Source organism: Coenobita brevimanus, chromosome 91, assembly GCF_032717465.1.
Source record: "Coenobita brevimanus isolate Jiangsu-jjx chromosome 91, ASM3271746v2, whole genome shotgun sequence".
Taxonomy (NCBI): domain Eukaryota; kingdom Metazoa; phylum Arthropoda; class Malacostraca; order Decapoda; family Coenobitidae; genus Coenobita; species Coenobita brevimanus.
Genome location: NC_137044.1, coordinates 1,258,479 through 1,375,076, shown reverse-complemented (window position 1 = coordinate 1,375,076; position 116,598 = coordinate 1,258,479). Strand labels below are relative to the sequence as shown.

At 42.1% G+C, this 116,598-nt stretch overlaps 3 protein-coding genes across 6 annotated transcripts; 2 read left to right on the top strand and 1 right to left on the bottom strand.

The window, feature by feature from the left end:
- Positions 1 to 43,172: 43,172 nt before the first annotated feature.
- Positions 43,173 to 66,941, bottom strand: LOC145411822 (mitochondrial 2-oxoglutarate/malate carrier protein-like). Its single transcript, XM_080281783.1, has 6 exons — positions 66,859 to 66,941; positions 63,331 to 63,555; positions 60,629 to 60,719; positions 59,763 to 59,976; positions 51,355 to 51,454; positions 43,173 to 46,215 (listed from the first exon to the last, which is right to left on the bottom strand). The coding sequence occupies exons 1-6, from the start codon at positions 66,921 to 66,923 to the stop codon at positions 45,984 to 45,986; spliced, it is 927 nt and encodes a 308-aa protein (XP_080137909.1). The 5' UTR covers positions 66,924 to 66,941; the 3' UTR covers positions 43,173 to 45,983.
- Positions 66,942 to 67,593: 652 nt separating this feature from the next.
- LOC145411820 (glyceraldehyde-3-phosphate dehydrogenase) lies at positions 67,594 to 79,177 on the top strand. 3 transcript variants are annotated; one of them, XM_080281782.1, is made up of 3 exons: positions 67,594 to 67,618; positions 74,945 to 75,059; positions 77,829 to 79,177. In XM_080281782.1, exons 2-3 carry the CDS (start codon positions 74,982 to 74,984, stop codon positions 78,750 to 78,752), a joined length of 1,002 nt encoding a protein of 333 aa, XP_080137908.1. In that variant the 5' UTR covers positions 67,594 to 67,618; positions 74,945 to 74,981; the 3' UTR covers positions 78,753 to 79,177. The 3 variants fall into 3 exon arrangements, with proteins under 3 accessions (XP_080137908.1, XP_080137906.1, XP_080137907.1); XM_080281780.1 differs by lacking the exon at positions 67,594 to 67,618 and adding an exon at positions 67,756 to 67,866; XM_080281781.1 differs by lacking the exon at positions 67,594 to 67,618 and adding an exon at positions 74,508 to 74,543.
- A 4,267-nt stretch (positions 79,178 to 83,444) lies between these two features.
- On the top strand, positions 83,445 to 113,026 carry LOC145411983 (uncharacterized). 2 transcript variants are annotated; one of them, XR_013899498.1, is made up of 4 exons: positions 83,445 to 84,151; positions 102,825 to 103,013; positions 108,104 to 108,297; positions 112,924 to 113,026. XR_013899498.1 is itself a non-coding variant. In XM_080281953.1 (3 exons), the coding sequence occupies exons 1-3, from the start codon at positions 83,546 to 83,548 to the stop codon at positions 106,704 to 106,706; spliced, it is 1,098 nt and encodes a 365-aa protein (XP_080138079.1). In that variant the 5' UTR covers positions 83,445 to 83,545; the 3' UTR covers positions 106,707 to 108,078. The 2 variants fall into 2 exon arrangements, 1 of the variants encoding a protein (XP_080138079.1); XM_080281953.1 differs by lacking the exons at positions 108,104 to 108,297; positions 112,924 to 113,026 and adding an exon at positions 106,404 to 108,078.
- Positions 113,027 to 116,598: the final 3,572 nt, after the last annotated feature.

Genomic DNA, 116,598 nt, shown 5'->3' with positions numbered 1-116,598 from the left:
CACTGCCATCTACCTGCCCTCACCCCAGATTACACCCCCTGCCTCTCCCTCCACCTCACTCACATACACCCTCCTGATTATGTTTCCTACTCTCCATTCCCCCAACTTTCACTCCCCACTCATATATCTCACCACTACATCCCTCTATCTCATCCTGGGTCTCCATCTCACTCACATACACTCTCAGAATTAATCTTCCTACACCCCCAGCTTACACCCTCCTCTCTCATGCACCTCTCCACTCCATCCCTCCATCTCATCCTCAGTCTCCCCCTGCCACATTCCCCACCTCCACCTCACTCTCACAAACCCCTACTTAGTCTCTCTCTCCATCCCCCCCACTTACACCTCCCTCTCATACCTCTATTCCATCCTTCCACCACACCCTCCTCTCCTATATACCTCCACTCATCCCTCCATCTCATCCTCAGTCTCCCCCTCCCTCTTACCCCACATCCACCTTACATACACTCCTAGTTAGTTTCCCTCTCCTTCCCATTTCAATTTACAACATCCTCTACTCAATCCCTCAGTTTCCCTCTCCCCCCCCCTCCACCTCACACATTAGGGCCGATTCACACTACACGGTTCGTCTCCGTACGGCTTTCGTATGTTAATTATTTTATCGAAATCAATGGGGCTGTTCACACTATATTTTCCGTTTATTGTTCATCTTTCGTGCGGCTTTCACTCGTATGGATCGCCTACATTTGGAAGAAATCTCTAACGAACGAAACATATACGTATGGAAACGCTGCGTACCTCTACCGATCAGTGTGAACATCAATACGTATCAGTCACGGTGTGTTTACAGACAACAGAGGACAACTTTAGCCTGTCAATGCTTTTGGCCGTGAACAGTACTATAAGTAGTCATGAATGACGAGAAGTTATTAGTACTGGTCAGAGGCTACGAGGAACTATATGACATGGGCAACAGAAAATACAACGATAACCATGTGAAAGAAAAAATATGGAAATTAACAGGAGAGGGATTGGAAAAATTGGGTAAGATATTTAAATATTTCACTATTTTATTATAACAGTGTGACAAATAGCATTTTATCTTTCATCCTATTCATTATCATTCATAGGGTATCTCTTAACACCCTATCCATTACCATTCACAGGTTCTCCCAACATCCTGTTCATAACCATTGGTAGGTTCTCTCTCAACCCTCTTTATGCCCATGGAAGAGAACCAGTGGGACTTCAAGAATCTTTTAAATTTCTTTTACAAGGAATGCACCTTGTGGAGCATTTCCTCCTTGTCTAATTATGTCTACTAAAGAGCTTGCATTGTTCGTGACATTCATGGTTGTACCATCAGTGGAATTATCACCTCAGTAGTTGTGCAAAAATGAATGTTGCAGCAAGCTGCTTTACACTAATTTCTGAGGCTTCTTGTCAGAGCCACAGCTGCACGCAGACTGACGAGATCATGGACATATAGTGTGAACAGTGACATAGCAAATGAACCGTAACCCTACGAAGACGAACCGTATAGTGTGAATTGGCCGTTAGTCTCTCACTCCAGCCCTTGGTCTCCCCTCCTACCTCACTCACATACACTCCTAGTTAATTCTCACCCACTCCACTCCATCCCTCAGTCTCCCAATTCTCATTTATGGAGCATAGACAACCAAATGACATATGATTTCTTACTAAACTCGTGGAATGTTGCCATAACCTACCTACCAATTACAGATCTTCACCTTATATTTTTAAAAGTAATGAAGTAATATTTCTCGCCTTTTAAGACTTCGTTCCCTTAAAAAACCTTGGAATAGCACTTCTACAAAATTACAAGGTTACTTATGAACTGACCAAGACTGGCTGAAGTTTAAATCTATTGCTCATGGTCTGGTGCAAGTAGGCAACTATTAAAGTACTGTATGTATAAAATCAGTACTGCTGTTCCTGGCCTACCAAGCCATTCATACCCAGGCAACAGGTCTTTTAGTCCAACATGACATGAACACTACAACAGGTAATTTTTAGGCAATGTTGTTCCCACAACAATTTAAATCATTATTTTATGCAAGGAAGAAGGAACCAAATGCTAGAAAATCTGAACGACTGTTCCCTCCAACAAAAAACTAAGTTAAGGGCCAAATTCAAGATTGTTCATCTTGAGATGCCTGGACACAGCATTAAAAAGACTGGAGGGTCATAGGCAGTAGGAAGAGTGAAAAGCAGTTCCAGAGTTGACCTATTGCGTACATGAAGGTTAACTCCTGCATTTGATAGCTGGACAGAAAAGGGATGAGAGTTTGCTGTTAGACAGGTGCTACGCACCCGCCAGGGTGGTGGAGGGATGCAAGCAGACGTTTCGGAGGGGCAGTGACCATTGACACAGCAGTACAAATGAGATAAACATGCAACAGTTGTAGTCAGATGGAATAACAATTGGCAAGCTGCATCACTATGTGCCACTGATGCAATATGTCAAGATGTTTCAAATAATTTTTGGCCTGCACCAGGAGCATGCATTTTTTTTTTTTTTTGGCTGCAGTTCTTTGGTTGTGTGTTTAGTATTTGGATTAAAAGTTGCAGCAATATTTCACTCATTGGCAAAGCAACTGACGTTAAATTTAAGAAGCACAATTCATTTTACTACCTCTCAAATATCGGAAATTATAAGACTGCCTTGTCAAAATCCAGCTGTTTTTCATCAGTCTTAAAAGGCGATAAACTCTACTCCACTAGACAAAATATTGAAACATTTATATTAAAGAAGCATTTACATTAAAGATGCATTTATTGGAATAAAGAAAATATGGTCAGCACATATAAATATATAAGTAATGGATGTGGGATCATGAAGGGCCGCAATATTCAAAGCTACACAAGTGAAGTTCTGCTGAATAATCCTATGGTCTGACTGACTGGCCAAGAGATGCTCCCACATCCACAAATACTGTACAGTGCATATACAGATGTCCTCGTTTAGCCACAGGTATGGCCTAAACTAACAGTATTCCCACCATACAACTGGTAATGGCAAATTCTGCACCCTGACTAAGCTTTACAGAAACACTTATCAACTGACAGGAAGGATAGGGGTTGCTTTGTTTGAAAAAATAAACAGATTGCGGGGTTGCACTGATTAAAAAAAAAAAAAAAAAATTGAGAGGGGTGGGCGAGGGGTTGCATTGTTTGATGGTCCTTAACTATGAGGTATGACTGTCTCCTTGGTTACTTCGTTTATTTTCCTATCGCTTACAAAAGCTTCAACATGCCTGCATAAGTTAGCCTTGGTCACCTAATGGCATCTCTCCATACTACTTGATCTCTGACAGTCTCCCTGTCCAGTCCCGTATCCCTGAGGTCTCACACTGACTTCATCCCAGGTCTTTTTTTTAGTCTGCCTCTCACAACTCGACCCTAAACAATCACAGCTCTCACCCTCCATCCTCTCCACATGTCCATACCATCTCAACCTACCCCTCCTCATCACTACATCAATACATTCAAGTCCCATTCTTCTTAACTCTTCAACTGCAGTCCTAACACCCTTCCCAAGGCCTGTCATTCAAAGATGCACTACAAACAAATCTAATCATTGTCATTACTGTATGTTTAAGCCTATGAACATCCTCATCCTTCACTGCCCAGGTCTCATGTGCCACATACAAAGATCCCTTAGCACTAAGGGAGAGCCCTCTCAATGTCAGGAGGCAACAGCTTCCTGAACTTCCTCCAGCCACTCCTTATCCTAGCCACACAGCTAACACCAGCTCCACCTCCAGCACATAGCATGTCAAATCCTCTACACACTCAACAGCAAGACTAATCCTTTCATGCCTGAAATCTCCATATGCTCCCCCCCACACACTGCACACACCATGTCAGCATTTTTCACAGTCTACCTTTAACACCACATACACAGCCTCTCACCAACACTAAACAAGTTGTAATTCCTTCCCACACCCTAGTGGTAATCCACACATGGCCACACTCCCTCAGCTTTGACAGTACCACCACCAGCCCTACATACCATCACCCTTGGTTACTAGTCGTATCAACCCTCCAATCACACAACACACTGCCATCAACTGGAGACAAAAGGGAACAGGGATCTCTCAGGTTTGTTGATATGCTATAACAAATTTAACAGACAATGGAGAAGGTTGCCTTCATGAGGTGGCAGTCTCCTTGGTTATGGCTACTAGTCATATCAATGTGCTATAGCAATACACTTTACAGGTACAGGAGGCTTGCTTTCATGTGTCTCCTTGGTTACTAGTCCTGCAGGTGGTAGGTGACTGTGATCATCCACTCACTTGATATACAGTGCAACCTCTTAAATTCGAAGTTCTTGTGTCCTTTTGGAAGTTTTGAAAAATTTGAACTTTTAATAAAGCATTTCTGTGGCTGTCTTAATTCTCATGGTTTAGACATGCTTTTGACACAAACATTGTAGTCTGGGCTAACTAGTTGGCTTCAGGCATCCAATTTTCCATTAACACTACCATTTCTCATCTCTTAACTCAAGGATCAGTACAATAATCGCAACAAACCATGAAGTGTTTCTTTCACATTTCCTTTCCTCATCTTGTGTATGTCCCCTTGTTCTAAAACACTGCAGTTCTATTCATATTTAACATCAATCAGTAAGTTGTAAGGGACAGTAATTATGCATTCATTTATTTACGTAAAAACTACAGTACTGAACATGAATATTTACATCTTTCAGCAACCACCATCAACCCTTGATGTAGCACTGCCCACTATCTCCATTATTTTTGTTTCTGTCCTCCTCTCTCCTTATTTCTCACATCTTTCCTGTCAATTTTTATTACTCCTTCCTTTTCAGGTGGCTTTACATTGAGTAACATGCCTAATGGCTTTCTGTAAGCCAGAAAACCATTTACAATGCTGGGTGGTAACCATATAACCAACCCATACGTGATGCTACACTTCACATTGTGCACTGATTACAGTTTATTTTATGACATTTTATGATATGTACAGTTACTGCCAGTCTGCATTACTATAATCTTGCAGAAATATTGCAATCTCAGTGATGAAATACTTAAGTACGTGTGTGTGTGTGTGAAAAAAATTGGATGATAGTGGTGGTTTATATCTGCTCAAAAATAGATTGCACAGTGGTTTAACACCGATGCAAATGATCTATTAGAATTACACTAAGCCTGCTGCCTACCAACAATCATGCTTCAGTCAAAATTGAATAAAATCAGTTGACGTCTGACAAGTGGTGTTGCATGGTGTTGTGTGATAAAGGAATATTTACCATAATTCCACTCAAAAACTTAAAAACCTTATCACACTGCTTTGTAATGTCATACACTGTCAGGGTTAACACCACCGCTATCTTTGACAACACCAGCAATGAGTTATTGACTCTAGTTTCAGTTGGTACAGCACTGAGAACTGTCAATTTGTCATACATGGTAGTTTCCATCACCAATCATTTCACAACACACACACTAAGTACTTGTGGCTGCATTCTTATACTGCATCATTTTTTATCCCAGCACTGCAATAACTGGTAAAGCCAGGACACCTGCTTGAAGCCACAATTATGGTCAAATTTGGATATGATAAAACTAACTCAAATAAGAAAGAGCTTACCCAAGAGGAGGAAAGGAAATTAGTATTATTATGGGTGACCACACACTTTATGGTGAGGTCATCAGTACCAGATGGGTGTAGCTAAGAATTTTTTTTTTTTACTAGTCTCTGGTTATTTCCGAGCTAAGTTTGGGAAATAAAAATGACATTTTTCATAAATTATGGCAATTGAACTTTAGAGGTTTCCAAACTTTTAAGGTTGCACTGTAGTACTACCTATTCTTCCTTCAACTTTATCATTCTGTTTGTCCTCACTCCCTACTTCTCCCTTTCCTTCCTGTCACTTTTTCTCTTCTTTCCACTTCATGTGGTTTTACACCAGGTGACAGGCTTAATGGTTTCCTGCAGCCCAGGAAACCATTTACAATGTTGGGTGGTAACCATATCACCAAATAATGTGGTGATGTGGGGCCTGCTATGGTGCTCACGTTAACGATTATGCAAATGCAGCATCCATCCAGGAACCAAACCTCCACACCATTCAACGCACCTTGCCGTTGCAGGCCTCTGTCTGCCACAGGGGAACACTGGTTCACTAAATGAGGTGGCAAGGCTGTTTCTTGCCTGTGGTTCATGGGTCTGCTTGGCCAGGCAGACTGGGGTTGATCAACAACGTACTTCAATTCACAATGCCATCAAACAAAACATGCCCCAATTCCCTTCCTTATCCTCCAAGGATGGTGGAGTACACGAGTCTCCTTGGTTACTAGTCTAATACCTCCCTATCATCCCATAAAGGAAAATGGTGGACTACAGGATAAGGGCCAATGCAGCCAGCAGACCAACATGTTCCTGTTCAGATAAGCCTGGCCACAAAATACATCACTTCAGCACTACCATATAAACCAGCCAGGGAACACAATGACAATTACTTTGATTTAACATACATGAAAACAGCACTTCATGACTAGCCTAAATGAGGACTTTCTGTACACACAACTACAGTTCTTTCACTTAAACTTGGCCAAGACATATCCTTTGACAGCTGACTTAACTTAGTTCAGTAGCAAAGACGCAATCACTGGCTCTACAACCTTTCCACCGCACTGCATGACTAACATCACTAATTTTGATCTAATACAGTATAGCTAAACACAATTCAAAGATGGTAATTTTAGGTCGTTGAAACCTTTCCACAGCACTTCTTCGTGACTAGCAAGGTATTTTTAGGCCAAGTTAAAGCAAAATGATTGAGATGAAGTTTTAACACATTACCAATCTTCTTCAAACATACAGCATATTCCTCTACCCAGCTGGCTTATTTACCCAACTGGCTTCATCTTGCCATCTTGATATCTTCTTCATAGATCTTGTTGGACGCCATCTGTTTCCTGCAAATACAACAACACATTAGCTGTGTTTTTATCTACACCCACATCCACTGACCTAACCTACAACACCCACTAACCTACTCTACACACACACACACACACACACACACACACACACACACACACACACACACACACCTAACCTTCAAACACCACCCAACTGGATTACCTAAACTCAAGATCACAAGTTTAAATTCTGTACCTAAACAACAAGAGCCTATCTGCACAGACTGCAGTCAATATTTAAGTTTCTCTTTCAAACTCAGAATGTGAAACTTGTATTAAAATGCCTCCTTATGGCCAAAACTGACAACTGTTTAATAATCAGCTGATGCAACAGCTGACCTATCAAATCAAATCAAAATTTCAAGCTGAGCAACTTTGTATTTCATAAGCCACTACAATGCTTCCTTAAAGTCAAACTGAAATGCACCCAACAGTCAGCTTAGGCAATGGCTGACATGATAAATCAACATAAGTTCAGGCTGAGCAGCTTTGTATTTCATAAAATCACTCAAAGCTCTCCAAGAGCAGATATTTACACTTTCCTTGGAGAGAAGAAAAAAAGTACCACTTCTAGACCTGTTAGCTTTGCCACAGGTGAACAGACCTATTAATATTCCAAAGCACATCTGGCTGGACCACCTTAACCCACTACACCACCAGGCACCTACAGTAAACACAGCAGCACAACCACCTGACAAAGCATCAGCCAACACCACCTTAACCCACTACACCACCAGGCACCTACAGTAAACACAGCAGCACAACCATCTGACACAAAGCATCAGCCAACACCACCTTAACCCACTACACCACCAGGCACCTACAGTAAACACAGCAGCATAACCACTTGACACATTCAAAGCATCAGACACCACCACCTTAACCCACTACACCACCAGGCACCTACAGTAAACATAGCAGCACAACCACCTGACACATTCAAAGCATCAGACACCATCACCTTAACCCACTGAACGACTTAGACGATGGCCAGATTTAGAAAAATGGCAGAAACTGTAACCAATGCTAATACACCTAAAGATAATTCACCATACTCCCTGAGTGCTTTATCCATCTGTATCTATTTATCTGTATCTACTGAAGTAATTCTGGAGACTATAGTCTGCATTACATGAGGAAGCTACTACAGTTCAAAAAAATCTTCCCAAACAAGAAATGAACAAAGTAAGGGAACCATTCAGTGCAAGATGCCTGGCCACTGCATTTAAGAGCATGTCACAGTAGGAAGCACCAATGAACCAGCACCAGGGAACCAGCACCAAGTCACACTGGCTACATGGCACCAAGACTGGCATGGGAGCAGCTTTGGCCATGAAGACGCTTGGTGATGAAACAGTTTGGTGTTAATGCACAAGGAGGAAGGCAGGATAGGGAAGAAGGCAGGATAGGGAGGAAGGGCAGGATAGGGAGGAAGGGGAGGGTAGGGAGGAAGGGGAGGATAGGGAGGAAGGGGGAGGAGGGAGGATAGGGAGGAAGGGGAGGGGGGGAGGTTAGGGAGGAAGGGGAGGATAGGAAGGAAGGATGGGGCGGTGTTAATGGCAGGGCCTTAAACTATCCATGGCATAATACCAAATGTCTAGCCTGATAGTAGGGGGAAATGTAGGGCCAAAAGAATTATGGAACTATCAAGAAAAGGTGGAACAGTAGAGAGAGGACAGGAAGGGGAGAGAAAGGAGATACAGTCACTGGTAAAAGGAAAAGAAGTCACAGGCAGAAGGAGAAAGACACAGGCAGAAGGAGAAAGACACAGGCAGAAGGAGAAAGACACAGGCAGAAGGAGAAAGACACAGGCAGAAGGAGAAAGACACAGACACAGGCAGAAGGAGAAAGACAAAGACACAGGCAGGAGGAGAAAGACACAGGCAGAAGGAGAAAGACACAGGCAGAAGGAGAGAAAGACACAGGCAGAAGGAGAAAGACACAGGCAGAAGGAGAAAGACACAGGCAGAAGGAGAAAGACACAGGCAGAAGGAGAAAGACGCAGGCAGAAGGAGAAAGACGCAGGCAGAAGGAGAAAGACGCAGGCAGAAGGAGAAAGATGCAGGCAGAAGGAGAATGACGCAGGCAGAAGGAGAAAGACGCAGGCAGAAGGAGAATGACAGGCAGAAGGAGAATGACACAGGCAGAAGGAGAATGACACAGGCAGGAGAAAGACACAGGCAGAAGGAGAATGACACAGGCAGAAGGAGAAAGATGCAGGCAGAAGGAGAAAGATGCAGGCAGAAGGAGAATGACACAGGCAGAAGGAGAAAGATGCAGGCAGAAGGAGAAAGATGCAGGCAGAAGGAGAAAGATGCAGGCATTTTGTATTAAAAAAAAAAAAAAAAAGTCAGATTAATTCAAACTTACACAGTACTTCCAATTCCCTGACTCCCCCAACATCTCTTCCTTAGTGATATATTTTTGGTTTTATTCTTGCTACTACTTGGCAATTTTTACAACTCAGGGGCTGGTACTCTTGAAGCACCTCCCCTAACACCTCTTCCTTATTGATTTATTGTTTTATTCTTGCCACCACCAGGCATTTTAAAACTCAGGGAGGACTTACAGCTCTGATGGGGTTAATATGGCTACATCTTCAGTTCAAAAAATACAGGATTAATACTCTGGAAATATTGCTATCGTATCGTTTACACAGACTCTGGAAATACAGCTATCGTATCATTTATATAGACTCTGGATATATTGCTATCATATCATTAATAAAGGCTCCAACATGCTTGAATGCGTCGGTTTTCATAACTTAATAGCAGCTCTCCAAACTGCTCAATCTCTGGCAGCCTCCCTATTCAGTCCTAGCCCTGAGGTCACACCCTATGGCCTCTTCCCAGGTCTTTTTCAGTCTGCCTTTCACCCCTACCCTCAACCTTGCCACTTATCACCTTCCGCACCCAACTGTTACTCTCCATTAAAAATAAAATCAAGGCATTTGAGAGAAGAACAAGTACCAACGGAACTTAGAAATCTGCATATAAGACAAGGCTTTAATATCACACCACTGATCTCCCTAGATAAATAGCTAAGGAAGAGGTGTTGGGGAGCTTCCTTTTGAAATGCAGGGGTCTCCAACTAACTTAAGTTTAACCCCTAAAATAAATCATTACAGAAGAGATGTCAGGGAGCTTCCTGTTGTGTGTTAATTCACTCCTGCCACAGCCAATGGTTTTATCCAGCTCTGGGGATATTTTATTTACTGATGGGGTAATAATGGCTATCTGTCTTCTGTTGCAAGGCTCCAAAGACTTAAAACTATGGAAAAGTTAAGAAAGAAACCTAAGGCACAAGGGGTGGCAGTGATCATTTCCTGGGATATGGTTGTTAGCACTGCCAATTTAATTGCAGCACACTTACTGCAAATAATTCCACTTAGCAAAATTGAGTTTTTAATGTTCTGCATGATTCTTGCAACTTTAGCTTCCTCAGCTATTTAAGCACAAGTTGCAGTGCATTTTGACTAACACCTACTGAGGCCAGTTCTGCAACCAACTGGCAATTGACAAAAGCAGCACCACAGCAAGATTTATAGAAAACTATACGTTATGTATGAAACACTCCACTGGCCCATCAATGGTTACTTCAACAGACTGGCACCTAAGTGAGTATGTATAACATTTTTAAATGTACTCATCTTGTAGTATCCAGCCAAGTTGCTCCCCTTCATCACTGGTGGTGGTGGTGGTGGATGTCTACCACCAGACACCCACCACAGCAAGGGTGGCCTCCTCTGCCATCAAGCTGCCCTCGTCATACTGCCCTAAAGTACAAACATGCTTTACAACTCCACCCTTGAACTACAATGCCAGTGCTACCTCAACCATCAACACTAGTTAAATCTTAGGCTGAAGGACATACTGAAGGCTGTATCAAACCAGCCATTTCAAGGAGTCTATCAGTTAATATTCTTGCCATACACATATGTACCTATCTCTCAGGAGGAGGATGGTGGACTGCAGAAGGGGAATTTTAGCATGAAGTCTCCTAGATTCATATCCAGATAAGCATGAACCCACAACTGAGTTAAGGGCTCTAGTAAGTAAGTTTCTCGGTGAAATATGTTAACACCCAAATATGCCTAGTAATCAATGCATTTATTCCTATACAGTATAATGCTACTTCCCTATTCAAGTTAGGCAAATGCAAACAGCAAACTAGCTAGGAACAATCTTCATTTTCCTTCATCCTGATCTTTTCCACCTAATGCTGGAGTGAGGAAGGGTGCAGAAAGGAAGGACAGGGAAAGAAATAATAGAGGAAGCACTTATATTTATACCTCAACATCTTTACCCGCCTAATGGAGCGGGAAAAGCAAACTTATTTCCTTCATTCATTCATTTATGAAAACTCCAAGATGCTTCCTTATATCAGCCTTGATCACCTAATGGCAGTTCTCCATGCTGCTTGATCTCTAGCTGCTTCTCTGTCCAGCCCTTTATCCCTGAGGACACCGACTTCATACCAGGTCTTTCAGTCTGCCTCTCAACTTTACCCTCCATGCTCACACCTCTCACCCTCCACACCCAAATGTCATCCCCCATCCTCTCCACATGCCCAAACCATCTCACTCTACCCCTCCTAATCACAACACCACTACACTCTAGTCCCATCCTTCCTCCCAAACTATCTCAGTCTACCCCCTTCTCATCACACCAATACACTCCAGCCCCATCCTTCCTCCCAATCTACCCCTTAACTCTACCCTCAACACTCACACCTCTCCCCCGCTGCATCCAGTTGCCATCCTTCATTCTCTCCACATGCCCAATGCAACGGACAGTAAATTTCTATGACCATCTCTGTAGATATATACTTTACCAATGCCTTCACCCACACTGGATAAAATTTAGGTCATAACGTACCAACTGTTCCCTAATCTTTCTTGTATAGTCTACTGTATAGTCTGTTAACTGCTCTAACACCGGTATCTAAATGACTTGTTAATTATGCTAAAGAAGGGCCATGGCAGAGGTCAGCAACCTGCGGCTCAGAAGCCGCACGCGGCTCTTAGGACACTTTTGTGGCTCCAGGAGCTTCATAAATAACCATTTATTCTTTCAGAACAAAGGCATCATATTACACATGCAAGGCAACATTAGATTTTCCATTCAGCTTTGATAAGATCTGTACTATAAGCAGATCAAACAATATCACCGTAATGTTTTGTTTAGATTTAGAATACTGCAGATTTCGGTTTATGAGAATTTTCTGTATTGCGGCTCCAAGAGTACTACATTTCTATGAAACAAAAGATCTATACTACAAGTAGATCAAACAGTATCACCGTAATGTTTTGTTTAGAATACTGCAGAATTCAGTTCCAGAATTTTTTGTATTGCAGCTCCAAGAGTACTACATTTTTATGAAACTTTAAAACAAATGGTTCTTGTAGCTTTAAGGGTTGCTGACCTCTGGCCTATGGGAAAGGTGAACAGGCAAGGTAAGGTCAATTTGGCATTAAGCTGTATCCCTCCACAAAAGGACAAAAAGCTATACCAATTTATGGGCTAAAATCAGTGCTTCCATCTCACTTTGATTTCTTAACCAAGGAAAAAATAATCTTGCCACTTAGCTATACTGTAGTCTGTCCTTCACCTGATGGAACTGACCCATTCTCACAAATTTAGTACTTAATTGATTACAGTTTCATTAATTTTATAGTTATGGAGGTAGGAATGAGTCTCCTTGGTTACTATATGTTTTCACTGGACATTACCACTCCCACATCAATACAGTGTGCTTGATGGAAATTCAGTTATATATCAATCTAATCTATCTACTGCCAGACATCTTAATCCTGTAAGGTGTGGCCACAAATATCCTCCACACTGTCCTGTCCTCTTCCATCCCTCCAACTTACCCCCCTCCTCTCATCTCCATCCCTCCAACTCACCCCCCCCCTCTCATCTCCATCCCTCCAACTCACACCCCCCCCCTCTCATCTCCATCCCTCCAACTCACACCCTCCCTCCACCATATCTACCCACTCTCCTCCCTCTTACACACATTCTCTCCCATATCTACTTGTATCTACTCTCCATCCCTCAAACTAACACCCCCTCCCATCTCTCCACTCCATCCCTCCATCTCATCCTTGGCTATAATGTAAGAATGAGTGTCCTTGCTCAATTCAACCCTCCATAGTTACCTGCCTACACTAACAAACAAACAGGAGTGACAGAAAAGAGACAGATAAGACAGACACAAGAGAGACAAAGACAAGAGACAGGAAAAACAGACGGGAGAGACAGGAGACAGTACTATACCCATCACAACAGATTTCAACCTCTCCAAGCAGTTGTGGCCCCTCTGCTACTCTGAGTTCTCCAGGCAGTCTCCCTTCACTCCTCTTGAACTGCCATCACGCTGCCATCTCTCTGGAACCCTGCTTTCTTGTACTTCACTTACACCCACACAAACCCAAGGCCGCCACAGGAACACCACTGCAATGATTGTAGGAATATAATACAAATTATTCACATTTAGAATAGACAGTTATACAGTATATAGCACTACTTCTACCTTGTACTTGGCCTATATTTTGCCTTACGCAGTCCATCTCACACAGTTCAGTACCAGAACAAGGTAATGCTATAGAGTACCCTTTCCACAGCACTTCTCCATGACTAGCAACATTCTACTCATCTACAGTTACAATTCAAAATTCATGATGCTATGATATTTTAAACCAAAAAAGAAGGGCATAGCATCATATTCTAATAAAATTTTGTTACAGCCAGGTATTCAAAGTGAAAGTTGTTTTTATACCTAGAGCCACTTCTGAATCAGTCACTCCTGCAAAAGAATACCAAGATGCGTTTGCATTTGACGAGCTGTAGTTATGAGTTAGGAATGAGTCTCCTTGGTTACTACTCCAATTTACAATTACTAAAATCTGACTGGTCACTCCCACACAAAATACGAAGATGTGGTTGCATCTGACGAGCTGTAGTTATGAGTTACGAATGAGTCTCCTTGGTTACTATTCCAATTTACAACTACTAAAATCTGACTGGTCACTCCCATAAAAAATACGAATATGTGGTTGGATCTGACGAGCTGTGGTTTTGAGTCAGGGATGAGTCTCCTTGGTTACTAGCTTGCTTTTACTCTACCTTGGCCTAAAATTGCCATCTCTCCATCCTGAATGCTGAATTGTTATCAGATAAACACTAGAACATGCTTGTCACTAAGAAGTGCTATGGGATGAATGTACAGCCATACCAATGCTTTTTTTCTGCCAATGCACTATGTGAAATAATATACATAGGAATGAACACCTGGGCAAAGCTATTGTGACAGTCTCCTTGGTTATTAGTCAAAACTGCCCTCCCAATCTGGCTACACCTGGCCATCAATTAACTGAAAAGGGGCTAGGGATCTTTACAAAGCCTTGGTCATGAGTCAAGAATGAGTCTCCTTGGTAACTAGCCAGAATGGCCCCCCCAAATCTGACAGCTTTGCCATAAACTAACTGAAAATTATGAAGAGCCTCCTTGGTCAGGAGTAAGGAATGAGTCTCCTTGGTTACTAGTCAAAATTACCATCAATCTGACTACTACTTGCCATCAGCCTATTGAAAAGGGGTGAGGGATCTTTACATAGTTCCTGTATGGAATACTAGCCTTAGTTAGGGAGTCTCCCTGGTTACTAGTCAAAATTACCATTCCTATCTGCCTACACTTAGCCAAAAAGTAACTGAAATTAGGCTAAGGATCAATACATAGGGCCTTGGTTGTGTCTCCTTGGTTACTAGTCAAAATTACCCTCCCAATCTGACTACACTTGTCCATAAAGTAACAAATCAGGCTAGGGATCATTACACAGGGCCTTGGTCATGAGTCTCCTTGGTTACTAGTCAAAATTATCTTTCCAATCTAGCTACACCTGGCCAACCACTGACTGAAAAGGAGTTAGAGATCTCTGAATAGTTGCTGCATGGAATGTGAGCCTTGGTTAGGGAATGAGTCTCCTTGGTTACCAGTCCAAATATGCATCAAAAGCATCAATCTGACTACACCTTGGCATTAACCGAAAAGGAGTTAGGAGTTTTTGGAAAGTTGTCGCATGAAATTTGAGTCTTAGGGAATGAGTCTCCTTGTCTACTAGTCAAAATTACCTTTCCAATCTGACAACACTTGGCCAAGTAGTAACTGAATAAAAGGGTCAGAAATACAGTATATAAAGAGCATTGGTCATGAGTCTCCTTGGTTAATAGTCAAAATTACTTTTCCAATCTCTACACGGCCATAAATTAACTGAAAAAAGGCATAAGGATCTTTACATTATTCTAGCGTGGAATTTTAGCCTTAAAGAATGAGTCTCCTTGGTTACTAGCCCAAATTACCATCTCAATCTGACTACACAGCCATAAAGTAACTAAAAAGAGTTAGGAATATTTACATAGTCTTTGCATGGAATTTTATGAACTTTAGTTATGGAATGATTTAATCTGACTACACCTGGCCAAAAAAGTAACTGAAAATGGGTTAGGGATATTTACGAACAGCCTTGGTCATGAGTCTCCTTGGTTACTAGTCAAAATTACCCTCCCAATATGACTACACCTGGCCATTAACAGAAAAGGGGTTAGGGATCTTTACGAACAGCCTTGGTCATGAGTTTCCTTGGTTACTAGTCAAAATTACCTTTCCAATCTCTACACTTGGCCATAAAGTAACTGAAAAGGGGTTAGGGATCTTTACGAACAGCCTTGGTCATGAGTCTCCTTGGTTACTAGTCAAAATTACCCTCCCAATCAGGCTACACTTGGCCATAAACTGTGAAGGCTGCGGGTCTGTCACTAAAAACTCAAATTTTTATAAATTAGCTGGTAAAGTTATATACCTAACCCCTCCAGGTAGCATGCATAAAATATTAATAATAACAATAATAAAAAAATTCAGAAGGTTCTGGCATATTCACCTAGTAAGTATCCAATTAAATGTCCCCCAAAGATGGTTGTGGTTGTGGTAGTTGTGGTAGGGGGTAGTTGTTGTGGTAGTGGTAGTTGTGGTTGTGGTAGAAGTCTCTCTACAGCTACATGGCCAATTACTGAACCCTCCAGATCTTTTTTTCTCTTCTTCATTATCAGGCTGCCTTCTCCCCAACTCACACTCCTGAAAAAGAATATTCCTTATAAGCCATCACAAGAAAATCACAAAAAATATCAAAATATCCATACACAAACAAAACCACAATTCCACACACACACAGATACCCAAAACTCCACAAATCTACACACACACACACACACACACAAAATCTCCACATACACCCCCAATCTAAACACACACCCAAATCCATACACATACACAATCCAAACTCCACACGTACACATACCCCAATCTACACACACACCCAAAATCTACACACATACTCACCCAAAAAACTACACATACACACCCAAAAAACTACACATACACACCCAAAAAACTACACATACACACCCCACCCCAGAGTTCTCACCCAGCTCTGTCATGATACTTTCTTACCCTTTCAATCCTGAGTATGCTTTAGAAACACTCAGGCCTGTTTACAATACACATTAAAATCAATATCATCACCACAGAAGCAATTAATGGAGAAAGGTAATTACTGGAAAAAGAAAGGAAAAATATCTTACCAAAATTGCATACCCTTCCCCTGTGACTGCTGGAGCCTGACTGACTGACCAAAAGCCGGCACATTCCATCCACCCCCACATTCCTTCCCTCCCTCCCTCCCCCCCACTAGTTTCCTCCCCCTCTCCACCACCTCCTCCCTCCCTTCACAGCCCCTCTTTCCTCCACCTCTCTCTCTCTCTCCCCTTCCTTCCTTCCTTCTCGTCCATGTCTTCCTTTTTCCTTCCACCTCTTCCTCCTCCCTGAAAAGCACTCTTCCTCCAATTCTCCTCCCTCCTGACATCCTCCCTTCCCTCCACCCCCACTAGTTCTCCCCCCCCTCTTTCCTCCAACACTCTCTCTCTCTCTCCTTTGTCTTCCTTCTTCCTTTCACCTCTTCCTCCTCCCTGAAAAGCACTCTTCATCCTGTCCCTCTACCTCCTTACATCCTCCCTTCCCTCCACCCCCACTAGTTCCCCCCCCATCTTTCCTCCATCTCTCTCTCTCCTTCCTTTTTCTTTTTTTCTTTCCTTCCTCTCTCCTCCTTCTCTCTCCATCTCCTGTCATCAATCTTCCTTCCCTCTTCCTCCTCCTTGAAAAACACTTTTCCTCCATCCCCCCTTACCTCCTCTCTCCCCTCCATCCCCCCCCCTTTCCTCCCCCTCCTCTCTCATTAGACACACACACACACACACACACACACAAAAGTAAAAAATAAAATACAATCCATTACGGACAAGGGAATCACCTATACACAAGAGAAGGATATTTGTGAAGCACTAAAGAATTTCCAATCAGTTTTTAAAGAAAAAATTTTTTAGAGGGACTATGTGGAACATGCATGCCCACATACACTACCAGATATACAAATATCAGAAAAAGTAATACAGGAGGAGTTAAGTAAATTAGACAAAGGAAAAGCAAATGGTCCTGATGAAATTTCATGTTGGGTGATACATGAATGTGCAAAGGAGTTAAGTAAACCATTATCTTTAATTTTCAAGAAATCCTTGAGACAAGGTAAACTACCTGATATTTGGAAGAAAGCAAACATTGTTCCCTTATTCAAGAAAGGGAATTGACAAAATCCACTCAACCACTGACCAGTATCACTAACCAGTGTTGTAAGCAAGGTATTAGAAAAGCTTATAAGAAAATCTTGGGTACATCATCTAGAAGAACACAATATCATAACAGAAAGACAGTTTGGTTTCAGAAAAGGAAAATCATGTGTTACTAATCTGTTGAGCTACTATGACAGAGTAACAGACACATTGCAGGAAAGAGAAGGATGGGTGGACAGTATCTATTTAGATTTCATGAAAGCATTTGACACAGTACCACACCAAAGACTTTTATGGACCCTGTACCGGTACCATCAAGGAGGAATTCGAAGCAAACAGTAATTTTGGATGCAAGATTTTCTCATAAAAAGAGAAATGAGAACAGTACTAAGGGGAAATTACTCATCATGGAAGAGAAGTGACTAGTGGAGTTCCACAGGGCTCAGTGCTGGCACCAATCATGTTTTTAGTGTACCGGTATATAAATGATACAAACAGTAACACTGGAAATGAAAGCTATCGAAATATGTTTAAAGATGACGCAAAAATACAAAGGAGAATTACTAACACAGACTCTTGTAAAGAGCTATAAGAAGAATTAAATAAACTTCATAAATGGAGTAATACATGGCAAATGGAATTCAATTATGGACAAGTGTCATGTAATCAAGCTTGGTAAAAGTGGAAAAAGACCTGAGTGGGATTATAAGTTAGGAAATAAAACCTTACACACATCAGAAAGAGAGAAGGACCTAGGTGTGTTATCAGTAACAGACTATCTCTGGCTGACCACATCAGTGAGAAGGTAAGGAACATGTATACACTGCTTGCAAATATGAGAATAGCATTCACATACATAAATCAAGACATGCTAAGAAAGATAATAACATCATTCATCAGACCAACCCTGGAATATGCATCAGTAGTCTGGAGTCCTCATCTCAAAAAACACATAGACAAGATCGGAAAAGTTCAAAGGGCTGCTACAAGATGGGTACCAAGCTGAAGGGATCTAAGCTACAAAGAAAGACTAAAAAAACTGAATCTACCAACACTACATGAGAGAAGGAAAAGAGGTGACATGATTATGCTATATAAATGCGTATCAGGGAAGGAGAAAATAGACATAAATGATTACTTAACCTATGGGGATGCATCAGCAAGAGAACACTGCAAAAAAACTGCATAGTGAGGTGATAAAGACGTAAGGAAATTTAGTTTCCCAAATATAGCAATTGATCAGCAGAATGAACTACCAAATGAAATACTGTGCCAAAACAATTCACAAATTTAAGGATATGTACGATAAATATGGTTTAAAACAAGGGACAGTACTTAGAGAAGGCCTTTGACAAGGTACCTCATAAGAGACTAATGTGGAAACTGGAATATATAGGAGGACTGAAGGGGAAACTTCTGGAATGGATGAGAGACTTTTTGAGAGACAGACAAATGAGGACAGTAATAAAGGATAGGATGTCTGGATGGAGGGAAGTAACAAGTGGAGTCCCTCAAGGCTCGGTGTTGGCGCCAATAATGTTCCTGATTTACGTAAATGATATGGTACATGGAGTGAATAGTTATGCAAGTCTGTTTGCTGATGATGTAAAGATCTTGAGGAAGGTAGAGGTTGAGGAGGATTGTAAAATACTGCAGGAGGATTTGGATAGGATACACGATTGGAGCCGGACGTGGGAAATGAAATTTAATGTAAAGAAATGTAAAATATTGGAAATGGGTAAAAGTACCAGGAGGCCATCACTGAATTATTTGTTGGGTAATGAATTAATCACAAAAAGGAGAGAAGAGAAAGATTTGAGAGTGCTGGTCCGAGATAGTTTGTCACCAGAAAAGCACATTAACAAGATAGTTGGAGAGACTTATAAACTCTTGACTAACATAAGAGTAGCATTTCATTATAGGGATGAGGAGACGATGAAAAAATTGATAGTGGCCATGATCCGCCCCAGGTTAGAATATGCAGCGGTAGTGTGGTCCACACACAAAAAGAAAGATATAAACAAGATTGAGAGAATACAAAGAACAGCAACCAAGATGGTCCCCAGTCTGGCAGACCTGTCATACAGAGAGAGAGGCTGGAAAAGCTGGATTTGCCTTCCTTAGAGGAAAGGAGAAAGAGGGGAGACATGATTGCAGTGTTCAGGACCATGGTGGGAGTAGATAAAATTAACAAAGAAGATCTGTTTGTATGGGATAAGATAGCAACAAGAGGACACGGAATGAAATTGAAAAAGTCAAGCTGCTTGAAGGATATCAAGAAATATAGCTTTCCTTACAGAAGTATACACTTATGGAATAGCCTGGACAAAAAGATCGTCCAGTCTAAAAACTTGAATGAGTTTAAAGCTAAATTTGACTTATTCAGAAACAGCGACGGAAACCCACGAGCATAGTACATTCCGTGTATATCACAATTAGGTATATTAGGTAAATACTTAAATATTTGGAACGACTTACTGTAGACAAAGAGGTGGTGCATGAGAAAAACATTCATGTGTGTAAAGGTTGACTTGATAAATGTGGATATGGAGACAGGACAACACGAGCATTGCTCAATTCCTGTATACTACAAACAGATAAATACAAATAGGTAAATACACACACACACACACACACACACACACACACACACACACACACACACACACAGGTTCATTTGTGTAACACAGGATGGTTACAGTAGTGCTTAACTTTAACTCATCTGATGTCTATCTATCTATCTGTTTCAAGACGTCTTAATCACATATGGGGTGACCACAAACAAATCTCCATATTACCCTGTACTCTGCTACTTGGCTGACCCCTCTCTAACTCACACACCACTGTCTCATATATCTTTCCACTCCATCCTTCCATCTCACTCTTGGTCTCCCAACTGACTCTAATACACTCTTCTAACCAGTCTGACTCCCTTACACTTATCTAACCAATCTGGCTCTCATACACTCTTCTAGCCAGTTTCTTATTCTCCATCCTTTCCACTTGGCCAATCCATCTTAAGTTATTTCTCTTAACACTTTCAATCACAGAACAAGACGATCTCAAACGAGTCATACCATGCAGGACCTACTGACTACATTTTTCAGCCATGTACCTTTTTAATAGTCTGGTTTCTAAGGATGCTGGCTACCTCTGCATAAATGAAAGTTTTCATTTCTGTTTTATAATTCCAAGTCTGTTTCTTTATATGTGACAGTATGTTGCAGCACAGATGGTTTGCCGCACAGCAGTCCCAAAGAAATTACCCTACATGGAGTTTCATCGATGTCTGACACTGTTCCCACAATGATGATGGAGAATATGAGGCAGTAGAACAAAAGGAACAGGGAAGCAAGCTTCAGGGGAGGGAGAGAGAGAGAGAGAGAGAGAGAGAGAGAGAAATTGTTGCATGACAGTACAATGATCCTCATTCTGAGATATGGAAGTGAAGCTTGACCTTACCTTGTGACACCCTGTGGAGATCTCCGCCATTTGGCCTCGCTTACATGAAGTGCCACTGCATCAATACGTTCTTACATTTGCTCTTGGATCCTTTGATGTAGCTGGATCTTCCCCTCTTGCTATGGAACTTTAATTCAAGCATGGGTAGTACCAGACTCCTCCACAGGGTTAACATGTTGGTCTCATCTGTGGTGGAAGGACACAAGCCAAGAGTGAGAGCAATGGAAGAGTGGAAAAGAGTGAAAAATAGTTGAAAGGAGCATGTGGAGTTACATAGAAAAACAATGACAACTGATGAAGGTGCGAAGCATTGTGGATGTAGATGTGACCAAAAATGTTAGGAGAAATACCCTTTGATCCTTTGGCCATATGGAGAGAACAGAGAATGAAACTGATTAGGAGAGTGTATGTGGGTGAGGTGGAAAGGGAAACTAAGGCTAAGATGGTGGGATGGAGTGGAGAGATATCAGTGGAGTTGTGAATTGGAGGTAGGTAAGCTTAATGGCAGAAGACAGGGCGATGCAGAAGCGATTTGTCTGTGGCCGCTCCAAGAGGGATTAACGTGTCTGGTAACAATTAGACAGACAGATAGATAGGTAGATAAACAGACAAGGTCAAAGGGTATCTTTTGGTGCTGCATGACTTCCTGTAAATGTCTACTACCAAGACCTCAATGACATTTTGGCTTAAAAAAAAAAAAAAGTCAGACACATTACATTCTGCAAATGAGTATGCTTTTTTCCTTTTTCAGAGGTGTATATTAGTGATTACTTAGTGCATAGCTTCTCCCTTTCCTATAAAAATTCTAATGCTTGGTATTATTAAAAACACATCCCTACCTTTCTTCCCACCTATCGCCCTTGCTGGATGGTGCAGAGGGTGGGAGAGAGCTTTAATCCTGTCTGTTATTTTCTCACATGTTTGTTAAATTGTTGTAGCCTCATAGCCCCCCCTTTGTTTTCTCACTAGATAACCTAAACATGTGGCAACAGCCTCCCTTGTTATTCAGGTTTCATGTGAATGCCTGTATAAACTTACTAATAATTCCTCACTTAACTCTCCATTCACTTTCAAAGATGTACAACAGCTGCCCATTCATAAAATTTCATCACCAACCTGACAATCCTTTCTCACAACTTATTTTTTCTATCACCCATGGAACTCCATCAAATTCCCTCTTCAAATCCACAGCCATCATCCACTCACATGATGTAGTTCTGCCTGCTACTTCCTTCCCCTTTCTCATTCTATCTCTGTGTGTCCTCTCTTCCTGTTTCTTCTAGTTCATCCTGTCACATTTTATTACTTTCCAGTTCATTTGGCTCTACTGTACAATGAGTGACAAGTAATGGTTTCCTGCAACTAAGGATACCATTTAAAATGCTGGATGATAACCATATAACCAGATAATGGGGTGATGCAGAGCCTGCTATGGTGACCGTCAACTGGATGGACTGATGCAAATCTGGTGTCCATCCAGGAACCAAGCCTCCACAATATTCTCTGTGCCTCATTACGGTTAGGCACTGTCAGCTGCAAAGGAACATCAATTCACAGCATTGGATGGCCCTGCAGGATTGGCTGCTTGCCTGCAGTTGAAGGGTATGCTCAGTCAGACAACTGAGGTTGATCAACAACAACAACAGTTTTTAATGTTTCTCCTGCAGCTGTTGGGCAATGAATATTAATTTAACTCTCCTTCTCCCTTACCATGTTCTCAATGATACTTTCCATAATATCAGGGTTGTGATCTAACAGCTTCAACACTTTAACCACACACAATCAAAAAAGTATCTTCAAACAGGTGACTGACAGTTTCATAGTGAGCATTGCTACTATTCACATTTTCTTCCCTAGGCAAACAATTCTGAACGATGATAACTTTCTAGGATACAAGAGATTACTGTAGATGATGAATGAATGAATGAAAATACCTTTTAAAAATATATGAATTACAATAAACCTATCTAAAGCATTGCATTTCATTCATTTTGTTCTGTCTGTCCATCTATCCATCTACTGATCTATAGCCAGATGCCTTTATCTCATAAGGGGTGCCCATAAACAAATTTGCTATCATACACCTTCTATTAAACCACTCCTTTTTCCTGTTTTCTTTCCCCCTTACTCTTGGCACAAATTTTTCCACTCCCAAATGACAGAGGCCTAGAAAAATATCCCACTTCCTCTGTATCTCTTGTTTCTCTGAATTTTCTCCAATCTGCATTTTCAAAAAATTTTCTCATTCCTGTAAAGTTTGCTTTCCCAAAGTTGTATCTTCCCTGCCTATAAAGCTCATCTCTTGGCTCCACATTCCCAGTTATCATCTGGAACTCAATGACCACATGATCACTTTGTGTGTGTGTGTGTGTGTGTGTGTGTGTTGAATTCAAGGAAGAAGAAACCATAGGCCAGAAGCCCACATGACTGTTCCTAAAAAAAAAAAAAATCAAAATCCATTACAGGTATTTCAAGATGCATGGACACACTGCATTTAAGACTGGAGGTCATAGGCAGTAGGAAATACAGACACAAGAAGACAGTTCCAGTGCTGACCTGTTGCATACATGGACTAAGAGTAATGGTTAATTCTTGCATAACTGAGTTGGACAGAAAAGGGATGAGAGTTTGTTGCTTGATGGGTGCTATATGCATGCTACTGTATAGTGGTGGAGGGATACAAGAAGACAGTTCAGAGGAGCAGTGACCACTGAAGTAGCAACAAAGATGTGTAAATGCAACAGTGCAGCAAAGAGACAGAGGTTGAAGGGAGCCAGTAGTAGGAGGAGACAATGAGGTGAGATGAAAAGTCTTCAACTCCACCTCCACCTCACAAACTCGCCTCCTCTTACTGGTTCCCTGTAGCTTCTGTCTCTGCCATACTGTTGCATCTTTATATCTTTTCTATCACCACTTCAATGGTCACTGAACTGTCAGGAGTGTAGGGGCTTGGGGCTATCTTATTTAGTCATGTCACTGAAGGATAATCATTCACCAGCCAATTTTTTTTTTTTTTTTTTTTTTTTTTTTTTTTTTTTTTTTAAGGAATAAGGAACCACAGACCAGGAGGATTCAACCACCAGCATTCAGCCCCAATCACCAGCATTCAACCCCAATCACCTGCATGCTGCCTCAATCACCAGCATTCACCTCCAATCACCAGTACTCTGCCCCAATCACCAGTACTCTGCCCCAATCACCAGCATTCAGCCTCAATCACCAGTATTCAGCCCCAATAACCAGCATTCAGCCTATATCACCAGAATTCAACCCCAATCACCAATATTCAGCCTCAGTCACCAGAATTCAACACCAATGACCCCTAAATCACCCCTGAGATTTAATCCTTTCTCTCCAATAATGTATTCTTTTTTTTCGTCTTCAAATTAATTTTGGTACAATATTAACTACACAAAAGTGCGATGATATGCCAGCCAAAGCTGTCCTTCCGCCGTCCACCATCCTCCATTTACGGGTCAGGGAGGGGAAGGTGGGACGTTTGTATAACCAGGGAGATCTATTTCGCGGTTATATCAGTGTTAAAACGTGAAGGTGTCCCCATTTGTCGTCAAAAAATACATGTACGGCCTGAATGGGACACGTAAGCTAACCAGCTCTAAGTCTAAAATTTCTATCATCCAGTTCTCAACACATCACACAATACTAAACACATTAAACAACACGCATTTGTTCCCCCGAATGTCTATAATAGGTATAAGCACTCACACCGCTTTAAATGGACAAAAGCAGGGATACGAGTCTGTAAATACGAGCAGTTTTTACCTGCTAATATGACGCTGACGATGGGAAGCGATGTACAAATCAGTGTTGCCACATTTTTAGAAGGGAATTACGTACCGGCCCCTCAAAATTATCGATTTTTCGTTGAAATTATTATTTTTTAAAACATTATTTTTTAAAACAGTGTTTAAGAATCTAATGTAGTCTACTTTAAAACGGTCGCCTATGCCTTGGTTATTTACTGAAAACTTACCCATTACAATTATCTTCATAAGAAATGTCGTTTTGTAAGGTACTGACTTATACTCAGGTGTATATTTATCACTTTATTTTGCATTAGAATTAGAGCATACCATGAAAATATCATAATGATAATATTACGATAGTATAATCATCTCCTTTATTACAAAAATAATACTTCCAGGAAAAGAAATAGCCTTAGTGCCGATCTAGAAAATCATTTTGACTAGCAACAGATTGCAGTCCACAGAACTTGGACAGTTCATAGAAATGTGCTTACTTTTGCACTGAATAACTCAGTAAGACCATAAAAAAAATATATACATTTTCAGTGATGACCATCACATTAGCCTTTATGATCCTCATATGTCAAATTGTGGAACAACTGTGTATGATTAGCTATGCATGCCACAATATTTACTGCCATGCTAGCTTTCAACCCAAAATTATCGTACAAACCGTGATTAATAAAAAATAGTATGTACGTGTACGTACCAGAGGCAATATTATCGTAGTATACGATAATTATCGTACGTGCGGCAACTGTTAGAAATAAAAACAAAGAATGCGAGTTCAATAATATCTTCAATCGTTTAACTATACCTTAATAATACAGATGTATCCGGGCAATTATTCGGAAAAATTCTGTCAATCTTTCCGGCTAATTCTTTATGCAATACATTAATGATATAATGTACTGGTAGATTTACGATTAGCAAAAGAATTTGACCCATTACCTGCCACTGATCAAAAATGGTGGGGGCGAGCGTGTGCCTTATGGTCGCCATTTTGAAACACCAGCACTCCTCGCCTCTATCATAGTTCTTGCTTTCTGTCAGTGCTGCTTCTGTGTATACGTATATATCACAATACAAAAATATTTATATAGATTAGGCCTATGATTTTCTCTGCATGGCTGTACTAATTATATGGGGGTACATTTAGCCAAGAGTATAAATGTAATAGCAGCCGTGACAACAGAGGGCAACACGACACCCCCAGGAGACGACAACGAAGGGATAGGTAATAGCGCGCGCGACGTCCGTGCGATATGGGCATATGTCCCATACGGCCGCGCGCCCCTATTCCACGGAGTGCACCCGGTGCAAACGCCTCAATCCGGGTACATTACCCTCCAACCAATTCAACCCTCGCCAGGATTGGGGTGGAGCAAATAAACCAGCTCCAGACAGCACCCCAGCAACGGCCTGTAGCTGTGCACAAGCAGCGGCCCGTAGCCGTACACAAGCATCGGCCTATAGCCGTGCACAAGCAGCAGCCCATGGTCATGCACAAGCAACGGTCAGTAGCCGTGCACAAGTAGCGACCCATAGCTGTGCACAAGCAACGGCCTGTAGCCATGCGCAAGCAATGGCCTGTAGCTGTGCACAAGCAGTGGTCTGTAGCTGTGCCTTAGCAAGAGCTGGTAGCTGTGTGCCAGTAGCGGGCTGCAGCCATGCATCTAAGAGTCAGCCTAGAGCCGCTCGCAGTGCTGTTCACTCCCCCTGCAGAACCCGTAACAGTCGATTGCCACACGTGGGGATAGAAAGGCATGCCCTCTCTCCTTCTGCAGTTGCCTCGAGGGGCAAGACACCAGCGACAACCCATAGCCCCGCCAGTAGACAGGGGACAGTCCGTAGCTGCCTCTCGCCTACACATCGCCCCTCATACGGGACATCAGCGACGGCCTGTAGCCGTGCCCGCAGTCACCCTTCGTTTGCGGTCTCGTCAGAGAGTCAGGTCCCAGTAACGGCCTTTTGCCGTTCCGTCGGGAGGGGGACGGTAGCCGCCCTCCTCTCGTTGCCCAAGGGACCCTGGCGACAGCCGGTAGCCACGCCAGGGAGGGACGCCCCAAAAGTCCCTCGCCTCCTGTGACTCCATGACCAAAGGGAGAACCCTGCTCAAGCCGCCCTATCGGTGGTAAGGCAGGCCCCACCCCTATCTCCCCAGCCCGAGGCAGCCTCCAGAAGGAGAACCTCCCATTCACGGACTGCTGGAGAGGACCTGTATTGACCCCGGGGCTGCACTCCATCCAGCCGGCATCAGTGGGTGACCAGCAACTGTCAGACTCTGTCGCCAGCAACCCCACAGCCCTACCCTGATGGCAAAGCAGCGGGAGCAAGACCGCAGCAGATGGGCTCTCCATGCCACTCCCAGTACGCCAGGGTGCGACCTCTCATCCTGATGAAGAGCAACGCCCTCTCCGAACCAGGCGCCTGCAGGAGCGCCTATAAGAGCTTTTCGGCCTCGGTCCTGAGGGTTGAACCCCTATACCTAGCCCCTCTAGTGCAGGGCCCTTCACCACACCCAATCGAAGCCCACTCCGGAGGACGACGCCCCTACGAGAAGTCCCATGCCCCATAGACGAGAAGGCATTTGAGGGGACTCAGCCGACCCTGGGCTGACACTTGTGAGCCGCCGAGTGGCCGCTCCCTTGCCCCACACCCCTGCCGTGACTGTGACTTTCATGCCCGTGGGGTGAAAGTGAAAGTGACAATTGGAGCATAGTGACAGAGGTGAACTATTCTAACTCCACCCAGTATAAGCTGAGACAGTAATAATATGCCGCTATCTTGCTACACTCACTGAACATGGGACATGTGTATGATCATTACAGAGTATAGGCAGTCCAATAATTAAGTGTACTCCCAGCTTCACTTAAGTGCAGTGTCTGTCTGCTTATTCTTGAGACGGCCAGTATCCTGCGTGATACCTACAATATCTCTGCTGGTCTGAGCTTTGCCTTTGTATAGAGTCTTGTGGAACAGCTAGCTGTCCTGTATTAATAATTTAGTAATGTACATGTAAGGTTGTTGCCCTGTGTTTTTATACCCTGTTCCTCTCACACTGTGTCTTGACTCCGGTCTAGAAAGGGAACCCAGCTATCCCCTAGGTGTTGCTAGGATGGGAAGCTGCCCTAAAAACACCTAGCATAACAATATCATTCACAGGACCAGTGCCTACTCCACCATTCATATCGTCCATTACAATCACTTTATAACTCCTGGCATTTCTCCTACTACGTCATCCAGCTCTTCCCAAAACCTGTCTTTCTCTGCCTCACTCCTCTCCTCACACGGTGCATATACAATTACTGCCACTTTCACCTTCTCAAACAAGAAAATCCAGGTATGATGTGGTGTTGATGTGGATATGCTGAAAAGAAAATTACCCAAAGATGGTATGGCTTGCAAGAAGCGTTGTGAGATGGATCATGTGTTTATGGCAATTATGGATCTGGAAAAAGCATACAACAAAGTGGACAGAGAGGGACTGTGTTAAGTTTTGCACATGTACAGTGTAGATGGTAAGCTGCTAGGTGCCGTCAAGAGTTTTTATGATGGTAGTGAAACATGAGTAATGGTTAACAGGCATCTAAATGAATGGTTCACGATCAGTGTGGGACTGTGACAAGGTTGTGTGATCTCCCCATGGTTGTTCAATATATATATATATATATGGACGAGGTGATGAGAGAAGTAAAAACACGAGTAGTCGAGAGGGGGATGACGTTGGTAATGAATGATGTTGGATGGAATACCTCAAATTTGTTGCATGCTGATGATGCAGAACTACTTGCAAATACCAGACAAGAACTTGGTAAGCTAGTACAGAGTTTTGCTGATGTCTGTGGGCCTCATGCCATGAGAGTAAATGTAGAAAAGAGTAAAGTGATGGTTATTGAGAAAGGAGGTGACTCCCAGTGCAATGTTACAATGCATGGAGAGAGACTGGAATTGGTGAGAGAGTTCAAATACCTGGATACAGTGATAGAAAATAGAGAGAAAATTGTGCAAAAGAAGTGGAAAGTAGAGTGACACAAGGAAGAAAAGTTGCTGGTGCAATGAAGGCCTTGAGAAGAAAAAGAGGCTACAGTGTTGCAGGTGCACGAGGTTACATGATAGAGTGTTAGTGCCAACTTTAACATCTGGATGTGAGACTATGGTGTGGCATGAAAATGAAAAGTCAAGAGTAAGACCAGTGGAGATGAGGCTGCTAAGGAATGTATGTGGAGTACAGAGGGTGGATAGGATACAAAATAATGTGATTCGTGAAAGATGTGGAGTGAGTAAGTCTGTGGACACCACAACTGAAGAGAGTGTACTGAGATGGTATGGTCATATGGAGGGAATGGATAACAATAGTGGTGAAAATGGTATATCTGAGCACATTTGAAGGAGGGAGGAGGCGAGATAGGCCAAGGAGAAGGTGGAGAGATACGATGGATGAGTGTGTGAGGAAGAGAGGTTTGGAAGTCAGTAAGGCTAGGGAACTGACAGAGATTGAGCTGGCTGGATGAATGTTGTGAGGAGAAATGCATGATCATGGATTTGGCAGCGTCTTTATTGACTATTGGATACGTTTATGTGAAGTAACAGAATGTGGTGAATGTTTTTTGGCGTATCCGATAGAGCCAGGATTCTGGGGGCTTGAATGATGAGTGAATGGAAGCATGGCCTATTGGATTTGGTAAATTTGTACTGTCTGGACATTGCTATTCCTCACCCTGTCCTAGGGTGGGAAAGGAGGTCCGGATGATGATGATGGTATGGCCATGTGAAGAAAAGTGAGGAGAAACTGCTTAGGAGAGCATATGTAAGGGAGGTACAGGGATCATTTGCAAATGTATATGAATGGGGTTGATGCTGAGTTGAAGAGACTGTAGGCTGATGGCAAAGAACAGGGTGAAATGGAGGCAATTTGTTCATGGTCCAACTCTCCAATATTAATGCATTTGCCAACAGATTTACCGAAAGAAGTTTTACCTAAAGCATATTCACTGTTGAATGGCACTGAAAAAATATTAACAGTTAAAATTAATTTTATTTACATTTTTACAACTATTTTGTAGATGTACAATTTAGTTAAAAATCTGATAATAAATATTTTACTTTAGAGATTAATTACAGTAGCTATATATAATCTTAGAATGAGTACTGTTATTTGGTGACTTAGTTTCCTCCCTACACAGCATACTCAAGCAAAGTACAATATTATAAGTTATGGCCCTGAGGTTGTTTTACTTCTGCACTGATGGAAAAAAAAAGAAAAAGTTGGTAAGCAGTGGCACCAATCATCCACTTAATGTGGTGCTACATAAAGGTGGCTACAAGGGTGACAAGCAAAATGGTTTCCTGAAATCCAGGAAACCATATGCTGAGCATATTATACCCAGTCCCTGCCACACGAGATAAGGAATATTCTCCAACTTATTCCTTGTGGGTCTGACAGCAAAATGGGAGAGGATGCCACAGATTAGTTCCCCTTCAACTCTGTTCGTAACTGCTGGTAGAGAGAGAAAGAGAGAAAAAAAAGTCCACACTTAGAAATGTAAAGACCCTCAGAGTATTTTCCACATTTGAAGACAGGCAGCCAATATATCTTTACATAATTATACCTTTGAAATCTGGTATGGAAGACACTAAACTTCTCTGTTAACTTACACATTGTGTAGAACATTTATCATACAAGTCATTAACTTATAATTTATTGTAATCACTTGATTCACAACAATATCCTGTACCAAAACAATTATGTATTCACACAGCATCCTCACTCACCAATAAGGCAAAGTAACCTCTTCACTACGATGATGATTTATTTCATGGTTGTTATTGCTAGATGATTTTACTTTTAGACAGACAACCCACAATAAAAAAAATAAATAAATAAATATATAATCTCCAGTAATCCCTTCACTATGAGAAGTCTTCCTTAACCCGAGAAATGCAAGTTGCATTCCAGAATGACCGGTGTTCAACAGTCACTTACATCACTGATGTGCCATAAATCATAGTCTCTGCACTTTGTTTTGGCATGAATTGTGGTCACCTGTTTTTTGTAAATCATATGGAAGCACCTAATTTACCTTATCAAACAACACACTCTCTTTCATCTCATAACCCTAAAATCAGCTTCCAGTAAAAAGAAGATATTGATTTTTTTCGGATTAGTGCCATGGTTGGTGTTGGGCACCATAACTTTAGATATCTACAGCTTTGAACTAGAGCACACAATGACCTAAAAATTCAAGACACATACTTCATTACATTCCTTGTCAATCTGTTAGAACAGAAATGGAAAACTAGAAACTACAAAATTTTTATTTTTTTTATATTTTTTTTTATCACAGAGGTCCCCTTGAATCCTATGAAGCCCTCTGACAGGTTAAGCCCTTTAACTGAATGAAATAATGTGGCGGTAGCATGAACGAAATAAAACTGGGCATCATTAACATGATGAGGGATGAATAGAGCAGAGTAATGAATTTATACATGGCTAAAGCCATCAGTTAACAGATCTCTAGCTATCTCTATATCTATTGCCAGATGACTCAATCCCATTCAGGGTGGCCACAAACAAATCGCCTCCACGTCGCCCTGTCCCCCGCCATTTTACTGCCCTGCTCGCAACTCACACGCCCCTCTCTCACATACCTCTCCACCCCAACCCTCCATCTTATCCTTGGCCTCCCCCTCCCTCTCTCCCCCTTCACCTCACTCACATACACCTCAGTTAATAGATCCAATCTAAAAATGAAGGAAAACTATTGACTAAAGAGATGCTTTATAAGCTACAGACCTTCTACGAAGTACTGTACAATATCTTATTCGACCACTGTATGATACAGTAGTATATTTCCCTTTAAAGCTGTGTATGAAAATAATGTAATGCAGTATTTCTGTATATGTAGTAACAATTATTGTACCTATAATTTACCAAACAAGTTGTGTACCTTACAATTACAATTTGAGTTCCCTTTAATATACCCTTACACTTTGTATTACACATGGCTACAGTAATGCTTGTCAAATTACCAATCTGAAAGTACCAAGATGGAGGCTCAGAATACAACATTTTCCTTTGTTTTCTTTGTACAATATAGCACCTGCATCCTATGTTTCTCAAGAAAGCACCTCACACCATGCATCATCATGCAACATACCACATAACTCACATTTTACTCAGATATATACAGCACACTTTAGTCCATATTGAGAGCAATCAGCATGAAAAGAGACTAGTGAAGAAGAAAAAGGAGGAGGTAAATGATGATCTAGGAAGAAGAATGAATGCAAATTACTCTGAGAATAGGTTATTCTGGAAAGTGGTACGGAAATGTAGAAGTGACAGCAGAAAGAAATGTGAAAGTGTGAAGGATGTAAGTGGCTGATTATTAACCAATGGGGATGAAGTAAGGACAAGATGGAAACAAGTTCTGAAAGCCTGATGAATGGGAATAGAGAAAGCAGAGTTGCTGTAAACATGATTGGTTTTGGGGGTGTGCAGAGAAGGAATACAGTACCAGGAAATGAGACACTTGCATGGGTGATGAATGCTGTGAAATGACTGAAAAATGGGAAAGCAGCTGGAGTTAATGAGGTGTATGCAGAGATGATTAAGTGCAGCAGAGGGAGTGGAAAGAAGTGCTTGCTGAAAATATGTAAGAAGGCATGGATATTGAAACTATGCAAGCAGAGTGGAAAAAGACTGTGATTGTACCCCTGTACGAAAATAAAGGTGAGCGAAGTGAGTGCAAGAATTATTGTGGCATAAGTGTACTGAGCGTAGTAGGGAAGGTATTTGGAAGAATTATTAAAGAGAAAGTATGAGAGATATTAGAAGTCCTAGTGAGTGTTGAACAGGGTGGCTCTAGGAGTGGCAGACGGTGTGTGGATCAAATACCAGTATTTGCAGCAAGACAGATAATGGAGAAAGCATGTGAGAAGGGCTATAAGATGTTTATGACATTCATAGATCTGAAAAAAGCATACAACAATGTTGACAGAGAAGGACTGTGGAAGGTTTTGCATATGTACAATGTAGATGGTAAGCTGCTAGGTGCCATGAAGAGTTTTTATGATGGTAGTGAAACATGTTTAAGGGTAAATGGGCAGCTAAGTGAATGGTTCATGATCAGTGTGGGCATCCAACACGATTGTGCGGTCCCCATGGTTGTTCAATATATATATGGATTGGGTGATGTGAGAAGTAAAAACACGAGTAATGGAGAGAGGGATGGCGTGGGAAATCAATGGTGATGGATGGAATATCTCAAATTTGTTGTACGCTTATGATGAGTGCTACTTGCAAATACCGTACAAGAGCTTGGTAGACTAGTGCTGAGATTTGTAGATGCCTGAGTGCCATGCCTTGAGAGTAAATGTAGAAAAGAGTAAAGTGATGGTTACTGAGAAAGGAGGTGACTCCAAGTGCGATGTTACAGTGCATGGAGAAAGACTGGAATTGGTGAGAGAGTTCAAATACTTGGGTACAGTGATAGAAAAGAGAGGAAAATGTGCAAAAGAAGTTGAAAGTAGAGTGACACAAGGAAGGAAAGTAGGTGGTACTATGAAGGCCTTGATAAGAAACAGAGGCTTGAGTGATGCAGCTGCATGAGGCTTGATGAAGGAGTGTTAGTGCCAACTTTAACATATGGATGTGAGACTATGGTAAGGCATGAAAAAGAAAAGTCAAGAGTGAGAGCAGTGGAGATGGGACTGTTGAGGAATGCATGTGGAGTACTGAGTGTGGACAGGATACAAAATAATGTGATTCATGAAAGATGTGGGGTGAGGAAGTCTGTGGACACCAGAATAGAAAAGAGTGTACTGATATGGTATGGTCATGTGGAGAGAATGGATAACAATAGAGTGGTGAAAAAGGTATATCTGAGCAATGTTCAGGGAGGAAGGAGGTGAGATAGGCCATGGAGAAAGTGGAGGGATATGGTCGATGAGTGTGTGTGGAAAAGAGGTATGAAAATCGGTGAGGCTGGGGGACTGACAAAGAGATCAAACTGGCTGGATGAATATAGTGAGAAGTGCATGATCAGGGATTTGGCACCCCTTTTAACATGACAGTGTCCGGACTGACTCTATCAGATACGTTTATGTGAAGCTGCAGAATGTGATGAATGTTCTTGGCCTGTCAGAAAGAGCCAGAATTCCAGGGGCTTGAATGATGAGTGAATGGAAGTGCAGCCCATTGAACTGGGCAAACTTGGGCTGTCTGGACAGTGCAACTCCTCACTCTGCCCTAGGGTGAGAAAGGAGGTTCGATGATGATGACGATGACATACAGTATGTTGTTCAAGCCCCATGCTCACTTGGACATGAACCTGGCGAACTCCAGAAATCCACACACATAAGCCTGACACTCCTACCGATTATACTGAAGGCCTTCCTGTGTTATAAGAGTGAGAAGCATGAGGTGAATATGTGTTTTGGTGTGAAGGGTGGTATTACAGTTAGCACAAAGTTGTATTTTTTGTTAGTACAGTACTGAAATATGGCCTACAAAAGGAAATATTTTCTGTATATTGTATTTAGATATTCATTTAATGATTTCAAATATTTTCAACCTACAGTAATTACAGCTACGCTGCCATTCAAGCCTTGTTCTGCAACATTCCCTTCCCATCATTACAAAACTGAAATCACTGTAACTTTAATGTACTGTACATGGCAAGGTATCCCAAATTACTAAAATCCTTTCAGTGTTTGAGCCCATAGTCACTGGCTAACATACTTCTTAAATATGCCATTCGTGACATTAATAGTGAAACAATAAATTTAACATTCACACGTAAGACAACATACACCCCAGAAAAAATGAAAATTTTACCTGCAAGTATAATCTACAGGCTCTACATGTCTCATCTCTATTACCATGCATACTCAGGGTGCACAAACATGAATTTTGTAGGGAACAAGTTCATTTTAATGGTAGGAGGGGGCACTCACCATCCACTCACTTGATGTAGTGCTGCTTGTGGATGACTGCCCTTTCCTCTCCTCCTTCCTTCCTCTGGTCTTTCTTTCCTTCATTCTTTCCTATTCCTTCTGTCCACGGGTGACTCTACACTAAGTGACAAGCCAAATGGTTTCCTGTATGCCAGGAAACCATTTACTATGCTGGGTGGTAACCATATAACCAAATTATGGCACCTGCTGGTTTAGTAGGTAATTAAGGCGCTCCAATCGGATGAAGCCTGGGCAGGTTTATATCCAAGGGGTGGTTGGGGTTTATTGCTCACATAATCCCACTCGGGGATGAATGAGGCTGGTCACTCTTATCTTAAATGTTAGGACCAACTTGTCTAGTCCCAAACTTCTACACTCCTCATGGGACAACACAAGATTGGACGATGAATGATGAATGAATGAACAAGTTCTACTGGGAGAGAATACCTTCAAGACTTGATTTCACACCAGTAACTTAACTATTTATCATCACAAACAGCAATCACACATGGAAGCAATGTTTGTGATAAATTCATCCATCCATCATCCAATCCTATGTTGTCCCATGAGGACTGTAGGAGCCCAAGGCTAGGCAAGTTGGTCCTGACATTTAAGATGAGAGTGACCAGCCTCACTCATCCCTGAGTGGCATTACATCATGAGCAATAAACTCCAACCACCCCTTGGATATAAACCTACACAGGCTCAATCAAGTTGAAGTGCATTCATTGCCCACTAATCCACCAGGCCCCATAATTCGGTTATGTGGTTACCATCCAACATAGTAAATGGTTCCCTGGTGTACAGGAAACCATTTGGCTTGTCACTCAGTGTAGAGTCACCCATAGGTAGAAGGAAGAGGAAAGAATGAAGGAAAGAAGGACAAAAGAGGAAGAGAGGGAAGAGTAGACATCCAAAGCAGCACTACATGAAGTGAGTGGATGGTGAGTGCCATACTACATTTTTTACAATATAATTACTGGGCAATGTTACTCTATTATTTAAACTAGTCATATACACAATGCTGTATCTGAAGGGACTTAATTCTGTATGGAATATGAAATTTCTATTAAAAAAAAAAAAAAAATGCAGATGCATACTCCCATAAAACAAATTTATTTTTTTTACACTTCGTCCAGCTGTCACAGATCCTTCACAGATATTATAAATGATTCTTAGAGTAAAAATAAAGAAGCAGTTATGTAACACATTACTGTACAGAAATATTATTGCTGTGCTTCAAATTAATCATTAACACAACACTGAGTTCATATATCACACTTGCATTATCAGACTTTACTAAAGAGATCTGATTATCCGTTAGGTTGGGTTCTGACATAAATACATTATCATGATTACCAAAGCTAAGATTATTTTTGTGTAAGTGCATCTCTTAATAATGATCCCATTACCTTAACATGCAACATTAAAAATAAAAAAATAAAAAATAGCACCTGTATTTGTACAATTAAATACAAGTTTGTAATTCTTACCCCCTTTGGTTCGGTATTATACTTTGCAGTATTAGTCTACTTAAGCCACTTAGCTTGACCCCGAGAGAGCTTGAAAGCATACACAGTATATAATATTTTACCATGTAATACAGTATGCTGCATATTGGGATATTTTTTCAGTGACTGACAGGAAGGAGGCATACACACAATCACACATTCTTTTTCTCTCCCTCACTTTCCACATACTGTATATAATCAAGAGCTGACAAATTTCATTAATAAATAATATTGGGTCCCTAATTAGTGTACAGCAGAAACATTCATATGTATCAGTGTACTTTAGCTTTACTTCAAGTTTGGAACTGTGCAGTACTTTAACAGAGTATACAGTACTGAAAAGGTTTAGTGCAACAAGAAAGGGGATTTACAATTTTTCATGGATTTCCTTAGATACTGTCTGGTATGACTGGTTCTTACAACGGTAATGAGAAAGAAACCCCAAGATAAATTAAGTTAGCAATGTCATATTGTACACTTGATCAAAAAAAGTATCTTAACTTTTTTCCATCTTTACATTTTGAAACCATGTAAACAGTACTGTACCTGCAGTTTTTACCAGTATGGCATTAAAAAAAAAAAAAAAAAAAAAAAAAAAAAAAAACTATATACATCATCCAACATACACTATCCCTTGTCAGATATGTGACATAAGAAAAAGTGTGAGAAGCAACATTTTTCACTGTGAAACCAATGATCACCTGCTGAATGATACTTTTTCTGACTACAGTAGGCATACCCGGTACATCTTTTTCAATCGCCTAACTCATACAGTACTTCCATGATGCTAGTGCAACAGTACTAGAAACATGCAACTGTGAATATGCAAAAGCATCATCTTGAACTGTGACCACCTGCATAGCCCTTGGGAAAAAAAAAAAAAAAAAAAAAAAAAGGATATTCCCATCACATTTCATAAAACGATTATTTCCATGCCAAAGGCAATTTCATAGCAAGATATGGACCTTAACCCGTGAATTGGGAGCCACAGCTCAGGCTGGGTAGTATCGCGTTGCGAGCCACAGCTCAGGCTGTGCTGGCCTTGCATCACTGTAAACAACTCAACCTCTATGCAAACTTACCCATGGCGCTAAGCAAAGACAGAGAGAGAAAGATTTTTTTCTTTTCACCAGATGATGCCCTAGATGTTTATCTTCAAAACAAATTTCTTTTTTTTTTCACTACTCCTGTCCGTAAACTTACACATGGTCCTAAGCAAGATGGAGAGAGAGAGAGTTTTTCTGTTCACCAGATAATGCCCTAGATGTTTATCTAAGTTTAAAAAAAAAAAAAATAATAAAAAAAAAATCCTTAAAAAAAAAAAATTCCTTCACTTTTTGCACACCACGGGGTGGGATAAAAAAAGATAATAGCGCAATCCATGGGTTAACCTGCCGCATGCCAGTGCCGTTTTAAAATGGTCTAAAATATAAAACTTCACTGTGACCGCATTTTTCAAGATTAGCGGGTAAAAATTGGCAGGCATGTAAGGTAACTGTTCCTCTACCATCCCCCAGGCTGTCATGGCCATACACTCACTCGCTCCCTCCCCTCACGCCTGCTCTGCCTCACTCTGCCTGTGTGCCTCACCCAGTGCTGTACATAGTGAAGGCATTTTGTATATATTTTCATGTAAGTGTAAGTTGTAAATATTTTCTTGTAAGCATAAGGACTATATAGTGAAGTCAAGTTGTAAATACCTTCTTGTAAGTGCCAGGACTGTACGTAATGAAGTCAGGTTGTACATATCTTCAAGTAAGTGTAAGATAATGCATTCACAGTGAGAAAGACACATAAACTGTGATAGATGTTGAAGTAATAAGTAATCAGAAAAGTGTACTGAACATTGCTATACCTTCCCAGCATAAATATCTGAGTATACCTTACATAAAAAACGGCTTTCTCTCACGTACATGGTGAGCATAAGAGAGCGGCTATACCTGTAAACGAGTATGCAGGATTCAATAAACTGATTCCCGAGCCTCGGTGAGCATTTTAATGGCGAAATTCATTGTTTCCACATCAAAATCTATCATTTTAGGAAAAAAAAAAAAAAAGGGTCGAAAAATGGCCGGCACTGGGGTGACCCACAGGGCTAAAAATAGCCGGTACAGGCCGGGTTAAAAAGCAAAAAACAATTGCATACACTGTTATTATATAAAACACTCTTGAACCACAAAAACTGCAATCCAGCAATGTCGGCCTACAACACATTAAGGTAAATGTTAAGTCAAGATTCAAAATGTTAGGCAGTACAGTATCCATTCAACTACTTCAGTACAACTCAACTCTGGTTGGGTAGTTTATGCTGATCTGTGAAAGAATATCATTAGAATCATCACCAGCATCAATAATTCCCCCAGCCTAATGTGCAAAAAATATATGAAAGATTACATAACATATGGAGACAGAACTGCAATGCTGTACTTGATATTTCAGTGATATGAGCCTCAAAAATTAGCACAATAAAATTCTCATGCAATGATAACATGATATTAATTGCCATCAATGTTTTTTGCAAATGGCATTCAGTAGGAGGTGGGTGGATGTGGCATGTTTGTAGGAAGTCCAGTACAGGGATGGATCAGCCAGAAAGATTGTTGGGAAGGATTGTTACTATAAGTTGTTTTGGCAGGGGGGGACAGACGGATGTAGGGGTGTGGGTGTGTTGGTTGCGGAGAAATGGGTGGAATATGTTATGAATGTTATAAGAGTAAGCGACAGGATATCGGTAGTGAAAATTTTGTTCGGAGGAAAGATGACTGCAATTATATTGGCATATGCTCCATTGCAGGCTTGGATGAGGTACAGAAGGATAGATTTTGGGATGACTTAACACATGTAGTAGTTGGTATGGGGGATGATGGGATAGTGGTTTTGGGAGGGGAATTAAATGGTCATGTAATAATAATAATAATAATCTGGCCTTTTGTTTCTCAAAAGCGCCAGTTCTTCCATTTAGGAATTCACTAGCGCTTGACACATACATTATTTTTACAATTACAAGAGTTGTGACATTTCTTGTATATAATACAAGCTACATCATATATACATGAAAGTGGCAATAATTAAACCCTATAATCATCCGTCATAGTACCTCTCTCCAGGTCATAGCATTTTGAAAAAAGAAAGGCTTTCAGCTGTCTCTTAAAGGATTCAACAGTAGAGAGTTGTCTTATGGACAATGGCAATCTGTTATATAATCTAGGGGCTCTATATGCAAAAGAACAATCAGAGAAAGATGACTGGTGAATGGCTCCTGGCTCATCAAGATGCAAGGAATCATCTTCACTGCGTAACATCATACCCGGGCGTGTCGATGGGAGTTTTAACAATTCAGCAAGATACTTCGGTTCATCAAACTTAAGAACCTTGAATGTAATAAGACACAGTTTAAATTCAATTCTAGCCTTTACTGGTAACCAATGAAACTCAATCAGAAACGGGGTAGTTGAGGTTCTCGGGGGGAGACCAAAGATAAGCCGTGCCGCCCTGTTCAACACAGACTGAACTTTTGTTAGTAAATTATTTGGAAGACCTACCCACAGTGAATTAAAATAATCAACACGAGACAAGACCACTGCATGGATCAATGTTAAGAGGCACCGTCTATTCAGGAATTTTCTCACAGAGTACAGATTTCTGATATGCAAGTTACACCCTCTTACAACCTGATTAATACGTTCTTTGTAATTTACCTTAGAATTAAAATAAACACCCAGATTTCGAACAGAACTGACTGGATGAAGCTGTGACACGCCAATGTTCAAAGCAAGGGCACTGTCAGTGTCATCACTCCTTCTGTTTCCTCTGATGATGATGATCTCAGTTTTACCATCATTCAGCTTAAGTTTCCTCTTAGCCATCCAAATCTTAATATCAGACATTAGAGATTCAAACTTTGTCTTAGTATCGTTGATATTTGACAACATAAAGCTGGGTGTCATCAGCATAAAAATGATAGGACACATCATGAGCATCAAGTAGAGACGATACTACTTGTGTAGATAGTAAATAGAATTGGACCCAAAAATGATCCTTGAGGGACTCTAAATAGAAGAGGAGCAGAATCAGAGCTAGCGTAATCAACAACCACTCTCTGAGATCTGTCCGACAGATACGACTTAAGTAGGTGAAGCAGCTCAAGGTTATGAAGAAGCATAAAAGGGATGTGCGTATGGTATAAGGAATGCGGAAGAGGAAAGGATACTCAAGTTTGGGAAGGCAATGAACATGATTGTGTGCAACACACATCTTAGGAAAAGAGAGAGTAGGGTAATGACGTACGAGTCTGGGGGAAATAGCAGTCAGATAGATTATTTCCTGGTCAGGAGGGCTGATATGAGGTTAGTGAAGGATGTTAAAGTTACAGGAAGCAAGAAGTGTGTGCAGCAGCACAAACTATTGATTTGTGATATGGTGCTTAAAGAACGAGTGATGAAAAAGAGGACTTATGTACCTAGGAGGAAAATATGGAAGCTGGAAAACCTAGTACAGTAATCCCTCTAATATCCGAACGCCCAATATCCGAACATCCCCACTAACCGGACATAATCCTCCTGGGATCCAATATTCCCAAAATGGGCCAAAAACTGCAAAAAATTCGAAAAAAATCTGACTTTTTTCCCTCCCATAGTTTGAAATTCCCGCCTGGCGCCAAACAGCTGTTACACCATGGTCCCTTCACCCCTTCCTTCCTCCCCCTCCCCCCTCCCCTGTCAGGTTGCCATTTGGTATTTTTCATTACCAAGTGTGGGCCAATTTGGTAATGAAAAATTCGTTTGGTAATGCATTAGAATAATGCATTACCAAATGGATTTTTCACATGTATGAGGATACACAGGATGGAGATGGTGGATTGTTTGCTCTCTCTGATTAATCTGCTACCCTACATAGTGTGAAAATAATCAACATGGTGTTAGTTATAAGGAGAGTGATTACATGTATTTCCACTTGTATATATAATTAGTGAAGAATATATGCTAGCTTTTACGAATTTGGTAATGAAAAGTTATATTTGACAATGAAAGTTGAGGAGATTGGTAATGTGGCTGTTGCGATCTGGCAACTCTGTTACCCCACCAACATCAACAGTCACAGCTTAACTCCGATGGAGAGCAGATACTCATAACAGTGCAAGCCACAGGTGCTTGTTTTTTGTGAATAAACAGTGAATAAACTGCAATACCTTGCCACTAGAACACACAGGAATTTACAGTGTTGTGCAGTGTTAAGAAATTAGAATTTAGAGTGCAGAGGATTAACTGTGGACTGCAAACTGGCGGTTCAAACCAGTCCAAGACCAAGGGACTTGTAAGTACCCAGAATGTTTAATATTGTATAAACTCACCTCTAAAACCTCATTTTATGGTTCTTTTGCATTTATTTCAGTCTTTTATGTCCCTTATTGGTGTGATTTGGGTCTTAAATAGGTGCTATGCATGTCCAGAGGGAGTTGTATAGGTGTTTTTCAGAGTTAGGGTCCGTAAGTACTAGTCCATAAGCTGGGGCCCAATATCCGGACAGGACCACTATCCGGACCTGCCTATGGCTCTATTGATCCGGATATTGGAGGGGTTACTGTAGTAAGGGAGGCCTTCTACAGTGAGATGAGAGTGGTGGCTGAACAGGGAGCCATAGACAGAGGCATTATGGAACAGTACAGAGCCCTCAAGAACAACCTCTTGAGAGTTACTGATGTAATATGAGGTTGGACAAGAGGGCCACCAAGACACAAAGTAACTTGGTGGTGGGATGAGGGTGTAGAAGCTGCAGTTAAAGAGAAAAGAAGACTTTTCCGGGAATGGAAGAAGGGTGGTAACAAGGAGGAATACTTGGCTGCCAAGCGCAGGGCTAGAAGAGAAGTATACAGGGCGAAGTCTGAGTCACAGAGACTATTACTTAATAACCTAAATCATGGGGAAAAGAAAAATATGATATTCAAGGTGGCAAATCAGATGAAGAGGGATAATCGGGATATTATAGGCGAGCAGTGTGTGAAGAATGATGAAGGGTAGTTGTGATCAGCGGGGATATTAAAGATGCCTGGAGACAGCATTATAGCCGGTTGTTGAATGAGGAGTTTGAATGGGACAGGGAAGGTTTGGAGCCAGCGTTTGGCCCTTGGCCTTTGATTGAGACCACTACTGTTAGTGAGGCAATAGGCAGGATGCAGGTGGGGAAGGCAGGTTTGTGTCTGGGTCGAATGCCAAAATGTTGAAGACCTCAGGAGATACAGGGGTGAGGTTAGTCACTGACCTGATAAATATGATTATATATGAGTGTGTTGTCCCAGATGACTTGGTTAAAAGTGTAATCGTAAATGTGTACAAAGGGAAGGGTGATGTCCTGGAAAGAGGAAATTATAGAGGTATAAAGCTTTTCGATCAGATAATGAAGGTAATGGAGAGTTCTAGAAGGTACAATTAGAGAAGGAGTGAATACTGATGAGATGCAGTTTGGGTTTATGCCAGGCAGGGGGAACACTGATGCCATATTCATTGTTTGACTGCTTCAGGAAAAATGTATTGGGAAGAAAAAGGATCTGAATTTTGTCTTTGTTGATTTGGAAAAGGCCTTTGACAGAGTCCCTAGAGAGGTGGTGAAGTGGGCAATGAGAAAGCTTGGCTTGGAGGAGTGGCTGGTTAGGGTGGTTACGGCTATGTATGTGGGTGCTCGCAGCCAGGCAAGAGTGAATAGAGATTTGAGTGATGAGTTTTCCGTGAATGTTGGTGTGCAGCAGGGGTCAGTTTTGAGTCCCATGTTGTTTATCATAGTACTTGAAGCCCTCTCACGTGACTTCAGAAACAGACTCCCATGGGAGGTGATGTATGCTGACGATTTGTAGCTGATTGCAGAGAATGAAAGGGAGGGGGAGGAAAGATACAGGAAGTGGAGAGATGGTATGCGGCACAAGGGCTTAAGGGTAAATGCAGATAAAACAGAAGTGATGATATCTAGGGTTGGTGGTGGTACTGTCAAAGATGAGGGAGAGTGGCCATGTGCAGTTTGCCAAAAGGGTGTGGGAAGTAATTTCATCTTGTGCAGTGTCTGTGATAAATGGGTGCACAAGAGAAGTAGTGGTATCAGAGGTACACTGCAAGATAACGCTGATTTTATGTGTGCGGCGTGTCGGGAAGAGCAGGTGGAGATTGTCAGGTGTGAAAGGATTAAACTTGCTGGTGAGAGTTTTGAATGTGTGGAAAGAGTTTTGTTATTTGGAAGACATGTTGTGTGCTGGAGGTGGGGTTGGAGCTAGCTCTGTGGCTAGAGTGAGAAGTGGTTGGAAAAGTTCAGGAAGCTGTTGCCTCTCCTGACACTGGGAGGACTCTCCCTATGTGCTAAGGGGTCTTTGTATGCAGCATGTGTTAGGAGTGTGATGCTGTATGGTTGTGAAACCAAGGCAGTTAAGGAAGAGGATATTCGCAAGCTCAAATGTAGAGAAATGACAATGATTAGGTGGACGTGCAGTAAGTCCCTGCGAGCAAGGCTTGGGGGGACTAGGTTTATGATGGAGGAGTTGAGAGGTAGGATGGGACTGGAGTGTATTGGTGTTGTGATGAGAAGAGGTAGACTGAGGTGGTTTGGGCATGTCGAGAGGATGGGGGATGATAATTGGGTGCACAAGGTGAGAGGTGTTAATGTTGGGGGTGGGGTTGCGAGAGGTAGACCGAGAAAGACGTGAGAAGAGGTCATTAAGTGTGACCTCAGGGTTAAGGGACTGTAGAGAGAGGCTGCCATAGATCGTGCGGCGTGGAAATCAGCCAAGGTCAACGCATGCAAGCATGTTGAAGCCTTCAAAAATGAAACAAAACGAAATGAAATGAAACGAGCCATGCCATCTTACACCTCAACTGTGGACCTGAAAGGTCAGATGTATGCACTTGGTATGGAGATATTCATGGCTCCATAACACATTTAGCCTCGAACATATTCTTCATTATGTTCTTGCCATCTCCTTATGATTTTATAAAACTTACAATAGTTTTTTAACACATTTAACACAGTCTTCATAAACTCAAGTCTTAATGAACTCCTTCAATAAGAGAGGCCTTTCCTTGATTGAATGTGTTGTCTGGTAGCTGCAATAATAAATTGGAAGGGATATCACTTGGATTCAAGGATCTATATTAATGACTCATCCACGTAGCATACCACAATGAAATCGAGGTAATACTACTCCTCTGTATTATAACTTACAGGTACACCATCATCTACTTATACTAAAGTTTCACATCTGATTTATTTATGCATAAATCTTAGTTATATCCCATACAATCTCACAAACTTAACTTCAGTCATTAAGATCCATTCAGCAATGGCTATCAATGGTATAGAAAAGGTAGAGATGTGATACACTGTAAATCAACTGTCCCCTTAATATTTCATTTAAACTCTTTCATACTAAGTTGGACCATCTTCACTGCACTCTGTTGCATATAAGACATTTTCCCATGTTTGGCTAAGTATGATGGCTAGACTTGCCGAGGCAGATCAATAACTTTGTCATGATGATCATCTGGCATAACACCTCCCCCTCCCCTCCACTTTATTTTTTGTGGGGGGTCTGTCAAAGATATGGTCTACAGGCCCAAGGTGGCAAACTTGCAGATCTAAATGCTCAGGTCAAAGCTGCATGCAAACTGGTGGAAGCCACTATGCTTAGTGGAGGAAGGGGGGAGCTATTATGGCTGCACTAATTAAATGGTATGGTTCCAGGATTTCCAAGTCTACACACATTAACAACCAAAGCTGTCCCAGTCTTTTTGTAACACCCTGTATGTTACAATTTCAATACTAATTATCATGACCTGAATGATGTATGATCTGTGTAGCTGATATCTGGCTGTGGTAATCATATTACGGGTTGTTGGGAAGTGTAAAGTGGAGACTTCGTTACCCAACTTCAGAGGTCTCCACAAGTCCTACGGTAATGGACGAAAGCTCAACAAACATTCCAGGAGAAAGCTGAAGGTATGTGCCATAAGCATATGTAATTTTAATATTCTAGGACTAATAACTGATTTTTGGCAAATATTTTTTGAGAGTCTGTCGGAGCCCGAATAACCCCGTGGCATACGCAAAACATTGGTAAACATGCCCGCGGTGTAGGGGTTAACAAAGTACTGTAAACGGACATCATGCAGGACAATCCCATTTGATGTAATGGGAGCTGCATATAACAAGTGGTACCACTGCACTGACAACTGGCCAATTTTCTTACACACCCTGTAGAAGAAAACTGGACCTTTCAGTAGACCACGGTATTATGAGCATTTTCACATACAGGTATATTTTCCCAACAATTATGCCAGTACAGGTATATTTTTCATTTAGTATACTGGCGTATGGCTGTGGTAACATTTCAATGTTCTTGGGGGTTTGCAATATTAAATAATTTAAAATCACAACCATTTTAGACATCAATGGGTGAATAATTGCACTGACCCATGGCCGAAAATTTGCCTGGTGGAAAAATGCGTGTATAAACTTATACAAACTGCATTTTTGGAGGTGAAAAACAAGCAAAACAAATTACATACATCATTGAAGAAAACATAGGTAAGCCAAACAATTCCCAATAATGTATGATACTGCTATACTCAATGGACTAGACCTGATTTAGCTACAGTACACACTACATCCAAAATACAATCAGCCCTCTTCACAATCCTCCTCCCTTGGCATTAGCATCTCCAAGAACATATTTCTTGTACATGAGATTCATCTGCTCAAGGAATATGAAGGTAAGGACTGTGTGTGGACCAAGACGCATGTAGTATGGTGTGAAGCCTTTCCACAGAGAGAAGAATCCTTCTTTTCTAATGACTTTCATCAGCACATCCACTGCTCCCTTGTACTCTGGCTTTCCATCAATCATCTTCATATTCTGAATCCTGCAAAAATTTAAATTTTTAAGGACTACTAACTGGTGGCAAATACTCTATGAAGTTGCACCATGGACAGTATAATGACAAGAAACAATGAATCTCAGTTAATTATATGTGCACTGCAAATTATTGTATGATTAATACAGCAGCTGACAAAACAGAAGAAAAATTACACTAAAAATATAACTATGGAAATGAAGTCGCCGTAATCACTGTATGACTTGGAATACACTATACATTAGTATGCTTCCTGCTAAGTTTCCTAAATACCAGTAATTCAATATATCGTTTCCAACTGATACTCATTTTCCACAAGCAGTGCCTCTCTATATTTGGGCACAAAGCATGGTGCTGTGTAACTTGGTCAAAGGCCTTCAAAGTCAACCTCCCCCCCCCCACCAAATATTTTTTCAAGAGAAATGACGCCACTGAATGTACAGTAAGGCCTTCATAGCACCAGCTACTTTCCTTCCTTGTGTCACTCTACTTTCCACTTCTGCACATTTTCCTCTTTTTTCTATCACTCTATCCAGGTATTTGAACTCTCTCACCAATTCCAGTCCCTCTCCATTCATTGTAACATCACACTGGGAGCCTACTTCTCTCTCAGTAACCATCACTTTCCTCTTACCTAAATTTACTCTCAAGGCACGACATTCACAGACATCTACAAAACTCAGCACTAGTCTACCAAGCTCTTGTCAGGAATTTGCAAGTAGCACTACATCAACAGCATACAACAAATTTAAGATACTATATTCCATCCATCACCATTCGTTACCAATGCCATCCCTCTCTCCATTACTCGTGTGTTTTTACTTCTCTCATCACCCATATCCATAAATATATTGAACAACCACAGGGATCTCACACAACCTTGTGCCCACAATGATCGTGAACAATTCACTTAGATGTCCATTTAGCCATACACATGCCTCACTACCCTAATATGAATTCTTGATGGCAACTTACAGCTTACCATCTACACTGTACATGCACAAAACCTTCCACCAACCTTCTCTGTCTAATATGTTGTATGCTTTTTCCAGATCCATAAATGCCATAAACACCTTATAGTCCTCCTCACATGCCTTCTCCACTATCTGTCTGCAAATATTTGATCCACACATCCTCTGCCACTTCTAATGCCACCCTGTTCATCACTCACTAGGACTTCTGATATCTTTCTACTTTCTCTGTAATAACTCATCCATATAACTTCCATACAACACTGAAAAGACCTATGCCACGATAATTCTTGCACCCACTTCGTTCACCTTTATTTTTGTACAAGAGGACAATCACAGCCTTTCTCCACTCTGCTGGCACAGTTTCACTCATCCATGCCTTCTTACATATTTCCAACGAAGCACCTCATTCCACTCTCTCCACTACACTTAATCATCTCTGCATACATCTTATCAACCCCAGCTGCTTTCCCATTTTTTTGGATGTTTCACAGCATATATCACCTCTGAGAATGTCACATTTCCTGGTACTACATTCCTTCTCTGTACACCCCCAAAACCAATCACACTAACAGTTGCTTTGCTCTCTCCATTCCCATTCATCAGACTTTCATAATATTCTTTCCATCTGGTCCCTACTTCATCTCCATGGGTTAATAATGTACCACTTACAGCCTTCACATTTTCACTTTTCTTTCCACATCACTTCAACATTTCTGCACCTCTTCCCAAAGTAACTACCTATTTTCAGAGTATTTTGCATTCACTTTTCTTCCAGGATCATCATTTACCTCCTCCTTTCTCCTCTTCACTAGTCTCTTTACGTGCTTCATGCTCTCAATGTATTCATTTCTTATTTCAACTGAACCCCTGTTCTGAATCCACTCTAGCCACTTCTCTTTTCCTTCACTGCTCTCTTAATCTCCTCATCCCACCATGCCATACCTTTCTTCTTTGTTGTTACTCTCGCCACACCACACACCACTTAAGCAATCCTAACTAAGCAATCCCTATATGCATTCCACAAGCTGTCCAGATCCATTTCATTCCAATTCACTGATTCTAACTCCTCCCCTACTTTGGCCCCGTATTCATCTGCCACTTCTTTGATCCACAGCTTCTCAATGTTCAGTCTCTCCCTGACTGCTACTCTCTCTCTTGGTCCACCTCACTCCTCTCAGACTGATATTGCATGCCACAATCATATTATCTGACAAGCATCTAAATCTTCTTCTCACTACCATTGTATCAGCAAAACTTCCCAGCATCGATCAGGCTCCTTTCAACACGATCTCCATTCCCTCTATACCACGTATATTTATGTGCATCTCTGTGTTTGATAAAAGAATTATGAATGGACGACCTCCTTAATTGACGCATGTCCTTCAGTCACTTCCCATTATCATTCTCTCCTGGTACTCCATTATTACCCATTATATCATTCACAGGACCAGTGCCTTTTCTCCCATTCATGTCAACCATTGGAAACACTTGATAACTCCAAGGCATTTTTCCTACTACTTCATCCAGCTCATCCCAAAACCTGTCATTTTGTCTCACTTCTGTTAACACACGGTTCATTTGCTACAATCAATGCCACTTTCACCTCTTCAAACTTGAACTTGACCTACATACATCTCGAGCTGACACATTTGTAGTCTCTCATTCCACTCTGCCAGACTTCATTCATCAAAAAAGCAACTCCTTCCTTGCATCTTCCTCATCCATTCATGCCTGATCTTACACATTTTACACCCTCCCACTCCTCCACATCACACCCTTTCATCTTTGTTTCACACAATGGCATCTCGGCATATCTTGCACTCTTGAACACATTCACTACTTCCACCCTCTTGCTCTCCTAATTCACACCTCTCACATTCCACGTGGCCATGTGAATCTACCCATTTGGTTGGGGCCCTGGGCAAGAGCTGGGCTCTCCGAGGCCCTCTGAAACGTCTGCCATGATTTAATGATTTTAGGTAGGGGAATTTGTGGTAGGTGGGGGCACTCACCATCCATTCACTCAATGTAGTGCTGCTCTCGGGTGTCTGCCCTTTCTTCTCCTCCATCCTTTTCTGTCTTTCTCTCCATCATTCTTTCCTCATCCTTCTGCCTACGGGTGACTTTACACTCCCTCTTCTGTCTTTCTTTCCTTCATTCTTTTCTCTTCCTTCTGCCTGTGGGTGACTCAACACTGAGTGACAAGCCAAATGGTTTCCTGTACACCAGGAAACCATTTACTATGCTGGGTGGTAACCATATAACCAAATTCTGGCACCTGGTGGTTTAGTGGGTGATTACGGTGCTCCAATCGGATTGAGCCAGTGAAGGTTTATATCCAAGAGGTAGTTGGGGTTTACTGTTCACATAATGCCACTCAGGGATGATTGAGGCCGGTCACTCTCACCTTAAATGTCAGGACCAACTTGCCTAGCCCCAGGCTCCTATGCTCCTCATGGGGCAACGTAGGACTGAATGATGGATGGATAGATGGTAGAGGAATCTGGGGGACATTTAACCCAGCCAGAAACCCTGGTTATATGGTTACCACCCTGCATTGTAAAAGGTTTCCTGGGTACAGGAAACCATTTGGCTTGTCACTCAGTGTAGAGATCATCAGGCAACACTACACTGAGTGAGTGGATGATGGGTGCCCCCACCCACCTACATTATCTATCACTTAAATTATTTCTCAATTTCATTTATCTCCAGGTCCTTTACCTTTACCCATTCTTACAACACTGACTTCTCTCTTCTACATAGTCTTCCCCACACCTCACTGTGGCAAAGCACTGTCTGCTGCAAGGAAGCATCAATTCCCTGCAATGAACAACCCTGCAGAGGCAGTTACTTGCCTGCAGTTGATGAGTCTGCTCCATCAGAAAGACTTGGGTTACTCACCAACTTAACTTATTCTAAATTGCAATCTTCAATACTATACAATGATCTCATCTTGGAAATGTCCATCTACTTGCCTGTGCATCAATAACTTTACCTCAGCCTTACATCCACTACTACGAAATATCTAAATGCTTATTGTTCATATTAATGTTCCCCTGTCTTGTCAAGTATTTATATAATATTCTCAAAACAAAACTTTGCTAATAACACTGTGCTTCCTGTTCAAACTTCTATCAAGCTCTTTAGTACAAAGACACATTCTAGCTACCATGACACAGAAGACTCTGTTCAACTTAGGTAAAACATCTCAATCTGAAGGGATGAAAAGTTCTCTCCCAGTGTAAGAACATCTTTATATGTTATCCTTACTGTCATCATATGATTTTATTAAGCTTAAGGAATACTTTCTATGGTACGTGGGGGTGTTCACTATCCACTCATTCAATGTAGTGCTGCTTTGAGTGTCTGCCCTTTCCTCTCTTCCTTTTTTCCTCTTCTTTCTTTCCTCTTCCTTCTGCCTATGGGTGACTTTACACTCCCACTTCTTTCTTTCTTTCCTTCACTCTTTCCTCTTCCTTCTGCCTGTGGGCGACTCGACACTGAATGACAAGCCAAATGGTTTCCTGTGCACCAGGAGACCATTTGCTGCGCTGGGTGGTAACCATAAAACCAAATTATGCCGCCTGGTGGTTTAGTGGGTAATGAAGGTGCTCCAATCGGATTGAGCCTATGTATGTTTATATCCAAGGGGTGGTTGGGGTTTATCGCTCATATAATGCCACTCGAATGAGTGAGGCTGGTCACTCTCACCTTAAATGTCAGATCTAACTTGCCTTGCCCCAGGCTCCTACGCTCCTCATGGAGCGGCATGGGATTGGATGATGGATGGAATACTTTCTGTTATAAGAGAGTGAAAAACTTTTTCTATGGTTTCCTCCCTCTCCGTGACTTGAGCAGTCCCCAAGTTTCCCATGGTTCACGTCATATCTCCCAGAACAATCGTTATTTAGCATTTCTGTTTTTCTTTGGCACACATTCACCTTTCCCCTCCAAAAGTATTTTCTTCCATCCCTTTCTCTGCATACTTGTTTCCTGGAGCAAAAAACATATATACATTTACCTACACATAGAGTATACATCCATATCTTAAGACACATAGCACACAAGCCTTGAATCAATGCATCTGCTCTAACTTTCCAAGAGCAGAACAGCAACTTTCTTTTTTCCGCCATTCTACTCATATTAAAACACATTTACAGAAACTTTCACTAACCTGGTCTTAGCAATATCAACAGGCATGGAGGCTGCAGTGGTGACCAAACCAGAGATCATGGAAGCACAGAAGTGAAGGAAGATGTTCTCATTGAAGTAACCTGTTGATTTGCATGACACTGAAAAACTGAAGAAATTTCACCTGAAGAAGAATACAACATACAGTAATTTCTCATTTATCAAACACATAAATCTATCTATCTAACTATTGCCACATGCCTCAATCCCGTTTGGGGTGGCCACAAACAAATCGCCTCCAAGTCGCCCTGTCCCCTGCCATTTCACTGCCCTGCTCCCAACTCACACCCCCCTCTCTCATATACAATATTTCATGCACTGACTGACTTAGCTAAAACATAGTGCAAGTGTAAGAGACAAGAAATATGCCACAGCCACATATACATACGCATGTCATGCAGCGAATGTTCGTGGAGAAATCCATTGTGTGCATTGCATGTGTTTTAGGCAAATGTATCGCAAGGAGAGAAGAAAATACGCCACAGCCACAGACACACACACCCACGCACACACACTCACACCCACGCACACACACTCACCCACACACACACACACACACTCACCTACACATGCTCACACACTACATAACTCCTCATCTTCAAGCTACTGCCAGCATCTCAACACCTCTGGAGGAAGTGAGTTCTCCACATTTTGTTCATTTGTATATTGACCTGTTTCTATAGTTATTTTTTACACAAATAAGTAAGGTTTTTTACATACACACATGAGATGGAAGAAAGTTCAGCTTCAGTATCAGAACCTAGCAAAAAGACTAGTGGTCATGTCGAGTTTCTGACAGCACTATCAAAAACCTTGACATTTTACGTGTATATTTTGAGTAAAAAAAGAAAATAACAAAACATAATGAGCAAAAATGTGTAACCGTGGGTGAGGCAGGGAAAGAATGTTTTTTACCTCGCGTGCGGGTGAAGAGGAGTACAAGTATTCTAGGTTTGTCGTCTAATTACTGCAATACTATTGGACGTATCAATTTCCCGTAAGAACCATGATAAAGAGCAGTAAATTCTACTTATGTTCATTTGCAGAGTATAAGCCTTTGGGAGCATTTTCTTTGGAAAAGTTGGAGGAACAAACTATCTATCTATCTATCTATTGCCAGACGCCTCAATCCCGTTTGGGGTGGCCACAAACAAATCGCCTCCAAGTTGCCCTGTCCCCCGCCATTTCACTGCCCTGCTCCCAACTCAAACCCCCCTCTCTCATGTACCTCTCCACCCAATCCCTCCATCTCATCCTCGGCCTCCCCCTCCCTCTTCCCCTCTCCACCTCACTCACATACACTCTCTTCGTCAGTCTTTCACCCTCCATCCTCTCCACATGGCCAAACCACCTCAGTGTGTTCCTCATAACGCTTCCTATCACATCCACATCAACACCACAACGCTCCTTTATATCCTCATTCGTCAGCCTGTCTCTCCATGTGACTCCACAGGCTCCTCTTAAATAACTCATTTCCACTGCTCTCACTCTTGACTTGTGTCCTTCCAACAACGTCCAAGCTTCACTTCCGTATGTTAGAGTTGGTATCACAATACTGTCATGTAGTAACTTTTTCACTTCCATGCTCACTTCCCTGTTTCTTATCACTGTTTTCAAAGAACCAGCAACCTTTCTTCCCTGCTGTACCCTTTCAAGCACTTCACCCTCCAAACCTCCATCCTTACTCATCACACTACCCAAGTACTTAAACGTACTCACGTTTTCCAATTCCTCACCATCCAACCTCGCTGTACATTCACTGACTTCACCTCTCTCAAAGACCATCACTTTACTCTTCCCTACATTCACCTTTAGATTCCGTTTCTTACACACTCTCTCAAACTCATCCACCAAGCCTTGCAGCTCCCCTTCGTCTTCACTCAACAACACAGTATCATCTGCAAACAACAGTACAGGGAGTTTCCAAACACTATCCTCTCTCACCAGGGCCACTCCAACACCCACTACTCTACCTTGTACCTCTTTTATTACCCCATCCATGTACAGATTGAACAACCATGGAGACATGACACATCCCTGTTTCAAACCAACTTTCAAAGAGAAAAATTCACTTAGTTCACCATCCACACGCACTGCAGCCTTCACACCATCGTACATACACTTCACAGCATTCAACAACTTCCCATCTACTCCATATATTCTTAACACTTTCCACAATCCTTGTCTATCCACCCTGTCATATGCTTTCTCCAAATCCATGAAAGCCGCATACAACTTCTTTCCCTTCTCTAGAAACTTTTCCACTAAAGATCTAAGAATGAATATCTGATCTACACAACCTCTTCCCTTCCTAAAGCCTCCCTGTTCTTCTCCAACTAATTTCTCTGTTCTTTCTCTAACTCTGTCAATAAGTATCCTACCATACACTTTTCCTATTATACTAAGAAGACAAATGCCCCTATGATTACCACACACTTCTTTTTCCCCTTTTCCTTTGTACAAGGGAATAATTATACCTGACTTCCAATCCTTCAGGACTCTACCTTCCTCCCAGGCCAATCTGCACATCTTCCACATCCATTCTACTACTATCTCTCCCCCATGCTTCAGCATTTCACCACACACTCCATCAATTCCTGGGGCTTTCCCTGATTTAACTTTCTTCATTGCTTCCACAACTTCTATCCTACTGATTTCTTCCTGTCTTCTCACCTCCCTCCTTCTCCCAGCCATTCCCCAGCCACTTATACTCGCATTACTTCCATCCTCTACGTTCAACAATTCCTTAAAGTGTTCTCTCCATCTGCTCACTTTTTCTCCCTTCTCCACTAGTAATCTACCATTTTTATCTTTCACTCCCCTGCTAACTTCACTTCCACCCTGTCTTACTCTTTTCACCTCTTTCCAGAACATTTTCTTACAGTCCCTCCACTTTACACTCAAATTCCTTCCAAATTCCTCATCCACTCTCTTCTTACTCTCTCTTGCTAATCTTTTCACCTCTCTTTTTCTTTCTACATATAACTCTCTCTTCCGCCTCTCAACTTCTTCCGCGCCCCTATTTCTCAACCATTCATTGTATGCTTTCTTCTTTTGTGCCACAGCCTGTTTCACCTCTTCAGTCCACCACGCTGTTCCTTGCACCCCCCCACCGTCTTCTCTTCCTTCCACACACCACATCACATGCTACACATATTTCTTCTGTAAATATCCTACGCACACCTTCCACGTCTCCCATCTGCTCCAATTCATATTTGCCCAATCGTTCCTCCACTTCCCTCTTATACTCTGCCTTTTTCTCATCCTCTTGTAACCTTTCCACTCTCCTTGCAACTACTCCTTCCTCTCGTCTTTCCCTTCTTCTCTTCCTCCATCTTACTTGAATTCTAATTCTGGCCACCACCAAGTAGTGGTCAGAAAGTCCACTCCCCCAACCTCTATACACTCTTGCATCCTTTACACATCTTCGCATCCTTTCATCCACACACACATAATCAATCATTGCCTTCCTTTCATTCAGTTCACCACCCACCCTTCTCATCACTTGCCATGTATACCTGTGGATCATTTTATGCCTGAAGAGGGTATTGGCTATCACCAATCCCCTCCCAGCACAAATGTCCACTAACGCACTCCCATTCTCATCTATCTCAGCAGGCACACCCCACTCACCAACTATTCCATCCACCTTCACATTCCCAACTTTACCATTCATATCACCAATCAAAAACACTCTCTCATTCCTTCCAAACTTTTCCATGCACATTTCTACATTTGTCCAGAACTCTTCTCTCACTCTTCTAGCACGATCTTGCGTTGGCGCATACACACACACAATCGCCCACATTTGTATTCCAACTTTCAACTTTACCCACACAATCCTTGACCCAACTGATCCATACTGTCTTATGCTCCTCTTCCATCTTGCGTTGGCGCATACACACACACACACAATCGCCCACATTTGTATTCCAACTTTCAACTTTACCCACACAATCCTTGACCCAACTGATCCATACTGTCTTATGCTCTTCTTCCATCTTTTACTCACAACTATACATACTCCTTCCTTTGCCCTCTCATTCTCACCTACTCCTGCACATATACCCCATCCATACTCCCATTCTCTCACACTTTCTCCTCTCCATTTTGTTTCAGTTATATGTGGAAAGGAAGAGAGAGGTGAAAAGATTAGTAAGAGAGAGTAAGAAGAGAGTGGATGAGGAATTTGGAAGGAATTTGAGTGTAAAGTGGAGGGACTGTAAGAAAATGTTCTGGAGAGAAGTGAAAAGAGTAAGACAGGGTGGAAGTGAAGTTAGCAGGGGAGTGAAAGATAAAAATGGTAGATTACTAGTGGAGAAGGGAGAAAAAGTGAGCAGATGGAGAGAACACTTTAAGGAATTGTTGAACGTAGAGGATGGAAGTAATGCGAGTATAAGTGGCTGGGGAATGGCTGGGAGAACTAGGCAGGTGAGAAGACAGGAAGAAATCAGTAGGATAGAAGTTGTGGAAGCAATGAAGAAAGTTAAATCGGGGAAAACCCCAGGAATTGATGGAGTGTGTGGTGAAATGCTGAAGCATGGGGGAGAGATAGTAGTAGAATGGATGTGGAAGATGTGCAGATTGGCCTGGGAGGAAGGTAGAGTCCCGGAGGATTGGAAGTCAGGTATAATTATTCCCTTGTACAAAGGAAAAGGGGAAAAAGAAGTGTGTGGTAATCATAGGGGCATTTGTCTTCTTAGTATAATAGGAAAAGTGTATGGTAGGATACTTATAGACAGAGTTAGAGAAAGAACAGAGAAATTAGTTGGAGAAGAACAGGGAGGCTTTAGAAAGGGAAGAGGTTGTGTAGATCAGATATTCATTCTTAGATCTTTAGTGGAAAAGTTTCTAGAGAAGGGAAAGAAGTTGTATGCGGCTTTCATGGATTTGGAGAAAGCATATGACAGGGTGGATAGACAAGGATTGTGGAAAGTGTTAAGAATATATGGAGTAGATGGGAAGTTGTTGAATGCTGTGAAGAGTATGTACGATGGTGCGAAGGCTGCAGTGCGTGTGGATGGTGAACTAAGTGAATTTTTCTCTTTGAAAGTTGGTTTGAAACAGGGATAGTGTCATGTCTCCATGGTTGTTCAATCTCTACATGGATGGGGTAATAAAAGAGGTACAAGGTAGGGTAGTGGATGTTGGAGTGGCCCTGGTGAGAGAGGATAGTGTTTGGAAACTCCCTGTACTGTTGTTTGCAGATGATACTGTGTTGTTGAGTGAAGACGAAGGGGAGCTGCAAGGCTTGGTGGATGAGTTTGGGAGAGTGTGTAAGAAACGGAACCTAAAGGTGAATGTAGGGAAGAGTAAAGTGATGGTCTTTGAGAGAGGTGAAGTCAGTGAATGTACAGCGAGGTTGGATGGTGAGGAATTGGAAAATGTGAGTACATTTAAGTATTTGGGTAGTGTGACGAGTAAGGATGGAGGTTTGGAGGGTGAAGTGCTTGAAAGGGTACAGCAGGGAAGAAAGGTTGCTGGTTCCTTGAAAGCAGTGATAAGAAACAGGGAAGTGAGCATGGAAGTAAAAAAGTTACTACATGACAGTATTGTGATACCAACTCTAACATACGGAAGTGAAGCTTGGACGTTGTTGGAAGGACACAAGTCAAGAGTGAGAGCAGTGGAAATGAGTTATTTAAAAGGAGCCTGTGGAGTCACGTGGAGAGACAGGCTGACGAATGAGGATATAAAGGAGCGTTGTGGTGTGGATGTGGATGTGATAGGAAGCGTTGTGAGGAACACACTGAGGTGGTTTGGCCATGTGGAGAGGATGGAGGGTGAAAGACTGACGAAGAGAGTGTATATGAGTAAGGTGGAGGGTGGAAGAGGGAGGGGGAGACCGAGGATGAGATGGAGGGATGGGGTGGAGAGGTATATGAGAGAGGGGGGTGTGAGTTGGGAGCAGGGCAGTGAAATGGCGGGGGACAGGGCGACTTGGAGGCGATTTGTTTGTGGCCACCCCAAACGGGATTGAGGCGTCTGGCAATAGATAGATAGATAGATATTCCACATACATCCACTTTCGCACCCTCAAGCAACTGGACACTCTCTCTCTCTTTCACCTCACCATTCTCTCCCCTTAGATTCCAAGTTCCAATTACCATGTCCTTTGTCCGGTCCTTGGTCGTCATCGTTTGGTAAAGTCGAAAGCGCTCGGAGGAGTAATCGCACTTTGTCGGGCAATTACTCGAAAACTATTGGACATATCGATTTTCTGTAAGAACTACGATAAAGAGCAGTAAATTCTACGTATGTACAAGACATACCAATGTAATGTCTATGATAAGAATTCGTTGTTACGGAGGCGGGAATATTGTGTATGCTGTGTGCACATCACGAAAGTGACGTACGGACGTGAGTTCCCAGTCGTTTTTGGCAATTTACTTGAAAACTATGAGGCGTATCGAACCCATTTTTAGGTTATTAGAAAGCTCGTGAAATTGTGCATAATATTAAGCAATAAAAAACTAACATGTGCGAGAAAAGTTCAGAATTAGAACTCCTTGAATTTTTTCAAAAATGGCTTTCAGTTTTTGGCTATTTTCTCGAAAACTACAAATCATATCACAACCAGATTTGTCTCTTTAGAAAGCTGATGAAATTCTCTATCAAAACTTCTAATAACATTTTCCTGTATGATAGAAAACATTCGAATGGTGATGTTTGGAAGTGAACATGATGTAGCGAAATGTTTATTCACGGCCACCTAATGTTGTTTTATTCATGTTTTCCTGTTTCTTTGTGGTGCTTATCAGCTAGAACAAACATCAACGAATAAGATGACATAGGTTTCATGGCAGTATATTGATGTTTGGGTGGCGAAAATAAGGAGAGAATACGTGTTATTTGCCACGCACGGGAAGCCGGGGCGGGTGGCCTCGCAGAAAAAATCGTGCGCCGGAAAACTTACAGAAACTTATCGTGCACGAGAGGGTTAATCACTTCAAAGCCAGGGTGTATTTTTGTTTTACTCAACCTATCTTTTGATCTCACTAATGTACAGTGAAGATTATGGTGCAGGTGATAATGTGTCAGGTATTTGGCATCCTCCATGTAGTACAATATTGTACTGCATAGCGAACTTATCCTCATGTCAGGGATGGCCGTTGATTGACAGTAGTACAGGTAATCCCTTAATTCACGTGAACTTTTTTCACACGATTTCGGTTATCCATGAATTTTTCGTACAATAATTAAAACAAAATTATAGTATTCCAATAATTTTAATATATGTGAAATAAATAAAATATAAACATGCCTACCTGCTGCCCATGTGCATACATGTGTGTGTGTGTGTGGAAGGTCGGTCTCCCACGCATCACACAGTCAGTTTGAATCCAAAGGTCGAACCATGCATGACTCGCGAGTCGTTATTTGTGGCTTATTTTTCTGTCTTCCAGTGAATGCTTGCCATGTTTGCCAACATGGGCCCTAAGCGCAGTGCTAGTGATGCATGTGGTAACACATCAAAATGGACTCGTAAAGTGATGTCGCCGACAGAGAAAGTTAAAGTATTGGGCAGACTTAGGGAAGGAATGTCGGTGACAATTTGCCGTCAGGACGATTCCCTGTCATTTATTTACATACCAGTTTATTTAGCAAGTAGAGTACACTAGTTTTTTACTTATATGAGTTATAAAATCCCCCTGAAAATTAGTTATTAAAGTATTAATTAATCAACAACAAGTATGTTTATAGAATGACGAGGAATCGTCCAGGGTGCGAATTGTCCTGATGGGGAATCATCCATGCTTTGACGGTGAACTGACAGTGAATTGTCTCGGAATCGTATGTTTGGGGTGAATGAGTCAACTCTTCGTACAATAAAGAAGGCAGAACATAGCCTACGGGAGGCAGTGAGGGCTAGTGCATCAGACTGTGCTAACGTGTCTCCACCTACGCCTGTGAATTGTCTTGGAACCGTATGTTTGGAGTGAATGAGTCAACTGTTCGTACAATAAAGAAGGCAGAGAATGTAGCATACGGGAGGCAGTGAGGGCTAGTGCACCAGACTGATAGTGTCTCCACCTGCGCCTGTGCTTCTCAGCTTTCAGTGGTAAATTTATAACATTTTTGTTGTTTTTCATACTTTATGCTAGTTTATTAGGTGTATGTAGTGCATAAACAGTATTATTCAGATGTACCGGTAATACACTTAATACACATGCGAAATTATGTGCACACATGGGGAGAACGTATAAGTGAATTTACCACATACGCGAAGGGTCTGGGAATGTAACCCTCGCGTGAATTAAGGGATTACCTGTAGTTATATTCAGCTTGGGAGAGAAATTTAAAGGTGAAGGAGTTAACATTGTTCAATAAACTTTTTAAAAATGAATCCTACACATAAGGAAGTACATACAGTATTATTCTGATGCTCACCTGTGCCCAGTAATGTCTGTTTAGCCTGAGAGTATGATGCTAGTTGTGCTGCATTGACTACCATAGCTCGACCCATTGTAGGAAGAGCTCCTCGCCACAAGGTGAGCACTCCTTCCTCTCTGACCATCCTAATGAGGGCATCAAATACATTCTTGTAGTTCCTTCGCTCAGCCAGTGGTAGACGTCCATCAGATGTCATACGTATGAGAGATACCTGTGGAAGCAGCTTGTTTAGCAGATCTTCTTAGCTGTAAGAAGATAGGTGTCAGTAAGCATGGTACAGTTTGTGTTCTCCTATTGCTGTTGTTATCACTGTTGGACAACTTCACTAACTGCTCTGAGGAGATGCTTAGCATGGATGCCTAAATCTACACTGGAGTGGACTGCAAAACAAATACGCTTGATTTGAGATGTTGTATTGCTGTCTCGGTTTTGTGAATGCTGCACAATGTGACAGCATGTGTTCTACTCAATCTATGTCCACAATAGTGAGTGTTTACATATCTGAAACAATTCAAGTACAAACTCTCAAATCCAAAAATCTAATTTCAAAATCTGTTCACTATCAAAAACAAAATTTTTCATGTGACATGGAGTGTTGGCTTCAGTCACTGTATATCCAAAGATGATTTCCCCCCCTCCTTTTTATGGACACATAATAACAGATAATACATTACTAAAACAATGTCCATTATTATATATACTGTCCAGTGCATGCTGCTCATTACACAATCCTTTTCTTTAGTTGTTCCCATGATTGTAGATTACAAAATTTTTCATTATCAGTAAAACTCTTGGACCCGGGCATTTCAGATTTTTTGAGTTTGTACTGTAGTAAATTCAATACAGTTTGATCATTCACTAACCTCAGCTGGTGTCCCAACGAAAGACCCCACAACACCAGCTGCCATACCTAGTGCAGCCTTTACAAAGAAGTTGGGTGGTTCCCCATTTGGCCTGTAAATGGAACACAGCAATTTACATTTGTAATACAGTATACTGACATATTTCTACTGTAGTGATCATTATTGTCCTACTCTTACTTCCACTACAAAATTAGACTGGTGAGATCCTGAAACAGGAAAAGGAAAGCACAATACAGTGACCTTGTGTCCAATACACTACATGTACCCATATTTCGCGGCATATTAGTTGCTGCAGTGTGAAAGACGCACCCTAATTCTGAAAGGGCAGATCTGAGAAATAAAGTGTCTTGACCAAGACTATACAAAGGTTGCTTGATATGAGTATTTTTTACTAAAATACACACTCACCTTTCAGAATCTCTATTCAGTACTGTATATCTGTCTTTGTTTTCTTTAATTTTAAGTAAAAGAAGGGTACAAGACATGAAAACAAACAACCCCTTCCTTACATAATATTACTGCATTCCATGACACCATCTTAACACTTTGTGAAGTCCACCTTTCAGAATCTCTATTCAGTACTGTGCATGTTCGGTGTCTTTATTTTTATGTAAAAGAAGGGTATAAGACAAGAAAACAAACAACCCCTTCCTTACAAAAAGATACTTTGTACCACGATGCCATCTTAACATTATCCCGACATGCCGTACACATAAAATCAGCATTATCTCGCAGTCTACCTCTGATACCACTACATCTCTTATGCACCCATTTATCACACACACCGCACAAGATGGAATTGCTTCCCACGCCCTCGTGGCAAACTGCACATGGCCACTCTCCCTCGTCTTTGACAGTACCGCCACCAACCCTAGATATCATCACTTTTGTTTTATCTGCATTTACTCTTAAGCCCTTGTGCCCCATACCATCTCTCCACTTCCAAAACCTTTCCTCCACTTCCCTTTCGTTCTCTGCAATCAACACCAAATAATCAGCATACAACAACTCCCACGGCAGTCCGTTTCTAAAGTCACGTGAAAGGTTTCAAGTACCATGATAAACAACATGGGACTCAAGACTGACCCCTGATGCACACCAACATTCACGGAAAACTCATCACTCAAATCTCCATTCACTCTTACCTGGGTGTGAGCACCCACATACATAGCCATAACCACCCTAACCAGCCACTCCTCTAAGCCAAGTTTTCTCATTGCCCACTTCACCACCTCTCTAGGGACTCTGTCAAAGGCCTTTTCCAAATCAACAAAAACAAAATAAAGATCCCTTCTCCTACTAATATATTTTTCTTGAAGCTGTCGAACAATGAATATAGCATCAGTGGTCCCCCTACCTGGCATAAACCCAAACTGCATCTCATCAATATTCACTCTTTCTCTAATCATACCTTCTAAAACTCTCTCCATTACTTTCATTATCTGATCTAAAAGCTTTATATCTCTATAATTTCCTCTATCCAGGGCATCATCCTTCCCTTTATACACATTTACAATTACACTCTTCAGTCAATCATCTGGGACAACACACTCATAAATAATCATATTTATCAGGTCAGTGACTAAACTCACCCCTATATCGCCTGAGGCCTTCAACATTTCGGCAGTCAACCCAGACACATCTGCTGCCTTCCCCACCTTCATCCTGCCTATTGCCTCACTCACAGTAGCAGTATCAATCAAAGGCCAAGTGCCAGACACTGGATCTGCTGGCTCCAAACCTTTCATGTCCCAGTCAAGCTTCTCATTCAACAACCGGATATAATGCTCTCTCCATGCATCTTTAATATCCTCACTGTTCACCACTACCCTTCCTTCATCATTCTTCACACACTGCTCACCTATAATATCCCGATTATCCCTCTTCACCTGACCTGCCACCCTAAATATCATATTTTTCCTTTCCCCATGATTTAGGTTATCAAGTAATAGTCTCTGTGACTCAGACTTTGCCCGGTATACCTCTCTTCTAGCCCTCCACTTGGCAGCCAAATATTCCTCTTTGCTACCACCCTTCTTCCATTCCCTGAAAAGCCTTCTTTTCTCCTTAACTGCAGCTTCTACACCCTCATCCCACCACCAAGTTACTTTATGTCTTGGTGGTCCTCTTGTCCAACCACATGTTACATCAGTAACTCTCAAGAAATTGTTCTTGAGGGCTCTGTACTGTTCATTAATGCCTCTGTCTACAGCTCCCTGTTCAGCCACCACTCTCCTCAACTCGCTACAGAAGGCCTCCCTTACTACTTGGTTTTTCAGCTTCCATATTTTCCTCCTGGGTACATAAGTCCTCTTTTTCATCACTTGTTCTTTAAGCACCATATCACAAATCAATAGTTTGTGCTGCTGCACACACTCTTCACTTCCTATAACTTTAACATCCCTCACTAACCTCCTATTAGCCCTCCTAACCAGAAAATATTCTATCTGACCGCTATTTCCCCCAGACTCATACATAATTAACCTAGTCTCTTTTCCTAAAATATGTGTTGCACACAATCATGTCCGTTGCCTCCCCAAACTTGAGTATCCTTTCGCCTTCTGCATTCCTTATACTATTTGCACATCCCCCATGCACTCCTTCATAACCTTGTGGGATGGTTAGAATATTGTACCTATGCCCACCGAGACCGTTAAATCAGGAACCATGACCCACTACAAGTACTGTCTATGATCACTCACCCAGAAGCTTTCTCAAAGAGCAAGGTGTAGATGCCAAGGCGCGTAGTAGTGTAGGTAGCCTGACGCAGGAGTCCAGCTGAAAGGCCTGAGTACAGGGCAAATAACCCTTCACTCTTGATCACATGCCGGATGACATGAAAACTAGTTTTGTGTTCCTTACTTGTGGCCACTTGCATCCTGTTCTTGACCAGGTCCAGTGGCTGAACAAAGCAGGTGGCTCCCATCCTGGTAGAACAGAAGGTATAATCAGTGACAAAAATTAGTTTATTATTCCACTGTGTCCACTTCACATTTAGGGCATGTCTATCACTTTCCTCCCTGATGAACCACATCAGTCCAGGAGTATTAACTACATGTAGCACAATGAAGTGAGAAGTAAAAGAGATACAACAGTCTGTTCTTTGCTCTGCTAAAAATCATTTTATTCGTACTAAATGCTCTGCACTCTCCAACTCAAATTTTTCCTCCTCCTTCTGGCACTTTGTCAAAAACCTTTCTAACAACTTTACCTCAACATTCTTCTCACTTCTTTTCCACTCTGATGGCTCTGTAGCTGTTTCTTCTACTGATAAAGCAGGGCTCTTCACTCAGACTCTCCTCCAATTCCATCTTCAATGATTCCGATACTGTTCCTCCATTACTTCCCTCCTCTGACTTCCTCATGGCTGACATTACAATTTCTTCAACTGATGTATTTTCTGCCATCACTGGTTTTAGTACCAACAAGGCATATGAGCCTGACCCGAAGAAGGGTGACCACTCCCAGCACTCTAACTATTGCCCAACTGCTTTAACATCCTGTACTTTACAAGTTTTTGAATCTATCCTTCACAGAAAAATTTTAAAGTACTTTAAAAGTTTTTGAATCTATCCTTAACAGAAAAATTTCAAAGCACCTTTCCTATAACAAACTTTTCTGATCGTCAGTTTGGTTTCTGCCAGGGACGCTCCACTGACGATCTGCTTACCTACATTTCAGACTCCTGGTCATCCTCCTTTTGTGACTGGCGAAAGCTTTCCCATTGCACCTGACATCTCAAAGGTTTTCAATCGAGTCTGGCATAAATCTTTAATTTCCAAACTGCTCTCCTACGCTTTCTATCTTTCTGTCTGTGCCTCCATCTCTAGCTCCCTTTCCGGTCATTTTATAGCTGCTGTTGCAGACGGCCATCATTCTTCTCCTAGGGGTATCAATAGTAGTGTTACTCAGGTCTCTGTCCTATCATTAACTCTCTTCCTTCATCAATGACCTTCTAAGCTGTACATCTAACCCTATCCACTCATACACTGATGACTCCAGTCTTCACCTTTCCATTTGTTTCCTGCAATGTCCATCTCAGCAGTTACTTCAACAAACAAGGGATGAGGCTATGTCACATCTAATGTTTGACCTGGCTCATATGTCTGATTGAGGTAAAAGTAATCTTATTGTTTTTACTGCTCCAAAAACTCAGTTCTTACATCTTTCAACCTTGCTGGAGTATCCTCTACTTTTTAACAATATCCAACTCAATCCTGCATCATCTTAAAATATCTATCTATTCTATCTAGAAAGATAGGACAAGAAGCAGTGGTAGGTGGGGGCGCTCACTGTCCACTCAATCGATATTGCACTGCTCTCAGGTGACTGTCCTTTCTTCTCGTCCTTCCTCTTCCGTCTTTCTTTCCTTCATTCTTTCCTCCTCCTTCTACCTACAGGTGACTCTACAGTGGGTGACATGCCAAATGGTTTCCTGTACATCAGGAAACCATTAACTACGCTCATTGGTAACCACATGACCAAATTATGGCGCCTGGTGGTTTAGTGGGTAATCAAGGTGCTCTAATCAGTTTGAGCCTGGGCAGGTTTATATCCAAGGGGTTTATTGCTCATGTCATGCCACTCAGGGATGAGTTAGGCTGATCACTCTCATCTTAAATGTCAGAACCAACTTGCCTAGCCCTGGGATCCTATCCTCCTCATGGGGCAATACAGGACTGGATTATCAATGAATGAATATTCTATCTATCTACAGCCAGACACCATAATCCCATAAAGGGTTAACTGTTTACCACCTATCACTCAATATAAAGCCATCTAAAGAGGAAAGAAAAGTGATAAAAAGTGACAGGAAAGATGGGAGAAATAGGATGAGAGATAAAGGTGAAGGAAGAAATAGGCAGCACTACATCAGGTGGGTACTTGAGGCTTCATTCTCTCAGGATTAATCTTGAGATGATCATATTAGCTACCTCTCTTGTAAAAATCTGCTTCCAAGAGATTAGGTGTGCTATGGCAACTCTGTACCTTCTTCACAACTGCACAGCTGGTGACTTTATTCATGGGTCTTATTTGCCTGTGAAGACTACAACTCTCATATGTGGGGAGGCTCCCCACATACAGCTCTTCTAAACAAGGTGGAGTCAAAAGCTTCCATCAACCTTTGTCTCTTCCTCCACTACCAACTCTCTAATGCAAGAGTTAACCGTTACTCCCAGTCCTTCATCTATGCAACAGGTCAACTCAGGAACTGTCTCCCTACTCTGTCTGTATTTCCTACTTCCTATGATCTCCAGTCTTTCAAATGCAGTGTGTTCAAGCATCTCAAAATGAACGGATCTTGAATTTGGCTCTTTGTTTTTTTTTTTGTTTTTCTTGGAAGGAATGGTTTGTGGGCTCCTGGCCTTTGGTTCCTTCTTCTTAAAAAAAAAAAAATACCCATTTTATGCTAACCAATCCAAACTTATTCTGTTCTAACCTAACCTACTGGTATCCCTTATGTGATCATATTTTCCTTGTTTATAAATGGATCCTCCTCATACTTGAAAACTCACTTCTGTACACCTGTATAAACTCAGTGAATCAGTTTAAAGGGAGGCTTTTTTTTTTTTTTTTTTTTTTTTTTTAGAAGTTGCCTAAGCCTCCTTACAGATTATCAAGTTATGGTGTTTGAGATACATGAAGTCACAGAATGCACTGTGATGTGGCTTCGATAGTTACAGGAAACCATTTGGCATGCCACTTAGTGTACTGTACCACCACCTGAAGTGGAAAGAGGAGCAATAAATACAGTAGTGACAGGGAGGATGGGTGAAATAAGAAGAGGAGGGCATGGAAAAATGATAAACCATGAGAGATGAAGTAGGCATCATTACATACAATGAGTGGATGATGGGTGCCCCCACCGACCACCATGATAGTAGCTATGGATGTTAAATGTGTCTCAGTAAGACTGATTGAAATGTTCACTGTCGTAAAGCTATGCGGTGTACATAATACAACAAAAGGAGGTAGTGGGTGTAGGAAGATCTAGACCTTGAGATTTTTTAAATTAAAATAATTCCAACAAATGGCAACAGGTTTCCACATGTTTACAACCACATTCCATGTGGTAATACTATTTTATTAACTGCCATTAGTATTTAAATCAATGACATCTTGAAGAAAACTTATTTATGGGTCCAAAACTACAAGGCTGACAATAAACAATTAACACATTCATTACAGAATCTACGTTTGTGTACAGCACTTGTGATCATCATACTCACCCTGACAGACCTCCAAACAAAAATTTAATTCCATTAGGAATTGTTTTTTCTGGAGCTTTGGCCATTATTACCGCACGTCTCCGGTGTCTCTCTCAGTGACAGATCTCATCAGTTGAACAATCTTATATGCTCTTCTTCTGGTGGTTAACCCTCACTTGACTATGTTTCAGTATACTACGTGACAATAAAAATTAATATAGAAAACATAAAGAGAGCCACATATTCATCGAGTGGGACCACTAAGTTGACAGTCCCTTACCCAAGACTAGACTGGCACCCTTTCACCTTGCCAGACTAGTAATGGTGGCTAATATACTTGTTTACTATAAATATTAAAGTGGTATACATGCACCAGTGGCGTTAGCAGCTTGTGACGGAATAATTTCACTACCTCTTCGTATTACCAGCTTGTATATTTTAACACCTCAACAGACATCAAGCTACCGTTGCTTCCTGGATATAATTGATTTTAGTAATGCTGTAGATTACTTGTCATTTATTGAGTAAATTCAATTGAAGTTTATTAACTCCACTGAAAGAAGAGCACAAAACCAAAACACAAATAACTTTAGTCAACTTCATACATTAAAGGGGGATTAAGTTGAACATTATCACTTAAAATTATTATTAATGCAATGATAAAGTTACCAGTATCCGAAAAAAAAATACAAGTTTAAACGTTCATATGACACTGAAGGTGGTGTCGGCTGCTGTGACGCTCAATCCCATCTGTCCTGTCTGACCTTGGTCGCTTGTGGAGGTGAGTACGGGCATCTGTAGATAAATATATTTTTGAGCTTTCTTTTTCGGTGCCATTGACTGATTGCATATCAGTGCCATGTCCTAAGTTCTCTTTCGTTGGCTGTGTATTAAAATTGAGGTGCAGAGTGGCAATGACTGTATGTTTAATGGTGCACATACAACCGGCTCTGTGGGAGGTGAGGTTTCCTTGCATCACCGTGTCGGCTGCCAGCGCTCGCCGTCTGCATTCGCTTTACCCAGTCTTACGTAAGGCCTTCCAGGTTTGGTGTGAATCGAATTGAAATATTTATTGTTGTAAAATTGATCGTTTAACAGTCCGATGACCCTCTTATATATATGTACATATATTTTTTTAAAGAGTAAATTATACTTTAAATATTTTTTGTATTTGCCTGCGCGATGTAAGTGAACTGTAAGCGTGAATTACCCCTCAGAATATCACCTCATCGGCAAGCCATTGGATTATGAGGCAACAGTGGTGTTGGGGAATGTGATTAAATTTATTAAGTATTATATGTGATCACTGATAGCTGCTGAAATGTGAAAACGGTATCGCCGGTTGGCAACGGCAAAATGCTGTTGCCGTCCTCTATATAATCACGTCTGTGCTTGCAGATTTTTTTTTTTTTTTTTTTTTCAAGATTCGACTGCATTAGGGCAAGTTCACAAAAGTTTCGGGATGAAATTCCAAAAGAGGCGAACCATTTCAGAGGCATGTGAAAATCAATAGCTACATGAGTGAGCTAGCAGGTGGAGTTTCAGAATATTGAAAGTGGAGAGGTGTCATTTAGTAGGCATACTTTGGTTTTAAAAATTATAATAACCTAATTTTCCCCCCTCGGCGTGATATGAAGTTGCCAGTTCCAAATTCACAACATAGCTAAACTTCCTGATCGCTTGCATGTCGCCGGAAGCAAAAATCACCAGAAAATTACTGGAAAGGTGCCAGACCATTGCCAAAATTTTGTAAAAATCTCGCCTACCGCCAGATTTTTTGTCGGTATGTTGAAGTATTGCAAAGTGGAACTGAATATCTAATATTTAGCGAAAAATGGCAACCAGTTCGCAGGTACGTGCAGTGTCCTTTCCCACTTAGGACGGATTGGTGACAGGAAGTCTGCCTCTTATATCTTCAAACACCTTAAGTTACGCCCTATGATCAAAATATGAAAGTGAGCCCCGCCCTCCTCAACTGTTACCATTAAATTAACTAGGCTAACCGTTAACCTTCCAGATCCTAGAAAGAAAAAACTGCTTGTGTGCTTGTCACGTAGGTTACTCAGTCAGATAATCGGAATAGTATTGCTGAGTTAAGGCTGAACAAAGATACATCACGCTGGCTAACTTTTCATATATCAAAATCTTTCTCGCCCCATGGAGTCGATAACTTTCTTTTTTTTTTTTCCATGACGGTAGTGTTCGTCAGAGACATTCTTGTTGCTATTACGTATCTTGTGTGGTCTAAATTTAAGCGTTTTTGTATAAATTGAAAAAAAATAAATGTTCAGTGTTGTAGAGGCAGTCTATATGCAACATCCTCCTCCTCCCCAGGAAAAAAAAAGGAGTAATACCGTAAATGATGAATTACGTTGTGTAATGAGGTAATTGCCCCATTCAGACTGCATTTGTCTTAATAGGTCAGGTCATACAGGCATAGGCCTGTATAATATACAGTAGAGGTTCAGTTTAACTTGCCAGCCAAGGTTGTAGTGGCATGTGTGGTAAGCTTTCTTTTGTGGTGTGGGGTGTGGCCGTATCCAGGCTCTGATTTACAAACTTGTGATCAGTTCCTGCTTGTAACCCTCGGTTGCAGGCTGAACGAGAGACGATGGAGGAACCCTTCACAAAATAAAGACTAGCAATGGTAATTTCTTACTGGTGAGGGATTTGATTTTGCCTACCGGTACTGAACGAGATAAGGGAAGAATATCTTGTCCTTCGTGCAAAAATAAATTATAACCTAGTTATGGCAGTCTCCATTTTAGCGATTCTTGGTGACAGTTTGAGATAAAAATTGTAATGTTTAATTTCCGTCAGTCAAGGGTAAGGTGTCTAGGTTATTCCAGTGTGTCATCGGGGTAACGGACAACTTGAGTGGAATTATCATAATGAAAAATTTCATAAGAACCAAGAATTGTTATATTACTTAGAATCTCTGAAGTATTGTATGTCTATAATGCCGGCAGTCATAGGTTTCCTCAAACATCCTGAATTGGTAAACGTCGACTAAGTGCAGTTTTCCTCATGTCACATGTAATACAAGTTGTTAATGTTTAGTTTTCTTATACATACTTATAAAAGTTTAATAACTTAAATGTGCACCAAACTTGGGTTCATAGAGAGTCCATATCCGATCCCAGCAGTAAACACAGAGTAACTCTGGTAGTACATATGAAAATAGATTGTCCTTGACCATGGTGTGAAAGGAGTCATTGCTGTAACTTTGGCAGCCCTCATTCAGGCCCAGTCACGTGATCACCTCATCTCAGTCATAGGGTCACGTGACCCCGCCCCACCCCGTGAATTTTAGTCGGTTTATGCAATGCGGTCTGATTGATTGATCAGTACACATTGTGTCTTGCATAACTTGAAGGGGGTCGATCGGGGTTTTCATCAGTAAAAAGAAATAATCTTTTTTGAACGCAGCTATGTAACACGTGAAATAAAGATGAAGTGCTTGGTGAGTATTTTTCCATAACTACTACACTTAGAATATTTGTAGATTTTGTTGAGGGAAGGGGCAAAGACAACTAAAATAGCAGCGTCGGGCGAGCGGAGGGAAGGCAGTGAAGTGAGAGAGGAAGAGGGGAGGTCCGGGTGGAGGGTGTACAGTAGAAACACTCGTCCTTGTTAGTTGTTACGTGTCCCCTTTTATAGCCCACTGTTGCCTACCTAACCTGCTATACACGTTGTTGTCTCTATATTCATTTTAGCTTTAGAGATTCGATGTTCAGCTCTTTGATAATATTTGGGATTCCCATTAATAGAGCATAATTATGTAGCAACCGCTTTTGTAGCGTCTGGCTTGGCCACCCCTGACATGGCCGGGCAGCAGTTAACTGTTAGTATAGTAATCAGCGATAAAACTATTCTCGGCTTTTTCAGCCCGAGGATTTAGTTGTTAGATACTCGACTAATTTAGCTTGGGAGGCATGTTTGGGAATTGTTAGATATCTTCCAATAATCTCTTAAGCACAGTGGTATCTCCTAAAGGATAAAATCATCTGGAGGAAGAAAGAAGTAAAATAAGGTGTCATTGTAGTGGTTAATAATTCTTGTCATGGACGTCTTTAAAAAAAAAAAAATCGTAACTCGTCATCTTTAGGTGGTGGTGGTGGTGGTGGCGATGATAATGATCGTCATCATCACCATTGTCGTCATCATTATCATCATCATCTTAACGACTTGACCAAGGAACTGAGCATAGCTACCATTTAGCACAGAAAGCAGCACAGTCAGTTCGTGGGTGTGGCAGTAGTGTACGGTAACGTGTATGCTGGGGGCTTGCGGCTGCCAAGTGATATTTTGGCCTTAGTAACAGTACCTGTAGGTAGGTGGCGGTTTCATGCTTTTGGCCGTAACTGTTTTTTCCTATTATCTAATCTTTTATCAGGATCCATACCCTAATCCATAAGTCCATTTCTCTTGTGCTTCTTTCTCTTGATTTTAGTCCTTACGAATATATCTGAACCCGCCTGTATACTTCTTTACTTAGCGTGGTTCATGTTTCTAGCTACAGTTGCCCTTATTTTCAAGTCTTTGCATGCTTTCCCCCTTCCAGGAGCGCCATAAATCTCTCTCTCTCTCTCTCTCTCTCTCTCTCTCTCTCTCTCTCTCACACACACACACACACACACACACACACACACACACACCAAAATTACCCAACAGTTCACCCTTACTCTTCATTTTCAATTTTCTTAACCTTTTCCAAATCATCGATTTCGATTGGTATTGCACTTTTCTTTTCCGTCGGTTGTAAATGCAGTTCATTTATGAGCCCCATGACCACCAAAGCGTCTTGCTAGTTCATTCATGCTGTCTTCAAACGATTTTATTCTGCTTGGGGAGATGTTTGGAACTAAAGGTTAAATATCAGAAATAATTTGTGTTCAATAACAACTCATTCGTAAGTTAAAGAAAATCGTCTGGAGATTAAGGAAAAAATCGACATTATAGTGAATGAGGAAAAAAAAAAAAAAACTACCTACCTATATTTTCTGTTCAATGCTGAAATTTTGTCTCCATTCAGCACTTTTCTTACCATGCCACTTTTCCCATATCAGTAGGTTCATCTTATTTCACTTTTCCCCATTACCTGCTGAGTTTCTTTACTCCACCCTTATCCCATTTCGCCTCCTCTCACAGTAGTTTCCAGAATTTCGTAGTTTTAATTTTTCACTTTGTCTCTTCTTTGATCCATCTTGCACTTTTTTATATAGTTTCATGTTTCGCTCCCGTTTCCTCATCTCTTATTTTCCTGCATAGATATATGAGAGCAGCGCGAATATATCTCATCTGTTGTTGGAGAAAAACTTCGTCATAAAACTTCGCTGTCTTCAAACCATTTATCTTTCAGCACACATTTTCACAAAATATACCCCCATGGCCCCTTCCCACCCCCATCACAATTTCAGCTCATCCCACCCATTCCTTTGTCTTCAGCGTCCATTTGTCTACCTCCCTCCCGACGCTTAGGCCTATTCTTAGGATAGTTTGAGGTAAACCTTCACTGCACTCAAACCACCGACCCCACAGCACCCATTTTCTCACAATATGCATTCTAACAGCAGCCCTACCGCCCACCATCATTCTTGTCCATTCCCTGACTCAACACGTCCGCTTCTACCCTCTTTGACGGTGTCATGGAGCACAGGAGGTCAAACGTTTGACAAACCAGCTTGTTCATTTCCACTTCTTGCCGGCTGTCCTCCTTTCGTTCCTTACAGGCTGTTCCTCTTCTCTCACCTCTACGTTTCATCTTCCTTTTCTTGACTGTTCCACTTAATCATTCTTCTCGACCATCATTTTTTCCATCATCCTGTCTGTTCCACTCGTCTTTCCCTTCGGCTGCCCTCTTCTCAGCTATTTGCTCCTCCTTTTGTTGTTTCTCTTTGTCCTCATTTTTTCTTAGACTCCCCTTTTACATACTTTTTATCGACTGTCCAACCTATTATAATTTTTCCTTATCGGTTGTTTCATATTTTCTTTACCCCGGTTTTCATGACTTCGTTTTTTTCTGCAATCCCCCCCCCCCTTTTTTTTCTTCCTCGACTCCTTGGTGTATTTTCTTCGACTTTGCCTTTTTCAGTCTTCCTCGTGTTGACTTTTTTTGTTGTTTTTCAGCTGATCATTTTTCCTTTATCCTTTTACCTTACCTCTACTCAGTTACCCCTCTTATCCTGTTTTTCCTCACTCCCAACACAGCACACTCCTTAACCTTGCTTAACTGCTGTCTACGGCTTATTTACTCCTTGTCTCGAATTTCTACTCTCCAGTTATTTCTACCCATCCTTTATTTGTTCTTCCTTGTATCTTGCATGGCATCCAAGGCAAGTCTCCGTGTAACAGGGCTTCATGTAATCATTGTCTGTGGTCCAATCTTGTTTTCTGCTATTATACATGGTGTGTAAACTGTCTTATATTTTAACAGCATATATGTGTGGACAGTGTGTGTGTGTGTGTGTGTGTGTGTGTGTGTGTGTGTGTGTGTGTGTGTGTGTGACTAATTCGTGTGCTTGCATATTTCGACCTACGGCATTATTAAAGATATTTGGAAGGGTTGGATTACACGGTACTCCACACTAACTTAGCTCAAAAGTACCGTCCGTTCATTTTGATTAGTGAAGTTGCTGCGAATACAGTGCTGATCATGAATAATGCACTGGAAAGGATCTAGGGCCGCAGTATTGTGTATTTCGACTATTGAGCTATTTCAAATTCGCTGCAAAAGAGAGGAAATCTGAGCCAAGGAAAGGTGAAACGACTACAGTACCAATGCATGTCCAGTCCGATTTCACGGTGACGCCGTTTCATTTCGCAACCAGCAGTGAAGGTGATGAGTTTAATACAGTGTGATGGGTCAAGGGAGAAACTAGGGTAGTATTGATTTGCAGCGTGTTCTGCAGCTGAGCCCGCACCACAAATGCCTGGCAGTCTTGGCAACTTACTGAGATTAATGTTAATGCTGTTTCATCTGCTTGTCAACATAGAAATATGTATCTTAATATACCCAAATAACAGTAATGATCTGCCGTGACTATAGTGATCATAGTCCTTGACTTTCCATTATGAATGTGGGGTCACCTTCATTTGACCTTCACCACTGACACCGGGAGTCATCTTGCATTTATCGACTTTATGGTATTCGCAAAGCTCTCGGCTAGTTAAACATAATAGCATATGCTAGTGGCAAATAGGAGCACTCCACTTGAAGTTTTTCGTAGTGGTAATATATTAAAATATTTTTATAGATTTATTTCGGTGGTGTACTCTAGAACTGTAGTAGGTATATTATGGCTGCAAATTATTATGTAACATGAAGTTTGTTTGCTTTTGCTTCAATGCTTTAGTTAGTAGGGCAGTTTGACGGTGTACATAGGTGTCGGCTGTGAAGGTCGACCAAGGAGGCGGGTGGCGCAGGAAACGCGCGCAGAGCCGGCATGGCCCCATGGTGCCATAGTTGCATTTTTGTATTTACTCGTTGGACCGATGTGCTGTCCTTTAGGATAGCCACCTTAGTTGTTTTGCACATTGGTTATAAGGAGTTGAAAGGCTGTGTACTCCATGGTTCAGGAATATTAATAAGGTGTAGTTGCTAGGTGCTTAGACTACTGATGGAACCTTTGGCATCACGCGACGTGGTGGATAATATCTGGATGGGCCGCGCAGCTCTCCTTGTCAGTCTAGTCAAGACCAGAGTGGTGAGTGCCTGAACGCTTCCTTTATTTTATATATATATATATATATATATATATATATATATATATATATATATATATATATATATATATATATTCCTTTGCTGTAGGCTTTTAATGTGACTTGAAAATTAAGATTGTGGTATACACCGAATCGGAGGTACCTACGGAAGTTTGTTGTACTGAATTTGATGTTAAACTCACGCGATTTAGTGGTTTACCGTTATACTTGGGAGTAAGACCATTCATATTGAGTTTGTGAAGTAATTAGTACCCAGCTGTAGTTGTGGTAGTCAGGTTAGGTATTGATCTGGTGTGATGCAGCACGTTTGCCACCGGCGCCGGTAACTTGGTGGCTATATCTGCGTACCAGTATAGACCAACAATATTGCTTTCCTTTGCAGAAACCCTCCTGCATCACCTCGCCTTCCAGCCGTCACCATGTCCAAGATCGGTATCAATGGATTTGGCCGCATCGGGCGCCTTGTGCTTCGCGCTGCTCTGCTCAAGGGCGCTGAGGTCAGTACTAACTACTACACGAAACACCCGTTTAACCTTACCCAGCTGTGTTACGGGCGCCTTGCCCGAACGTCTTTTCTCAGTATTAGCCTCTTCTGCTAGTTTATTATTATTATTATTGGATTTTTGATGCCGCCAGATTCTGATTCAACCGAGACTTTGTGTAAAGGAAGAGTTAGTTGCGACTTAACACTTTTAGCCTACTATTATTTCGCGTCTCTACTGTCTGAAATCGTCTGGTAGCAACAAGAATGGGGTACTTCTGGAAATCGTCAGCTACCAAGTTTCTTTCATTGTTAACAGCTGTGCACCGAACACGTTCAGTTACCATGATAGTTGATGTGAGAACCTGTGTGGCAAATTACCATAATACACTATTGAAGTATTGAAAAAGCATCGTAACAAAAATATGAGGAGAATACATTGCTCTCATTTCTTTATTTCTCCGAAAACGGAGCCCAAATTTTGAAAACCTGGCACTTATCATGAAGATGCTACAAACTTGAGTTAATTCTTGCTTCTTGTCATGTTCGATTTATACTGTAGTTTTAGCCAAGCCCTTGTTTTGTTTGTGTCAATCTCTTTTTTTGGCGAAAATTTAATGATGTATTATTTTACATCAGCCATCTGAGGTCAGAGACAGTTCCCGTTCCCGGATTTATGACACCCCTTTCATAAATGCGTTTGCACCTCTTGCAAATAAGTATCAAATCTCGAACGGGGACTATCTCTGAGCTAGGATGGCTATGTAGAATAATTTAATATAATAAATTTACGCCGAAAGACTGACACAAGTGCTTAGCTAAAACTACAGTATAAATCGAACATTTCGGGAGGCAAGAATTAGCTTTGCCGCAGCTTCATTATTGTATTGAAATGTAAAGGGTACAGTGCTTATACAGCAAAAGGTGGTGGGTCTTGCCACACACCTTCATACAGTTAGTGATTGTATATTCGAGGGTGTGGCCACACAGCAGTTATACGTTTGGGTTCATTAAAAACGACGAGAAATATGTAAGTGCCAGGTTTTCAGATTTCGGGCTTCGTTGACGGGGGAATAAAACAACGAGAGCAATGTACAGTATTCTCCTCTTATACTTTTGTTACGAACCCTTTCCAATACTTCAAGTGTTTGATGGTATTTTGTCACACAGATACTCACATAAGAGAAAAATCACGGTAATTTAACACATACTCGAGGCAGAGAAGCTGTTAACGGTGGTGGCCTCTAGCGATAAGCAGCTTCACAAGTACCCCAGTGACAGTGATAGCGGACATACCGGGTCAGGGGCGTCCGCAGGATTTTTTGTAAGGGGAGAGGGGGGCAAAATAAATTATATATGTGGGGTTATATCAAAATACACACTCCAAATAGGCATATACTTACATGAGTTACATGACTTACATCATATGCATGACTTAAAGCATGAATCGACTCAAATCAGTCAGCCTTGAACAAGATTTGAAGCCGTTGAATTCCAAGGGGGGGCAACTGCTTCCCCTTCCCCCCCTCCGGACGCCCATGGTTCTTGTTACTTTCAGATTTTTTTATTGAGCTTAGGAAGAATCTGTATTAGTCAAGGGGTTAATGAAGACTAAAAGTAAAACCCTTGCAGTTCGAAGGTCGTGGTGAATATTAGATGAAAAAAAAAAAAAAAATCCAGTGCCGTATATCCTTCATGCTGTCACCGGGGTGTTATTTTCTGTGGATTTTTCAAGTTTGTGAGATCGTCTTGCATTACTTAGTAGTACACGGTCTTAATGCACAGAATAGTCTGGAGGTAGCAAGAAGTAATTAGATCGTGGAGTTTATGAAAATACTGTACGTAGTTTTTCCTTCAACATTGCTTTAGCCCAACACACCACAAGACAGGTACAATACTTAGAAATTGTAAAAGTTCTGTATTGTTTTAGACGAAAAGCTTGAAACTAAGTAAATTAGTTTTTTTTTTTTTTATGGGTTAACTAACTAACTGCACATCGGGGTGCACTAGGATAGGGTCTCAAGGCTGCAGAAGAATTATTGGAGACAGGAGAATATTTGTTTGTAATTTCTGTTGGTATTAGGAAAGTACTGAACATCGAGATTGAAGTGACTTCTAGGTTGGTTATCATGTCCTTAGATTGCTTCTGGTGTGCATTGCATGGTGTAAAACTGATACCCAGGTGATTGATGGGAGAACAGTGAACATTAATGTTGTTTTTCTTAAAAGCTATTTGTGAATAAAGTGTCTGTGGCACATTATTGTAGTGCACTTTAGGCTTTGAACTGGATTGGTTAGATTTTCTTTCACTGACCCCTTCACAAGAGATCTCCCCCTTAACCAAAGTCTTGGAGTAACAGTAAAAGGGGGGGGGGGATTTTCAAAGGTACGCAAAAAAGTTTTTGTAGGCATTATACACACAAACTTAGGAGACCTAGAACTTTTCATTTTGACATTTTTTGGAAAGAAATCAGAGGTTAACAAGCTCTAGGTACCAGAGGGAGATGTAAACTACAGAACATATGACAGAGGTGAATATGAAGCTGGTACAGTGGTAGGTGGGGCTAGAGGGGAGGCACAGTGTGTAAATATAGCGTGCTTTCTCTTGGCCCACTCCCCTCTCTCTGCCCTTTGCTCTCGTCATGCACTTCATATTACTCTGCATCAATACTGTACTGATAGTTTTAATTAGTTATGGATATGTGGGTGCATGTCATGTTGGGGGGGGGTATGCTTAGTACTGTACCAGATAGTGAATATTAAAGGCAGTGCTTTACTCTTTCAGGTTGTGGCTGTGAATGACCCCTTCATTGCTCTTGACTACATGGTATACATGTTCAAGTATGACTCCACCCATGGAGTGTTCAAGGGTGAGGTGAAGGCTGAGAATGGTGCTCTGGTTGTGAACGGCAAGAAGATCGCTGTCTTTAATGAGATGAAGCCTGAAAACATTCCATGGAGCAAGGCTGGAGCAGAATACATCGTAGAATCAACTGGTGTCTTCACCACCATCGAGAAGGCTTCTGCCCACTTCACTGGTGGTGCAAAGAAGGTCATCATCTCTGCACCCTCTGCTGATGCTCCCATGTTCGTGTGTGGTGTCAACCTGGAGAAATACTCAAAGGACATGAACGTTGTCTCCAATGCCTCCTGCACCACCAACTGTCTCGCACCTGTCGCCAAGGTCTTGCACGAAAACTTTGAGATTCTTGAGGGACTTATGACCACTGTCCATGCTGTTACTGCTACACAGAAGACTGTTGATGGACCTTCCTCCAAGGACTGGCGTGGTGGCCGTGGTGCTGCACAGAATATCATCCCATCCTCAACTGGTGCTGCCAAGGCTGTGGGCAAAGTCATCCCGGAGTTGAATGGCAAACTTACTGGGATGGCCTTCCGTGTGCCAACCCCTGATGTGTCTGTGGTGGACTTGACAGTGCGCCTTGGTAAGGAATGCACCTATGATGATATCAAGGCTGCCATGAAGGCTGCAGCTGAAGGACCCCTGAAGGGCATCCTGGGCTACACTGAGGATGATGTGGTCTCCTGCGATTTCACTGGTGACGAGCGTTCCTCAATCTTTGATGCCAAGGCTGGCATTCAGCTTAGCAAGACCTTTGCCAAGGTTGTGTCTTGGTATGACAACGAGTTTGGTTACTCTAACCGTGTCATTGACCTTGTTAGCCACATGCAGAAGGTTGATGCTTAAGTTGCATCAGGAATGGTGTGGCTGCAAGGAGAGTGTTAGCATGCAGCAGGGTTTAGCTGGAAGTTCAAGTACTTGCCAGTAAATAGGAACAAAGATAGGTAAACAGTGAACTGCTAAGGCTTTATTGCATATTCTTACATTTCACTGAAGCACCTGTTTCAAAGAACTAGTTAAATCAATATTCCTTTGTCACCACTGCTTGACTGGTCTTGTCCATCATTGTTGTTAAGGTGTATGTACCGCCGCTGTGTGGTGGGGGAGCAGCGTCCCTACCACACAGTCATGGCATTGTATGCGAGGTGAGTCACTGGGTCAGCTGCCACGTGAGTCAGGCAGACTGTCCTTTATTGATTTTTATTTTTTTTTTCACGTTTATGTTGGCTAAGACCAACTTGAGATTGGCCAATAAAAGATGTAATTGACAACTTTATTTCCATAAGTTTAAACCTTAAAGATTGCATAGTATCATACTGATAGAAGTAATACAGTAATGAAACTGGTATGCTTTAGGCTATATACAAATATGAAAGGATTGTGGGCAGAAATTTTGGACAGACAGGTTACATTGGGTGTGGTGAATACTTTGGTAAGTCGACGCATAACAATACTGCCCACTTTCTGGTTTGCCTTGAATTGTCAACCGCCAGGTAAGCCTAAGAACAAGAACATTTGTTCGTACATCGTTATTGTGCGTTTACATTATGGTTGTATGAAGTTCCCAAAGACAAGCGTGACTCAGGTGAAACAAAAGATTACAGTTTACTGCCAAATTTGTAACAAAGCTGGAGGGTTTAGAATGAGGAAGTTAAGTTTCTACGTGCTCATACATGCAGGCCTCTTATTGGTTGCTAAGGGACCGCCGCCCTCGCACTCTGTTCTGTGACTGGTTGGCTGCGAGACACACCTTCACCTGGCGCCTGGCTCAGCCGGCACCAGCTTATGAAAAAGTGCAGCGGTTGGCAACATCTGACAACATGTCTGATGCGTGTGCGTTACACTTAAAAAAAAAAAAAAAACATTCCTCAGTTTTTCCATTTTGAAGCTGGACGAAACCTGAATTGAAATAATTATAATTGTAAAAGGTACAGGGTGCTAATTCAACAAAAGCAGGTGGTGGGTCGTGCCACACACCTTCAGCCAATACAGTTACAAAGTATTTGGACATTCGTGGGTACATGTGGTCACACCTTGTGTGTGTGTGTAGCCACATACCTTTTGATTTAAAAAAAATAGGTTACACTTATGAAATAGAGGCATTCGTATGACGTATTATATACATGAGTAAAGGGTAGTACTAGAATAGTAAAGGAATTCTGTGAAACAACTTAGTACCCTCTGTGGCCGACGGTGATGACACCATCGCCTTATCAGCAGGTCGGTGACGGATGGCCGCACCACCCTCGACCACACCACCACACCCTCTACTCTCTCTTCGTTTCATATCTTCCCTTCCTTCTGTCGTGCATTTTTTTTTATAAATATTCTCCACTGATACACAGTATAGCGTTTTGCCTACATTGGCTTGAAGCAGTACATTTTTTTCAGCAACTATGGCTAGGAAACAAACTCTAGGCAATAACTTTTTACACGTATATTCCCACAGTCAGACACAGGACAAAGTACAGATATTACAACACGATAAGTGACAGAGAAATAAAAGCTTACTTAGGATATTAGTATCTCGCAGGATACTGACTTAACCACTACAGTTGCCAATACAGAAAGTCTAGTGAACAGGTGTACAGGGAACACGGGCGCGTGAGAGCGCGGGAGGGGGGAGTTCCCACGGGGGGGGGGAATAACTCTTGACGAGCCGGAACAGAGTTATAGTAATATTGGGAAAGGATACGTCTTTCTAACTTACACTTAGTATCACTTGATAGAAAAAGGGTTTTGACATTTGATCTTAAAATGCGTGACTTAAAGAACAGTGTCCCCGAAATATACCATAGTACCCCCGACGACAGGGCAAGCCAAACACAGCTCGGTATGCCCGAGGATGCGCCGACAAACCCACACGGACCCCCACGGGGTAGCCGCCACCAGTCACCACCACTCCCGGCAACAGCGACATATGTCAACCCGGGCCGTGCGCCCCTGTGTCACGCAGCCACCACGCCGTCGCCGCCGTAGGAGAAGGACACTACCTTTACGGAGTGGAATTGTTGAGTCAGCTAGGGGTGTTGTAAAAGACGCTCCAGACGGCGCCCCTCTGGTAAAGACGATCTATGGTCGCTCCCATCCTCGTGAGACGATCTATGGTCGCTCCGAAAGTGCTCCGGTAGAGACGATCTATGGTCGCTCCGAAAGTGTTCCGGTAGAGACGATCTATGGTCGCTCCGAAAGTGTTCCGGTAGAGACGATCTATGGTCGCTCCCATCCTCGTGAGACGATCCATGGTCGCTCCGAAAGTGCTCCGGTAGAGACGATCTATGGTCGCTCCCATCCTCGTGAGACGATCCATGGTCGCTCCGAAAGTGCTCCGGTAGAGACGATCTATGGTCGCTCCGAAAGTGCTCCGGTAGAGACGATCTATGGTCGCTCCGAAAGTGCTCCGGTAGAGACGATCTATAGTCGCTCCGAAAGTGCTCCGGTAGAGACGATCTATGGTCGCTCCCATCCTCGTGAGACGATCTATGGTCGCTCCGAGAGTGTCTTGGTAAAGACGACCTATTGTCGCTCCCTGCCTCGTGAGACGATCTATTGTCGCTCCGAGGGTGTGCAGAGAGAGGTAAGGAGAGAGACGTCCCTACGGCAGGAGACTAGAGCCCAGGCTTCCTGTCCCAGAGTGACCCAGACAGGCCTCACAGCCTCCCCTGGTCTCTGTTCCCTACGCCTGGCTCTAGAGCAGACGCACCTGACGGACCCCAGTGGAAGTCGCTGCCGCAGCCCTCCCCTGTCGGCGCCCCTAGACGCTGGAGACTGCAGCCCACAGTCTCTCTCGGTTCTCCCCAGGACACCCGGGCGCGATCTCCCTACGCCCCCACGACGCCGTAAGGCCCTCACGACAGGCCGGGACTTATCACAGAGGTTCCTGAAGCTATTCGGCCCCAGTCCCGAGGGCCACACGCGTGAGCCAAGCCCGGAAGTCACGGGAAGCCCAGGACGCGAGAGGACACCCTTACGAGTTATCCCGTGCCCTCTCGGCACGCCTCGCATTGGCGGTGCCCCTAGCCCGGCAGGATCGCCGACGACATGTTCCTGCCTATCCCCCTGATGAATACGTGTGATACTGTAGTACGAGTGATTTAGGTTAAGCGTGATTTCCCCTAATGTAAGTATTGTGCAGTGATTTCATATAGTCAATATCGGGGTAAATAAGATCACAGTGAGAAGTTAAAGGACGAGTGTGTAAGATCTGATGAACTATACTTATGAGTGACATCCCTGTTATACAATTAGTAAGCCTGTGCCGCCTGGAGATTCCCCTATAAAGACATACCCCCATTAGTGTGAAGGAATATTGTGAAAGGGAGTATTAATGGTATTCTCTAGCGTGGGGGAGGGAGAGAATACCATTAATACTCCCTTTCACAATATTCCTTCACAGTAATGGGGGTATGTCTTTATAGGGGAATCTCCAGGCGGCACAGGCTTACTAATTGTATAACAGGGATGTCACTCATAAGTATAGTTCATCAGATCTTACACACTCGTCCTTTAACTTCTCACTGTGATCTTATTTACCCCGATATTGACTATATGAAATCACTGCACAATACTTACATTAAGGGAAATCACGCTTAACCTAAATCACTCGTACTACAGTATCACACGTATTCATCAGGGGGATAGGCAGGAACATGTCGTCGGCGATCCTGCCGGGCTAGGGGCACCGCCAATGCGAGGCGTGCCGAGAGGGCACGGGATAACTCGTAAGGGCGTCCTCTCGCGTCCTGGGCTTCCCGTGACTTCCGGGCTTGGCTCACGCGTGTGGCCCTCGGGACTGGGGCCGAATAGCTTCAGGAACCTCTGTGATAAGTCCCGGCCTGTCGTGAGGGCCTTACGGCGTCGTGGGGGCGTAGGGAGATCGCGCCCGGGTGTCCTGGGAAGAACCGAGAGAGACTGTGGGCTGCAGTCTCCAGCGTCTAGGGGCACCGACTTCCTCGTCTTGATGGATGGAGACGACGGGAGAAGGGGACCTCTCCTCAGCTACTGCCGGCGTGTGGTGAGCCTGGTTGTCTGTGCTGTCCAGTGGTGAAGGTCAAGGTGTTACAATAGGTATTTCTAGGACGAGAAGCCGACCTAAAAACACCTAGCATAACAGTACACAGTAGTGTTTTCCCCTTACACTGTCTTGAGGAGTACATTTGTTAGCGACTATGGTTAGGTAGCGTGAGGCGTGATAAAGTACTCTAAGCTCCTCAACAATAAAATATTATCTAGAACTGTGGTACGAATTCAGGATATTCACAAAGAATGGGAAGTATGAAGAGGTCGAAGTTGACTATATTTTTCATAACTTCGAAACTAACTAGTTAAAAATCCTCTACAAAATGTACTGTACTGTTTCGCTGTACATATTTTTGGCACATTGATGCTTTACATGTAAATCAATAAAACTTTATATTTAGGCTCCCTCTGACAGGCAAAATGTAAACGGTCTGCTGATTGGCCAGAATAGCTCTTACCTGATATACAAACTGTCCTGTGATTGGTTGAATCGATCTTGTCCTCTTATTTGTTGAGGGAACTGTGTGTTGCCGAAGGGTGACGGTTTGTGTGTTTTAGCGTGAGCTGACTTCAGGCTTTACTTTGTTGTTCAGTGACAAACGTTCATTAACGGATTGATAATGCGACGTCAGATGAACGGTGGTGATCGCCGGGGAGCCACTAGAGGGAGAGGTTTAGGCCGTGGTCGAGGAGGACCGCGGGGAGCTAGAGGGGGCGGGATTCACAAGCCACCACCGCTAATGTCGCGTCCGATGCCACCCCCACCAGGCATGAGGCGCCCCCCAAATATGGGCCCCCCACACGGACCCCTTGGACCCCCTCCTCATATGGGTATGGGACCCCCTCCAGGCCGCATGGGTCCTCCAGGACCTGGTCGCAGACCAAATCCTATGGGTCCTCCAGGCCGGATGGGACGGCCCATTGGTGGGATGGCTGGCCCTCCTGGTAGAATGGGCCCACCTGGCCCAGGCCCTATGCCGCTTGGCAGAGGTATGGGTCCCCCACCCCCAAGAGGTGGCATGGGCCCCAGAGGTCGTGGAGGAATGCAAGGCATGCTACCCCCACCACCCATGGGGCCACCTTTTAGACCTCCTGGCCCTGGCATGATGGTGCCTCCAAGGCCCCCAATGAGAGGTCGGGGAAGAGGCCGGGGGATGATACGGGGTCGCGGCATGGTCAGAGGCCGAGGTGGTGGTCTCTCCATGATAAAAAATAAAGATAAGCAGGTGTGTATATTGTGGTCTGGATGAAGCATAGCAACAGATAGGTAAACTGGAGAATTTTAACCAGTAGATTACTGTGGTGCTAGCACTGAATTTATTTTGTATGAATTTTAATGCTCTGGCTGTTTCCCTAAATGTTCACAGTATTTATCAGGTAGAGACTAAGGTAATTTCCTAGTTTCAGTCAGTACTGCTTTTTCATATTTTGTTTTTCAACATCTGATTGAATTGGGAGGGATCTTGACTTCTGCACTGCAGATGCCATTCAGTAGTTAATAATTAAGGAAAGGGGGATCTCTTCAGCTCCTAGCATCATCTGCTATTGCATTCACATGAAAATGATCTAACCTAACCTGAACTGTCTAACCTTCAACCCAGATGCAGTTGCAGAAAATTCTTGGGGCTGGAGAATCCCTTCCCACACCATATTTACTATGCACTAAATGGTGCAATTACTGTATGATGGAAGTCAGGGAAGACCTCCCACCCCCTCAGAATTTAGACAGATAATGTGTAGCTACAGGTTTGGTCATGTAGCTATGGTACTGTAACCCTGCATCCTCTACCCCAACATGTGTCCTTTGGCCCTGTTTTGATATCACTTGACCTTAAACCCTGGCTCATTTTGGGCCTATCCTTGGTATCCTTTGATGGGGTAGTTATGGGTTTAATGCAAACCTAATGGGGAAAACAACATCCCTCAGTCTGACCTAATTGTTTGATTTAGCCTAGGTGTTTGCCCTCCTCTCTTCTCATTTCGCCGATCGCTTGTCACTTTTTACTACTACTTTTTCCTTTTCAGGCAGCTTTACATTGTGTGACAAGCCTAAGCATTTCCTGTAAGTCAAGAAATCATGTAGAATGCTGGGTGGTAACCATATAACCAACCCACACATGTTCTCTACGTGTCAGCAAGTGGGTTGGCGGAGGGTAGGTGCCCGCCCCCATAAAACCACTAACTTGAAAGACAAACAGCCACCCTTTATGGGATTATGGCGTCTGGCTATAGATATATAAATAGATTTTTCATTTCTAACTTTGGTAATTGGTACTGTATTTGGGTTCTAACCAAGGCATTTTCAATCCTAAACTTTGTACAGTGTTAATCAGGCCCCAAGTCTGAATCCTAACAAGGCATACAGTCTAACATAGAAAACTTCCCACCATAACAGTAATCAGACAAAACAAATGTGCACCATACCTCTAAAGGAAGTTGTTTCATTAATGAACAGTGTGAAGGAAAACAGACAGTTCTACCTCCCTGATCAGTATGTGTAGTAGAGTGCTGTTGCCATTTCCTATGGAAGAAATGTAAGTAATCAGTACAAGTTTGAAAAATGCCATAGAAATACAGTACTATAAGTCAGTAAAGCAAGTTTGAGATTGAAGTTGAAGGGAGGGGTGTGAGGTAAAATTTGGAGTGTGGATGGTAGAACATTAGAAAATGAAGATGATATAGTTGAGAGATAAGGGAGAATATTTTACTTTTCTACAGTACCAAATAGGTAGAAGAAAAAAGGCAGTACAGTTTATCCTTGCTTTCTGCGGTTAATATAGTACATCTGTGAAAACTGCCCTGCAAATTGAATCATGCAGATTGTTCCATCGGAACCACTGTTATTTAGTAATGTAGGGGAGGAATCCCCTTAATTTTCCCAAAGTCCCCATTTTGACCTTGAAAAATATACTTCCACTAAACACATGCATAAAAACACACAATTGTAATTAGGCACAAGAAATACGGTAGCGAATGAACAAGAATAATGGTAATGTGTAGATGATGAAGTGACAGTTGTTTTACACTGCCTCACAGACATGGCAGGCCGATTACAAGGAATACAATCGCAGGTGTGGGTCAGGAACATGAGAACAGTGGTTGGGCAACGGGGGTGATGGGTGCAGAGAACACCGGGTGCGCGTGTGCCAAACCCATGACATCAGCACCACATCACTGCACGGGTATTTTGAATGCTGGTAGGGACCGAGTGAATGTTGATCAACTGCTTTGCCTCATACAATGTATTGGTCATTGCACAAAACTGGTTGGGGTAGATGTGCCATGTAAAACGTGTTTCAGGCAGTCTGAGGATGCACAGAATGTGGGTTTACTGTAGCTGCTTGTTGGCATGGATAAAGGAGGTGGAGAACCAGTGAAATGGGAACTACTTAGTAGAGGGGAAATACCTATAGCAGTTAGTAAGCATAAGCTACATAAGGCACCAGGAGCAGATAGCACTAGTGGAAAAAAGTTGACATACAATGGTGATGAGGCTGTGAGCATAATGTGCAGTGTGTATAGGATACAAGGAATGTATGAAAAGGCTGGTAAAAGGCAGTCATAGTTCTGTTTTATAAAGAATAATACTGATGAGTCAAAGGGATTAATTTATTAAGCATACCGGGCAAGGTGTATGATAGAATGCATATAAAGAAGGTGTATAGTATAACAGAAGGTAACATAGCTGAGGAACATTTAGAAAGAGTAGGTCATGTATAGACCAGATGATTCTATGAACCTTAGAGAAGATCTCATATTCTGCCAGGTTTATTAAGACTGAGTATAACCACTCCAGTTGAATGGTCTATCTGAAGCTGAATAAAGTCATCAGATGAGAAGAATGAAATGGAAGTGATGTCCTCAGGCTGAATGGCTTAATTTTGTGTGAATCAGATGGAGATTTAACAGTTCCCATTAATTGTCCATGATCAGGAGTCATACCAGTAGCTATAACCTGTAGTGGCATGGCATATGGGCTGGTCACACACTCAGCAATACGGTTGGGAACTTGGATGTAAATTTGATTTTTGCATGTTGTATTCTAGGGAAAGATTAAGGCATACCAAAATTTCAAATGAACTACCGGTGTGGTCATTAAGACCATAGTTCATTTGAAAAGCATTAATGTAAGCTTTCGTCTTTCGTTTTCGTCATTTTCATTTTTGAAGGCTCCTACATCCTTGCATGCGTCAGCCTTGCTCACCCAATGGTGGCTTTCCATGCTGCTTGATCTCTGGCAGCTTCCCTATTTAGTTGCTTAATCCTGAGGTCATACTTAATGACCTCATCCCTGTTTTTTTTTTTGGTCTACTTCTTGCTCCCCTACCCTCAACATTAACACTTCTCACTTTCTGCATGAAATTATCATCCCCATCCTCTCCAGATGCCCAAACCATCTCAATCTACCTCTCCTCATCACAACACCAATACACCTCAGTCCCATCCTACCTCTTCAAATCTTCCATCATAAGCCTAGCCCCCCCCCCCCCAGGCCTTGCACTCAAGAACACACTTTACATCCACCTAATCGCTGTCATTTCTGTATGTTTTAGCCTGTGAATATTTTCTTCCTTTACTGCTCAGGACTCACTATCATACAGCATTACACTCCTGACATATGCAGCATAAAAATATCCCTTAGCACAAAGGGAGAGCCCTCTCAGTGTCAAGAGAGGCAACAGCTCCCTGAACTTCTTCCAACCACTCCTCACTCTGGCCACAGAGTTAGCTCCTGCCCCAGCTCAAGCACATAACATGTCTCCCCCCCCCCCCACCACCCACCCACCCACAAAAAAAAAAAAAAAAAATCCACACACTCAAGAGACTCACCAGCATATTCAATCCTTTCATGCCTGGCAATGTCCACATGCTCCCCCAGACACACCGCACACATGAAATCAGGATTATCTTGCAGTTTACCTCTAATACCACTACATCTCTTATGCACCCACTTATCACAAACACTGCACAAGGTGGAATTACTTCCCTTGCCCTTTTGACAAATCGCACATGGCCACTCTCCCTCTTTAACGGTACCACCCCAACCCTAGATACCATCACTTTAGTTTAATCTGCATTTACTCATAAGCTCTTGTGCCCCATACCATCTCCTCACATCTTAAATCTTTCCTCTGCCTCCCTTTCATTTCCTGCAGTCAACACCAAATCATCAACATACATCATCTCCTACGGGAGATGGCTTCAGGTACCATGATAAACAACAAGGGGCTCAAGACTGACCCCCTGATGCACACCAACATTCATGGAAAACTCATCACTCAAATCTCCATTCACCATTCCCTGGGTATGAGCACCCACATACATGGCCATAACGACCCTAACCAGCCATTCCTTGATCCCAAGCTTTCTCTTTGCCCATCTCACCACCTCTCCAGGGACCCTGTCAAAGGACTTCTCCAACTCAACAAAAACAAAGTACAGTTCCCATTTCTCTCCTATATATTTTTCCTGAAGCTGTCATACAGTGGATATGGCATCAGTGGTCCCTTTGCCTGGCATAAACCTAAAACTGCATCTCATCAATATATACTCTTAGGCATACGTTCTAGAACTTTCTCCATTACCTTCGTTATCTGGTCTAAAATATTTATGCCTCTATAATTTCCTTTTTCTGGGGCTTCACCCTTCCCCTTGTACACATTTACAATTACACTCTTCAGCCAGTCATCTGGGAGAACGCACATATATAATCATATTTATCCAGTCCGTGACAAACCTTACTCCTGAGGCTTTCAACATTTCATCAGTCAACCCAGACATGCCTACTGCCTTCCCCAGCTGCATCCTGCCAATTGCTCTGCTCAGAGTTGCAGTGTCAATCAAAGGCCAAGGCCCAAACACTGAATCTGCTGGCTGCAAACCTTCCCTGATCCAGTCAAACTACTTCTTCAACAACCGGCTGTAATGCTCTCTCCATGCGTCTTTAATATCCCCACTGTTCACCAATACCCTTCTTTCATCAGTCTTCATACTGCTGACCCATGATATCCCTGTTCTCCCTCTTCATCTGATTTGCCACCTTAAAAGTCATATTCTTCCCTTCCACACGATTTAGGTTATCAAGTATAAGTCTCTGTGACCCAGACTTAGCCATGTAAACATTTCTATCACTTCACTTGGCAGCCAAGTATTCCTCTTTGTTACCACCCTTCTTCCATTCCAGGAAAAACCTTTTTTTTTTCTCCTTAACTGTCTTCTACACCCTCATCCCACCACCAAGTCACTTTATGTCTTGGTGGGCCTCTTGTCTCTCCACACACTGAATCAGTAACTCTCAAGAGGTTGGTCTTGAGGGCTCTGTACTGTCTTTATGTCATGAAGTTAGTCTACAGTGAACTCCTGATTGTCAGATGGCCCTTTAACCAACAAGTGTCAATATCCAGCAAGGAAAATCTGGCTGAAATAATGTATATCATGTTTTATTGCATAAACTGACAGTTCACCACTAACCTCACAGGAATAATAAACAAAATCTTTTGCATTATACTACAAGGTGAGTGCAGTATATAGTACAGTATCTGTATACTGTATTTTACTGTAAAATACTGTACTGTACAGTTTATCAGGAAAACAAGTTTGTATGTATATATATATATATATATATATATATATATATATATATATATACACACACACACACACACACACACACAGAATAAGACCTCACTATAACGGACTAATTGGGACCCAAGCCACTCCAAAAAAATGCAAAATTCCGATACAAGCGACATCCGGACTTCCCCCTGCTAACTCGGACTTTTTCCAGTTTATCAGACATTAGTCCAGATACCATGAATGGTTTTTAAACTGTTTTGACCATCACTGTGGTACTGTACTGTGCTATAACTTCATTTCATTAAATTAAATAGTATACTGTAATATATCTAATAATACTGTACTGTACACTGACAAACATGTCTTTTATTTGCCTTATTGTGGTAAGCATACCTGAAGTGGTCAGGCAGTCCAGACTGCTTCTGGCTTTGTCAGACTTCTTCCGATATTTAGGAATTTAGTCCGGTAGCTCCTCGATTCCAATAAAAGTGAATTCCAATCTACTGAAGTCCGTTATATCAAGGTTCTACTGTATACAGGTATATATAATATATATATATATATATATATATATATATATATATATATATACAGTGCTCGTCAGAAGTATCGAGCGCCCTGCGTCCCTCCTACGAAAAAAACCTTTCAACATTGAAAAAACATATAAATAATGCATTTTATTTACCTTTAGTGCTTCGTAGGGTATCCTTTACGCTTCTTCACGGACCTGAGACGTCTTGGAAGTGAAAGGGCAAGGTTCCTGAGGTGCTGGAGGGGTATTTTGTCTCAGGAGTCACGAATGGCGGCTTCCAGCTTAGGCAGAAAGCTCACGTCCTTTCCTTGGAGATTCTTCTTTACGAGGTACCAGAGATTTTCTATCGGGTTGAGGTCAGGGCTATTGCTTGGTCAGTCTTTCATGAATGATACCTCGCAGTCACAAAGCCAATTGGTGACCGATTTGGCCTTATGAGCAGGTGCACCATCCTGCTGAAACACTCGTGCACCTGTGAGCTCGAAGGACTCAGGTAAATGATCACAAAGAAGTTCAAGATAAACGTCCTGATTCACTCTGCAGTTCTTAGGAAGCACAACAAGCTTCCCCAAACCTTTACCAAAAAAACAACCCCATACCATGAGTGAATCAGGGTGTTTAACTGTGCTTTCCACGTAACAGGGGTCAAGCGGGTCACTACCTTTGCGCCGGTACACCCGTGCTCCTCGATCACAGGTAACATTAAACGTTGCCTCATCAGACCACAACACTGACAACCATTGCTCCTCACCCCAGTTAAGGTATTTGTTAGCAAAGGCAAACCTACGAAGTCGCTGGTAATGTGTAAGAAGAGGCTTTCTCACAGGCCTGTGACTTGTGTAACCAAGTTCATGCACTCTTCGAGACACTGTGTGCACAGAAACCTCACCAAACACTTCCGCGTTGCTCTCCTTTATTTTCCTTGCACTCACACGAGGATTAGACTCCACTGCACGTTTTAAAACATTAACAGACCTCGGGGAAGTTTTCCTGGGCCTACCAGACCGCAGTTTCTTTGTGGGAACGTTACCACTGTTTTCCACTCGAAAACAGGCGCACCACCTACGCACTGTTGATCGAGCCACACCAACCAATTCATTAATTTCCTTCGTGGGGTGGCCTGCCTCCTTTAGAGCAATGATCTGGGATATGATTTCACTCGATAGTTCATGGGTAGGTGCCATAACAAAGTGACGAAAGCCAAAACACTGCGGGACACGGTAAAAAATGGCGCAATAAGAGAGGGAGACGTGGCGGAGTTCCTCTCTCTCATGCAGCCCGTAGGGAACTGAGGCGGGAACCAACCAGCGCGCAGTAAGGCCTCAAGCTCCCGTGACGTCATGCTACTGCCCCAAACATCTGGCTCAATTTTTAGTACCCAAAACAGGTGATTCTTTTTTGGCCATAAGTATGTGCGCCCTGCCATAGGCGCTCGATACTTCTGACGAGCACTGTATATATATATATATATATATATATAGGGCTTAGCTGTGCTCTCTGTAGAGGGGCTGGGGGTAGTACTGCGTTAACCTATGTGGTTTTGGCTGAATTATGACATAATTGGGAGTTTCTTGTATTCAGCAGCCCCTAGCAAACATCGGACACAAATATGATTTTCCAGTATTCAGCTGAGGTGCACCCTGACAAGTAAAGTGATCGGTAGGGTAATGATGTAATTTATGCTAAGGGTGGCTTTGTGATATAGTGCATAATCCATTCTCAGTTTACTGTCTGTGACTGACTCATTGTAGGCCTATTTGGTTGCTTACAGCTGTGCGCATCATGGATTTTTTTTTTTTTTTATACACAGTAAAGGTCGTCCATTAATCCGAATGGCAGTGGACTGAGAATGATTCAGATTATCAAATTTTTCGGATTTTTGGGTGGGACCCCTGAGACGGTTATTTTCATGTTTAAACTTAAATTTTACCAAATGGATCACTTTTCGTTCATTCATAATACAATATGGCACATATTAACATTACTTTATGTATTACTCAAATTTTTTACTTTTCTCTATCAGGTTTCTGGGCAGGGCAGATTATGTCTGTGCCAGAGTCAGCCACTCACGCTGACCCACATCTTCGCGGCCCGATATTTTACTTTGATTACCCTGTGTAAATGCACTTTTCATGATAGAATGTTGGTTTTGTTGTCATTTTAAAGCTGAATAGTTGTACCATATTGTAGTATGTTCAATAAAGGAGAACAAAGAAAATAAAATGTCAAAATGACAAGTTGGAGTTAGGCAAAAAGCAAAAATTTTATACCTTGCCGCAGAAAAATATTTGCCAAAAAATAACGAGTGAAGATAAGTAAATTTGGTTTAAACCATGCAAAAATACAATAAATTACCTTTGCAGTGATATATAGATTATGGTAATACTTGCATTTCATTGTGCAGTAAAGCGAAAGGAAAGAAATGCACAATTTTATTTTAGTCTCGGCTGCATACTTGCTTTGCGTTGTTTTTCTTTGATCGGTCAGTGTAAATACACTTTTTATGATAGGATGCTGGTTGTGGTGTTATTTTGAAGCTGAATAGTTCTGCTTTATCGTAGTATATTCATAAAAGGAAAACAAGGAAAATAAAAAAGTCAAAGTGGCAAGTTGAAGTTAGGCAAAAACCAAAAATTTTATACCTTGCTCTAGAAAAATATTCACCAAGAATAAAGTTGTAAAGAAACAAAACCATGAGTCAGACCAGCTGTGCAGTACCGCCACGCATAGAGCAACCATTCCTTGACATTTTGCTCGAGCCTCCTTGTTATGATGAGTAAACGCGATTTATGGTGAATATTTTACAAAAGTTTCGAAAAATGACGATGAAAAGCGTCATCGGAATCTCTGAGGTTGGATTTGAAATGACGAATGAAATAGTCATAAGAATCTCAAATGGTTAATAATGTATTACTGAAGACATGACCTGTAATTGGTAAATTGAGAGATGTTATGGGTTGTTTAACTCACCAGTAATGTGTAGTGTTGAAAATAGCATCAGTGGGCAGGTAAATCCAATTAGAGAGAGTAAGACCAGGGGTTAAATAATATCCACTTATTGTAAAAGCACAAAAACTTAATATGTATTACTGTGGAAAATTCCTTAAACCTACTGTACAGTATATTTCACTTTGGCACTTTCCCTCATCATCTTCGAGCATCAGCTCAGGACGTTTTCGGGACAATTCGCCACCACAACAATAACATGACAATTTGCCATCATTAATGAAGACAGTTATGGGTGACACTAGAATATAATTTAAAGGCGACTACAGTGAGGAAGAGACAAGTTAATTGTGGACTAAAGGTGCAGCTAATAAATAATATCAAAAGCCTACGCTATTGAACATAGACTTTGATGGATCCCTCTGAAATATAGTAATTAAAGTACTGATTAATTAATAATAAATATATTTATAGAATGACAGGGAATCATCCAGGGTGCGAATTGTCCTGATGGGGAATCATCCATGTTTTGTCAGCGAATTGTCTGACGGCGAATTGTCTCAGAGCCCTCAGGACTACCTGTTTCTTCTAGGGTTCCTTGAGGTGCCTTCTTTGGAATGTGGGTAGCTGGTCTTGGTTCGTCATCAGTGGATTGACCTGCCTGGTTGCTCATGCACTTCAGCCAGTCATGGATATCAGCCTGCCTGACAGCCTGAGCACATTTCTTGTAGAACTCGTTTCACAAGATATGGAAATCGATCACCTCGGCCCCATTGTAATTATTATTTTGTTCAACGAAATGCACCAGTTTTTCAAAGTACAGTATACAGAAGCTTCCTTCCATGAACTTCCATGACCACACTGCTCGGCACCTCGACGCATTTGGCGCCCAGTTTGAATTTTTTATTTTTTTTTATTTTTTTATTTTTCCAGCCTTCTTGAAAAATTTGGATTATTGGGATTTTTGGATTATCTGTGTTCAGATTAACAGACTTTTTTGTACGTGTATATATATACTGTATAAATATATATACACATATATATATATATATATATATATATATATATATATATATATATATATATATATATATTTATATATGTTGCCAGACGCCGTAATCCCGTAAGACGTGGCCACAAACAAATCACCTCCATGTCGCCCTGTCCCCTGCCATTTCATTGCCCTGCTCCCAGCTCACACCCCCCTCTCTCATATACCTCTCCACTCCATCCCTCTATCTCATCCTTGGCCTCCCCTCCTTCACCCCCCCCCTTCACCTCACTCACATACACTCTCATCGTCAGTCTCTCACTCTCCATCCTCTCAACATGGCCAGACCACCTCAGTGTCTTTCTCCTAATGCTTCCTATCACATCCACACCACAACGCACCTTCACTTTCTCAGTTGTCAGTCTGTCTCTCCATGTAACTCCACATGCTCCTCACAAATAACTCATTTCCACTGCACTCACTCATGACTTCTGTCCCTCCAACAAGGAGGGATATATATATATATATATATATATATATATATACTCCCATCTTTCCTGTCACTTCTTATTGCTTTTTCCTTACAGGTGGCTTTACATTGAGTGTTAAGCCAAATGGTTTCCTGTAAGCCAAGAAACCATTTACAATGCTGGGTGGTAACCATATAACCAAACCATGCATGCTCCCTGCGTGTCAACAAGTGGGTTTGTGGAGGGTCAGTGCCCCTCCTCGTAAAACAAATAACTCAAAGTCAAATGGCCACCCCTTGCGGGATTGTGGCGTCTGGCAATAGATAGACAGATAGACATATATACACATACAGTAATCCCCGTACTATCCAGACGCTCACTTTCCGGCCATCCCCACTTACCGGATATTTTGGTCCCGGGATCCAATATTCCCAAAATGGGCCAAAAATCTCAAAAAATTTGAAAAAAATCTGACTTTTTTTTTCCCCGTAATTTGAACTTGGCGCGCATAGCGCGGACCAGCTGTGTTTTGGTGCATAGTTCCACCCCCGTCCACTAGAGCGCCCCTGCATCCTCCCCACTTACCGCCCGTCTCTTGTTGTGAGTGCACGCTGGTCATCATGGCCACCCACGTGCTCACTTTTGTGGTGGTGCCTTACCTGCTGCAGGCTCTGCTGCTGCTCTCCTGCCTCGTGTTAGTGTGTGTGATGATGGCCCCGCCGCCTGAGAAGAGGAAGAGAGTGGTTTTGACTCTGGAGAAGAAGAGGGAGATATTGGACAAGGTGGACACGGGATGGTCAACCTCATGCATCCTCCATGAATTCAGCCTGGCCCGATCTAATTTGTTTGATATCTAGAGATCCCAAGACAAACTCATGCAGTACACGGCTGACTTCTTGAAGAACAAACGCAACGTGGAGAGGAAGATGATGTTTACTCCCCGGTATACAGAAGTCGACTGCTCCACGTTGATTTAGTATCGACAGCAACGTGCTGCTGGTGTGTGGCTCGGAGCTGAAGGCTGCTGCTGAGAAGTTCACAAGGCTTCACGACGCCCCAGACTTCGAGGCATCCAAGGGTTGGCTCTTCGTGTTCAAGTTACAACATGGCCTTACCAACCGTAAGGCCCATGGCGAAGCTTTGGACGCCAACTAGGGTGGAGTAGAGGAGTTTTGGCACATGATGAAGTGCATGATCGACAGGGTCAAGTCAACAACGCTGACGAAACTGGTTTTTTCTATCGCTCTTTGCCAACAAACACTCTAGCTGAGGAGACGGAGAACCGTGTACCTGGCTGCAAGCTGTCCAAGCAACGGATATCTGCTTTGTGTTGTGCCAACGCTAACGACATGCACCAGCTTAAGCCCGTTATTGTTGGCCGTGCAAAGCAGCCTCGGTGTCTTCGTAGGGTGATGGATGTCCTTCCTGTCGTTTGGTACCATTCTTTGAAGGCATGGTTCACTGCCCAGATCTTCAAAGACTGGTTCCACAACCATTTCGTCAAGGAGGTCATCCATTACCAGACGAAGACACTGGGAATCCTGCGCGACCAGAAAAGGCCCTCCTTCTCCTCGACAATGCACCTGCTCACCCGTGCGACAAGGACTTGGTGACTGAGAATGGGCGCATTAGGTGCATGTTTCTGCCACCTAATACGACTGCTCTCATCCAACCAATGGACCAAGGAGTGATCGTGGCAACGAAGAGGCTGTACTGACGAAAGTTCCTGGACGAGGTGATGGTTGTTCTCAAGGACGAGGACGAGCGCAGGGAGGGACGGGACACGCAAGACCAGCGGACTTTGGAAAACCTTTGCTGCTACAACATCAAGTCTGCCATTTACAACTGGGCCAGTGCATGGAAGGAAGTCCCTGTCAAGACTCTAGAAAATGGTTGATCTTGTTTGCTTCTCAGAACGGATGTGGAGCACGATTTCCTAGGTTTTGACGTGGATGACTTCCATGCACATCTACGTGCGAATGGCGACGATGTTGATGTGGATGAAGTGCGTGAGTGGTTGGATGACGACGAGGGCGATCCTGGGTATCAGACCATGTCTGATATCGAGATCGCATCTTCAGTTGCAGGTGTCAGTACCCAGCTTGAAGATTCCGACGATGATGCGGACTCCTCTCAACGTGACACTACTCCAGCCATCCCCAAGCTGAGCGCACTCCGGAAACACGTAGAGTTTGTTCTCGGCTACCTGGACCACCTGGACTGCAACAGGGAGATGAGGCCCTTGGGACTTGTGGAGGAAGTGCGCGCTTTCAGGCAGCGCATCATTAATCGCCAAAAACGTCATTCCTTGCATCAATCAGCCATTGACAGCTTTTTCAGACCTGTGACCCCCGCTGTGCCCAGCTCTGGCTCCACACCATTGCCTCCCCAAGACAGGCCCTCATCCTCCAAGCCACAGCCCAGCACATCAGGCACGGTGGAGTCATCACTTGACATGTTTGCAGCTCTCTTCAGAGTCATCTTCTGCAGTGGGTACTCCATCACCACGACCCAGCGACGCACCCCTAGGCCACCTGCATCAGCTACTCTCAGACTCTGACAGTGAATAAACAGCAAGCACTCGCCACTAGACCACACAGGAATTTACAGTGTTGTGCAGTGAAAGAAACAGTGCGTAGTGTTAAGAAATTAGAATTGTGAGTGCAAAGACTAAAATGCAGAGTGCAATACTGATTTTATTGATGTTCACTGGAGCGCAGATTACACTAGAGTGTGTTAAGAAAATGGATTTATGAGTGCAAAGACTTTTAGTGCAGAGTGCAACACTTATTTCATTAAGGTGCAATGGTGCACAAGTAAGACTAGAGTGTGCAGTGTTAAGAGAATGGGATTCTGAGTGCAAATGACTAAGTTCAGTGCAAGACTTCATGTACAGTGTACTGCAGGTGCTTCAGGTACTCCTTTTTACTGTCAGAGTCTGAGAGGAGGCGGGTTATTCATCAAGATGGCCAGGGACTTGTTGTAAGTACCCAGAATGTTTCATATTGTACTGTATTTTCCCTACTTACCTCTTAAACCTTATTTCACTCTTTTATGTCCCTTATTGGTGTGAATAGGGTCTTAGGTGCTATGCATGTGCAGTAGGGAGGTGTTTTTCTGAGTTAGGGTAGGTTAGGGTCCATAAGTACCAGTCCTGGAGCCAGGGACTGGTTGTAAGTACCCAGAATGTTTAATATTGTATAAACTCACCTCCAAAACCTCATTCTCTGGTTCTTTTGCATTTATTTCAGTCTTTTATGTCCCTTATTGGTGTGATTTGGGTCTTAAATAGGTGTTATGCATGTCCAGAGGGATTTGTGTAGGTGTTTTTCTGAGCCAGGGTAGGTTAGGGTCCATAAGTACAAGTCCAGGAGGCTGGGGCCCACTTTCTGGACATGCTTTTGGCTCTTTTACATCGGAAAGTGGAGGGATTGGATGAAGCAGAGAAAGATAGATTTTGGGATGATTTAATACGTGTAGTGGGTGGTATGCGGGATGATGAGATAGTGATTTTGGGAGGGGACTTAAATGGTCATGTAGGTGAAGCAGCACAAGGTTATGAAGGAGTGCATGGGGGATGTGCGTATGGTCTAAGGAATGCAGAAGAGGAAAGGATACTCGAGTTTGGGGAGGCAATGGACATGATTGTGTGCAACACATATTTTAGGAAGAGAAACAGTAGGTTAATTACATATGAGTCTTGGGGAAATAGCAGTCTGATAGATTATTTTGTGGTTAGGAGGGCCGATAGGAGGTTATTGAGGGATGTTAAAGTTATAGGAAGTGAGGAGTGTGTGCAGCAGCACAAAAAATATTGATTTGTGATATGGTGCTTAAAGAACAAGTGATGAAAAAGAGGACTTATGTACCTAGGAGGAAAATATGGAAGCTGAAAAACCAAGTAGTAAGGGATGCCTTCTATAGCGAGTTGGAGAGTGGTGGCTGAACAGGGAGCGGTAGACAGAGGCGTTAATGAACAGTACAGAGCCCTCGAGAACAATTTCTTGAGAGTTACTGATGTAACATGCGGTTGGACAAGAGGACCACCAAGACATAAAGTAACTTCGTGGTGGGATGAGGGTGTAGAAGCTGCAGTTAAGGAGAAAAGAAGGCTTTTCCAGGAATGGAAGAAGGGTGGTTGCAAAGAGGAATATTTGGCTGCCAAGCGGAAGGCTAGAAGAGAGGTATACAGGGCAAAGTCTGAGTCACAGAGACTATTACTCGATAACCTAAATCATGGGGAAAGGAAAAATATGATATTTAGGGTGGCAGGTCAGGTGAAGAGGGATAATCAGGATATTATAGGTGAGCAGTGTGTGAAGAATGATGAAGGAAGGGTAGTGGTGAACAGTGAGGATATTAAAGATGCATGGAGAGAGCATTATAACCGGTTGTTGACTGAGGAGTTTGACTGGGACAGGGAAGGTTTGGACCCAGCAGATCCAGTGTCTGGCCCTTGGTCTTTGATTGATACTGCTACTGTGAGTGAGGCAATAGGCAGGATGAGGGTGGGGAAGGCAGCTGGTGTGTCTGGGTTGACTGCCGAAATGTTGAAGGCCTCAGGAGATATAGGGGTGAGTTTAGTCACTGACCTGATAAATAGGATTATTTATGAGTGTGTTGTTCCAGATGATTGGCTGAAGAGTGTAATTGTAAATGTGTATAAAGGGAAGGATGATGCCCTGGAAAGAGGAAATTATAGAGGTATAAAGCTTTTAGATCAGATAATGAAGGTAATGGAGAGAGTTTTAGAAGGTATGATTAGAGAAAGAGTGAATATTGATGAGATGCAGTTTGGGTTTATGCCAGGTAAGGGGACCACTGATGCTATATTCATTGTTCGTCAGCTTCAGGAAAAATATATTGGTAGGAGAAGGGATCTTTATTTTGTTTTTGCTGATTTGGAAAAGGCCTTTGACAGAGTCCCTAGAGAGGTGGTGAAGTGGGCAATGAGAAAGCTTGGCTTGGAGGAGTGGCTGGTTAGGGTGGTTATGGCTATGTATGTGGGTGCTCACACCCAGGTGAGAGTGAATGGAGATTTGAGTGATGAGTTTTCCATGAATGTTGGTGTGCATCAGGGGTCAGTCTTGAGTCCCAAGTTGTTTATCATGGTACTTGAAGCCCTTTCACGTGACTTTAGAAACGGACTCCTGTGGGTGTTGTTGTATGCTGATGATTTGTTGTTGATTGCAGAGAACGAAAGGGAGGCGGAGGAAGGTTTAGGAAGTGGAGAGATGGTATGGGGCACAAGGGTTTAAGGGTAAATGCAGATAAAACAAAAGTGATGATATCTAGGGTAGGTGGTGGTACTGTCAAAGACAAGGGAGAGTGGCCATGTGCAGTTTGCCACAAGGGCGTGGGAAGCAATTCCATCTTGTGCGGTGTGTGTGATAAATGGGTGCATAAGAAATGTAGTGGTATCAGAGGTAGACTGCGAGATAATGCTGATTTTATGTGTACGGCGTGTCTGGGTGAGCAGGTGGAGATTGTCAGACGTGAAAGGATTGAACATGCTGGTGAATCTCTTGAGTGTGTGGAAGAGTTTTGTTATTTCGGAGACATGTTGTGTGCTGGAGGTGGGGCTGGAGCTAGCTCCGTGGCTAGGGTGAGAAGTGGTTGGAAGAAGTTCAGGGAGCTCTTGCCTCTCCTGAGATTGAGAGGACTCTCCCTACGTGCTAAGGGGTCTTTGTATGCAGCATGTGTCAGGAGTGTAATGCTGTATGGTAGTGAGACCTGGGCAGTGAAGGAGGAAGATATTTGCCGGCTCAGACGTACAGAAATGACAATGATTAGGTGGATGTGCAGTGCATCCCTGCGTCCAAGGCCTGGAGGGGCTGGGTTTACGATGGAAGAGTTGAGAGGTAGGATGGGACTGGGGTGTATTGTTGTTGTGATGAGGAGAGGTAGATTGAGATGGTTTGGACATGTGGAGAGGATGGGGGATGATAATTGGGTGAGGAAGGTGAGAAGTGTTAATATTGGGGGTGGGGTTATGAGGGGTAGACTGAGAAAGACGTGGGACGAGGTCATTAAGTGTGACCTCAGGGTTAAGGGACTGAACAGGGAGGCTGCAATGGATCATGCAGTGTGGAGAGCCGCCATTAGGTGACGAAGGCCGACACGTGCAAGCATGTTGGAACCTTTAAAAAACGAAAACGAATATATATATATATATATATATATATATATATATATACTGTAAATGCCTTGACTTAGTAATCCCATTTTTTGTAGGCTGGCAGGTTAAGTATGTTAGTTAGTTGAGATGTTCAAGGAAAAATGTTGCATATGCTTCAATAGCCTTGCTATGAAATATGGGATTGAGAATGGAGGCTGCAGTACGACCATAGACTGCACGAAGATTTGGTGGTGCCCACATTAACTATTGAATATCAGAAGTCTGAAATGATGTGACAGTAAAAAATCAAGTGTCAGAGCAATGGAGATGGGATTTTCAGGAATGTGCGATCTGCATAGATTGAATAGTTATGGTAGGGTGATGAAACAGATGATTGTGAGTTTGAAGGTGAGAGGACATATGGTAGCCCAAGAAGGATGGATATGGTAAATAAATGTTTAAGAAAGAAACTATGGTAGGGAAATTAAGGAAGCTGAGTAACTGACAAGGGATTCAAATGGATATACTGTATTAACCACAGTATTTATAAAGATGCCCATGACAAAGGTTGCCCTTTTTGGAGAGGGGGGGGGGAAGTGGGGCAGTAGGATGACTATCCACCTGGTGTTTGTGCAACACATTTATAATGGAAAATGCAGTGCAATAAAATAAAGTACCAGTATTCATGTTTGCTCTCAAACCCTTGTGGGGCACGAGGGTAGAGTAAATGCGGATAAAATAAGAGAGATTATATCTTGAGCTCACTGTGGTACTGTCAAAGCAGAAGGAGTGTGGCCATGTGCAGTTTGTGACAAGGATGTGATAAGTAACTCAATCTTATGCAGTGTTTGTGATAAGTGGGTGCATAAGTGATGTAATGGTGTTAAAGGTAGGGTGTGAAATCATGATTATTTTGTGTATATGGTGTGTTAGGGAGAGCATGTAGAGATTTAGAGATGTGAAAGCATTGATCATGCTGGAGAGTCTCTTGAGCATATGGAGGGAGTTTTGTTATTTGGGGGACACGTTATTTGCTGGAGGTAGGGCTCTGTGGCTAGGGTAAGGAGTGGTTCAGTGAAGTTCAGGGAGCTGTTGCCTCTTCTGACACTGAGAGGGCTTTCCTTCTGTGCTAAGGGATCCTTGTATGTGGCATGTGTTAGGGGTGTAATGCTGTATGGTAGTGAGACCTGGGCAGTAAAGGAAGAGGATAGTCATAGGCTCAAATGTACGGAAATGACAATGATTATATGGATGTCTAATGTATCCTTGAATGTGAGGCCTGGGGGCTAGGATTGTGGCTGAAGAGCTGAGAGGAAGGATGGGACTTCAATGTACTGGTGGTGTGAAGAGGAGTAGATTGAGGTATATATTTGGGATGTTGAGCTTGGAAGATAAAAGTTGGATGCAGATGGTGAGAGGTGTGAATGTTGAGGGTTAGGTTGTGATAGGCAGTCCAATAAAGATATGGGATTAGGTCATAGTATGTGACCTCAGGGATAAGGGACCGACTGGGGAGGTTGCCAGATTGAGCAGGAGAGAGCTGCCATTAGATAACCAAGGCCATTGTATGCAAAACATGTTGGACCTTGTATATGATATGTGCCGATATTTTTTTGAGGTGAAGCCAGAATATAAATTTTCATTTTGGTGAATTATTTAATTTTGCTCTTGCTTTTTCATTGCCAGTGATTGATGAGGAAGACGGTTTGCAGCAGTCAAGCCTTGGCCTGAGTTTGTGAATATTTATATGGTTAAAATAATAACATCTTACATCCTAGGACATTTGTCAAAAGTACACTTGATAGGAACTGCAGCAATAGCTACAGTATGTTTACACACACTATGGAATGTTTAAATTATTCTGGTACAGGGTATTTTTAACATGGTCCCTTGGTCTTTTAATCATTGACAAAACAGATTCTCTCTCTCTCTCTCTCTCTCTCAGACCTGACCATGCTGTCCATGTGTCATCATTGCATGGTCTATAGTATTGACACCTCAGCACCTAGTACTGTAATTGCATTTTGTGCACACTTTGTACATTAATTTTCCACACATTCACAAGACTATCCCTCTCATCTTTTAGTGATCAACATTAAAATTGCAGATGCACTGATATGCTGTACTCAGTCATTACATTCATCAAAATTCAGACATTAATGTGAAGGGCTTTTCTGTTGCCTTTCTTTCCTTCAGAGTACCGTACATTACATTAACGCACTATACTGGTAATTAAATTTTATTAATGCAGTCTTGGCAATTTCAGGGCGAGATGAACAAGCCATGGGTAACGGAAGGCATGAAGAATGAGATTATGAAGAAGCATAAACTACATCAAAAGGCTAAAAAGACCAAGAGCAAGGAGGACTGGGATGAATTTAAGGAACAACGGAACAAAGTGACCACTATGCTGCGTGAAGCCAAACTAGAATATATCGGTGCACACCCTGAAGAGGTAAGTCTTCACAGCAACTGACTCTAGTGACACTCCTGGGGGAATTCATGCAGGGCAGGCTGGTGCCACTTGGCTACTTGCATTTTTAGCTTTGACTGTAAAATCTGTTCAGTGTAATAAATTTCATGTCATAGTTAATTTTTTTAATGCCGAAAAGGAGAATTACAAGTTGTCTGGTATAGGCCCATGTAAAACTGTATTTAGATTGTATCATTAGCTCTGTAGTATTTTACTTGTAGTTGCAAAAATTATCATCTTCTTTTTCATTTTTGAAGGCTTCAACATGCTTGCATGTGTCGGCCTTGGTCACCTAATGGTGGCTCTCCATGCTGCTCGATCTCTGGCAGCATCCTTGTTTAGTCCCTTAACCCAGAGGTCTCACTCAGTGACCTTGTCCCAGGTCTTTTTCAGTCTACCTCTCACTACCCTACCCACAGTATTAACACTTCTCACTTTCTGCACACAATTGTCATCCTCCATTCTCTCCCCATGCCCAAACCATCTCAATCTACCTCTCCTCATCACAACGTCAATACACTCCAGTCACATCCTACCTCTCAACTCTTCCATCATAAACCTAGTCCCCTCAGGCCTTGCACTCAAGAATGCACCGCAGATCCACCTAATCATTGCCATTTCTGTACATTTGAGCCTGCGAATATCCTCTTCCTTTACTGCCCAGGTCTCACTACCATAACAGCATTACATTCCAAACATATGCTATCTATCTATCTATATACCTAGTCTGCATCCCCCATGGAAAGGGAGGTAGCCGAGACAGGACGACAAACTCCCCATTTACTCGTCCATTCAAACACAGTCATTCACATCTTAGCCCCAAAGGGGAGAAGGGACAGATCCTTACTGCACCACACCACACATGGGTCAACTGCGCAGTGCAATCAGTGACATCCGCAGCAGGGCCCAACAGCAGAGCTGGTTTACCCCTGCCACATCATAATAGACCCATCCCCTTACTCGCACCTGACCTGACTAGCTAATCAGACCAAATGCGGGAGAATATCCCCTCAGGGCTGCGTCATCATTTATTCATTCACAATTACTCTCTATTTATTTCTGTCACTCACAGCCACTCTTCCTTGCTCAACAGACATCCCTCTCGCATCAAGCGCTCTCTTCACATTGTCCATCCATCCTATTCGTGGTCTCCCTCTCAGCCTTACACCTCTCACATCAGATCTAGTTATCTTTTTCACCAGTCGCTCATTATCCATTCTCTCCATATGCCCAAACCATCGCAACACCTTCTGCTCAACTCTACCAGCCATCTCCCGAACAACTGCAGTTCTCCTTCGCACTTGATCCATACACGTCACTCCACACATACTCCTCAGACACCTCATCTCCATTACATTCAAACTTTTCCTCTCTGCTACACCCATATTCCATATTTCAGCCCCATATAACGCAGTCGGTACCACGACACCCTCATACAGCCTTCCCTTTACATCCATTCTAAGCGAACGACATCTAAACACTTTTTTCATTCCTCCCAGCACTATTCCTACTTCATTTATTCTAAACTTCACTTCTGCATCTATTCTTCCATCCATAGCAACATGCGACCCTAAATATTTAAAACACTCCACCTCCTCAAGCAACTCACCATTCAAAACTATATTCATCCCCCTACCATCTACATATGCGGCATACAAATATCCCTTAGCACGGAGGGAGAGCCCTCTCAGTGTCAGGAGAGGCAATACCTCCTTAAACTTCTTCCAAGCACTCCTCACTCTAGCCACAGAGCTAGCTCCTGCCCCACCTCCACCACATAACATGTCCCCCAAATAACAAAACTCTTCCACACACTCAAGAGACTCACCAGCAAGTTCAGTCCTTTCACACCTGGCAATGTCCATATGCTCTCCCCGACACACCACACACATGAAATCAGCATTATCTCACAGTCTACTTCTTATACCACTACATCTCTTATACATCCATTTATCACAAACACTGCACAAGATGGAATTACTTCCCACGCCTTTGCAACAAATCGCACATGGCCACTCTACATCTTCATTGACAGTATTACCCCCCAGCCCTAGATGCCATCACTTTTGTTTTATCTGCATTTACTCTTAAGCCTTTGTGCCCCATACGATCTCTCCATTTCCTAAATCTTTCTTCCATCTTCCTTTCATTCTCTGCAGCCAACACCAAATCATCAGCATACAACATCTTCCATGGGAGTCAATTTCAGGAGTCACTTGAGAGGGCATCAAGTACCATGATAAACAACAAGGGGCTCAAGACTGACCCCCTGACGCACACCAACATTCACAGAAAACTCATCGCTCATATCTTCATTCACCTTTACCCAGGTGTGAGCACCCACATGCGTAGCCATTACGACCCTAACCAGCCACTCCTTGATCCGAAGCTTTCTCATTGCCCACCTCACCACCTTTGTAGGGACTCTGTCAAAGGCCTTCTCCAAATCACCAAAAACAAAGTAGAATTCCCTTTTCTTTCCTCTGTATTTTTCCTGAAGCTGTCGAACAATTAATATGGCATCAGTGGTCCCTTTGCCAGACATAAACCCAAACTGCATCTCATCAATATTCACTCTTTCTCGAATCATACCCTCAAGAACTCTCTCCATTACTAAGCTTTATGTCTCTATAATTTTCTCTTTCCAATGCATCATCCTTCCTCTTGTACAGTATAATGTTGAGGTAGTGTTTCCTTATGGTATTTGCATACCTAACTCAGCAATATTTAATGGTGATTAAATAATGCTGGAGTTATTAACTAGCCAGAGTGTCACCAGCCTCCCTCTTGATTCACTGATCATCGATGGGGGAGCTGAAGCAAGACGACTTAATGCAAGGTGATGTTGTCAGTGGTTGTTTTGTGGACTGTATGACCCACTATTGGAATATATGTTTAAAAATTATTGACAAAATTATAGCAGTACTGTATTTAGTTTTGCACTGCATAAATTGCCACGTTTCCTTTTTATGAGAACATCACCTTTGGCCCTGCCTGTGGGAATGGTCTGGGTACATCAAATATTAAATTTTACCTGAACCACTGATGCATGAGCTGAATTGCTCTTTTTCATTTGAATGTAAAGATAAAATTTTTGTTTAATTTATGCCTTAAATTTACAGGCTTTGCTCTGAATGTACAGTAATGTCTTATAATACATTACATACAGTCTTTGTCAGCAGTATGCTGAACAGTATTACTTAACTTTATTATAATGGCCTGAGTTTCCAGTACACTATTGCATAATCCAAATTAGTGTTGTTGTGGTTGTTGGTTGTGGTGTAAGTGGTCCCTCCTGTTGCTCTGCTGGTAGTGGACCAGGCCCAGGCCCAACCCATGCCATATTAACATTATATTTCACACAATTTACAGGATGTGGATAAAATATTGGCGGAAGCAGCCATGCAAGGCAACATTAAAGATGAGGAAAGTAAAGGGGAGGCGTCAGCCACTAGTGAAGCTAATGCGGACAGTTCGGACGCCCCCGAGGGGGATGGGGCAAAACCCCAGGCCATGGACCAGGCAGAGGAGAACGGGGAGAGTGTAGTGGATCAAAAAGAGTTAATCAAGGAGGAAACAATGGCTCCCCAAGCCTCGGATATACCTGTAATAGAGGGTGTAAAATCTGAGAGCAATGGGAACAGCCAAGTGGAAGCTAAAGCACCTGGTCAATAGGCTCTCAGCCGTGACCACCACCACCCTGCCACTGCTACTCTCATACTAGCTCTAATTTCATTCTATTTAACTGTATTTTGAATTAGTGTTATGCTCCATACTTTTAGACGTAGAAATTACATTTTAATGAAGAAAAGTCCCATAAGTCAGTTTTACACTAAATTCATTTACAGTATCACAACATACAAAGTATTTCTTAAGTGTCCAGATAAAGTCAGTAATTTTAAAATAAGGTTATGAGATCTTGTATCAATATCTCTCTTTATTTTACTAGTATTGTGCAATGGAGACCAGTCTCATTATTTAGTGTTTTCATATAGGTTAAGGAAAATAAATTTATAGTAAACAAAATGGGTGTTTAAATATAAAGTAGCATGGTAATGGCAATAATTGTCTCCCAGTGGCCCACTTACTTGGAAAGGTTGCATGACTAAAATTATTTTAGGAGCAACTTGATATAGATGTCATATCCTTGATTCAAGTGTTTTTAATGTTTTAAATGAGTTCATGCAATCTTATTATTACCTACTTCATATTTTATGGCAGCAGTGTGTGTCACTTGAGTTAGTCACCACAGCACACATTGACCTTCCAATCATCCCAGTTCTCAATGATGTATGAAGTCAAGCCCTGTGTTGTGAGTGGTGTCTGAATGTGCTGTGGCCATATTGAATAGGGTGGTGTTAGGTGCTTGTGTTAGGGCACTGCCTCACTGATCCTCTCCTCTCGGGAATAAGGCATTGTCAAAATTCCCAGTGCTGGTTCATTATTATTCATCATATTCCTACTCATTTCTCATCTTGTTTATTTTTATTACTTTATTTTGATTTTTAGTTAGTACAGTTTGTAAGCACTGTGTTTACTTTACCATGTCACCTCTGTGCTGGATTAAGATCTCACTTCCCTCAAACCATTTATCAGTGATCAGAAAGAGTTATTATTCCTCAGCATATCAGTACTTGAGTCTGTTTGCACTGTGGTGACATGGCTTGCTCATTATTTACCTAATAGTGGCATAACAAAATATGCCCCCAAAACTGTCAAGACTCTTAGCTGCCGGAATCAGCATCGGTCTGTGGCTCAGCAGGTAAAGTGGCCCATCAGCTCAGGCTGACTTGTTTCACCAGCTCTATGCTGATCATTTTGTTGTCACTTCAGTATTGTGTGTTAATCTTATGTAAACATACAAAGTTAATAGATTTTTTTCATGAATAACAGTGCTTTTTGTACAAAATTCTTGTAACTGAAAATTTTTTTTCTTAAATGCCTTGCGAAGCTGTAGCAAAATCCATAGTAGATGTAGCCTACACAGTGTGGAATGTTTAGATATCTGTATGGTAAGTTGGTTGTTTTTCTGCTATAATCACATATAATAACAATATTTGTTGTGTCAACAGTGACCTTCACATGGCTGGCTGGCTCCAGCAAACTTCTTCAAACAACCACTGACCACCAGTGCCCAGCCTTGACCAGCAGTTTGCCAGCCTGGGTACCCGACGCCCGCATCACCTCAGTGATCCAAACATCCTTAGTGTACTCACTTCACACCATACTTCTGTTCTCAAGTACTCACCATATAGTCTGCTCACATGTAAGTTCATTAGCTATTGTTACCTTACTTGGTTTGTCATTGTAAAACAGCTAACTCCTTCAATGGTAACTGTAAAACAGTTAACTCCTTCTGTGGTAAGGGTTTCTCCTAACTGAATGAATTGGTATTAGACAGTCTTTATCATACAGTCCTTTAGGCCCATACCGGTATCTGGGATTACAGTGAAGTAAAAGATTACCAGTATTCAGAACAAAGCTTTGAACCACTTAAGTGTGAGGTGAGGTTTAGTCTATCAGGAGTTTAATCCTGTGAAGGTAGGAGTTAGTGCTGAACACAGTAAAACCTCTTTTACTTTGGACTTCAATAAGTTTGAAGCTCATGAGTTGGATGGAATTTTGGCTTGCCTGTACTGTACGGTACATTCACTATGTAGGAGCTCTTGTTGCTGTGCTCTTTATATTTTGCATTATGAAAAATTTTGCCATATTTGTGCAGTATTATAATGCTTGGTTAACTACTCATAATTCATGATGGAAGTCTGAGAAAAGTGTAGTTATTGGTAGGGCATCGGTACTTTCGTTTTTCACTGTCATTCAGCTGACCATCAAAGTTTCAAAGCTCTGTTTACCTTCAGAGTGCACATTAGAGAATGCCGCCTACTCAACTCCTCACATGCACTCTCGACTGCTTTCTTATAGGCACTGCTCGTTATTCGATGGGGTTATGTCAGGTCATACCTTAACGTATAACGAGTTTATCGTTAATTGGGAGATTGAAATACTGTACATTATAAAAGGGGGGTTACGTCAACTCAGCTTCCCAAAGTCACCTACCCAAGACTGAAACAAAAATGACAACCCACCTTAATCACTTCGTGTCGGTCCAAGTCGTCTCCAAGGCCAAAACAAACACTATCACGCCAATACAGGCAGCGTTACTCACGTATAGTAAATCGTTGCAACAACACAACAGTCACACTTGCATAACGTTGGCCTGGTGCTACACGATGTATAGGTCTACTGTAGCATGATGCTTGGCTGAGAGGTGATGATAGCAGGAGGGCACATGTGAATGAGTGGACAAGACAGGACTTTGAAGGGGTGGCGAGACTGCAACTGAACCAAAACATTGCTCTGCACGCTGGGGCTGCCATCTTGCATGAGACAAGTGATGGTCGCCTTGTGTGTGCTTGGCACTTCGTATGAAATTTTCCGAGGGCAGTATCGTTATAGCGGGAGATTCATCATAAATCGGATTTTGGGGTGGAACTTTTCTGCTGTCGTTGTAGTGAATTATTGTATACTGGGTCAACGTATAACGAGTAGTGACTGTACTTGTACAGTGGAGCCTTACTTGGAACAGTTCCACTCTCCCACATTATTTCAAGATATCTAAGTGTCCAGCAAGTGCATCTTAAATCTCAAAGATCAAAAAGAATTGCCTTGTGGAGACAGAGAGAGAATCACACAAAAAATTGAGATACGAATTGGATGCGATAAAGTTTTGTTTTTCACAGGAGTGCAAGGCACTAAGAATATTTGTTTATTACAGGACAGGGGTTCAGTTGAAATAAGAACTGAATATATTGAGAGCAAGAAGTATGTAAAGAGACTAGTGAAGAGGGAAATGAAAGAGATATATAATGATCTAGGAAGAAAAATGAATGCAACTTACTCTGAAAATAGGAAGTTATTCTGAAAAGAGGTGCAGAAATGTAGAAGTGACAGCGAAAAGAAATGAGAAAGTGTGAAGTATGGACCGGTAAGTAGTAAATTATTAACCCATGAGGATGAAGTAAGGAGCAGATGGAAAGAATATTTTGAAAGCCTGATGTATGGGAATAGAAAGGGCAGAGCCGCTGTAAACATGATTGGTTTTCTGGGTGTGCAAAGCAGGAATGCAGTGCCAGGAAACTTGACACTCACAGAGGTGAAGAACACTGAACCAGCTGAAAAATGGGAAAGCAGCTGGAGTTGATGAGGAGTATGCAGAGATGATTAAGTGTAGTGGAGAGAGCAGAATGAAATGCTTGTTGCAGATATGTAAGATGGCATGGATGAGTAAAACTGTGCCAGCAGAGTGGGAAAATGCTGTGATTGTACCCCTGTACAAAAAATAAAGGTGAACGAAGTGAGTGCAATAATTATCATGGCATAAGTTTATTGAGTGTTGTAGGGAAGGTATATGGAAGAATTATTGAGAAAGCAAGAGAGATATCAGAAGTCATAGTGAGTGATGAACAGGGTGGCTTTAGTAGTGGCAGAGAATGTGTGGATCAAATATTTGCAATGAGACAGATATTGGGGAAGGCTTTTGAGAAGGACTATCAGGTGTTTATGTTATTGATAAATCTGGGAAAAGCATACGACAAAGTAGACAGAGAAGAATTGTGGAAGGTTCTGGCATGTACGGTGTAGATGGTAAGCTGCTAGGTGCTGTCGAGTTTTTTATGATGGTGGTGAGGCACTTATACATCATTATCATGTCTTCCTCTTTCTCTTCTCTCATGCAACATAGGTATTTTAGCCTTTGTAACTTCTCGTGCTGCAATTCTTTCAAGTTTGGTATCATCTTAGTAGCCACTTTTTATACTTTCTCTGATTGATTGATTGATTTTTTTTTGCATCTGCAGCATATTCTAATCTAGGTCTTAACAGTCATTATCAATTTATTTAGCATATCTTCACTCATATAATTAAATGCTACCCCTACGTTCATTACAAGATTGTATGCTCCCCTGGTTATCATATTTATATGCTTGTATGGTGATAATCCCTGCAGTATTATTACACCCAAATTTTTCTTAAGTGCTGTATTGGCAGTGTATTCCATCCCCATTTTATAGTCCCATTTTGTTCTTCTCTTGCTTACACCCATCTCAAACACAAGACACTCACTGGTACTGTACTAGCATTAAATTCGTTCTTCCAATGTGGCTCCAACTGTACAGTTGATCCAAGTCCTCTTACAGCTTGTCTCATGTACAGTACAATTTGTCTTATAATTTTCGCATCATTGGCAAACATATTCCTATATGACTGAACTTCATTTTGTATATCATTTACATATACTGTGCAGTATGAGGAACATCATGGGTATCAAACCTGCTCTCTGGGGTACACCACTTATTTCTCCTTTCCACGATGAATTCATAGCTCTAATCATAGTCTGCCAGTAAGGTACTGTAACTATTCACTCATTTAAGTAAACCACCTTCAATACCACTTATACTTTTTAATATCCAAACAGCCTCTCTGAGATATGGTGCTCTGTCAAATGCCTTCCTATAAGCCAAGTAAATACAATTTACCCACCCATCTCTCTCCAGCAACACATTAATAACTATGTCTTGAAAACTCAGTAAGTCTGTAACACCTGAAGCACCTTCTCTAATGCCAGATTACCTTGAGGTAATTACCTTATTTTTCCTCTGAGCATGTACCCAAACTTTTCCTGATGATTTCTTCACACACTACAATTAATGCTAGTTAGTGACACTGGTTTGAAGTTTAATGGATCTTCTCTGTTCCCACTCTTACATATTGGTACTATTTTTGTTCTGTTCCAGTCTCTCAACAAGTCCCCTTGTTTAAAAAAAGGAACTCTCTATTATTTATAATATATTGGTTTACTACTGGTACTACTACCCAACCAGATATATTACCTGACACCATGGCTTATCTTACATCCACATTTTTCATTAACTCCAAGAGCTCCTCAGGTTAAGTTTATCATATTTGTTCTGTTCTGATTAATTTCAGGTCCCTGGAAATCCTCATCTCTACAGAAACTGTCTGCAATTTTTTCATTCACAATCTCAGACATGTCCTCCTCTTGTTCATAGACTGATGTGCCAACTGTTACTCTTATTATCCTGGTCTTTTGTTTCATTTTGCTCTTTTTATATCCATGAAATAATTTTGGACCACTATGTTTTTCCTCAAATTTGGCTATTGCTCTCTTCTAATACTCACATAATCATTTCTTAATCTCCTATCTCTCCCATTTGTGTGTGTGTGTGTGTGTGTGTGTGTGTGTGTGTGTGTGTGTGTGTGTGTGTGTGTGTGTGTTTTTTTTTTTTTTTTTTTTTTTCTGCATCTGTCAGTGAACCATTCTTTTATGCTTTCATGTTTAGTTCTAAGTTGGGAATGAATTTGTTAACACCTCCATTATATATCTCCTTACACGTGTGCATGTTTTTGTATCAGACTGCAAGCATAGTAAAAGCGCTGATTCTCATTGATTACTCACATTTCAGTGATATCGTCAGGTGTATGCAAAGTACAGTACTCTAGTCACTCCATCAAGAGCCAGCAAGAACTTCCAAGCAAAGCTAGTTGAAATAATATATGGAAGGAGAGTTACCTTCTAAGAATTAAATATGTTTGTAAGGGAGATGTGTTGTGAAGAGATTGCTAAAGGTTCAGCAAGGAATGCAAGTTTTGAAAAAGGAAGTTTTTAAAGAAAAGCTGAACTAAGTTAGCCAAGGCATGGGTATTTGCTAACATTTTCAGAATTTGGGGGGATGAGGCATTATAAGGATACAAGTACATGGAAGGAAACTGCAAGAAGGGACTGGAGGAAAATTGTATCACATCATTGTAATTGTATAATTTTCCATATTTAAAAAAATTCCTTTAGTATTAAATTTCTCCTTCTTTTCAGGTCACAGAAGGAGAAAGAATGTTGAGGATCCTCACTTGCATCTTTGATGTGAAAACTGTGATCAGCATCAACCTTGTGTACAGAATAAAACTGAAGATTCTGAGCTCTCCTATTTATTCATCCATTATTCTGCACTGAGGTCTTTATAGCACAAAACACTCCCCCCCCCCTTTTCCCCCCCCCTCCCCTGGCATATATATATATATATCTTTCTCATCTCATCAGCCGATTGAGTGTCCACTGCATGACCGGCCTATCCCAACCAAAGTGGGGACAATATAGCCAATGTATCTCTACCATGTGGCTTAGGCTGTCTGGTAGAGATTGTGTGTTGGGTGAGAAGTGCCTGTAAGTGTAACTGTAGTGTTGAAGTGGTTTTGGATGTGTGTGTAGTCTGTGAACCAAGTGTAATCGGCCCACGCAAGCCAAGTGGGTGCAAGCATACTTTATAATATGCAACACTGGTTCAACCACGGCACCCCTTATGTCTGCCAATGCAGTACGTGGCCAGAAGAACGCTCCCAAAGTTTATTACCCTGGTGGGGAGCAAACCCTCGTTCTTCAGTATACGAAAACGCACACTTTACCACTGTACCACAGAGGCTCCATATATATATATATATATATATATATACACACACACACACACACACTGCCCTCACACAGTGAACGAGTTTATGGGTGGCAAAGGAGCTCATTCACTGAGAACAGCATCTCTTATCGGAAAAATAGCATATGGGTGGCAACACTCCCTCAGAGTCCTGTTTTTGGTCCACAGAGATGTACTAAAGGGCATATTTCAAACAAGTGGTTCTGAGGCAGGGAGATACCCAGGGTGTCCCTGCCACATCACCTTGCATTCCTTCGTTCCCGTCACCAGTCTTGCCCTCATCACCTAACTGAACCACTTCCCCACATGTCTCTGCCTCATTCACCTCTCCCATAAAACCTTCAAAGTCCAAAGATGACACCACTGACATCACATCATCATCGTCTTCCCCAGGAAGCGTAGCAGATGATGTAGAGGCAACTGTCTCCTGTTGTTCTTGAGTTCGGTAGTAGCATGTGAAGAGTTTGTTTTCTTCTGTTGACTTCCATACTGTGCCTTGCAATGTAATAACAGAAAGTAGTTTCTGCTCCACTGAGCAATTCATATGTCCTATGGTAGCTGGTTTCATTTGCCTTGACCTCTTCTATCAGAACATCCACTGCTGCTAGAATTTTACTGATTTCTGTCAGGTAAATCTTCGTCCTCCATTGGATTCTGCTCAACAGGTTACCCAGATCTGGCGTCTTATGCGCATGTACTCTGGGAGGGGGGGAGGGGTCGTTCAATATGGGAGATGGCAGTTATGTCCTACTCTTTCCCCCGATTTCATTCACTCGGGGTTCAGCTCGTTCATTATGGTTTTGTGGACCTGATTATCCGCTGCTCATTCACTAGGCAAATCATTTACTCTGAATTTGTTCACTGTGCATGGGCACTGTATATATATATATAGATATTTGTCACTCCACATGCTCCTCTCAGGTAACTCATTTCCACTGCTCTCGTGTTTCTGTCTAGCAAGGTCCACGCCTCGCTTCCATACTATCACAATAATATCATGCAGTGACTTCTTAACTTCCATACTCACCTCCTTATTTCTCATCACCGCTTTTAGTGAACCAACAACCTTCCTTCCCTACTGTATCCTTTCAAGCACTTCATCCACAAAACTTCCATCCTACTCATCACATTACCCAAGTTCTTGACTACACTCACTTGACAAACGAAGAAGTGAAAGAACGTTGTGGGGTGGATGTGGATGTGACTGAGAAAATTAGGAGATATACACTGAGGTGGTTTGGACATGTGGAGAGAATGGAGAATGAAAGACTAAGAGGGTGTTTATGGGTGAAGTGGAGAGAGGGAGACTGAGGATGAAGTGAAGGCATGGAGTTGAGAGGTATATGAGGGAGGGGGGAGTGGTGGTGACAGAGTGACTTGGAGGAGTTTTGTCAGCGGCCACCCTTTGCAGGATTACGGTGTCAGGCCTTTGGTTCCTTCTTCCTTGTACAAAAAAATAATTTAATAAAAGATAGAGATTTATTTGTGGCAGGCGGGGGCACTCAACCATCCCCTCATTCGATATTGTGTTGCTTTGGGTGTCTGTCTTTTCCTCTCTTCCTTCCTCTTCTTACTTTCCTTCATTCTTTCCTCTTCCTTCTACCTATGGGTGACTCTACACTGAGTGACAAGCCAAATGGTTTCCTGTACACCAGGAAACCATTTACTATGCTGGGTGGTAACCAATTACCAAATTTTGGCACCTGGTGGTTTAGTGAGTAATTAAGGCACTCCAATTGGACTGAGCCTGTGAAGGTTTATATCCAAGGGATGGTTGGGGTTAACTGCTCACTTAATGCCACTATGGGATGAGCGAAGCTGGTTACTCTCATCTTAAAGGTCAGGACCAGTTTGCCTAGCCCCAGGTTCCTATGCTCCTCATGGGGCAATGTAGGATTGGATGATGGATGGATGGATGGACAGATGGATATATATTTTATAAATATAAATATATATATATATATATATATATATATACAGTGGTCCCTCGTGTTTAGCGATTTAATTAGTCTGGCGAAACCATCGCTAAGCACAAAATCGCTAAATGTGGTGTACTTTATGAGAAAAATATAAATTAGTCTGTGCCCATCCTCCAAGTCACCCTTTTGACCCCTGATTTCCTACTTTAAGTGCTAAAAATAAAACAGTGTATTAGCAATACATTATACAGATTCAGTAGTGTATGGTTATACATATACTCACCAGCGAAAAACGCAAAATGCTCGGCACTGTGAGTGTAAAAAAGCACCCAGGGTCGCCAGACGCTCACAACAATGATAACAATGGCGGTCTGGTGGCAGATGGGCAAGGCATTTCACGCCCCCCCATCACTATACATGTTAAGACAATCCCTAAATGCGCAAGATTGGTACCTTTTCTAACCTATCACTAAATGCGAAAATCACTAACTTGAAACACACTAAATGTGACGGACCACTGTATATATATATATATGGTATGTAACTCCTCCAATATCTGACATAATAGAGCCCAAATAACGTCCAGGACTTGGGCAAAATGCCCCTGGAGAGGTAGACTCCAACCAAACCTAACTTTGAAAGTCACCTAACTAACTTCCAACTGGACATGCACAGCACCTATTTCAGACCCTATTCACACAAATAATGGGGAGAAACCATAAAGTAAATGAAAAGGAACCACAGAATGTGAAATTAGAAGTGAGTACGGAAAATATTTAGCAGTGTACAAGGTACTTACAACACGTCCGTGGTTGTCGCAAAGATTAACCCGCCTCCTCTATGGCTCCGACAGTGGTGAAGGTGAATTTGAAGCACGTACAGTAATCCAGTGTTGCACTGCACTTAATCCTTTGCACTGTGAATTATAATTTTTTTAACACTGCACATTCTGGTGTTTGCACTTGCGCTGCACTTGAAACACGCCAGTATTGCACTCTGCACTTAATCCTTTGCACTCTGAATTCTAATTTCTTAACACTGCACATTCTGTTGAAGTGGGGAGGATGCAGGGGTGCTCTAGCGGACTTTGCCAGAACTACGCACCAAAACACAGCTGTTCTTCACAGCGCGGCAAATTTAAGAGCA

Coding starts and splice junctions, on each gene's coding strand:
- LOC145411822 (XM_080281783.1), bottom strand. CDS start 66,923: ATGGCCAAAGCTCCAGAAAAAACAATTCCTAATGGAATTAAATTTTTG. Junction 60,720..63,330: donor CTCTTTGAGAAAGCTTCTGG/GTGAGTGATCAT, acceptor TTCCATTTACAG/GCCAAATGGGGAACCACCCA. Junction 51,455..59,762: donor ACAGACATTACTGGGCACAG/GTGAGCATCAGA, acceptor GCAAATCAACAG/GTTACTTCAATGAGAACATC.
- LOC145411820 (XM_080281780.1), top strand. CDS start 67,760: ATGTTTAATGGTGCACATACAACCGGCTCTGTGGGAGGTGAGGTTTCC. Junction 67,867..74,944: donor TTCGCTTTACCCAGTCTTAC/GTAAGGCCTTCC, acceptor TTTCCTTTGCAG/AAACCCTCCTGCATCACCTC. Junction 75,060..77,828: donor CTCTGCTCAAGGGCGCTGAG/GTCAGTACTAAC, acceptor TTACTCTTTCAG/GTTGTGGCTGTGAATGACCC.
- LOC145411983 (XM_080281953.1), top strand. CDS start 83,546: ATGCGACGTCAGATGAACGGTGGTGATCGCCGGGGAGCCACTAGAGGG. Junction 84,152..102,824: donor TAAAAAATAAAGATAAGCAG/GTGTGTATATTG, acceptor TGGCAATTTCAG/GGCGAGATGAACAAGCCATG. Junction 103,014..106,403: donor TCGGTGCACACCCTGAAGAG/GTAAGTCTTCAC, acceptor CACAATTTACAG/GATGTGGATAAAATATTGGC.